The sequence below is a fragment of the Canis lupus genome, chromosome 2 (genome assembly GCF_011100685.1).
Source record: "Canis lupus familiaris isolate Mischka breed German Shepherd chromosome 2, alternate assembly UU_Cfam_GSD_1.0, whole genome shotgun sequence".
Lineage (NCBI taxonomy): Eukaryota > Metazoa > Chordata > Mammalia > Carnivora > Canidae > Canis > Canis lupus.
In genome coordinates, this window is record NC_049223.1 from 14857037 (window position 1) to 15001215 (window position 144179).

Sequence of the window (144179 nt, forward strand, 5' to 3'; positions counted from 1 at the left end):
TGCAGGCCCTAACCAAATACTCTCCTCCTTCTGGGAAAGAGGGGCCAGGCTACACATCTTGGTGCTGCCAACCCTGAGCACAGTTCTTATAGAGAGTGGCTGGGAAGGGTTGGTGTGGGGATGAGGAAAGAAACTGCCTAGGGAGTCTGAGTTCAGAGCATTTCCAATTGGCTGTGGATGGTGTGCTTTAAGTTGTCACCTAGTGTCACTGGATCTTAATTTCAGTAGTAAAGAGAAGGTCAGGCAAAATGATCTTTGTTTCTTTTTTTTTTTATCTGAGCTCTAATGCCCTGTTATTCTAATTAATCAATTAGTCAAGAAGTTGCTAAAGTGTCTTGGTTTCCATCAGCCCCCACATGAGACGTCTTGGGTAAACACGTACACACATGCACACACACACGTGTGCACGTGTGTGTGTGCAGAAACTCACACCTGTTCTTGTTTTGTCCTGTCTAATGATGTAATTCTCATCCTTGGCCTTTAAGAGCACCAGAAATCTCTCATGTGGGGAAGGCTGTGAAGGGGTCTGCTGAAATTCTGAGAATGATTTTTCTATTGGGTGGTGAGGAGACACCTTCTGCTGTCCCCCAAAGGCCACAGGGTGACCGCACCTGGTGCCGAGCATATCCAAAATCAGGAAGCCCAACCATGGAGAGGCATTTGCTTGCTAGTGCTGCTGGACAGGACAACTTTCTCTTCGGTGCCTGCTCTGAATGGGCCACGTTCAGGCTGGAACACAGTTAGTTGGACATGACTTTTATTTCTGCCCTCCCAGACCTGGTGAGAAATGTCAGGAGTGTTTATTAGTCATAGGCACAAGGGCCCCCGTGCAGGTTAGCCAAAAGTCAGAACCTAAGGGAGAGGGAGCAGGTAGGGCTTGCATGGAACGCTGGACCCCAGCATTAATTAGAAACACTGGTGCCCTTGATGGAGCCAGCTTGTATAAGCTGCTGGGGCCTGTGTTCACTTCATAAAGCTGTTTTATATGGTATTCCTGGCAACAGCTGGACACTTTAAAAGAAAAATAAAAGGAACATTATTGGTAACTTGGGGAAGGGGGCATTCTCTTCTCTGCCAGTCAGCTGTCCACCCCCCCCCCCCATTCCCTCCAAAAATTTGACAATGAGGGCTGTCAGAAGAGTGTAGCTTCTGCCTTGATAGAGTTTTCTAGGGCAGTCAGTTAACCTTTCCAAATCATAGTCGACTTGTCTGTGAAGTAGACACAATAATATGTGTCCCTCCTTGGGGGCTATTTAAATGTAAGGAAAAGCAGAAGAAGCTCTCTGAGAACTGTAAAGGAATACCCCAATGCACGGGTGTCCTTGCTATTCTGATTCTTACACCAGAAGACTCAGGACAGCAATGGTGAGGGACGTTAGAACAGTGATTCTCAACTGGTGAAGATTTTGCTCCCCAAGGTCCATAGGCAATGCCTGGAAGCAGTTTGGGTTGTCAGTTTTGGTTGACTGGGGACAGGAGTGGGGGCATGTCATGAGCATCTACAGGGTAGAGTCCAGAGATGCTGCCCAACATTCCACAATGCACAGAACAGCCCCTTGCCACACAGAATTATCCAGCCCCGAATATCAATAGAGCTGAGGTTGAAAAACCCTGGGTCAGATGCTCGCATCCCTTAAATATGAGGGATCACCAAATCCACTTTGCACCTGAGCATAGCCATTTCAAGGAAATGAAAGGGACCAGGTCTACAGCTTATAATGGTGGCTCAGGGAAATGGGGGAGAGCAGGTCAGTGGAGACCTAGCTAAGTGTACTAGTTAATTCAACTATTGTCTCTCAGCCTCAATTCTCTGCCTTTGATGCTGCAAAGGTTGTTTCTACCGGCCCTGCTTTAGCCCGCCAGGCACTGCCAGTAGGAGGCGCTGCAGAGAGATGTGCAGAGGAAGGAAGGACCCTTTCATTCCCTGGCTTCCTGTTCCCTCCTGGGTCCGCCAGAACCTTGCTTTTGGCAGGGCAGGGGTGTTCGCTGTCCCTTCCGAGATCAGTGGTGGAGCTCAGCTTGCAGTTTTCCAGGTACCAACAGCCGCTTGCATCCGCCGAGCAACAGCTTCTCCAGCTGGATGGCATCCTGTCCTCCGGGTCAGAGTTCCAGCTCTGAGGGGCCCTCCTCAAGGCTCTGAGTGTAAAGCATTTCAACTTCTTGCCTCAGGTCCTCTGCCTTAGCATCGGACTGGCATATCTCTCCCGTATCTCTCTTCTTAATACCCAAGAGTTTTGTTTTGTTTGGTTTTGTTTTTTTAAGATTTTTTTTATTTATGAGAGACACAGAGAGAGGCAGAGGCATAGGCAGAAGGACCCTGGGATCATCACCTGAGCCAAAGGCAGATGCTCAACCACCGAGCCACACAGGCATCCCAATTTCCAAGAGTTCTAAGTAGTGTGCTTACCTGCTCCTGGCAGGACTTGGGCTGATACAGAAATGAAGCACAGTGGCCTCCAAAGGGAGGGGGATCTCAGAGAAGTCACCTCACCACAGCAGGAGTGAAGAGGAGCAATCCCGCATGGCAGCTTCCTCAATAGTGGAGCATGTGAGAGCTTTGTTCAGTATCTTCCTAGGTCTGCAAAGAACACTGGATGCAATGTCACCATCAAGGGGGACCATGTACATCACCTCATCAGAACAGAGTTGCGGGCTTGTGTTGCGGCAAACAAGAAAGCCTGTGAGTTCTTGAGTCTAAAAGTGGTTCTCCTTGGCCTTCTCTGGCTGGCGGTCCCGTTGAGACTTTGCCAAACCATCAAGGCAGAAAATGTCAAAGCCACTTTCCAGGGGTAAGATCCATCTCCCAAAATGCTCACCGACGATAGTCTGTCTTCTCACCCTGATTCAGATGTACTGTGGAAAATACTTAATGTGCGGAGCATGAAATCTTCTCTCCAACAAATGGTGTCAAAAGTCCAAAAGAATCTGCAGTAGAAACCCATCCGTCAGAGCTATCGAGACAGCAAGAGATGCCCCGACATGGAGACACAAATCACTTGGTTTATGGGAAGAAGCTATGAGATACCTATCTTTATTTTCAATGAAGTAAATATTTTTAAAAATATACTGCTTGTGTATATTCCTCTCTCCCAGCTGGAAACAGTAGTTGCAAAATAGTCTAGGAGCAGTAACGAAGGAATTGCAGGGAAATAAAAAGAAAACCACATTGCTCTGCTTTCACCACACGTTGCCAGGGGTTATTCCTTTCTGATAGAACAACACTAGAAGAAAGTATGTGCTGGAGGGATGGGAGAGCACAGGTGTCATCCCTGGAAACCCGGAGTATCTGAGGATGGAGGGTGAGAAGCTCTAGCTCCCCCACACCTCGCTTGCCCGTGATTGTAACAAGCCACCAGCCCTCAGCGTCAGCCCTGCCAAGGGTCCCAGGAGTGGAAGCACCACTCTGGGGTATAACTCTTGGAGACTGGTTTGCTGCTTCCCTGGACCACTCCCTCCCCATCCCCTGGAGATTTCCCCAATTCCTGAGGGTGGGGGTGGGGACCTTCCGCGGTGATAGGGCAGCTGAGGGACAGCCCAGTTTAGCCAGGAGGCAAATGCAGATGTGGTATGTGGCCGAGGAAAGCAAAAGTACTCCCTTAGCAGCTCTAGAGCCGAGCCTGCAGTCAGCTTTTCCCGGCTCTCTATAGAGAGAAAGAAGGAGAGAAGCGGAGGGGTTTTGTGCTTATGCATGTGTGTGTGTCCGCATGCTTCACATTTTATGTGACAGACAGAGTTCTATCAGAACTCTATGCTGTTTGTACTCCTGGCTCCCCCTCTGTCCCCCAGGAGCACTGTGAGAATGTCTCAGGCTCTCCAAGAATCTCCAGATAGTCTCACTATATGCACACACATCACCACCTCTGGTTGCAGGCTTCTTGTGTTGTGTCCTCCATACTGTTCAAGAGGAAGAGCTCTCGGGGCATTGTGGACTTCTCTTTTGTCTCTAAATGAGTACACTGAGCAGAGGTTAGAGCCCAAGACAGAAACGACTACCTTCCTCTCTCATCCGTCTTGTGCTTCCATAAGGATTGTCTGGAAGTCAGAGACGATGGGCTGGGGGCAGGACGGGGCATGGGGGGTATTGACCAAGGGCACAGTCTCTGCACTTGCTCTCCTATCAAGGCCAACCTCCACCCCAAGGTAATGGTAGAACAATCCCAATCTCTCTGGCTAAGGAAGTAAATATGGAGCCCCTCCATATTACATGGAACCCACCCTCCTGGCAGGGACTGATTGGCACACTTGTCAGGTTAGAGCTCTAACGGCCTGAGTAGCCTGTGAGACTGGGAACATAGATCCTCCCGGATGCCTGTGCTCAGACGCCAGGCCGCGCTCCTGCTCTCTCCAAACCACTTGGCACTCACCAGGCAGATAGTTTCTGCCAAATCCGTGGCCAACTTGGCAGTTACTGTGAAGTCTGGGAGATTGCTTCTCAGACATCTGGTTCCAGTTCCAGCCTTTCCCCACCAAGGACTGTGGCTGGTGCGTGGTGGATTCATGAGCTCTCCACTTGTCCCTCCCGAGGTCAGATTCAAGCCATACTCCAAGTAGAAGGACATTGCATGTAATCTCTTCACCCAGTCTCTTCCAGTCTCCAAGGACCTTACATACTGTGATCTCCATGGCCTCTTGGTCAACACAGGCACTCAGAATAAGTTAACAAATAAACACACTTCGGTGCTATGTTCCCAAAGATAGTTGGGGCAGAATGTACATATGTGAGGAAGATGCCAGTTCTTTATGACAGTGGAAGGTAAGTCAGAAACATGGTAGAGCAGGTGTTATAATTCTTAACTGGACATATAGATAAGCTGAGGCAAAGTGACTCCTAAGTGTCAACTGGTTCGAGGTAGAACCAGGATAAGAACTCAGGACTCAATGCTCCATCCTAGCTTCTCCTACTATGTTGTAATTTCTGCTTGCCTGCGTTATGATTTTTTTTTTTTACTTTTATATTTTGGTGAAATAAAGTAGAATTTTCTTTACAACAGGGGCTCAGAGGCCCATTAAAATGGCATGCTCCATTTGATGTGCAAATGCAGAAGTGAGTTTTTCTTACAAGAGGATTTATAGCCTTCATGAGGTTCTCAAAGGGGTTGGTGTTACCAACAAAATTAGGAACCCTGAACTGTACTGTTATGATGGAGCTGAGATCAAGTCAAGGGTGACCTTTGTATGGATTGATTGTAGATTAAGGGGGAGGGTCCTTCCTGATTGTCTAAGACTCAGAATGAAGACTCAAGATGTGGGAGGAGAAACTCATCTTGTTCCTCGGAGGCAGACAGAGTTGCTTAACTTGGCAGCTGCTAAGAACAATTGGAGCAGCTAGTGTCCTGAGAAGGTGGTACACATGCTTCAAGTCCCTAAGTGCAGACCCATGGAAGCTTAGAACCTTGGATCAAGGAGCATCCCTGTAGATCATCTCACCTGGATGTCTGTGTACCTAGCTATACATTAGAATCTTTTGGGAATTGTTGAAAGCAAACCATAGCTGAGACCAGCCCCGGAGATTTCTAGGGTAATTACGTGAGGGTGGGACTCTGTGCTCTATATTTTTAAAGTTCCTTGGGTGATTCTCATGCACAACCAGCGTGGAGAACCGCTGACCTTCTAAACCAGTAGTGTTCCAGTGGCTGAGCATCGAAATCACTTGGGGAGTTATAAAAACTCCTGTTGCCCCAGTTCCACCCCAGATCTTCTGTGTTAATTGGTCAGGGAAGTGCCAGGCATCAGGAATTTTTAAAACTCCCCCAGGTGATTTTCATGGGCAACCAAGTTTGAGAACTGCTTTTGCAATCTAACTTAGCACTCTCTATTACCAAGGAAACCAAGCCAAAGAGAAGTAGTCTAGAGTTCACCACCACAGCAGAGCTAGATTAGAACCCAGGACATGACCTTAAGGCTTGGACTCTTCTGGGGTTCACCCAGTTGAGAAGAATGATGTTACTTTAGGCAGGGCAGAGGCGCTCTGGAGGAGGGGGGACTCCAAGAGAACTGGTCGTGCCTCTCTCTTTGACAGATCAGAAATCTTTGTCTCTAGCTCTGACACCTCTAAGACTGCCTTGCTGGCCTAAAACACAAGTGGTGTGGAGCTAAGAATAATTGCTTTTGCATTTAAGCGATTCTGGGAAGAGAAGTTTGTGAACGGCTAATTTTTGTGAATGCGAAACATCAGGAGTAAAGAGGTATAGATATTTCAAAGTGAGAGTTCTCCCCCTTTGTTCTGGGATCAGAGCTGAAAACTTGTAGAGAATTCCTTCTCCTTCTCTGCTTCCTGGAATTCCGGCCTGCCCACAAAATAATGGGACTAGATCTCCTGCCTCAAAGCTCAAGAGAACCCAAATTACAGTGTGGATTTTCATGGGGAGGGCCGGCCTGCTCCCCTTCAGCCCTTCCTCGGCGCCCAGCTGCCTTCTGCCAGCTGCCTGCTGGAGGGACGGGGAGAGAGCCAGCAGGTAGGCCCCTGGTCTCCCCCTTCCAGGTCACGATCTGTGTGTGAAACAGAAAGCTGGCAATAGGATCTCCAGGGAGAATCACAATGGGCCAAAGTGTTGGAACACCGGCCACCGGCTCCAACATTTAACTATCCTACCTTATGCCTACAAGTGCTAAGTCGAGGACGAGATGTGGAGCGATGGGGCTTATCCCAAGGGGCTGAAGGGAGCTTCTCACCTCTTTCCTCCTCCGTGTGATTTTTAAATATTTTAATGTCCCCCACGACTCATTCAGCAGACATCCCTGGAAATGAAGATAAGAGTGTATCATGACATCTCACATTCTGCATCGAGCTCTGCAATTTACAGAATCTTTTTCCAGTTTTCATTTTTATTTCATCCCTACATGGAGCTCGAGGCCAGCAATGGCATCCCTTTCAAGGGACGGGCACAGGATACCAGGGGACATCAGAGAGCAAGTAGTTGAGCTGGAACCCAGAGAAACATCTATTCTAATGTCACCTTGTTATTGAAATGCAGTCGCCCTCCTAGTCTGTTCAGGTCCAGTTGGCTGGCCCCTCCTGTGCCACGCACAGGGGCAGGACGGCGTCCGTGAGGGAGAATATTAGGAAAACTGGCATCCAAAGAGAGTGGCTGAGAGTTCGTGCTCTTGCATTTTTTTCTTGCCTCTAAGACAGTTTTTTTTTTTTTTTTAAGATTTTATTTATTTATTTATTCATGAGAGACGCAGAGAGAGAGAGAGGCAGAGACACAGGCAGAGGGAGAAACAGGCTCCCTGCGAGAATCCTGATGTGGGACTCGATCCTAGGACCCTGGGATCATGACCTGAGCCGAAGGCAGATGCTCACCCACTGAGCCACCCAGGCATCACAGAAAGTTTTGATTTTTGATCCCTCAGTAAAAACACTCCCTTTTCTAAGAATACTTGTCACTGTGGAATTGATTTGCAACGCTAAAGTGTATTTTATTTTGCAGCTTATAGCCTGATGTACAAACACATTTTCAGGAAAAGAAATGAAACAAGATCCTGCATCAGGTTGGGATCAGAGAAACTTCCCAGGGCTTTTATCAGCTGAATACGAATGACAATTGCTTCCAGCACACAGTCCTATTTTTCTTTTTCCTTCAGAGGGGGTACATGAAAATAGTACACTATAGGCGATTGGCACACCCACAAGTGCCTTATGCAGAGAAGCATTTTCTAAAGGATGTTGCTTTTCTGGTTTTGCCAGTGGGGTGCCAGGAGAGTGACAGCAAATGCTGGGTGAACCTACCTACTCTTTAGCCCTCTTGTACCAAAAGATTCTTTTGATTTGGTAGTCTAGGAAAAACACTAAGAGATTTATTGAAAAAAATTGCATGTCCTCTATGAAATAAACTGTACAGTATACAGGTTATATAAGGTAAAATGGCAATAGCTAAATCAGAGCTGCCAATGTATACTTTCCATGCACTTCCTTCCCAGGGACCACTTCCAATAGTGCTCGGGTTACCTGGATCTGGACACCCTCCCCCATCTTCTTTGATCCACAGCACTCATTGGCTTCTTCTGCTTCTTCATCCTGTACAGGTCTTGTGATTTACTGATTTACTAATATAATACAAGAGTTCTGAGTCTAATTGTCTGCAATTACTGAGAGTCAAAACTTTAACACATCCAGAAGCTTTCTGCCCAGTGACACAGACTTTAACATTCTTATTGCTGATGTTATCCTGTTTCTAATTGTTTGGCACAAATCACTTCAAATACTGGAAATTCTGAGGGTAAATGTGCGTACTCATGCCATTGGTCAGATGCTCGTGACGTCTGTCTGCAAACCATCCTGAGGCCACTGTTGTGTCACCTGCATCTGGGATGCAGATCCCAGATGACACCTGCGACACCTGCAGGGATTCAAGTGCAAAAAGAAGCACCCTCCTGTAGGATATTGCTTCGAAGGGCACATGAATGCATTATTCAGAAATTACCCTCTTTATCCACATTGTGAACAACATCCCACTATTAAAGTTCTCCTTTGATTGAAGGGGATGGAATGGCATCTGCTAATGTTTAACTAGGAAGCTACATTGCTGGATTTTCTGGTTCCTTCCTACCCACTTGTGAATTAACTCTTCTTTACTTCTATTTAGTTTACATACATTGGCCTCTTAATATTATATGCAATAATTAAATATTATATATTATATAACAACTGTATTACACAATACAATATATAATGTTATATAAATATTTACCTTTTTATTTTTTCTGTTTCAAGTCCCAGATTTTTGTCAGACTCCATTTTTCTCAGTTGAAAATAGAGCGCTGCCCCATTGCCCATCCTGGAGGGAGATAATCCCTCCCTCAGCAGCTGGGTGTTCGGGCTGCCATCGGCCCACAGCCAAGCTCCTCTCAGGGACTTATCCACAGCATAAAAGGAGCTGTGTTTCCCAAGAGGTCTCCCCTTTCCCCCTGTCATTAGAACAGCCCAATGGCAAAGGGAGGGAAGAAGGTGCAGAAGGGATTATAGGATCTGACCCTTAAGCCCAGTTTGTTTCTAAACTGCCACCCAGCTTCCATGCTCCCTGTGGTGGTGGCTGAGTCCTCTGTTTTTACTACGTGGGAGCCCAGCTCTCCCCTTGGTCAAGTTCTGTTTCCCTCTGTCTCTTCCAGGTATTGTTCTCTGGTGCACTCCCCCAAATAAACCATTTGTGCACAAATCTCCATCTTGGAATCTGTTTCCAGGAAACCCAACCTATGACATAGCGAAAGTCTATCCTTCTGTGTTCTGATCAACCTATTTAAGTATTCTTATTTTGATTTAACCTTTAGGAAACAATCCATTCCAGTTATTTTTGTTATTTTCCGATCTGAAGCACATGCCCTTGGTTTTAAAACCTATGACTTGAGATTCTGAGGCAAAAATTCTTCCTCTGACTTCACATGGACACTCCAGAAATAGAGTGAGATACAGAAGAAGAAATGCTCTTGGGCTGCATTAACATACACCCACACGATGAGTAACACAGCCCAGATCTCCAGGATGTCTCCTGTCCTCTCCACCATTGCTTAGAAACTCAGGCGCCCTCGAAGCAGATAGTCTAAGGGATTGTAGGTACAGTGCCTGTGCCCTGTTCACCACTCTTGACATAATAGTTCCTCCTGCAAAAGGAACTTCTTACCTCTCTGACAAACTTTAGGTTTTTGTCCAACTTGGGTGACATCAGCTAAGATTTTAGCCTACTACCTTTACTCAAAGAGCAACCCCTTTTATAGAGTTTGTTGCTTCAAAAAAGAGAAGAGATGTGTTCTTAAAACGTTGGAGCAGGGGAGTAGCGGAGAGGATAACTTGATTCGTGCATTCTCCGAGGCTGCTCACATTCCACAGTTTATGTGCTGCAACCAGGACATGTTTTGCGAAGAAAGTTATATTTGACTAAATTGTCCTTCTGACGTAAACCTATAATTTAAAAATTATATATATTTAGAGAACAAGTCAAAACAGGAAACACATTCCCAAAGTGGATAAAGATATTTGAGCATTAAAATACCTACTGCTATCATAGTAGATGTAGGTCCTTGTGTTTAAATAGAAAAACTGTGAAAAGCACCAAAAGCAAAGACAAAAGAGTGAGCCTACGTTTGTGCTTCTGGAAGGGGCTGTGGGCTCTCTGGCTGGAGATATCCCCTCTTTGTTTCTGTCAGAGGAGGCCCTGATGCTCGTTGCCCCACACATGGGGGCTGTTGCAGGAGCACAGGCTGAGTTTCGGCAAAGCTTGGCAGAAAGGAATCCATGTCTTTCATAAAGAAAAAGATTTGAGCTGGAAAGGTCAAGCTAAAACTCCAGGAGAGCCAGATTCTTTTCCAGGAAGAAAAGAATCCAAAAGAGGTCACATATAAGTAAAATTGTGCCCCTAGAAGCCCTTCAACTAACAATCCTAGTTTTGTTCTCCCTAAATTGGTTTTATGTGCAAATTACCTAGTTGGGAAGACCAGACGGATACACACAGAAGTCAAGTAAGAAGTCTGGACTTAGATAACATTGTAATTCAAGGAACAGTGCTGGGCAGTGGGAGACGGTGCCAGAGATCATTCTCCCCACTTCCCAGTGCACTAGAACCACAGCCCACCATTTGGGCCCCACAGAAAGAGTCCATAACAGGACGGCACCTTGTGTTTACCCAAGAAGAGTGCTATGGATTGCTTATAAAGCTTCCCTGAATATCATAAAAGGCAGGCAGACAATATCTTTCCCATTCCAGAAATTTTTCCAAGAATTCTACTGATGGAACAGCGGCTGGGGCTGTGGTGGCACGCCTGCTCCATCTCTGCCTTCATGCCTCCTGGTCACCGTATGGAGTTTCACACTCAACAAAGAAGACAACTTCACTATCAAAGAGTACTTTATGGAGCATCTGGGTAGCTCAGTGGTTGAGCATCTGCCTTTGGCTCAGGTTGTGATCCTGGGGTCCTAAGATTGAGTCCCACATCAGGCTCCTTGTGGGGAGCTTGCTTCTCCTTCTGCCTGTGTCTCTGCCTCTCACTCTGTGTTTCTCATGAATAAATAAATAAAATCTTTTTTTTTTAAATACCTTATGCTACCCGAATTGTTTACTTCTTTGGCCTTTTTGAAGCACTCCCTTGTATATAACAAGTATACAGTAAATATTTCCAAATGAGTGAATGAAAAAAATTGTTTTAATGTAGTTTTGAATGAATGAATAAATGCTGTCCTAGTTAAGAGAAAAGGTGAAATTTCAGAGACTTCTTCTGGCCTAGCTTCATGGTTCCCTGTGATCCCTCAGGCTGACTGACTGTGACTAAGTCTATGGAAAGCAGCCTCCAAGATGGCCTAATAATCTCTGTCCTCTGTGATCACAGCCATGTGAGATCCCTTCCCCTGGAGTATGGCTGGACCCAGAAATTTGCCTCTCATGAATAAAGCATGACAAAGGTAACAGGATGTCACCTTTGAGATCAGAGTGTAAATAGACAGTGGCTTTTGTCTTGCAAGCCTGCCTTACTCTCTCATTTGCCCAGCTGTCACACAGGCCCTATGAAGAAACCCACATGGCATGGAACTGAAAGTGGCCCCACCAGTCAACAGGTAGCAAAGAAGTAAGGCCCTCAATCTAATAGCCTGGAAGGAATTGAATCATGCCAGCAACCACATGAGTAAGTTTAGACATAGATTCTCTCTCAGGTGAACCTTCAGATAAAATGGCACCCCAGCAGACACTGTAGCCTTTTGAGTTACTTGGAGACAAAGTTACCAAACAAGTCATATCTGGATTCTATAGACATGTATTCATAGAAATTGCAACCTGATAAATGTTGTTGTTTTTAGCCTCTAAGTTGGGTGCAATTTGTTATGCAGCAATAGATAACTATCAAAAAAATCCATTATAAAGGTTATAAAATAATTTTATAATTGTTAAAACCAAAGCACAAAAGACTAAATGTATTTTGCATGGCCACCCAGGGAAGCAGTAACAAAATAGGAAATGGAGTTTAGACACCAGTTAAATGTAAGACTAACTTTCTCCTAGACAAAAGATAACATTTTATGTGGAATAATGGCAGTAGAATCCATGAGTTTGGTAGTTATGTGTGTCCCCTTTTACTTTGCTTTGGTTGCCTTTCTTTAATCTCTTTATGGGGAGATTAAAGGCCCATCAGTGCTGGGCCTTATCCCAGGGAATATTATTCCTTTAACAAGATAACTTTTCTTTTTCGAAAGAGATTCCAGGCATTCAGTGTGCATCCTAACAAAATGTTGAAGTATAGGGGAAAAGAGACTTTCAAATAAGCACATAATTATCAAGCAATCTTCTTTTTATCTATCATGCTGAGAGCTGTCATAAATTTTTCATTCTTGAGAATCTTGTTCCAAAATTGATGATGTCTTGAGAGGCACCTCTTAATTATACTTTCTTCTTATTTAATTAAGTGGAAGGAAAAACTATTATCAATGGAATCTCTTCAAGTGAAGTGGTTAGCCAGGATCCCCAGCATTCTTCCCACAGAGAAATAATACTATTCTGATGTATCACTCCTGTGACTGAGTACAGCACCTGGTTATAAGAATGCTTCACTTCAATCAGGCCAATTTTTAAAAAGTCATTGAAGAAACCCAACATGCACTTAAAATGAAAGAGGCATCTCATATGGTAAAATTCTAAAGTTTGAGTCTTTATGGATCAAGTGTTCTTTTCTGAAAATTTGTTAAGTATACCATGAAAAAAAAGCGCACTGAATTCTTGATGTAGTGGTGTCCTCATATTTGCTGACCGTTGCTGGCAAGTTGACCTTAGACAATCAAAACATAGTGGTTCTAGAGGGTTCCCCTTTCTCCACATCCTCTCCAACATTTGTTATTTACCGTCGTATTCATTTTCACCATTCTCACTGGTGTGAGGTGGTATCTCATTGGGGTTTTGATTTGTATTGTTAGTGGGAATGTGAACTGATACAGCCACTCTGAAAAACTGTAGAGGTTCCTCAAAGAGTTAAAAATAGAGCTATCCTATGGCCCAGCAATTGCACTACTGGGGATTTATCCCAAAGATACAGATGCAGTGAAAAGCCAAGACACCTGCACCCCAACGTTTATAGCAGCAATGTCCACAATAGCCAAACTGTGGAAAGAGCCTCAGTGTCCATTGAAAGATGAATGGATAAAGAAGCTGTGGTCTATGTATACAATGGAATATTACTCAGCCATTAGAAATGACAAATACCCACCATTTGCTTCAATGTGGATGGAACTGGAGGGTATTAAGCTGAGTGAAGTAAGTCAATCAGAGAAGGACAATTGTTATATGATTTCACTCATACAGGGAATATAAAAAATAATGAAAGGGATTATAGGGGAAAGGAGAGAAAATTAGTGGGAAAAATCAGAGAGGTGACGAAACATAAGAGACTCCAAACTCTGGGAAATGAACAAGGGGTAGTGGAAGGGGAGGTGGTGGTGGGTTGGGGTGACTGGGTGATGGGCACTGAGGGGGGCACTTGGCAGGATGAGCACTGGGTGTTATGCTATATGTTGGCAAATTAAACTCCAATAAAAATATACATATAAAAAAATAGTGGTTCTACAATACCCATGATAATGACAAGATTTAATGTATGGAGTAGCCCATAAGTAAGTCTAGCACTGGAAGAAAAATAACCTCATCTTTTGAGAGAAAATGCCAAATCTAAGACAACACTGTCACTCATCTATTGCCTGAGGGCAATGTGGTATTTACAGTACCTCCATAGGCTAAGTGTTTTGGGTTGGAACAATGACAACCACCATTTCAACAATGGCACAGATACCATGATCCCATGTATTCATTATAACAACCTTGGCATGTAACTGTTACTTTCCCCATCATGCAGGTGGGGAACTGGAAATGAGAAGGTATGTAACTTGTCTAACACCATAATAACTAGTGGAGATTGAGGCAGGATTCAAATCCAAATCACTTTTATTTCAGAGTATGGGTGCTTCCAACTATACTATATAGACTTTAAACCCTTGACTTCAGAGAAGAGGAAGCTGCAGGCCCTTGAGTCCAGAGCTTTGACCCATGCTGGGATATACAGCTACCCTTAGGAAAAAGTAGACTCACAACTGCTGTGTCACTCCATGTGTAGAGGAGAATGGATTTCTGGGGGTAATCACTACAAAAGTAAATGCAGAGGAAAGGTCCTGAAACAATGGCTTCCAGAATGATCAAGAGTTATTCTTGGTAGTCTTTTTCCCAGAGTATTCTTAAGAGAGAAGCCCATTCCACTTTTCAATCTTCCCAGTAAGAACTCACATGAAGGCTTAGCATAACATAATATACCCTTATATTTATGAAAGGCCTTAGAATCACCCATTATCTGTTTATCATTATTAATAATGATGCTGAATATCTTAATATTTTCTGTCTTATTGGAGAATAATGTTTCTTCCCCCTATTAGAGGTATTCAATGTGATGTATCATAAAAAATATTATAAAATCTGTTATTTTATGTGTCTTTTTCTCAGTAAATAAAATATTCTGACTTGCAACCCCAGGAAATTATTAAGATAGACTTTTAGGGAAAATACTATAGTTCCCTTGACATTTAGAATCAAAGAAGAAAAAAAAAAAACAATTAAAGTGTGTTTAACTAGTTTCCATTTTCTATAGCAACTCTAGCTCCACTCAATCAGGCCTCCCCAAGAGTTGTAGTACTGTTGAGTAGAAAGTCAATTTATCTACAGGTATTCTTTTAATGTTTATTAAAAATCACATTATGGACATTATCTCCTGTCAGACTGTCCCACTTACGGTGAATTTCTTAAATTTCCTGTCAGTCCCTCTGTAGCTTCTATTTTCCCCTCATTAATCCTTCAAAACCCCTGGGAGGTAGGATTGTACATATAATTTCATCCCTATTTTAAAATACTGTTTAGAGTTTTGCTTTGAAATTGCTTTTAGGGCTGAATGTTTGGCTTTCTTAAGTGAACCTGTAATAAACACTGTTGAATTCTCTCCAAATTACCTCGAAGAATTACCTACTTATCTGGAAGAACCATCAGTGTAATTTTAAGGGATTTTGTTTTTATTCAGCGGCTCTAACTCTTTGAACTTCCCTACCTCGATTTTTCAATCTTTCCACAGGAAGGGCTCTGCAGAGAATGGAGCACTTTGCAGCACTTTTCCTCATAAATGCCAAAGAGAGTGTTTTTGTTTCTACTTTGGTACTTGTGACTCTAGCTCCAAGGGAAGCAAGATTTCCAAGATTAGGACAGTTTAGTCTGGAAAGGAGACTAGTTAATGGAGGTGTGATTAAAAGGTACTTAGGGTTTTGAGAATCTTGTGAAAATGATATGATCCATTTTTGACCTCTTGCAACACTCAACAAAGAAATGCTCCATGTATCAGAGTATCGGTAGTCTTAGGTCCAGTCATAAATAGTATGGCTTTTAGAGAGAGGTATCATTGTCATCCCTAGTTTGCAGGGAAGAAAAATGAGATGCTTAAAACTAGAGAAGCTGCTTACTTGGAGTCACAGAGTTAGAAATAGTGGCATAGGAGTTGTGCACATGATTGGATTCCAGACCCCGACCTATTAATTAGAGTGTTATGTTTCTATGATATGATCATTACTCTTGCAAATTAGCTCTAATCACCACCATTATAGAAACATTGCAACACAAGCACTTAGTAATCCTTTCTGCTGATCCAGTTGTTCACATGGTTAAGCAGAGTCAAGGTGCTGCTCAGGACAGAGATTAATGGTGTACTCAGATGGTGAATGCCATTTTTCTGGAGCTAGGTTAGTGCAGTGAAGTAAGAGCACCAGCAAACAAGGTTCAGATTTGCTTCTTCTTAGCTGCATGACCCTGGGGATATTTTACAGTCTCTCCAAACCTCGATTTTATTATATGTTAAATAAAGATAATGATCTTTATTTAACTGTCTCAGAGGAGTCAATGAAGGATTAAGCAAAGACAACAATGATCCCTAAATATTAGCTATTATCACTGTTTTCTTGAAGAGAGCATAAGGGAGCATGGTGATGCTGTTAAGTGGGTAGTGGAGACATTGTATTCACTCTTGTGAATAAGGAACTGGTGAGGAGAGAACACTGATTTTCATAGGGTCCTCTGTGTAGTGGATCTGCAAACAGTAGTGACAATAGTCCTCATGCCACCTTTACAAGTTTTGTCTTAGACTGCTGGAAAGTAGTTTGGACAAAAAATGATACATAGAAACTTCAAGTAATGAGTGCAAAATTGAAGTCAGGTGATCAGACTGGAGTCACCAGCATAGGGTTCAAGTTGACATCAAGGCAAATATAGCAAAGTAGGGATGAGGTCAAGAATAAAGATTAAATTATATCTAACTAAATCTGTGCAAGGAAAGCTCATTTAAATGTCCTAATTCAAGATTCAGAGCACCAGTGGCCAAAGCCAGAAAAAACGGAAATCTTATAGTGTGAATCAGCTCACAGTCCCTGCATGAACTTGGGCACCCTTGGCATCCCTGGGCCTATGTTTCTTTAGCTACACAATGAGGATCAGATAGTATTCATTTTATAAGTTTCAGTAAATTTTATGCATAATGCCTTGTTTATAGAAGGCACTCAAAAAATACAAGATACATTATCAAGATAAGGAAGCTGCTAATGGTGAAACATAAGAGTTGCCTTGTTCACCACTGTATACCAATGCTTGACACAATATAGGAACTCATGATTATGTTTTGAATAAAAGAGGTCAAAGGATCTGATGAAAGTGAACACCGAGGACAGCCGTAAGGGGAAGAGGCATCACAAGGGGGAACCTATAAAACCATGGCAGGTTTCATGTCGAAGAGAAAACAGGTCAGCCAGTCAGCACCAGACCCCAACCACAGTTCACATTTATATGCCATTTGCAAGTGCTAAGACTCAGCCCTTTGGACAATACCAGAGTTTCTTTTCTCTAATGCACTGTCTCTCAGAAACTCCAAGACCTTAGATCCAGGAGCCACAGAGTGACCATTAAAGTCAAGAGTAGTGGATGCTGCACCTTTGTGCTTCTCCCCAGAAACTGGCAGCTGGTTTGGGTTTTTAAGAATTTGATTGCCTGCCTGAAGAATTGTCTATTCTGAATAAAATGACATTTGCCATAGCAAATGTAGTCATGATTGATCTCAGGTAGTAAGTTGAATAATGAATATAGCATGAGCAAAACCATTGCAAAGTGTCACAAATGTGTTTGTATTTCTTCAATAAGAAAATAAGCTTTCCAGTGTGTTTTCTCCTTTTAAGAAAAAATTTTGAACTGTTTTTAAAATCAGGCAGGAGTTAAAGATGCAAATTATGTTTTCTATCCTTTTGTTGTTTTTATTTTTAGGAAATAAATCATGGGATTTTAAAAAAATAATGTTTATTTGGAGATAATTGTAGATTCACGTGGTTGTAAGAAATAATAGAGAGACCCAGAGTGAATAAAGGGAAAGGAGAGAAAATGAGTGAAAATATCAGTGAGGGTGACAAGAGACACCTAACTCTGGGAAATGAACAAGGGGTAGTGGAAGGGGAGGTGGGTGGGGAGTTGGGGTGACTGGGTGATGGGCACTGAAGGGGGCACTTGGCAGGATGAACACTGGGTGTTATGCTGTATGTTGGCATATTGAACTCCAATAAAAAATTTTTTTTTTAAAGAGAGACCCAGAGTGTACTTTTTCCAGTTGCTGTTAATAGTAATATCTTGTAAATTGATGGTGCAATGTAGCAACCAGGATATTAACACTGAGGCAGTGAGGATATAGAACATTCCCAATACCACGTGGCAGGATGGTGGATCTCTCATCTTGTCTTTTATAGTCATGCCCACTTCTTTTTTACCTCCCCTCCTCTTCCACCCCTGGCAACCACCAATTTGTTTTCTGTTTTTACAATTTTGTCTTTCAAGAATGTCACAAAAAGTGGAATCATACTGAATACAGTCTTTTTGGATTAACTTTTTTCTTCACTTGGCATAATTCTTTGGAAATTCATCCAGATTATATGTATTCAGAGTTCATGTTTTTTTTTTTTCTTTTTTTTTTTTACTACTGAATAGTACTCCATGGTATGGATGTATAACAGTTAATTTAGCCATCCACCTACTAAAAAATGTCCGTGTTGTTTCCAGCCAGGGCCATTATGAGTAAAACTGCTATAAACCTGTATGTACAGGCTTTTGCGCACACGTAAGTCTTCACTTCTCTGGACTGTTATGTGAGTGAGAAATAAATTATTTTCTAAGCCATTAACTTATTGGGTTTATTTATTATAGCATGTCTGTATATTTCGCCTACTTAGCCTATGTAACACAAATGTCTCTTCTGTGTTGGCCACTGTAGTGGTGACAAGAATAGCTATAAGTTTTGTTTTTTTTTTAAGATATATTTATTTATTTGAGGGGGTGGGAGAGGGTACAGGGAAAGAGAGAGAGAGAATCTCCAGCACACTCCCTGCTGAGCCCCACCACAAGGCTGGATATCCTGACCTTGAGACCACAACCTAAGCCAAAATCAAGAGTTAGCTTAACCAGCTGAGCCACGCAGGCACCTCCGCCCGCCCCCCCCCCCCCCCCCCCCCCCCCGCCTCTTTTAAGATAATATCTCTTAGTTCTTAAGTGCTTACTCAAATGCAGATACTATATGTGACTACATTATAAAAGATAGCAGTGGTAGTTAACATTTGCTGAGTACTGACAATGTGCTAGACACTATCTCAAATGCTCCATATATTTATTCATATAACCTACAGAATCACCCTGTAAGGCAATTACTATTTTTTTCCCACATTTAACAGGTGAGAACAGTGAGGCAAAGAGATTTAATGCCTAAGGACATCACTAGGAAGGACTAAAATTAGGATTGAAACTATAATAGACTGGTACCAAGGCCTTCGATCTTAATCACTGTACTGAATTACTTTTTTTACTTTGCAGAATCTACAAATCACTATCAGATAGGTTCTAGAGATTCCAAGGAAACCCATAATAACCAGCCTCCCTATGACCCACCAGGGATTGTATGCATTATTTTATACTATAATATATAGATTAAATAGTCTAAAATATCATTTTTATCATTGATATCACTAAATTGGAGAAGGTTGCTTAGTGTGATAACCAATGGGCCTATTCATTGACCTCCAGATTTAGGCAGAATTATCCTCCCAATAAAGAAATGTTGAACTGGTTTAGGTTCCCACCACCTACTGAGTCTTGCCTCAGTAAGACCAAGAACTGAAGGAACAGATGGGAATCCATGTTTTCTGTGGAGAAGTTTGCTCCTGAGAGGAGGAATCAAGCTATATATGCCATACTTTTGAGTTATATATTATTCCTCCAATATATGTATATATTTCTCTAGTCCTACTTTTCTGTTTTCCTTGGATGAATAGTATTCTATTATAGCTACTCTACTTTTTTTTTTTTTTTAGCTTCTCTATTGACTTTTAAACTATATCTCTTTGTTTGCTCTAGAAATTTTGATATGCATGTTTAGGTTAACTGTCTATTTTTACATAATATTATATACTTCACAAACAATATGAGAACTTCACAAAAATATAATTCAATGTAGGCTCTTGTTATTTTATATTTTTATATATACTATAAATACAAAATTAATTACACACACACACACACATACACAAACTTACACAGTCTTTAATATTTACCCATGTGTCCACCCTCTCTGGTGGTCTCCATTCTCTTCAGAAATTCTAAGGTTTCATTTGGTATCATTTTCCCTCAGCCTGAAAAAGTTCATTAACTTTTCTTGTACTACAGGTCTGCTAAGATGAATTCTCTCAGTTTTTTTGGTGTGAAATTGTCTTTATTTGGTCTTCCTTTCTTTGAATGATATTTTCTCTGGATATAGAATTCTAGGTAAATTATTCTATGTGCTCTTGCTTTTTTTTCCTCTGGCCAATTATCAGACTTGCTCTTTATCTTTGTGTTTTAGCAGTTTGACTACAATATTTATCCTGCACTGAACTCACTGAGCTTCTGAATGTATAGGGTATTTCTTCAATCTTTCAAACTTTTCTGCTGGATCTCTTCAAATATCTCTTCTCTTCTGTCCTCTGTTTTCTCTCGTCATGGATTCCAATTACATGTATATAAGATTGCTTGATACTGCCCCACAGATCTCAGAGACATTGAGATCTATCTCTGACTCTTTCCATCACTTCCTCTCCTTATCCCATGGGAAAATCATTCTGTCTTTCACCATTAAGCATAATGTTAGCTAGAGGCTTTTTTATAGATGCCCTTTGTCAGGCTGAGAAAATTCATTTCTATTGCCAGATAGCTAAGAATTTTTATTAGAATGAGTTTTAGATTTTTTGAAGTATTTTTTCTGTATTTATGGAGATGATCCAATGGTTTTTCTTTTACAGTTTGTTAATAAGGGAATGACATTGATTAATTGTTGAAAATTAAAGTGATTTTGAATTATAGGGATAAAGCCTACTGGGCCATTGTGGCAGACGATATAACATGGTCTCTAGAATCTCTACCTTCCGGTATTCATACTCTTATATCATCTCCTCCCCTTGGCTGTAGACATGAACTATGACTTGCAGCAAAGGTGATAGGATGTATATGATGATGTGTATATGATCATGAGATTACACTACATAAAATTGTAACACTCACCTTATAGAAATCTCTCACTCTCTTGCAGGTTTGAAGAAGTCAGCGGCCATGTTGCTCCACCACATGGCAAGAAAATGCAGCTCACCACTAGGAGCTGCCAACAGCCAAAAGGAAACAGAATTCTCCAGTATTCCAGTCACAAAGAACTAAATTCTGTTAACAAATGCAAGAGTTTGGAAGCATATACCTGCCCAGATGAGAACCTAGTCTTGGCCAACAGCTTGATTACAGAGAGGCCAGCTCAACCATTCCCAGGCTCCTGACCCACAGAAATTGAAAGATGATATACAAATGTGTTGTCTTCTAAGCTGCTAAGTTTGTGGTAATGTTGTTATGTTGTATAAGATAGCTGATACAGATATTGGTGATGGAAGCAGAGCATTAATATAACAACTGCCTGAAAATGTGGGAGTGTCTTTGGAACTGGTCAGTGGACAGAGGCTAGTGGAATTTGGAAGAGCAGTAGAAATAGTAAAGAAAGCTCAAATTGTTTGGGACGCACTGTGAATAGAAATCTGGAAATTAAGTGTGTGCCAGTGGGAACTCGAAAGGAAGTAAGAAACATGTGGGAAACTAAAGGAAGGAGGATCCTAGTTAGCTAGTGACCGAGAGCTTAGCACAGCTGTCTTCAACAATTATGTGGAAAGTGGAACTTGTAAGTGATGAACTTAATTATCTAAGGATACTTCCCGGCAAAGTGTTGAAGATGCTGCTTGGTTTCTTTTTGCTACTTTGAAGAAAGTGTGTGAAGAGAGAGAGAACTTGAGGGAAAAACTGTTGAACTAAAAGGGACCAAGACTGGATGATTTTGAAAATTCTCAGCCTTTCCAAATGGTAAGCATGCTAATATTGAGAGACAGCTTCCAAGCACTCTCAGGAAAGTGCATGCCAGAGAAAAAGCTGAGGGTGTGACTGTATGATCTTGTGCTAGAATTTCAGAAAGATCAAAAGGTCATAGTATTCAGCCAAACAAAGAACCTTTTCAAAAGATTAGGGGTGTGCCTCACAGATCTTAATCAAACCACAGCTCATCTAGGAAATGTAAGGGCATTGCCCCTTAGCCATCTAGATCAACAGAAGCCCAAGTTATAATCATGCTTTTCCAAAAAGATCTGTAGGTGCAACTTTTGTCTAATGAAGTAAACCTCAGGAAAATCCATGGGAGGCCCAAAGTCTTTGAGGATATTATTTCAGGAGGAACACCGTTAACTTGGCCTGAAAATACAGACAGCAAAATGAAAGAAGATTGTTTTATCCCCAAAATTCTACTGATAAGAAGCAGGTTGATAAAACTACTCAGCTGCATGGGGCATCTGTGTGGCTCAGTCAGACGAGCATCTGACTCTTGGATTTGGCTCAGGTCATGATCCCCCAGTCAGGAGATCATCCCCCCATGCTGAACATGGAGCCTATTGGAGATTCTTTCTTCCCTCTCTCTGCCCTCCCCCACTCTCTTCCCCACCACATTCTCAAAATCATGCACACATGTGTGCGGGTGTGTGCTCTCTCTCTAAAACAAAACAAAACTATTCAGCTGCAAACATATTTAAAATTTTCTGCACCCAATTCCAAAAGAGGGTCATCGTTTCCTCACTCAAACAAGCAAATCTCTGACACCAGCTCAGTATCCTACAATTCAACTCAATTCTAATACTATCTACCTGGATATAGTGTTAGGTGCCACAGGTTAAGGGATCAGCCCCACAAGGCTGCCCTGCTCCCCAACCCATTCAGATGCCTAACCCGTTATAGTTGGGTATTCCAATGACCCCCTCCTTGGGTTTGATTAATTTGCCAGAATGGTTCACAAGACTCAGAAAAACATTTACTTACTAGATCTCCAGTCTATTACAGACAGATATAACTCAGGAACAGCTAGATGGGAGATGCATAAGGCATTGCATGGGGAAAGAGTATGGAGCTTCCATGTTTCTCTAAGCATGCCACTCTTCCCAAATTTCCCCATATTCACCAACCCAGAAGCTGTCTAAACTCTTTCAATTTTTATGAAGACTCCATTTCATAGGTATGATTGATTAAATCATTGGTCTTTGGGTTTTTTTAACTCAGTCTCTAACCCATCTCCCCTCTCAATAGCTTGGGGGGAGGGACAGAGGTAGGACTAAAAATTCCAAAATTCTAATCACATGATTGGCTCTGCTGACAATCTGACTTTCATGCTTTGGTTACATAAGCACTTTCCAAAAGTCATCTTGTTAACATAACAAAATAAACCTTTATTGCCATCATCACTTCAGAAATTTCTAGAGTTTTATGAGTTTGAAAATGGGGATGGGGACACCTGGGTGGCTCAGTGGTTGAGCATCTGCCTTTGGTTCAGGTCATGATTCCAGGATTGAGTCCCACATCCAGCAGAGAGCCTGCTTCTCTCTCTGCCTGTGTCTCTGCCTCTCTCTCTGCATCTCTCATGAATAAATAAATAAAATATTTTTTATAAAAGAAAATGGAGATGAATAAGTAGGGATGAAGACCAAATATATATTTCTTAAAATAAATCACAATATCACAGTGTGCAACCTTTCATTTAAAAAAGGAAAAATAACTCAGAAGAACTAAGATCCTAGGAAACTGATTCTAGAGCCATGGAGAATTATTCCCAAGCATTGAAATCTAATCAAAGAACTCAGCATTTTCCCAGCTAAATTTCAGAATTACTGTGGACCAATGACTCCTTCTCCCCTTTCATTTTCTCCTTTTTTTGAACAAGAATGTTAACAGCTGTCCTGTGCCTCTCCCACAATTGTCTGTTGGGTGTGTTGGAGGAAGATAATTTGTAGCTTTAATTTTACAGGTTGAGAGAGGAAGTATGCCCAAGGGCCTCACCTACACCTACATTATCATTCAGATAATGCAACTAATAGGCTTGGAACATTTGCTATAAAAAGATTAGACTCCTGGGGAGGGGTGAATGTATTTTACATATGGGAGGGGCATGAATCATTAAAGGCCAGAGAGCAGACAGTGGCAGACAAACTTTCATGATCCCCACCACATATATTCATACTTCTGCATAATTCTCTCCCCTTGAATGTGAGTGGGACCTGTGACTATTTCCTAACCAACAAAATATGGTAGAGGTGGTGGGATGTATGTGATTCTGTGTGTATGATTACATTACATAAGATCATATCACCTGTCTATGTATGTAGTCTCTCACTCTCTTGCTTGGTTTGAGGAGGGAATGGCCTTTTGAGGAAACCTCTGATGGCCAGGAACTTTGAGTGGCTTCTCAGAACTAAGGGCAGCCTCTGGTCACAACCTATCAAGAAATAGAAGCCTCCAGTCTTACAACCACAAAGAACTGAATTCTGCCAACAAATGTCTGAGTTTGTGAACAGATACTTCCTCATTCAAGCCTCCAGATGAGAACTTTGCTGTAAGGGTCTGAATGGTGGCCCCAAAGATATGTTCACTTCTTAATCCCTGGAACCTGTTGAATGCTATCTGATTTGGGAAAAAGGTATTTGCAGATGTAATTAAATTAAGAATCCTGAGGTGAGGAGATTGTCCTGAATTATCCAAGTTGGACCTAAATATCCTCAAAAATGTCTTCTTATTTTAGTGGTTGCACTAGTTTTAGTATAAATCTCTAACTTACCATATTCTACCTTCAAGTAATATTATACCATTTCATGTGTTCTCCCTCTTATAACAGCACATTTCCTTTCCTTCCCTCCTGGCCTTTTTCCACTTGTCATGCATTTTACTTTTATATGTTAAAACTTCCTCTTGTTATTTACATTTGAACAATAAATTACTTTTAAAGGGATCTAAATCAAACAATATTTCCCATTATTTACTATTGACAGTCTTCTTTGTGTAGAACATATTTCCCTCTGGTATTTAGCCTAATGGACTCCCTTCAATATTTCTTGTATAATTCTTAGTGTTTGTAAGTCTGAAAAAAAAAAAAAGATTTATTTACCATCACTTTCAAATTATTTTTTCACTGGGTATAGAATCCTAGGTTGACAGTTTTGTTTTCTTTTGCTTTTTTTTCTTCTATAAATTAAAGATGTTGCTGCACTTTCTTCTCACTTGTGTTCTTCATTCTTCTAATAAGAAATCTGTTGTTACCTTTGTTCTCCATATGTAACTTGTCTTTTTTTTTTTCTGGCTGCTTTTCAGATTTTTGCTTTATCACTGGTTTAGTGCAATTTGATTATGATATCTTTAAGCTTTTTGTGTTTGGCGTTTGTTGAGTTTCTTAAATGTGTGTGTTTATAGTTTTCATTCAATTTGAACTTTTTATTTTGCTATTATTTTTTCAAAATGTTTTTCTTCCCCTCACTATTTCTTCCTTTTCAGGGACTGCAACTACATGTATATCAGTTGACCCACAGTTTTTCTATCATTCACTGATGCACTCTTCATTTTTGTATTCTTTTATCTCTTTGTGTTTCATTTTGAATTGTTTCTATTGGCATATCCTCAAACCTACTAATCTTTTCTTCTGATTTGTCTAATTTGTTATAAATGCCACCAGTGTATTTTCACATAAGATGTAGTTTTCATTTCTAAAAGTTTGATTTCAGTCTTTTATCTTCTGTGCCTTGATTTTTTTGAACTATGGAATACAGGTATAATAATTGCTTTAATGACCTTTTCTGTTCATTTTAACACTTACCCTCCTTCTGGGTCAGTTTTGATGGATTGATTTATCTTTTTATTATGTATCATATTTTTCCTGAGTTTTTTTACATTCTTGGTAATTTTTTTATTGGCTGAATTGTGAATTTTCCCTTTCAAATTTTGGACATTTTTTTTGGTCCTGTAAATAATCCTGATCTGTATTTTGAGGTGCAGTTATATTACTTGGAAATGGTTTGAACTTTTCAGGTCTTATTTCTTTTTTTTTTTCTTTTTTAAAAAGAGGTTTTATATATTTTTCATAAAAGACACATAGAAGAGCCTAATGCAGGACTCAATCCCAGGACCCCAGGAACATGCCCTGAGCTGAATGCAGATGCTCAACCACTGAGCCACCCACGTGTCCCTCAGGTCTTATTTATAAGATATTTTTATGTAGGAGCAGAACAGTGCATAATCTATGACTAATCATGTCCCACTACTGAGATAAGACTCTACCAAGTATACTATGCAATGTACTTTATAAGATTTTCCTTCTTTAGGTTGTAGGAACAAGAATAATTTTCAGTCCTACGTGGGCATTAGCTTCTTTTCTCTCTAATATTTTCAGGTGATTTCCCCACCCCCCACCCCCCACCCCACCCCCGGGCTCAGAGGAACTTACAGACATGCACTGACCAGTACACTGTTGAATACTCATGGAGGACCCTCTGTAGCCATCCAGAGATCTTTCCTTAGGTAGTTGGTCCCTCTCTGGACTCTATTCTACCAGCTGTAGTCAATTTGGTCCTCTTGAATGTTCAGCTCTGTCTCCTAAACTCAGAGTCTTTTGGGTTCTACCTGGGTTGTCCTTCCCAGTGTCACAGCCTGAAAACATTTATAAGGCAAAACCTGGGATACATAGGACTCACCTCTTATTTTCTGTGTTTGAGGAATCACTGTTTTCTGATACTGAATGTCCAGTGTCCTGAAAAACCTTTGTTTTATGTATTTTTTCTGGTTATTCTGTTTCACACAGAAAAGTAAATCTAGTCACTCTTATTCCATCTTGATTATAAGTAAAATCTCACTAGCATTTCTTCGCTCCTTTTTTTTAAGTTTTTTTTTTTTTTTAATCTTAGAGAGAGGGAGAAAGAGCATGAACGGGGGAAGAGAAGAGGCAAAGGAGAGAGAATTCTCAAGCAGACTCCATGCTGAGCACAGAGCTTAATGTGGGGCTTGATCCCAACACCCTGAGATCATGACCTGATGTGAGAAACCAAGAGTCAGATGTTTAACTGACTGATTCACCCAGAAGTCCCCTTCTGCTTCTTTTTCATTGTTTCCATCCCTTTACTGGAATTCTCATCTTTTTCTCCATGTTATTTCCTTTTGCAATTCTTTAGTATACTTATCACTGTTACTTTATTTATTTTTAAAGATTTTATTTATTTATTCATGATAGACACAGGGAGAGAGGCAGACATAAGCATAGGGAGAAGCAGGCTCCCTGCAGGGAGCCCGATGCAGGACTGGATCCCAGGACCTCAGGATTATGCCCTGAGCCAAAGGCAGATGTTCAACCACTGACCCACCCAGTGTCTCCCTATCACTGTTATTCTAAAATTCCTACCTGTATCATCTCTAGGTGTGTTTCTATTGGCTATTCCCTCTTGATCAGAGGTCATTTTTTTCACCTTCAAATGTCTCATAATTTTTATTGAATGGTGAATACTTTATATAACAACACTAACGAAGGAAGTAAATGATATTTCTAAGAAGTGCCGTATCTTTTCTGTAAGGCTTCAAGCTTGGAGAGCTGAGTCCATGTGATATATAGTCAGTTTAAGTCTGAACTTTGTGTCAGGTTTAGTTTGATTCAGTTCCCCACTGGCTTCAAATGTTTTGAGAGAGGCCAATTTTTCCCTTTGACAGATCTTATAATCTGAGCACCTGAGAGAGTCTAGAGATTTATGGGTTACCCAAAGGTACCAGTGTTCCAAACCATAGAAGATCTTTCTTTGCCTTTAGCCTGGCTCCCAGGGTCACTGGTAAGCTCTCTTACCCTCAAGTTTCTTCTGAAATGTGAAACCCTGTAGTGACTGTTCCCTCCTCATTTGGTCATGGAAAGCCCACAGTGCTCAGATGCTCTCTTGGCAATCCTGCCCTGCCCTCCACCTTTAGGAAGCTGCTGCTTCCTACTTGGGTGAGATCCCTTATACCTCATGGGAGAATCTCTCATTCTCTGCTCTCAGGTTTCAACACATTGCCCATTAACTTGGTAAAAACCTATATTAAAAAATTGAAAGGTGGGTGCAGATTTACTCTGTGACTGGGCCTGTTTGAAATTCTAATTTTTCACATTATTTCAAGCCCTGTCATTACAACTTCTTTTAAGTTTGGTGGGTTTTTCTCTACCATCTATAGCATCTTTCTCTTCTTCCCATTGATTCACCTTGTTTGATTATCAGGGTAAGAATGGCAACCTCTTTTTACTTTCTACATCATAATCAGAAACAGAGGTACCCTGGGCACCTGGGTGGCTCACTTAGGTGGACAACTCTTGATTCTCACTCAGGTCATGATCTCAGGGCTATAAGATTGAGCCCCTCTTTGGGTTCTGTGCTGGGTGTAGAGTCTGCTTAAGATTTTCTGTCTCTCTCTTTCTCTGTCCCTCCCTCCCACTCCCTCTCCATCTCAAAAAAAAAAAAAAAAGTAAAAGAAAAAAGAAAAAAACTAAAAAAGAAGCAGAGATATCCTAAAGTTTTCTCTTATTACCTCACTTTATAGATAATGAAACATGCCGTTTCTCACAATTTAGTTTTCTTATCATAAATGAAATTCCATTTTTCCATTGAGTTTGCCTGATTTCCATGAGGGTTCCAGAGGGCTAGGACAGAGAATCAGGTATTTTGAGATTTGGAAGGAAATGTAGGGACCATCCTGCCTAATTCTTTGGTTAATGCTACTTACTTAGGAACTCTCCCACCAAAGTAGTTTTATATGGGTGTTTTTTAGTGTCTATGTGTTTAAGTGTGAGTCTCTGAATGCAGTTGACCCAGTAATTCAAACTGTACAGTGGCTTATTTCTTGCTTCTGAATTTTGAACATTAAACCAAATCAACATTCAGAAAACTTTCCATGTGCTCAACCAGCTTTGTCTGGTCTGGCTTATACTTTGGACTAGAACTTGGATTGTGCCTTTTTTTTTTTCCAGAATAGATGGATCCATATGAATACAGTATTTATGGTCTTATTTGGTTAGTAAGTTGCTTAATTGGGGCTTGGTTTTTTGTTTTGTTTTGTTTTGTTTTTTGTTTTTTTTTGGTTTTGTTTTGTTTTGCTTTGTTTGCTTGTTTGTTTTATTTTGTTTTTGAACACATACCCATTAGTTTTTGTTTTGTTTTGTTTTTAAGTTGGTGGTCTGTTGTGGAAATAAAATTTTAGAAAAGCCCAGCTCATGGTAACAGACAAACACTCTTTAATAATGACTTTTTGTATATTTAAAAACAGGGCCTATAAATCCTGAATGATTTGTCATTTTATTGGCCAAGTGGAAATGTACTGTGGTTAATGTAGTTATACAAAATTATGCTAGTTGTTTCCTCACAGTGGCAGTAAGTACTAATAGAAAACATGTGATTTTACTCATTTATAAGGGCACAAATTAGCACATCCTGTGACCACTATGTAATTTGTTCCATGATAAGAGAATATTAGTGTCTCTAATGTATCATTGCAAAGTGAAAGCCCCTTCTTTGATCTTCGCAGATCGGTATCCTGTTGACCATTTTGAGCTTAAATATATATATTTATAAAACTATTTACCAAAAGTTGGGATTACCTGGCAGCAATAATAAGTTACTACCATATATTAAGTACCTATCATAGTATCAGGCAGTGCATGAGGTCTTTCACATAAGTTATCTCACTTAAACCTCATTATATTCTTGATTGATAGCTTCCAAATTATTACTCCAGTTCAACCATTGAGGAAGCTGAAACATTTCAAGGACATAAAGCTAGTGATTGAGGATCCAAAGCCAGGTTCTGTCTAATCCCAGACTATTTTCTCTGAGACCATACTCCCTTTCATTCTATGGACAGACTTTTCTCATTCATCTTCTCTTCTCCTCTGCATACGTGCCTCCTTAGTCAAGCAAGATCTGCCTCCCATTCGGATCAATCAGAATCCAGCTCAGCCCCTTCTGTGGGCAGATCAGTACCATTTCTCATTCTCTTCTTTCAGTTTCCTACCCTTCCCTTTATTATTTCAGCCACCTACTGAGATATATATACCTGCCCCATGCCTGGTGTATTCTAGCAAATGCAGGCCTGACAGAGAAGGGGACAAGTTGAGGTCCCAGTCTGTGATGGGACAGGAAAGCTCTACCATTAGAGTCACTGCCTAAGTAGACAAAGGATGTCAGGAGAAGAAATCAGAACACTGATCACCTCTGAGATGCAGGAGTGACTGGGAAAATCATGTCTGGGACGGTGTAACTGTTATAAGTCTTTTTGGGTGCTGCTCACATGGGTAAATACATTAGACAAAACTATATAAATCTACACCTAAGGTGTAGCTATTTTAAGTATAAAATTACACCTCAATAAAAAATTTTAGAATACTATTCCTTTTTTTTAAAGAAGGCTAGTGCCATGGCACCAATGGCCACTTTTAAATGGCATGGCTTTGCTTTGAGGGCCTGCTCCAGTCCTCACCTATGTGTCTAATTATGCTCTAAGTATGCCCCAAACTAGCTAATTGGCCCTTGGTCCCCATTAGAAAGTTTGACAAGTTGGGTAGTGATGGGCATCAGACTCTGCCACTCCAAATTGTGCCACATGAAATAAGGGTTATTTGGAGCTGAAGGCAAATAATAAGCACCCACAAAGAAAAGAAAACTGCTCTCCCACTGTCTGCCTAAAAGCAAAGCATGAATGTTCCCTACAAAGGTGTCCCTCATTCCTGTACCAGGAAGGGAAGAACAGCTTTGCTCACTAGAGTTGGAGGTGGCCCTGAGATGAGCATATAGACAAAACCTTCCTAACCGACCCTTAACTTCCATTAGTTTACCCCATTTGTTTACCTTCCCACAATTTACTGCCCCTAGAAGCCCAACCTCTGCTTTCCTTTGTCTTATCACCTCCCCGCAATTTATTGCCTTTTGTTATAATGGTATATAAGCCTTCCAAGTTTAACCACTTCTTTGGGACTTCATATCTTTTCTCTGAAGTCCTCTGTGCATGTACGCTTATTTATTTATTTATTTATTTATTTATTTATTTATTTATTTATTTTATTTATGATAGTCACACACACACACACACACACACACACACACACAGAGGCAGAGACATAGGCAGAGGGAGAAGCAGGCTCCATGCACCGGGAGCCCAACGTGGGATTCGATCCCGGGTCTCCAGGATTGCGCCCTGGGCCAAAGGCAGGTGCCAAACAGCTGCGCCACCCAGGGATCCCCCTCACATACACTTTAAAATAAAATGTGTATGTCTTTTCTCTTCTTAATTTGTCTTGTCATTCAATGTGCAGCATCCAGCTAAGGAACCTAAGAGGCAGAAAAAAAGTTTTCCTTCCTCTAAAGCAGCTAAGCGATTGAGGACACCTGGTGAAGAAGGATCCATGTGCCCTAGCACTTGAGATTCTAGAAAGGAGAGGGAGACAGAATACAGAGACATGCATATGGCAGCAAAGCAAGTCACCCTCTGCAAAAAGTGCTCTGGTCCCTTTTGTTATCCAAGAGAAGGCAGACCATCCCTGTTTGTACTCTTCCAGAAACTCTCATGGCCAAGGGCTGGGGCTGTGGATTGGCAGACCTCCCCACATCTGGTCATTGGACACTGTCAGGAGGAAGTTAACCCCCCAACTGCTCTTGCTTCCTTCCCTCCTCGTGAAATGCTGGTTCTCAAATCTCAAAGGCCCTTGGCCTTTGGAAGAATTAGTGAGCAGCTTCCTGAGCCTCCAGACACAGCAACCTCTAGCAAGAGTGGCTCTGGGCAAGCCAGGACCTTGGCTTCTGAAGAACGGATTGCCATTATGGTGCCACAACAGGCCCAACCCTGCCATGGAGCAGTAGAAATGCCAGAACCACCCTGTCCTCTGTTTTCCTCCCCTTTTTCTTACCTTTGCCATCTTCCAACTGGCACGCCTTTGATCTCAGCACAGAAAACCCAGGCCCATTATAAACCTGTTTACACTCTAATGACAAGAATACAGACACAAGTAATTAGAGATGAACACTAAATGGCCTAGCCCAGCTCCCCAGCAGAACCAGGAAGGGCGGTCAGGATGAGTCAACCAGCTCAAGCACCCGAAGGTTGCTTCAGGCAATCTAGGATGTGGCTTTATTGTTCCCAAGATCCTTCCTTTGTAGCAAAGTACCTCAATAGGGGGCACTTCCAACAAAACTGTAAAGCCCTCTACCTTCCTCTGTCTCCCCTTTAAACAATAATTTCTAATAGCTCCACAAAGCTCTTGCCCCATTTCATGTACCTGATGACCTCCAAACTTTCTTCTCCCTCCTCTGATTTCAGGAATAAACTGCTATCAGCTATGTACAGCTCAGTGAGAATTTTTTTAAAATTTGTTTTAGAGTCCTGTGCATGACAACCACTCTGAGTATATAGAAGTGAATTAAAACAATCACTCCCAGGATCAGCCTTGAGGAGGAAGGCAGGCAGCACATACCAAATTCATTTCAAACTTTCTTGCTGGGCAATAGCTGCACAACTCCTGTTCTGGAAAGTGCAAAGCCTCAATTTCACCTACATGCTAGGCCAGGAGTAATTGGTTTCTATCTGCAGGCACGCCATTGAACAAATGTGCTCTAACAGGAAGGCTGCACCCATGTTTGAGTGCTTTTTGCACAATAACCTGTTATTTTGCGACTAGTTTAATATTCTTCTAGAAGTCCCAAAAGCAAGGAGTTTTTTTTTTTCTTTCTTTCTTTTTAAATGACAGAATCCAACACTGTTACCAATGATCCCAATCTGAGTCTCTTTCAGTAACCAGGAAAGAGATTAAGTAGCCTATAGCAACTTTGCAGCTCTTTGCTCTGAAGCATGAACCAATGCCAGGGTCAAGCACACAGGCAGCATCTTTCATTACTGAGAGGCAAGCCTCCAGTCAAACCATCAGAGTGGAGCCTTCTGGTCTCCAGAAAGTCATTATGTACTTAGGATTATCATTAATTTTCTCTCCCTGAAGTGCTTCTGATGAATGTGAGGGCTGTGGGCTAAAGCCGTCTATGCACTCACTGATAAAAGGTTCTGTGTTCAATTTTCTAAAAGTGCCCTTAGAGAATCCCCAATTTCCTGCGTCTTCCCAAGAAGAAACTAAATTTGCCTTGCCTTCAGAAGGGGAGAACTGAGTCCTCTTGGTGTTAAGGCTTCCTGGAGGTCTGGCAAGAGAGGCTACTGGGATATTTGGGAGGCTTGGGACCTTTGTAGGCCAGTCCCTTTTGGGGAACAGCAGTGTATTATTTATTACAAACTTAAGAACCATATAAGCCAAGTGACTTCTGTTCTTCCATTCCATTTTCTCTTAGCACAGCCGTGACCTACCTCCTGTGAATCTGGATCGCGCCCTGGGCCAAAGGCAGGCGCCAAACCGTTGCGCCACCCAGGGATCCCCCTCCTGTGAATCTTATACAAGATCCCACAAGTCCTGTTGAACCCACTTTTAGCTTTCCATGCTGGAGTCCACCCTGCCCAGGGTGTCCCTGACTCAGCCTATCCTTTTGGTCACATCCTCAGGTGTCACATTTGATGGAAGACATTAGCTCCCTTAGACACCTTGAAGATGCATCTGATGCATTACAGCAAGAACACGCCCAGTCAGCTGGGCTACTTTTGGTTAGACAAGGAAAGGAAGGCCACAGAGGCTCCCAGTAGAACTGACTTTGCGCGTACAATGTGTTCACACATAAAGCCCTGTGGTATCATCTTTTACTAAGCCAGAGAGTTTGGGGGGCATTCATTGTTAAGCATTAAATTGTTAGTTATTGTCATTGACTAGAATAAGCTGTAGATGTGCCCGGGGGTGTTGAAACAATGCCTTCTGTGTGGGGCCCCTGTGAAGGAGCACTCCAGGGCTTCATGCACAATGACTTCCTGTCTCCAGGGCCTGGTGTGTCGTGTTCCTCCACCTCTGTTGGGCTACTTTTGTGGGTGTCCTGGGTCTTTGTTGTGGTCTTTCCACCATTGCTATTAACATTTACCAAAAAGGCACACACTTCCTCCTCGTAGAGCGAATAAAGGCTACCCACGTAGGCCAGCATTATACTACATCAGCCCTGCAGCTGCAGAGTACTATGAATAACCTACCTATTCAAGCAGTGGAACTCTGCCTAAGGACAGTGAAATCCTGAATTTCCATATGTTTTGATTTAGTTCAAATGTAGCCATCATATAACATACCCAGCAAAGTCTTGGTTTTGGTTTTGTCTCATCATCTGAATGTATAATTGCAACTTGAGCACCAGACTGTACCATCTAGGTCTCAACCCAATAGTCTGAATGTAAGGGATCAAAGTCAGCTCCATAGAGAAACTTGGCTCTCAGGCCTCAGGGGACTTTTCAGCAGCATTCCCAGGTACTTCCCTGAGTAAGAAGTTGCCCTAAGTGGTTCAAATGAGCAGTCCTCGTCTTGGACAGTCAGGCATTTCTACAAGGAAGCTAGGAGTCAAAGAGTTATAAATTCTGTGCCAGGTGACAGGAAGCACAGATACTTTTCAGACACTGAGAAGCTCCTGGATCTTGATAAGCTGTTCTTTCAGTTTGAGATTTCCATTATTAGAGGTTTTGAACAGCCCACTGGAGAGTTTTTGGGTGTTTTTAGAAGAGGGACATAGGAATCACCTGGTGAGACTCTACCTACCCCCTAGTTTCACTCTGAGCGTCTCTTCCTTGACTTTTCCCATAGAGTGTGATAGAGCAGGATTTGTTTTGAAGATTTTTGCTGTGTACAGAACACTGCCCTAGGACAGCTTGAAAGTATCTGGACACTCTCAAAGGCCTCATCCCACTCTAGCATTCTGAGATTTGGGGATCTAATAGCTATATTGGTGTGTGAACCTCCCCTTAGCTTAAATTCTTACCGAGGGACATGTGAACACATCCTGTGGCCATGGCTAGGTGCAGGCAGAGGGTACAGGGATACACAGGCCAGGTTTGGGCCTTAAGAAATGAAGGACTAAACCAGCCATGTTCTGGGGGCCAATAATGGCAAAGCTTAAAGAAGACTATGGTTAAGGAAGTGAGAAATGTAATTAGACCCCATTGTCTTGCAGAGAAGAAAAAAGATGGAGGCTTCTGAAAATATAGATACAGAGTCCTTTCAGATCCCTGTCCCCCACCCCTGCACCCCTGCATCCCCTGCATATCCAGCTAAGGTAACTGTGAAGATATTCCATTAGGTTTGGGCTACTTTGCAGGAAATGTGTTGTTGTAGCATGTTGGCCAACGACTTTTGTTCTGGATTCTCTGACAAGTTCAGATAATCTCTCACTAATTCTTTTTCCTAACTGCCCCCACTTCCACCCCATTAAACTCCTATCCCCTTACTAACTTGGACAAAACAGCTAGTTCACAATTTTAGTGCCTAAGGAAGTACTTGACATTGTAGCAACATTTACAATACAGAAAACCATGTGTTATTTAGAAGATTAGTCAGTTTAAGGAAGGTCTTTGTCACATACAATATCAAACAACTGATTCATTGGCTTGAAATATTTTTTTCGATTCCTGCTTTTGAAGCTAGGTAGATATAGCCTATGTGTGGGAATAGCTATCAAAAATGTCATGTCATTGAGGCATTGTGTATTCAGTTGTGGGTATCACATACACAAATTTCAGACACAACAGGAAATCTGATGTGCCCTCTCAGAGAGGAATTGGCAGAATTAAGCCTTTCATCTGTGTTGTGATGTGATTTGCATATTATTTCTATACTACTGTGTATTAGCTATAAATGCTTCATGAGAGCAAAACCATCTCTCATTGTTGTAACTGTACTCAAATTCAAGACTCAGGGCCAGAAACATGTGACATTAAACTTGCTTTAAGATAGAGACATCCTAGTGTCCAGGGGAAAGATCTATGAGTCAGAACACATGGATTTTAATCCCAGATACTGCTGTGTAGCAGAGAGAATTTCTCAGCTTCTCTTGGTTGAAAGCCTTGCTCAGGCTTAGAAGCATGAACATTGAATCAAAGAAACCTGAGTTTGTGTCACTAATAAGCTGAGTGATCCTGGGCAAGTTACTTAACCACTCCAAGGTTCAGTTTTATCACCTATGAAGTGGGCATAATAATTATACCTATCTCATGAGGGTGGGGTAAAGATTAAAGAGCATACAGAAAATGTCCGGTAAGTGGTCATTATTATTTTGGGGACTTAAGTTCCTTCATCATGATGATTTTATATGAGACTGCTTCCAAGAGTCTTTTCATTTTTGCTATGATCCTTAGGCATGTGAAATTTGGGTTCCTCCCTCCAGAGTTGAAGATATGACATAGAATTGGTCCCAGGAGCTCTGCCATGGATAGTACTTTTCTGTTTCTTCTTGCTGGGGTGACCATGGTGAGGTGGGAATGAACCTGCTTTCAGGAACTCAGAATAGGCTGGCCCGAGGTGCTGGCAGAGACAAGGCTCCACTGGTGAGTCCTCAGTAAGACATTGAAGGTGCCAAACTGGAGGCATGTGCTATAGATTATAGACTGGGCAGGAAAGATTCAGCCCAAAATGCTGACTAGGTTAGCAGGAAGGACATTGGGTCAAGGAGGGACAAGAAGTCAAGACTGAAGTCAGGTACTCAATCAAGAGTCCCCAGTTAGGGAGAAGCTCGTGTAGGGTCGTGCATGGAGGGGGACCTGAATGACAGCATAAAATGTTGACAGTTCAGTCTGACAAGAGCCATTACTGGAGCCCTGCTACCCAAAGTATGTGGCCTATGGACCAGCAGTATCTGCATTACCTCAGACATGGTTGGAAATTGAGAATCTCAGACCCCTACCTCTGATCTACTGAACTAGAATATGCATTTTAACAGGTGTCTGAGCTGGAGGGGTAGATGAATGAATGCTGCTCAGCCTATCACTTTAATCAATTCCTTTGAGATAGAGATACCCATATTAAGATTCTTTTTAAAGGGCTAAGTAATAAACATTTTCTAAGGAATAGAGAAAACTTCAGCCAAGAAACTTAAACAGGGAAACTTGTTTTTAGTTTTTATTTTTTCAAAAATCAAACTTGAAAAGGTGTCTTATAAATATGTCTTTCTTATGTGGTACAATTAACCACCAGCAACTAGTGGTTATTGCAGAATATAGCCAATATCAAGTTGTCCGTAATCTCGTGTACAACTAAAAGGCTAGAGATGCCCCCATAGAGAAAATCCAAGTGGAATTTATCAAATGATCCCATGACTGAGTCTCTGCTTTCTTAGTATGAAGGGGTTTTCTGTAAGACATCAAGTCAGATTTTCCTCACAAGAGGCTAACAATCTTTGATGCCAGGACACATTGATGGCGCCCATCAAGACTTTGTCCCAGGCAAAACTGTGAGATATGCAAGTTTTACCATCTGTGTCTTGCCATCTCTCTCACTTTACTCTCTTGTTTTATGGTTAAGGAAACTAAGGTTGGGTAATTTACCCGATGTGACAACACTTGTGGTTTCCAGAATGCGAATTTGAATGGGGATCTCCATTTCTGCAAAGCCTTGGATTTTGCCTCTCTGTTGTACGGCACTTACATCGTTGGCCCATTTGGGGTTAGATGAGGTGGCTGTCCTCAAAAAGCTTAAAGTTCTTGATTTAATCCTTCCAATTTTAATAGAATGGACATTTGTTTCAGCCCAATTCAGCAAGATCCTGTAACCCACATGCAGAGACATGAAATAACCAACCACAAAGCCCTAAAAAAAGCCTTATTCTGCTTAACTCAGAAACAGAGTGTTCCTTTGAGGTAGAGATGCTCATATTAAGACAGAAAACCAGTCAACTGGGACATATTTTCCAAGTAAAGGGAAAGCACTCGGACAAGAATTTTAAAAACATCAACATCTAAAAAGGCCTCCCATTCAAACAGGTCAGGAAGATTTCATTTTCTTTCATTTTGCTAGTATGGCACTTAATAGGAAGCACATCCTCCAGAAGATTCTGGGTTGTATCAATTTATGAAACATCAGACAGGGGCACAGTGTCTCAAGATAAATGAAACTTTTGAAAGTTTCTCCTCAAGAGCAAGACCATAATCCCTGACCAGTACCACGACTCAGGAGCTTGTGATAAATGCAGAATCATAGGTCCCACTTCAGGACTATCAAATCAGAATCTGCATTGTAACAAGATCCACAAATCACATGTATACACTTTCAAGTTTGACTGGCTGACCCAAGTGATATTTGGAGTCATTCTCCTGGCACCTGATAAACAGTATTCTTTATGCTTTACTACCTGAATGGGGGCTATGCCCACTAAAAGGGTGAGCTTAAATGGGGGTCTGGAGGGGGGGTAGTCTCAGAAAATTCAGGCTACTGTATTTGACATGTCACATATGATGCCAATTTTCAAAGACCCTATACAAAATGCTCTTACAAACAAAAGCTGTGTTGAAAGTTGAATCTTTAATGGACATGGAGATGGCCCAGATCTTGCAGGAGGTCAAAGTCCTTGTGAGCATCAGCTTTCTTTGTACAGAAATAAGAGGAGGCAACCAGTGGAATATCCCAGCTGCTAGAGCTCCCAGGCAGGGCAGCTTGGCAAAGAGCAGCAAGACAGCATGGCAGATGGAGGGCAGGACTGAGGGTACCATATATCCCAACCAGCAGGTAGACTGTAGGAAAGAATGAGCGCATTCTATACATTGACAGGACTGCCTTCTCTGCTTAGATGGATCGGGATTTATGGCCACCAGGAATTTGACATAATTAGGGCCAAGCCTCTGAATGGAAATGTCTTGACAATTGGATTCTGTCTGCAGGCTGGAGTTGGGGGTGGGATGGCCAAGGAGGGGTAGATTCCATCTATTAAACCCACTCAATCTGGTCTGAATTCTGTTGAGAACCCTTGCTGTGGTCCCTTTTGTTGTTTTTCTCCCATTCCCCTGGACTTAAAGACTTGGAAATGCCTAGACTTTCCCAGCCCACTTGGCCCAGAATCCTGAGTCCAGTTCCCTTCTGCTCCATGACCTATGGTTGTACAGAGAGACTGGAAAGCTGTAGGCCTCTTGTTCAAACTGCCCAGGATCACCCCCTTCCCCCGTTTCCACTGCTTGTTAAGCTGGAAAGGGACTCGCCCTTTCTGTGCCTGAATTTTCCCACCCGTGAATGGAGCTTATCATAGCATGCCCTTGAGAGGTGGCTCTGAAGGGCTGTCCTCAGGATTAAGGAGCTAATACATGTTAATATGCTGTCTGGCACACCATGCTCTGGCACATAGTGTGGGTAGCGATCATTTTAGGACATCCGATCTGGAAACTAAACCCAAGTGCTTTCACCCCTCACTTCCCAGGGAAAAGGAAGTGTTAAAGGATAAACTGAGGCTTATAAAATTTTTTTAAAGAGTTTATTTAGGCAAAAATCAATTGGAATTGGGCAACACCAAGCCAGAAGTGGCTAGGAGTATTCCCCCAACTGGAGCTCAGGGAGAGACTTCCCTAGAGAAAAGACAAAAATGAGGTTAGGAAATTATTGATTAACTATCACTTAAAGCCTAGTTGGCTGCTTGTGATTGGTTGTCTGTTGGTTTCAGTTCCCTGACCTTGAGGCATTTATAGGTTTAGATTTTGGTTTGCTTTTAAAGGGTGCCAGAGCATTAGAGTCACCTCTAATGGGCTCCTTGTTTAATTAATTTAACAGAAGAGTCAGACTCTCATCAGCTGTTAGTAAATTGAGGTCACTCTCCTCTCTGCCTGGGTCTCAAGAGTTTTAGAAGGCCCAGGAAGAGAAGGAGCCACTCTTGATGAGTACAGACCGGGATTTTGAAGGGTACCCAGCATAGCTCTGAGCATATACCGATACATCTTGACCACCCTCCCCTGAGCCAGAAGTCTGGGGACTGCACTACTACCTTATTTATAAACAATCAGAAAGTTCTCTTGGGAACAGGAGATAGGTTTGTTTAGGTGGCTCCTGCTTGGCTGGGAAGGCCTCTGCTGGATATAGCTGCTCAGCTTAGTTCTCTGCAGCTTGGCTAAGTGGAGTTCAGCTTGAGGTCAAGCTCTGTTGAAGTTGGCAACGTGACATAATGCGGCCACTGGGCTCGTGATAACCCCAGGGCTTCCCTTGGAATTTGCTGCTGTCCTACTCTCCCAACTGACATTGCAACTTCAGAAGGTTATCTTGGGGCTGCACGAGACCAGCACCGTCCATTCAATGAAGATAAAGCAAGCAGGTACTTTAGTGCTGGGGAGCTGCTTTAGCTGATGCGGAATATAGTTAGCCCCTCGACAGCAGAAGCTCAGGGGTATGCGATTATGCTGTCCAAATTTACACAGACCCTGCAGGCTGGTATTTTCTGCTTCTTGCTCACACTAAGCTGCTTCTTTTAGCTCCATCAGGAACCAGAGACCCATTAACCTTTAGCAGACTGTTTTTGTCTATTTGGGGGTTGCTGGTTTTTTTGGGTTTTTTTGTTTGTTTGTTTGGTTTGGTTTGGTTTGGTTTGGTTTTTTTTGGTGATACTACTATTGGTATGTATGTTGCAAAGGGAGAAAACCAAAGAAACGGAATCGGCCATCCCAGCCAGTACTTCACAGAATGACATACAATGTTTGCAAGGACTAGCAGAAGCACCATCACTCAGAATCCGAACAAACACAAAACCCTGCGTTTATTTTCCGAATGGATTCTGACAACAAAGTAGCAGTAACCTTCTTTTACAATAGGAACAAAAATCAGCAGATACTATTCTTCTATCCTTAGAAAATTAAGAAAGAGCTGGCTTATACTTGTGGCAAAGTAGCAAATTAGCAACTGAGGTCTCATTGGAGTCCTGCGTGCTTAGTAATTCGGTGTGAATAGAAAACTCCTCAGACAGGTCAATATGAATATTTCAATAAAGGTTTGAAATAGATGAGGAAATGCCAATAATCAAAAAGTTCCTGGAGAGACAGCGCAGCGGTAAGGAAAACAAAGTGAAAAAGTCTTGCAGAAGAATGAAGGAGGAGACCTAATAGAAAAATATATAGGAACAAATTTATTATACCTTATGCTGGGGAGTGTGTTTGTGGGTAAATGCCATTGTCAAAACCAAGCTGGGAATACCATAAGTGTCTTCGAATGATAAACTTTGATTAATCTTGTATCAGATATCTAAATTTGGTATAATGGTATTTATTTGGGCCACTTCATAGAGATCCTGGTTGAAACTGACAAAGATCAAATAGGAAGTCAATGAAATCCAATATGTTGACAAACTGCTCTTGCTGGCACCACATAAAAATAAGCAGAATCCAGATATAAGGTTGTCTTTAATGTAGATGGATTCTAGATAAATTCTTAAAGGAAAATCTTGGGAAATGAAGAGAAATCAGAGTTTACTGAGGATGAGCCAAGCCTGACCACTATCCATGTCCACTTTGGACAAGCTTATTAGACAGGGAGTTGGGGGGGGGGCAGGCACAGTAGACTCGAGCTTTCCCAAACATGTGACAATATATTTCATATTGTTTTGTGGACAAGATCGAGACTTATGAACTGAAAGCCAAAATAAGGAGATGTATTAGTAGCTAATGGAGAACAGAGAGCTAGTGGAGAACAGAAGATAAAACTACTGCTTTGTGGATGAAGATCAAAGTCCTCCATATGCCTGCATAACCTTGCATCTTCATTTTCCCCTCCCCCGCCCTTTGCCTTCTGTAACTTTCTCCAACACATCACACTCCCCTTATCTCTATGCTTTTGCGCATGACGTTCCCTGTCTCTGATGCTGCTCCCGTTACCTAGGCATCTTTAGAATTCAGCTCAAAGTCTATGTCCTCCAGAAAGAATTCCTAGAATTTCAAGATACAGCAGGCTCCCACTGAACACACTCAAGGTCACCTGTACTTTGTGGCACCTATCACTGTTTGCAATTATACACTTGTGTGCACACTTGCAATTATACACTTGTGTGTGTTCAGTTTATTTGCTCATCATTGTGTTCCCAGTGTGGAAATGCCTGACATAGAGATGTCACTCAGTAAATACAGGGAAAGTCAAGACTATTTGGACACATTATTTGTCCATTCCTGGAAGGATTCTAAATTCTCTCCTGAGATCAAGTCAGAGCATCCCAAGAGTGCTCTAGACTATACTCTTGGCTTTTACCATAAGAAACTTTGCAGGGAGAATGCTTCTGCCTTTGCATATGGAGGGAGCTTCACTACTGTGAGAATCATCTCTCCAGGGAAGGAGGAGGAGCTTCTTTTATTGCTGAGTTTGAGACAGTGAATTGGGTATGTGCAGCCCAGTCCTCTCTGTGCTCTTTCTCTTGGAAGTGACTATCTACAGAAAGCAGACACTCCACGCTGCTCCTGTGGATGTCTCATAGGGGCCAGTCTGCATGTGCTAGGTTGAGGGCTGACCAGCACTGCCTATGACTGGCTAGATAAACCTCTTGGGTTTTGGGATTTATTACTAGGGACTCAGCTTATTTGTGGATAAAAGTCACATTTTCCCAATATTGTATTTATCACTAACAAAAGTAATATCTGCTTTGTCTCTGCTCTCTGCTTTGCTCTTGATGCTAGGATTTATTTGGCACTCAGGATTTTTTCAGGCTATTTCTGAAACTCATGAACTGGAAAGACGGTTCACCTTTTTGGGGGGTGGGCAGGGAGAGCATGAGTGGGAGAAGGGGAGAGAGGGAGAGAGAAAAATCCTAAGCAGGCTCCTTGCTCAGTGCAGAGCTTAACACAGGACTCAAACTCACAACCCAGAGATCACAACCTGAGTTGAAACCAAGAGTCCAAGACTCAACTGACTGAGGTACCCAGGGGCCCCAAGAAGATTCCAGCTTTAAAAATACTTTTCTTAATAATGTCTGTTTGGGAAGACACTATTATTACTATTTTGCACTTACCTCATCTTTATGACTTCAGATAGATTAAGTTTGAGGCAGTCATTTGGGATATGATGGCACAAAGTGTTATGTTACTAACTTGGCCTTTGTCTTTTGTTAAAAAAGATTTATTTATTTATTTTTGAAAGAGAGAGAGAGAGAGGTCAGGGGAGGGCAGAGGGAAAAGAGAAAGAGAATCTCAAGCGGACTCCCTGCTAAGCATGCAGCCCGACACTAGGCTTGATCTTAGGCTTGATCTCACAAATCTGGGATCATGACCTGAGCCAAAACCAAAAGTTGGAGGCTTAACCAACTGAACCGTCCAGGCACCCATAGATTTTGTTTTTTTTTTTTTTAGGTGTCAAAATATTCTAAAGCAATGACTCTCTCAAATGATCAGAATCTAAAATTTAGAATCGATTTGATATGAAAGGAGCAAAAAGATAAGAAAATAGACCCATCGAAGGGGCTTACTCAGAACAAAACTCGTGAGTTCTGGAGGTATGAACAGAGTCAGTTCAAGCCCGACATTTTCTCAGATTTGGAACTGGCAATATATCTGAGATGCTAAGTGCTTTGGTGCCAGACACTGAGCAGGGGACCAAACAGACTGGAACCCTGCCCTTATATTCAAGTGGTGGGATAGAATGTGGGAAGGGTAGGCAGACAGACAAAATACAAATAAACCAGTAAACATACAGTATATCAGCCTATAAGCTCCAGGAGAGAAAAGTAAACTTAAAGAGGAGATTGGGCATAGCAGGTAAGGGGTAGGGGGCACCATTTATGCAGGTTAGTTTGGCAGGATGGCATTTAACCAGGGCACTGAAGGAAGAGAATGAGAATGAGCCATGTGCTATCCTTGAAGGAACATTCTAGATAGAGGGAACAGCAAATGTAAAAAGGCTCTGAGGTGGGCTTGGTGTTTCCAAGGACCAGCAGGGAGTGACAGGAGATGTGCTGAGATAGGGAGTGAGGGGACCAGACCATGCAACAACCTAGAGTTCACTGAACCAACACTGAAAGGAAGGGGACTACTCTTTTAAATTAAATAGAAAGTAGGGCAGCCCGGGTGGCTGAGCAGTTTAGTGTCTGCCTTTGGCCCAGGGTGTGATCCTGGAGACCCGGGATCGAGTCCCACGTCGGGCTCCCTGCATGGAGCCTGCTTCTCCCTCTGCTTGTGTCTCTGCCTCTCTCTCTGTCTCTCATGAATAAATAAGTAAAATTTAAAAAGAGAGAGAGAGAGAGATTTCCTCTCCCTCACCCACCCTTCCCTCTCTCTAAAAATTAATTAATTAATCAATTAATTAATGAAATAGAAAGCCATAGGAGCAGATGGGTCATGATCTGATCTCTTAAAGTGATCATCCAGTTGTAGTGTTGTGAATGGTGTTGGGGGGTGGGGGTGAGGGTGCAGAGAATCACCCTCACTCAGGAGCCACCTGCAACAAGCATGTCACAGTGGCCAGGCCAGAGCCGTCACTGCAGTGAAAGTCCTGAAGGAAGAGCAAGCAGAGGAGTCCAGCACTGTGTATATGGCCCCCCGGGGGGCTGGAGTCACCATTCAGTGATGGGCACAGGGGCAGGAGAAACAGAAATGGTGGCTGGGGATCAGGATTGAGTGCCATGCGTGTAAATCAGTCTGGAGCTCAACCAATTTAATGGGCATCTACAGCATGCACGATGGCCTGAAATCCTGAGCTTATGAAGGTGAATGTATAAAGTAATGCATGCTTATCTGTGCCAGAATGTCTTTCAATAGTAAAAACCTAAAGCTTGAATCTAAACTTTTGAGGCCACCACCCCTGTGAGCACCCTGGCAGCAAGGACATTATTTTCCACCATGACCCACACGATTCCTCCTCAAAGGATATGCTCTATAAACATCGCTGGGACTAAACTGGCCGACAAAGAATTTATGTTTAAGCCCTGATTCACAGTAGATCCAATCAACCAAAACCCTACAATTTTCTTTTTTGTAAACTTACTTAAAATTAATCTCTCACCCAGTTCAGCTCCCTTTTCCCAGCTCATTTTTCCAGATTTCTAAAACTGTATTGTAACATGGATAACAAGCTTTCACTCAGAGAGAAGGACACTTTCATGAGATTGAGAAAAACCGCAGGGCAGCGAAGTAATACACTCATTTTCTTTTCTCCCAGCAGATTTTGTTTCTAGAGTGTTTTCTGTATTTTAGACACAACCAACACAGTAAGAGACTAAAAATATAAATTAAAAAAACGGATCTCTACCCTCAGGAAGCTTGGGAACCTAGTACACCTCGTTACACCAATGTAACTAAATCACAGCGCACTCGGTGAGGCTCCCTGGCTGGTTCCCCTTCCCTGTGTCTGAGATCACCCTCATGGTCTCTGAAAGGGTGAGCCTCACACAGTAAGGAGGGAGTCCCCAGGAAGAAAGCAAAAATGAGTTGTTTTTAGGAGGAAAACAACCACCTGTTCAAAAATAGGACAGACCTTGTTTGCAAGATCTTTTCCTGTGTCTGGCTAGAGAGAGCTAGCTTTTCGATTACATGAAATTTCAGACACCAGGGGCTCTGGGGAGAATTCTCTCGTTCCTGAAGCTGCATTTGGCCAGAAGCCTTTTGAGTCAAGCTTTGGTTGTCCATCTCCAGTTCTTGCGCTGTCTGTGCCCAGGACGTGTCCTCGGAAGGGCAGGGGGCAGATGAAGGGAGGGTCCATGGTCAGGGTCTTAACCAGGCCGTCGTTTGTAAATCATTTGCTGTTTCTCTCTAAAGGATCAGATCCTTCTTAAGAGGATGCAACCGATGGTATTCGAATGTCAAAAACTATTTACAAGCTTAACTAGATCTTCCTGTTGGTAACAGTCCTGTGGCCAGCAGCTGAGTGTGTTGCCAATGGCATCAGGCTAGCTCAAGGCAGTTATATGTCCTTCCCACGGAGGCTTCAGTGACAAGGAAGCCATCAGCAGGACAACGGGGTGCCCAGATGTTGTGCCCTCTACACACTTCACACCACAGCATCTCCTTGCTGCCTACAGGCAGGAAATAGCACTCATCCTACAGCCTGAAGAAACGGGATTCCTGAAGGAAGATAGCCTCCCTGGAGGATCTCTGGCAACTGTACCTGGAAGCATCATGAAATGGCCTCTTTTATTTTACTGCCTTGGGGACCAGACACGTTTGTATCTTTTCAATAGTGCCTGATCTCAGGAATAGAAATTACAGCCAAGCACTTGTGGGATAAAAATGCTTTATAGCAAGCCTTGAAGATGACTCTTGCCAGGTTAGGGGGCTGAGGAGAGCCTTGGATTAGGATCCCAGTGAGCAAGATCTTAGCTTGTGTTCCTCCAGACTTTCTGCCTGACTTTGGATAAAGTCACTTACAATTTTGGGTCAGACTAGATAGCCTCCTGGGCCCTTCAGGATTAAGTGCCTGTTATTCGAGCCAAGGGGTGCACAGAGGGCTGTCAGGTCCAGGTAGACTGCCTGGGGCCAGAGTCTAGCCACACCAGGAGAATCAGGGTTTGCTATCCAGTCATATAGCATCCTTTTGCTTGGTTTAGGTTACTTAGAAGCCTTAAAAAAAAAAAAAAAAAAGTAGCATGTGCCCAGTGGGAAATTTGGAAAATAAGGGAGAATTTAAGGATGCAGATAAGCACCTGAAAATCCATGATCTCAAAACAACTACCAATGCTATATGGGTCCATACCCTTCCAATCTTTATGCTATACTTATGCTTTGTTCCTGAGATTATGTGACCTATGTTCTGTGTGACCTGCTTTCTTAGCTCAATCCTGCATTCCCTAAATAAAGAAGCACTGAAGGATCAGCCAAGCACCTGCCCCGTGCCAGGCTCTGGGAAACACCATAAACAGGTTGAGTGCTGCTTTAGGGAGCTCATGGTCCAGCTTTTCCATATCATTAAGAAATTTCCATAGTCACAATTTCTAACATCTACATTGTATTCTTAAAACAATCTGTTGTTGCCGTCATTTTATTTTGTGTTGCACAAGTGGAGATGATCCAGTTCATGGGGAGAGCGCAAGAGGAAGGGGGTAGGAAATGGGGTCCAGTAAAAGGGTAGAAAACAAGACAATGAGATGGAAGACAGAAGGAAAACCATTAACGGGGAAACAAAGTGTAGAAGCAAAGAGGGTGAGTGGGGTTAAGAACAGCCGCTCTGAGCCCAGGAAATCACTGGGTGATTTTGCATGTGGAGTGAAAACCACAAGCTCTAGAGGCCAGCAGGTGACTTAATACTTCTGTGCCCCCATTTCCTGGTATAGAAAACAGGGCTAATGGCCCTCACCTCCTAGAGTGGTAGTGAGGATCACATGAGCTACATAGAACATTGAGTACCTAGGTACTCCATACATGATATGATAGCCTTTATTAATCACCCTGCTTCAATAATGCAGAATAGATTGTATCAAGGGGAAAAAGGGAAGGGAGGAACCAGATGAATGAATGAGAAGTCTGATTTACTGATTTTGTAAGTACAGTTATCCTCTCTGACCTACACAGCTACATGTGTGTGTCAGAAAAAGATGTGCCTGGAAAGGGGTAACTGCAAAGAGTTTAATAAAAAGGATGTTATCTGGGGTTCCTGGGTGGCTCAGTTGGTTAAACATCTCCTTTGGGCTCAGGTCATGATGACAGGGTTCTGGGATCAAGCCCCAGGTTGGGCTCCCTGATCAGTAGGAAGCCTGCTTCTCCCTCTGCCTCTCCCCTACTCGTGCTCTCTCACTTTCTCTCAAATAAATAAATAACATCCTTTATTTCTTTTTTTAAAGCCATGGGCAGAGAAACCAACCAGGGACAATGAAGTGCCTCTGAGGCAAGTAGCCCCGGGAAGTCAGTGCCACCTCTAAGCCTAAAAAGCAAGGATAAAAAGAGGTCTTAGAACTTAACAAAAAGCTCTAGGATCAGGAGATGTGGCTTTCGGTGGAGGATTGTAGCCACCAGCTGCTCAGCTGATATGCTGTGGCGGGGGGGAGGGGTGCCATTGGCTGAAATCATAGCAAATCAAAGGGCAGCGGATGCCCCATTGGTGCCCTCTGCAAGGGGTGGGTTTCCAGGGCATTGAGAAGAGCAGGGAAATGCAGAAGATGATCTGGAAGGGAAATGGAGAAAAAGCAGCACATCACTAGTTTCTAGCACATAAAACGGCAGTTATCCCTTGTCATTTATGAGTTTACCCATCAAATACCATTTGACAATGTGTCGCCTGTACTTCTGGAGACCATGTGTCCCTGGGTCCTGCTGCCGCAGCGTGACCACACACCTGCATCCCCCCATCCCTGGGCACACACACACAGGTTGCCAAGTTCGGGGACCCAGGACTGCCAGGTTGAGAGTTGTCAGGCCCCAGGAAAACCACACGTCCTTAAAACCCGTGGCACTTAATGTTCAACTCGAATGATAAAATATGTATTTATCAGCATTCCTCTCCTTATCATTCGAGGGGCTGTATTCTTGTCAGACGCTTCTCTTGGGTCTATAGTGAGAAAGATGTTTTGTGGTTAACACCACTGGGGAAAGGCAGACGAGACCAAGAGAAAGATGTCGTATATTTAGCATTTATTAGTATTTAATTAACAGTGATACAAACTAGCACCTGATAACTTTCTCTTCTTCCCATATGCCCCCTGTTTGAGAAGGCTGCAGTGGTCTGGGTGGAGAGAGCACGGGCAGGCAGAGAAACAGCCAAATGAAATTCCCCTTAGGACACAGAAAGCAGCCATTCCTCTCCTTCCTGTGCTATGTGACATTCCTGCCAGAACTTTCCTGACAGCGGAGAGAAATCATGGCTATACATCGCAATACAAACACAGCCAAGAAGTGGAATTCCTGTTGGCATGAGTTGGTTTAATATCATAAGAACATGATGTTGTGTCTGAAAATTACATGGTTTATGTATTTAAATGTTCTTTACTATAGACTAAGTGTTCTTATTGAAAAAAAAAATTAGTATATATTTAGGCCCTTTAAAAGAAACCCAAACATCTGGCAGGTTACCTTTGAATTAATAAGTCTGTTGTCTATTTAGAAAGGGTTGAGTGGAGCCGTGTGTTTCAGGAACTTGTTTTAATGTGTTTTTCTGGTTTCTGTTTTTATTTCATTTATATATTTATTCCCAACATCAGTAGCCCCTATGGTTGGTTGGGGAGGCCTTGCTTCTTAATTTCCAGTTTGAAAAGAAGTAAAAGGTGACAGACTTGGTGGAAAGTACAAAATGTGGAAGATAAGGCACATTGATTTCTCTTCTCCCACAAGGACGGCAGATACAGTCCGGGGTTCAGTGGTTTGGGTGTTGTGTTCAGAGATAAGGCCCTGGGGCCAAGTGCCCTGCACCAATGCAGGAATGAGTGGAATTTAACTACTTTATTTATTACTGAGATTTCACATAACTTTGCTCCAGGTTTATTAAATTTCCAAAATGTTCTTTAAGTCATCCTGATTATGAACTGTTTTTATCTGAGGCTTTTCTGATTGGTTAACCAATTCCACAAATTCCTATGTGACCTTTCCTAATTTTTTCCCAGGCTCTGTTTTAAAGAATGATTTCACTGACTACATTCTTTTTTTCAAAGGAAGTGTTGGGCTTCTGCATTAGATTCTACTCACAATCCATAAAATCATTTAGAAAGCTATTATTTGCCACACAACGACAAGAAGTTGAGAGTCCCTCCTCCCCCTCAAAATGTGTCACTGGTCTGAGAACATGATTCGAGGTGGGTAAACTGGTTTAATTTAAATACTTTTGCAGATTCTTCTCTTCTTTCCCAGGCCATTACCCATAATTGAAATGCAAATGTTTATTTTTAAAGCTTTAGAGCAATTTGGTTGGCTTTCCTTGACTGTGTTTTTTAGCCGTTTGGAATTTGTAATATCAGATATTAGAGTACTAATACCATTACCAGAAAGGCAGACTGGACAACATTCTAAACCTCTCGAGGAGCCAGCTAGAATAAGCATCTCTTGGTGAGGGTACATAAATAAGCCCTTTGCCTGGTTTTTCATGCCCAGAACAATAGGCATCAAGGCAAGGGATCCATAGGAGGGATGAGTCTGGGCCAAAGAACTTTGCTGCCACTTGGGAATATTTAGGGAGAAAGAAATGAGACTCAGGTGGTGTTTTCTTCATGCCAGGAACAAGTTTGGCAGAGAATCAAATCAGAAGGTAGATTTTCATCAAGAAGTCAAATTCCAAATGGCCTCTCTACTTTTGTCAATTTGGTGTTTTTACACACAAGGACAGAGGGAATAGGTGGAGACAAATCTCCTAAGTTGGTAACGATTTGTGACGAACCTGTGGATTTTCACCCAAAATAACCCATACATTCCAATGTAATTAGAATTTGGTTTAGTTTGGTTTGGTTTGGTTTAGAGAATAACTTCTAGTCTTCCTTCTCTCAGAAAACATCTTAGGCAGTTTTCAATAAAATGTGCATTGACAAATAAGGTTGTTAAAATAGAAAATCAGAAGGTATATATACAAGGGGAGATTTAAAATAGTTACTGTAACTTAACATTAAATTTAATTCTGAGCTTCTTGGAAGTTTAGGGAAAGAGGAAACACAATGGGTTACATTGTTTTCAGCATCTGATGAAAGGGAGCATTTCACTGCTTCAGAAGATACTTGCTTTTCCTGTTACTAAATTTTAAGATGGTTGTATCCAATGGGCCCTTATATGTTTCAGAGAAAATACAAAGAAAGAAAGAAAGAAAGAGAGAGAGAGAAGAAGAAGGAAGAAGAAGAAGAAGAAGAAGAAGAAGAAGAAGAAGAAGAAGAAGAAGAAGAAGAAGAAGAAAAGAAGAAGAAGAAGAAGGAAAAAGAAAAGAAAGAGAGAAAGAAAGAAAGAAAGAAAGAAAGAAAGAAAGAAAGAAAGAAAGAAAGAAAGAAAGAAAGAAAAAAGAGGCTTTTTACATCCCCAGACAAAATCTGGGAGCACAACACTAAAATACATCCAAGAAAGTAAAACCAGCCATTGATGGGGTGGAATTGATGAGATCAGTGAATTTTTAAAATCATCTCAAGGCACCAGGTAGCATATATTCTAGAATTAGGTGTCCTACATGATAAAACATTCTTGGGGCACCTGGGTGGGCTCAGCGATTGAGCATCTATCTGCCTTCGGTTCAGGTCGTGATCCGGGGTTTCCGGGATCGAGTCCCTGATCAGAATCCCGGCAGGGAGCCTGCTTCTCCCTCTGCCTATGTCTTTGCCTCTCTCTGTGTGTCTCTCATGAATAAATAAATTAAACCTTTTAAAAAAATAGATAAAACACTCTTAACATCACTTTTTAAATGTACGAGTAGTGGTTTTCCTTTGCTTTGTATAAAAAATGATGCGAAAATAATGGCATTCACTTTTTAAATTGGTATATTTTGGAAATTCCGAGGGTTCTAAGAATTCTAAAATGAAGGTAGATGAAAGTAGTTAGGATAGCATATCCTACAACATGAATTTCCCAAATGGGTTTAATTGAATATGGAAATAAGTTTTCTCCTGCAATATTGTAGTTTGTCACTGGAACTATTTTTTTGTTTGGTTCCCTTTGCTCTTAAAATGTAGCAAAATAATGAAAATCATTATCCAGGATTTGTTGACATAGAAAAGGGAAGTGCTAAATTTATGAGTGGTCAGTGGAGTTTGGTGACCTCAGCAGTGCTCCCTGTCGCAGGAGAACCATCATTTCTACTTAGCAAAGATATAGGATATCTGGGGATCGAGACGGTTTCCAGTGGGCTCACGCTAAGCCCTTGGGGGAAAAAGTGACTGAGTCCTCCAAATTTAACTTAATTGGCATTGTGGGAAAACTTCCTTTCCACATATCAGCCCACGCTGTGTACTTCGTGTAAACCGAGGATTGTTACTGAGAGAGCTAAAGACGGGGCGTGGTTTTGCACCACAGTTTCCATGATCCACCATCTTGTGTAACAAAGTCGCTCAGCAATGTTATAGCAGGACTGAGCTATAAGGAAAACACAAATTCATAAAAACAGGGTTGTGTTGGCTTTTAATTGCATGAGGATTTAAATGATTCCACTGTATTCCTCCGTGGGTGTTCTGTCTTCATTCAGAGCAGCCTTACTTTTAATGTTTCTTTGTTTAAATTCCAAGAACAGTCCTTCTTGTAGTTCTTTAGGTAATCTCTTTTTGCATTATGACTTCCTGACATTCACAACACTTTGCAAATGCTTGAAAGCTTTATTAAAGCATTTATTATTTCAAGTATCTATTAAAGAAATTTAAAAAACTAACAAACCAAAACTAATTGCTGTAGACTTTGTTACCTTTTCTTTTCTTTCACCTCATCCTATGGCCATTGATAATTCTTCCATGATCTCCCTTAGCTTGGTGTGTTTTAATGCGTTTTCATGTTTTCCCTCACTATTTGCTAGTTTACTTGCCAAACTATGAGACTAAGGACTGAAGGTTTCTCCACTACCCAACATTATGGCTCCTTATTTGTTAGCACTCACTTACTCACTGTATGCGTATTTACTAAATATCTTACTCTACACATATTTGATAAGTATCTGTTACATGTGGAGCATATTTATGTGCTAAATGAATTTTAGATTTCCAAAATATTCATTTGAACCCAAGCTAAATCCAAATGCATACTAATTACATGAACTCCAACAGCAAACCCTTGCTCCCGTGGCTTCATCATGCCACCCATGCCTTAGCTCCAATTCTCAAAGGCAGCAGGAGACAGAGATAGGATCACAAGCCAGAGAGAAATTGACTTGTATTTAATTTTGGTGTAGTAAGGAGAGGGGGGAAAAAACCCTTGTTTTTATAAAACATAACAGTAGAATTATTGGGAAGAGAAATGTCATCATGCATGAAAATATTTTATGGCCCTTCTGGATGGGAAAGGAGGCCCCATCAGGTGAGGGGATATGACTGCAGATATCCAGGGCAAGAGATGGCGGACGTGATTACTGTGCATAAAGCCAATTGATGTAATATTCATTTCTAGCAACAGTCAATAGGGGAGTGGGATGAAAGCTATAGTCAGAGACTGAGAGGTTGGAGGACCAGGGCAGGAGCCTGCATTCATGGTGCAAGCAAATGACCAGTGAGAAATTCCTAGGGACTGAAATGGCATTAAGTACTTTTAAAAACAGTGTTTCCTAGTTGTCACTTAAAAGACATTTCTCTACCAAGTGGGATATGATCTCCCCACTACCTTCAAACCTCAGGACAGCCCAGATACCTTCAAAACAGCCTTGTAGTAACAGGAGTTGTATGGCACCAGTAGAAAGGGGTCTGGGATTCACATTAAGGGTGGGGGTAGGGTGAAAGTTGTGACTGGTAACTGGAGACAAGATCTGACTGAGAATCTGGTAGAAATGGGAAATTGGAACAAGGGAGAGACCTAAGTCTTCAAGAGTCTGCAGATGTTGGAGTCCTCTAACTCATAGGATGTGAGATAGGCCAGAGTGATCTGAATTTAAGTTTTAAAAAACAAATGACCTGAAAGTTTGCAGGATTTGAAGGTAACAAGGATGTTGATACTTAGAAACCACTTTGGGTCTCTGAGGCTTGGCTTCCTCATTTGTAAAATGGGCATAAGGCATTAAGGTAATTGAGAGGATTAAATGAACCATTCTAGGCAAACTGCTTTCCATGGTTGCTTTGGACATGGTAGCCTAGCAGTAAATACTCCTTTACTCCTCCCTGAAGATATATGCTAAGATCTTCACATGTAGGCACAAGAAAGGCCAAATGATAATTTATATCTATAGTAGTTGGCTAATATTAATATCTATTGACAAGTGTGGATAATTCCTGGAAACAAAAACAGTTCAATGTGTAGTTCAACACAATTGCATCAGTGATTCAGCTAACATTAATGTATTTGGACAATTTTTTTAAAAAAATATTTATTTATTTATTTATGATAGACATAGAGAGAGAGAGAGAGGCAGAGACACCAGAGGAGGGAGAAGCAGGCTCCATGCCAGGAGCCTGACGTGGGACTCAATCCCGGGACTCCAGGATCGTGCCCTGGGCCAAAGGCAGGCGCCAAACTGCTGAGCCACCCAGGGATCCCCCTATTTGGACAATTTTGAAGTTAACTGTGGTGGCTTAAAAAGTGACCCCAAAATTTTTGGTACTCCTTCCATTAAGAGGTAGGGTCACCTTTTCCCTTTGAATCAGAGTGGGTTCTATAGCTGCTTTCACCCACAAAATATGGTAGGATCTTGTAGAAACAGACTTTGGACTCTCCCGCATCTGGTGCTGGCCTTAAGGCCAGTAGCTTTCACTTCCTATCTCTGGGAACACTTACTCTTGAAACTCTGAGCTGCCATTTATGGAGGCCAACTAGCCTGAGACCATCATATCATGAGGAAACACAAACTTGCCATTTAGAGAGACTGTGTGTGTGTGTGTGTGTGTGTGTGTGTGTGTGTGTGTGAGAGAGAGAGAGAGAGAGAGAGAAAGAGAGAAAGAGAGAGATGCTTATTCAGTGCTTAGCCTTTCCACTCTCCAGCAATTCAGGGCTTCCCAACTGAGGGCCCAGACATCATGGAGCAGAACCAATTCAGGCAGAGTGCAGTAAACATGGCTTGGTTTTGCTCCATGATGTCTGGGGCCTCAGTTGGGAAGTCCTGAATAGCTGGAGAGTGGAAAGGCTAAGCACTGAACACTGTGCTCTGTCTCAATTTCTGACCCACAGAATTAGGATTATAAAAATAATAAATTGTTATTCTTAAGCCACTGTACTTTGGGGTGATTTGTTATGAAGCAGTGGATAGCCAGAACATTAATGTTTGAAATTTAATTCCCAATATTACTTTTAGGTAGATTCAAAAATAGGTGGTTCCTAATCTAACTTTAATAGGTATTTTAATTTTTTGTTTGTTTGCTTATTTTTGTTTTCTTATTCAGCCATCATATTTCAATGTTTTAAAATTCCCATAAAGGAAGTTGATTTCAAGGATATTAGGCAGCAAGTCCAGGTAAGAGAACATGAGTGAACTATAGAAGCAGATCCACTTAAATCCCAGCCCACCCACTTACTAATTATGTAAATCTGGACATTTGAAAATATGTTTAAAATAGCTAATATAGACCAGGTACTGAACAAATGCCAGTGGCTCTCCCCTTTCATCCCCTTATTCCTTTCTCTTTACATGTCAATGCCATTTTAAAAACAAGAAGAGAGGATTGGTGTGGATTTTGGAGTCAGAGAGACATGAAATTCGAATCTATGCATTATACATGGTCTTAGAAAAATTATTTCAAATCTGAGTCTCAATTTTTTTCAATAGGATTACTGAGAAGATTAAATGAAGTAATTTATGTCAAAGAGCCAGAATAAATGCTCAACAAGAAGTTACTACTGTCATCATTATGATTCATGTCAAACACAAATATTTATAAGATAATATTATGAGATTAATCTTATGTTTAATCATACTTTGGGGGAGCAGCAAAGGACATTTCAATCACTTCATATCTCTTCTGTCATGAGTTTCTCTTCCTCCCCAAATAAAAAGGAAATTAATGTATGCTCCAGTAGATTCAGCTAAATGGAAACCACCATTTCTTAGGAAGCAACGTTCTACAAAGTCTATAATATAAACATGGCTACAGGGTTTATCTCTTGTATGAGTCAACTGTTTAAAAAAAAAAAAAAAGCATTCCCATTTTCATGAGCTCTTTTATTCTTATTTTTATCAGTTGTAACCACACTGTCCATTCTTATCTAAGCACCTTAGCTCAATCCTGCAAAAACATGTTCCTTTTTAAAATCAGGGTAGTCAAAGGACCTTTACACATATCTATAGAGAGCTATATTTCCTCTCCATCAGAATAAAGGAAATTGAACCGAGATGGCCTAATACAGACTATATGGGATTCTGGAATCTTTGGGGTGACAGAGCACCCACTCACTATCAGCACTTTTGAATAGACCAATTGTTGCTCTGTTTTGGAAAAGCTTTAGAAACCTTGTCATTGGCACAAATAAAACATTGAACAGAAAAATTTTCCTCCTTCTGCATTTTTCAGACCTGCAATAGTACCACACAGAGGCATAGTTAAATCCCTTTGGGAAGAATGTAGGGTAAGTATGAAGTATCTTTTGCTCCACTTATTTCAAGGACTGGTTGTGTCCTTGCTGCCTTCCTGACTTACCATTCTATATGTATCCTTCTCAATGCCATGTACTTGGTGGATGAAGACAAGCTTCCCCAGGGAAATTGTAGGATTTTTTTTTTTTTTTTTTGGACCTTCCTTCAGATCTTTTGCTAGAACTCTCAAATTCTACAAAACTCTGCGCACACAAAATCACAGCCTTGGAAAATGGAGTATGTATAAGGTATGACACATAGTTGATCTGTTCTTAGTAAATATTGGTTTTCTTCCCTACCTACTAGGAGATCTACCCTCTACATCTTTGACTTCAAAACCTCATGCTGAATCTGAGTTGTGTTTGGGGATCTGTTACCCTCTGAGATAACAGCAAGACCAAACTGTCTCAGTATCTACCAGTTAGAATAGAAAGTGCTTCTTACAAAGTAGCAGGAACCTGGGAATTGATATTTGGTTCTGCTTACTTCTTTTTTACTCCCTTCCCTAAGGTGACTTTCTAGAAACTCCACACTACCTTACTGCTTACTGATGGAAACCCAGTTTGCCAGCTCAGAGGAAGGATGCTCCACCCCAAAAGTAGTATGGCATAGGGTAACACCTCTTTCTCCTGGCTTCTTTGGAAATTGAGCAAGACCAGCAAGAAAGAAGTAACCAAACATAAGACAGAAGTAGTTAGACTTCACAACAACCCGTACTGAATTTTGGGAATCTAATTTATAGGAGTCTTTGACTGGATAAAGACAAAAAAGCTCAGTCTGAGTTTCTATCAAATGCTTTTTGAAAACAACAATGGGACTGGTTTAAAAATACATGAGTCAGAAGCATCCGGATTACATTTCCAGGGATTTATCCAGGGATTTAAAAATTTGGAGGAAAAGAGTCTTGGCAACCAGCATTCAGGGTTTCATGAAAAGCTTTCAAACCAATTATACCTACCTTGCCCTGAGATAGCTCGTTAAATAGGCTTGCCAGCCCCAGGTGATAGGGTCCTAATGGCTTATAGTCATGATTTGCTGTTTGGGATTTCATCCCTACTGCTGGTCAGCCTGAGAAGATGAGAAGCGAATTGTGTTGGAGCCGTATCTCTGCCCTTTCTCTGAGAGGCAGTGCAGGGTTTCATTAGACTTGAGTGTAGGACCACCAGTTCCCTGAAGGCATATTTTGTTGATCTTGCTGTTTAAAGACAAAATTATCTTGGAACAAAACTTTTCCTATTTTTAGGCACATGGTTGATTGTGAAACTGGACTGACTCTTCAGGGCTTATTTCATAAACACACCCGAGACTGTCTCAAGAGACAGAAGGATTGATGCTCTTGCCATGGGCGGTTCATGATGAGCTCAAATGGATCTTGAAAAAAACCTGACATCCCAGGGGGTTGGAATTTGTAGGGGAAGAGAAGTGTGTAGAACTAACCAGGGAACCTAGGGTTTTCTGAGTGTCATTGTTCTTTTCTTTTGGCTCTCCAGGAAGCCTACAGGCTGGGGTAGGTACAGACCCTGAGCACTTTCTGGGTTCCAGATGAAGAAGCTTATAGACAAGGCTCTGGCTTCTCCCCGCACTGGCTCCAGGTCCTCCCTGCATTTCTGCCTCCAGAAGGCCCTGCAGAAGTCTGAGCTCCCTGAGCTGCCACCTGGTCCCAAGGCTGAAAGGAGAAGGCCGAAAAGATGATCCTTTGAAATAAAAGAGAGTGGGAAAGACAAAATTGGCCTCTCCAGATCACTAATTCATGTCTCTCTTAAAATGTTCTTTAATCTTCAGCTTCATTTATTCCATCCTGGCCCAGGGGTTTGTTTCCATAATTTGGGAGAAGCAGCAAAGAGCTTGTCTGTCATCCAAGCATGGGCTGAGCTGTGATGGCCCTGGGAGGGAGCCCCAGCTCGGCTCCTGCGCTGTAGGGGCCCTGGCTCGGAGCCCAAGCCAACCATGGCCACCTTGTCTCTTTGCCAAGCCCTGTGAGTTCAGACCTTGCTGCAATTTACAGGCAGAGCTCCTGCCTGCTGTCCACATCCTAAAGCTCAAACTTGACTTCCCCCACAATTCCATATAGTAGGAGAAAAAGGTTACAATCACAAGAAGTCTCCAAAGGGGAAAATTCAGTCCTTACCCTGATATCCCAACATAATGGGCATCAGAAGAGGGGCAAATGTCTACCAATCCTGAAATCTTGTCTTTAGCAATCACCCTATGTGTCAGGTACAGGCTGTCCAGTGACCAGGACTGCGTTGAGATAACACAGCAATGTATGGAAGAAAATTTTAGCCTGCTACTGGTTCTCTGCTCTGCTTACACAGCCAGTTGCCTTTGGAGATGAAACATCTAAGCTTTAAGGCAAATCTGCAAGTTCAAGCATGATTAAAACCGAGTAAAACCTGGAAATGACAACTTTAATTATGAGGATGATGCATCAATTTTACCTTCAACAGTACTCAAATACGATTACAACAAATCAGCTTGCAGTACTTCCCTTCAAAGCTATTTCCACAAGTTCACAAACAAACCATCTTGTAACCTCATCCGAAGAAAGAAGAGGCCTTCCTGCAGGTAGCTGAGTTCTGGTCATGCTCCATCCAACACCACACAGCCACTTGGGGTGCCAGAACCTGTCTTTTCTGGTGCTGAACATTGATAAAACCAGGGAGATGGTGTCTTCTAAAATCTACTAAGCACTTTCAAAAAGATAATGGTGCCTGGTGCCCCTGGCCTGGAATGGTACTGCTTAATAAATCGTCACAGGCAGGGAAGGAGAAAGAAAATAACACTTTTCTCCCTCCTGAGCACCTGGTGCAATCCTTCTTGTCTTACCCGGGGGATAAAAGGGGATAGTGCATGGACAGTTCGAAGGGGGTGGTAGTGATTCAAGCTACATTTCTTTTTTAGGATAAGGAGTAGACAAGTGAGAGTTGACTAAAGCAGGCAATAGTAAAAGGGTTGTCAGCTTCTTTGTTTTCCTTCTACTCCACTTTTGCTAATGATTATAAATAAGCAGAGCAATCTCTCGTAGACGTGTCACTATCGTATGTAACTGGTTCTCAAATTATTACTGAAGGAACATCCATGGTTTTCCCTTTTGAAAACATTTTGAACGATAGCCGAGTTAGAGAAATACTGAACTGTTGAATATGATGAGCCTGATTTTACCGCTAAGAACATCCCACCTTGGATTGAAGCAGGTCTTCCTTTTACCCCCTAGTGGTCCACTGGGGAACTCTCCCTTGAAGTGGGAGGATAATTTAGTCAAATAGCCCCTAGTGGCCGGAAGGAGTTACTGCAATTTGCTAAAATGCATCCATTATTGGCCAAACTCAGTAATAGACTCTCAGTACATATTTAGTAAGGGTAATGAGCCTTTTACACCACCACCACCACCACAACAACAACAATAACAAATGTACCTGGAATTAGTACATTGCATTGATTTAGCAGTATCACTAGGAGGAACCCTTGGTTTTTAATAGCAGTTAGAAAGCCATTCCTTACTGAACTTGAGTAACTTCACGTTTAAAAAAACAGAAATTAATTTTGAAGAGACAGTTATCAAAATAACAAATTTGCATTCTTGCTTGATCTAGAAAGATTTTAGGGCCATTTTAGAAATGTAAGTTATAGAAAGATATATGAAGGTGTAGAAAAACAGGAGGATATAAATTAAAGAATTAAAGCTCTGAATGAGGTTAATCTCTCTCTCTCTCTCTCTCTCTCTCTCTCTCTCTCTCTCTTTCTCTCATTTGAGGATGAAATGGTAAGGCAAACTGGTGTCTTGTCATTTCCATTTTCTCCCACTAACCACTCTCTTCCAAATTTTCATGTATCAGCACACAGCACGTCAGATGTGAGGCCAATAGTCTAGTGTGTTTAGGCATAAACCTTGGAGGCTGTAACAGTCTGAAGCGGGTTCTCTCTGACTGGGGGTCTGTCCTCAGAACCGTACCTTCCACCCATCTCTACCAGGAGAGGCAGAGTCATTTGGATCTCAAAGCATTTGGGAAGAGTTAGCTTTCTCTTATTAACTTGCTGTGAATAAGTAATAGTTTTTGAAACAAGCATGTTTTTTAGAAGGTGGTCAAACTAATGAACTTTGCTGCTCCTATTTCACTGAACAGAATGACAGACTGGCTAAAACAACAAACAAACAAGCAAAAATGGTACTAATATGCCAAGCTAGGTCACATGGTGTATATAAAAAACTTTGGTCCAGTATCTAAAAACATTATCTCTCTGTTAGAATTCAAACCCGGTGTCTCTCTGAGTCCATCTGAAAGGCAGACAAAATCAATTAGCAACCCTTTCACCCTCTGGCAAAAGAAGGAATTTCTACAAGAATGCCTTCCAGAAGCTCTCGATTGTTTGGCTATTGGCTGTTTGGCTGATGTGAAGGCAGAGACACAACTTTTGGGCTTCCCCAGGGGACAGGAACTGGCTCCATCCTGTCTCTCCTCTACCTTTGTCGGCTCAGCTCTCAACCCCCAAGGGGAGGACCACGGCATGTCCCAATTTGGGGTCAGCTGTCAGGAGACAGATCTGTTTAATATTTAGCTTTGAAGGGAATTGGCTGAATCAAAGATGAAAGGGATCAGCTCCAAGTGATGGAGAAAAACAAAAACAAGTCTCAATTGTTTCAATATTTCCCTAGAAAAATAAGAAGATAATGTCAATGCAGGTGAGGGGGAGGGAGAAAGAAAGGGATGGGAGGGAAGGAGAGAGAGAGACAGAGAAAGAGAGTGGCTAGGGAGGGAGGAAGGAAGGAATGAAGGAAGAAAGGCAGCAGGAAAAGGAGGAAGAAAAAGAGAGAGAGAGAAGCAGAGAGAGACAGGAAAAGAGAGGTCTCTGAACGTTCCAAATCCTCAGCACGCTATCGGCCAGCCCGGTCTAGATGCAGACATACCAGCCAGAGATACAAGTAACACTCCACTCTCAATGACAGTTGTCCGACAGAGCTTCTCAACTCTAATATGCATACCAACCACCTGGAACTCTTGTTAAAAAGGCAGATTTTGATTCAGTGGGTCTGGGATGGCACCCGCAATTCTGCATTTCTAGCGTGACCCAAGGTGCTCCTGAAGCCCTGTCCCCAGGAAACATCGTACTAAAGTACAATGAAATTGTGAATTTTGGCTTCTGACTCTTCAGAATGAACTGCATTCCTCAACTTACACCCCTTTCTTTCTTACGCTACACATCCCATAGTTCCCTGGGCCAGAAGGCCACCTCTACCAACTCCGGAAGCTTCTTGATCATGAAGCCAGGCTAGGTTTCTTCCCACTCTACTTATTCTTTGGGCACACAATGTAGGTTCCTGGATCACCTAGCCTAATGTCTTCATTCAGTTTACCAATTAAAAGTTAAATGACATAAGTAACACTTTACTACATTCTTGATGTAAATACAACTTCTTTATTTTGTATTTGCTATATTTTGTCTTGTTTTATAATTATGCACAATCTGACTTCTTTGCCCCAGAAGAATGCCAGATTTCAGGGGATAGGACCTCCGGCTGTGCATGTCTGCAGCCCATGCGAGGTCCAGCTCAGAGCCATGTACATGGTGGCTCCTGGCTAGAGAGCCACTGATAGGACTTGACTGGAGTACCGTGACATGCCAGGGTGCTTCAAGCCTCCTCTAGCTCTCCGCCCACACTTTGACACAGATGAGGTATGATTAAGATAAACATTGAGAGAAGACCTGAAAGGAACACAAAGGAAAGAACTTTTCACACAGGGGTGGCTATGGTAAGTAGTCTTGAAAATGGCCCCAGTGATCCCAGCCCTCTGGTATGCATACCTTGTGTGGTTGGATAAACACAGCCCACACTGTTCCAGGGTTGTTCAGTGACACAAATACAATACTGTAGTGAGGGTGGCATGTCACATCCAAGATTAGGTTATAAAAATACTTCTGTTTCCTTCTAACTTTCTTGCTGTCTCACTCCTGAGCTGCTTGCTCTAGGAGAGCAAGCTGCCATATTGTGAGTAGCCCTATGGAGAGGTCCACTCGCTGAAAAATCAGAGCTTCTGGCTAACAACCAATGAGGCCTCGAGGCCTCCTGCCACCAACCATGTGCATGATCTTGGAAGAAGATCCTCCTAGGTCATGCTCTTAGATGACACTGTAACCCTAGCCAATGGTTTAACGGAGACCTCTTACTAGACCTTGGGCCAGCTAAGCCTATCTTTAATTCATTGACCACCCTCACCTCCCCCCCAGAAACATAGGATAATAAGTATTTGTTGTTTTAAGCTGCTAAGTTTGGGGGGCAATTTTCTATGCAGCAATAGGGAATGAGTACAATATCTTGCAGGTATTTTGAGATAGTGGGAAAAAGAGAGGACTCATGTTTACAAAGCAGTCTGTACCTATCACAGAGACATCTGCTAGGTGGTGGAAGTTTATATGACTGTGATGGGAGGAGGGTCACCTGCCCTCCTTGATCCTTCTAATTTTACCTGCTGTCTCCTTGAACAATGGCCCGTCTCCTGGCACCTCATCCCTATGACATTTTAGTGCCCAGGGAGATCTTACCATATTCGATGTGCAGTGCCAGATTTTCTGATTCTCAGCTCTGCAATTCCACGGGTCATTTGCCTGGTAAACAACCATGCAGCTAGAATAATAGGAAGAAGTACCATTTGTATGTCTGATTATTTATTTTCCACATGTTTATTTGGAAATTACTGAGTCTTTGGAGAGAACTGAGGTAATTGGCTAGGGCCATTCACTAAGGGAAAGAGAGATTTGAAAGAGAACCAGGTAACTTGCCTCTGAAATCTGACTTGGAAATGATAAAAATAAGTGATTTATGGTAAGAGCAAATATTATTCTTATGTCTTAGTTATGTATTGAAATTAGCTGAGAATACCAGGAAAATTAAAAATGAAATTCATTTTTTCATTCCAAAAAATGTTATCACTTGGGTACTTACTAATTTATTTATTTATTTTTTTAAAAATATTTATTTATTTATGATAGACATAGAGAGAGAGAGAGGCAGAGACACAGGAGGAGGGAGAAGCAGGCTCCATGCTGGGAGCCTGACGTGGGACTCTATCCTGGGACTCCAGGATCACTCCCTGGGCCAAAGGCAGGCGCCAAACCACTGAGCCACCCAGGGATCCCCGGGTACTTACTAATTTAAATTGCCCCAGCTGGGATATGTGAAATTTGGGGCAATTTTCCTACATGTCTAAAGGAATTCTGGACTGCCTATGTCCTCCATGTTCATTCCATTCACTCTTACCTCTTTCCTCAAACCAACACTTACACAGCATCTATAGTAAGTCAGGTGATTTTCTGAATGCTTTACCTTTAATAATATTTAATGCTCATTAAAATTCTATGAGATTGATACAATCATTATTCCCCATTGTACACACACAGAAACTGCAGCTCAAAGAGGCTAATTAACTCATCTCCTTTTCAGTGATCTATTGCTAGGTAATAAACCTCCTTGATTTAGTGGCTTGCAACAATAACAATTGCTGATTTTTTTCACCAATCTACCATTTTTCAAGGATGGGCAGGAAGGACTTATCCTTGCTCTACATGCTATCGAGTAGGACAGCTCAGCTGGGGGGCTGAGGGATCCACTTTCAAGATGACTCACATGGCTGGCAAGTCACTGGGGAGATCGGCCAGGTCTGTGAGCCAAGGTGTTAGCCTTTCCATGGGTTACTCAGGGCTCTTCTGTGTCAGCCTGTCCATGGGTTACTTGGGCTTCCTCATAATATGATAGCTGGATTCCCAGAGTGAGTGACTCCAGAGGGCCGGGTAAAAACACACAAGATTGACATGAGTTTGTCTCAGAAGTCACAAAGCATTACTTTGGCTAGATTCAGTTGGCTGAATTCAAGAGGAGGAGAAACAGCCTCCATCTCTTGATGGGGAAGTGTCAGTGTTTTAATGATTCTGGCACAGCATGTGAGATGGGAGATATGGTTGTGGCCATCTTTGGAAAATACTGTCTGCCACACACTGCAAATTGGGATAGAGTGTGTCCAAACCCAAGCCGTCCAGCTTCAGAGGCCATGCTCCTGAACACACTGTCAGCCTGGCTTCCTTCTTCTCCTTTGAGCTCTCTCCCATGGAAAAAAGAGCAGATATTCACTATTTCTCTTGTCCATAGCAGAAGGCTTTTCTATATTTTGAACTCTGAGATAGCAGTTAGTGGCTTTTTCTCATTCACTTTTTTTTTTAGAAGATTTTATTTATTTATTCATGAGAGGGAGACAGAGAGGCAGAGACACAGGCAGAGGGAGAAGCAGGCTCCATGCAGGGAGCCTGACATGGGACTCAATCCCAGGTCTCCAGGATCACACCCTGGGCTGAAGGTGGCGCTAAACTGCTGAGCCACCCGGGCTGCCCTCTTATCACTTCTAAAAGTCAATCAAGTGCAATTTTTCAAAGTGCTTTTGAAAATATAAACTGAGAGTGGGCTTCTCAGTAGCATTCAACACCGTTACCCGAGGAGCCTGTGGAAAAGGTAGGTTGCTGATTCCTCTGCAAAGATTCTAATTCATTAGATTTGACCATAGGGCCCTGGAAATCTTCATTTTCATCAGTGCCCTGAGATATTAGGATGCAGATGCTAAGTATCACACATTGACAAATGACTTAGGCATTTTCATTCTTTTTGGTAGCCAGTATCTTGAAACTTCCTTCCTGTGCTTGGGAATTCCCGATGCTATGAGTCAGTGCCTCCCAGACGTGCTCCTTCAGTCTTCTGTGCAGGCAGAAACATGCTTTTCAGCCTCTTTGGCAGCTAGGGCACAGGGGATGTGAGCTAGACTCAACCAACCAGATGCTATCACTTAAGACTATATCAGAAAGAAATGCTGTCCAGAACCCAGACAGCTTCAGGTTTAGAGGCAGCATTTCTACTGTAGAGGCCAGAACCTAATAACAAAGGGACAACTTACAGGGTCCATACCTTGGACTTCTTTTAGTGTTATGCATTTAAAAATTTTTTTTGTTTTATTATGGTAAGAACACTTAATGTAAAACCTACCCTCTTAATATTTTAAGTGTGCAATACACTATCATTATCCAGAGGTACAATGTCCTCCAGACATCTAGAACTTATCATCTTGCTTACCTGAAACTCAATGCCCTTTCATGAGAGAGCCATTGCATTTTTCACTCAGTGGTTCAAGTGTAGAACACTGTTCCTGGGTTCATTGCCTCCAAGACTGTTGCTCTGGCCCTTTCAGAGAATCCGTGCACTGTTCAATATTTTACAATAAATTCTGTGTCCACTTAAACTTACTGGAGACAGTTTCTATTGTTTGCAACTGGAGAAGCCTGACATGGTATCAAGCATGTCATGCCTTGAGGTCTTTCTCAGTATCGTTATTCCTAACAGAGAGCAAATACATTTAATTGATATAATGCTCTGCTTTGGACTTGATTTATGCCAATTGCTCTATATTGGTGTATATATAGGTATGTTTAGCTGCAGAGATGTTATACTCATGCTGATTTGGGGGGGGGGGGGCTATAAATTTCTAACATAGAGCTCTAATCTCTTCGGCTGGTTTGGAAAATCCCTGACCATTCCACCATATATAAGTAGGTCATTTATTACAAAACAAACATCACTGTTTTAATCAGGCCTCAGTATAACATAAGGATTTGGGAAACCCAATTAAGTAGTTGATTAACAACAAACATTACTAGATGTAACAAACTCCACAATAATAAAAATACTTGAAACACCACTGCAGAGTTCATTGTAATGTGATTTGACTTTTAACACAATGTGAGCCAGTCCTTTCATAGAGGCAAAGAAAGGAAGGAACAGAGAGATGCAGCAAGCTAAAGCAAAAGGAAGCCTATTTGTTTACAAGTAACCAGATTAATCACAGTCGTTTGAGGGAAGGCTCCCTTGGAGTCTGTCTGTATTTAGGCATAAGCTCATGTTAGAGTATATGAATCATAGAGACCCTTCACAGACTCAGAACAATGAATTGATGTTTCAAGTGTTGCTAATTTGGGGATACAGGAGCAAGAATTGTTTTCTAATGGTGTATTACATGTACAAGCTAAGGTAAGGTAATTTATTAAATAGTAAAATATAGATAGGTTGAAAACAGGAATAAAAATAAGCTTTTGCTTCTTACGGTGGCTATCTTTTCACTTATTGCTCTGAAGTCTTGTTTTTTTATATTTTTTTCTATGTATTGGTGTACCCATATTTTTTACATAGACATGCTGTGTTCAGGTAAAATAACATAAACACCTAGGGCATTAACACAGGTTATTATTTTAAAACTCCAGTAATCCACAGGGACAGCATAACAAAATAAACCAGAGCCAGCGCAAATTGCAAAGATGGTGTGCTGGTTATTAAAATATTGTCTGTCAAGTTTAAACCCATCCTTTTATAATTGTCTTTGTGATGCTGGGGCAGGATTTCTCCTTTGCCGGCAGGTTCTACGTGAGGGTCTGCCAGTTGGGGGCAGTAGAGAGAGGCTGTAAGGTGAGATGAGAGAGAAGAGCCTGGTTCGTTTCTGTCTGTGTCTTTCCCTGGACAGAAGATTTTTCTGCAGCAGCCACTGATTGCAGTTGGCAGCTTTTCCAACACCCCGAGAACTAGCCTGACTGTGTCCCCTCAGTAACACCTGACTATCCAATCCTCAAAGGCTCAGTTCCAGCCCTGGGGACTCTCCTCAAAGTTCCTGAGACACCAGCACCAGCAGCTCCCCTACTCAGAGGTCTAAATTTTGTCTTCACAGACAAATGAAGGATAAGACAGAAGCTTCATGGGGCTGGAAGAACAAAAAATAGGTGTCTGAGGCTCACCATGTGTGGGATGCTCTGGCAAACCATTAAGTCTTCTTCCAAGATTCTATGCTTTAGTAATTTCATCCTTTTTTCATTGATCCTCCAGCTCTAGGGGAGATAGCAGCAACAACGCAGTTAATACTTCAGAGCTCCTTTTCTGCCTTTAGAATTCCCCTGGCCAACAATTACTCACACTAAATTTTCTCTTCTGAAAAGCTGGAATGGTTGCTACTGTCTGAGTGGATCTTGATGACACAGATGGGCTTCAGGCTTCCTCCATCCTCAGATAAAAGAATGATGAAATCAGTCACTAGCTGAAATATCAGGAAACATTTTCCTAAAAAACATACTAGGATTAGAATAAAGCAAACATGTTTGATATTTTTCGTCAGTTTAAACTCCCACAAGTTTAAAGAACTCGGTTCTTAATGTATCATACTTTTCTCTTTGGAAAGTTCTAAGCCAAGAAATAATAAAATCTTGGACTTTGAAGGAGCACTAAAGATCACCTAACTGAATTTCCTGATGTAAAAGAGAAATAGAATCCAGAAAGCTAAGGTTATTTGCCAAAATTCATACTGTTTATTAGCAGTAAAGACAAGGCTTGTGTAGACATCTTTCAGCCATACCATTTCCAGAACCCCTGAATAGTGTCTCAGTGGAAGGTGTGGCAAATAATAGTATTCTTGGGTCAATTTGAACAAATTCTCTGCTGAAGACAATCAGAAAACCTGAAAAACTATTTTTTTTAAAAAAGTATTCTTGAAGGTATCAAAAAGTTAACCAAAATAAGATTTAATCAAACCAAATGAAGGATAAGACAGAAGCTTCATGGGGCTGGAAGAACAAAAAATAGGTGTCTGAGGCTCACCATGTGTGGGATGCTCTGGCAAACCATTAAGTCTTGGAGACCCAGAAGGAAGAAATACTGAAAAACAGTAAGTCCTCAAGTGGATTGTAGCACAGATTCAAATAATCTGGGTGGTACAGAAAATCCTAGTCCTTGAAATTGAATTAAGATGATCCAAGAGCACTAGTGTACCCAGATACCTGGAAAAAGAATAAACTTTGCTGGAAGAAAAGATCTCATATAATTTTTATGTTTTTTCAAATACAATGTCAAGTACAAAAATTAAAGATATCAAGGCACAAAAAACAGATGACAAAACATAAATGAAAACTGCAAGAAACAGTGGAAAGCAGACATGAATGCAGAGGAACTCCAGATGGTACAATTACCAGAAATATTCTTTAAGGTAACTTTCTTTCTATGTTCAAGAGGGGGGAAAAGGGCTGAAACCTCAAAAACTTTAGAAAAAAATTGGAAATTATTAAAATGATAAAAAGATTTGAAAAAGAAGCAAATAGAAATTCTAGAACTGAAAAATATAAAGCCAAAATTATGAGCTCACCAAATGGGTATAGAGCAGTTTAGACATAGCTGAAGAGGATATCAGTGAAGTGGAAGGTAAACCAGAAGAAAATATTATAGAATGAAGAACAGAGAGTCAAATGGATAGAAAATATAGAAGTGAAGATTAGAAAAAAAAAAAAAAAAAAGTCCCAAATAGAAGATTCAAGATTCAGTAAGCAATGGAAAACAATGAGCATAATAGATATGTGGGCAAACCTAAAATACAATTGGCTGTGCAAAACAATACTATTAAGTTTGGTACTCTCTAAAATATGCATAGAAACTCCCACTTCCTTCCTCTCTAAGAAGAAGAGAAGAAGAAGGAGGAGGAGGAGGAGGAGGAGGAGGAGGGGAAACTGAAGAAGGACAGTGAGGGGGAAAGAAAGGGGGAGGAGAGGAAGAAGGCAGAGGGAGGAGGAAGTATGGTTCAATCAGACATTCCATGAGGTGCTGTCTTCCATAGCGAGAGCTTATGCCTTTCCTTTTTTATCTTGCAGTCCCTCTTCAGAAGAATTTGAGATTGGATTTTGTAAAATTTGGGAAATACACAGAAAGGCAAAGAGTAAAGATGCAGATCTTCCTATATTCCTTGAGAATAATAGACTCATTTTTATGAAGTGCTTACTATGTCCCAGGAACTGCTGTGCTTCCCAAATATTAGCTCATTTAGCTCTCATAACACTGTGATGAAGTAGGACCTGTTTTTGTGGTCTATACCATAAATGGAGAAGGCAAATAAAGAGTTAGGAAATCACCAAAGGGACTGTGCTAGAGTAGGGGGGTGAGGGGCTAGAATTTGAGGCACCTTATACTGGTTCTTCTCACAAATCCCTTTCCAGCCACACACCTGTGGCCCCTGCCCCCAGTCCTCTGCTACACACACACACACACACACACACACACACACACACAGTTTCTCACCTCAGGCTGGAGAGTTCTATCATGTCTCCTAAAAAACAATTCTTGTGTGGGTTTTCAGCTGCCATGTATTCTGATCACATGACTTTTTACATCAGAGAATTCTGTGTGGATCGCTAACATAGGGTAGTGGGGTGTTGCCTGCATTCATTTGGTTGATGGTTGTCAGGGAAAAGGCAGAGAAATGAATTCTAAGGCCTCTGAGAGAAGCCATGGTGCTCAGAGTGTCATTCCTCTTATGTTAGGTATGTGGGACCTCAGCAACAGAATGGAGTCGTTGTGTTCAACGACTTTCTGTGTTCTCTCAGAAAGAGATCAAGTTCCATATGTTTTTGTAGTAGAGGATGAAGTGTGCTCATTTTTACTAAGTACATAGGTTACTCCCTGGAGTTAATTCTGGGGGCCCCTCCTTAGAGACAAGACCTGGGTTGGTCATGTGTTCTTTCCTCTGTTTTGCATGCAAATGTCTAGAGAACAAGATGCATGACTTGGTATAATATTAGGAGCTGTTTATTCACACATTTGATAAGTTTATATCTGAATTGAATTGAGCATTATTGAAAATTGGATGAAAGGAGGAAGGAATAGTATATAAAAGGTGACCATTTGGTGGAAGCCCCTTTCTTGTTTCCATCATTTAATTTGGTTGCTTGATATGTATGTGGTTTTGCTTGAAGTTATACAGTTGCTCCATTTTGCTCCTCACCACTCAGAAACTTCCTGATGCCTCCCTGAGGAAGGTTCTGTTTTACTTGGAGAGGGACTCATGCTGTCCAGGGTGTAGCTGGCCCCTGTCTCTCAGTGTTCTTGCGAAATCTAAGGCCTCAAAGAGATAGGTGAAGCTTTTAGAGTGAGGGCTGCTGATGAAAAATTTTTATTTGTTGGAAATTTTAAGGTGCATTTTATTATGAATGAACATCTAGAAAGCCCTTTCTCCAGAGAGCTGCATGGTTGTTCCTCTGTATTATGTCTTTATCAAATGCCACCTTCTCTGTGAGGCCTGCCCCAACTATCATATTTAATAAAATTGTAAGCCTTCTTCTGCTTCTAGAATTCTCTACATCTCACTATGTTTCTGTTTTCTTCACCAACCTATTACTGCATGTCATAGGAAGTATCATAACTGACTTTTTTTTTTTTTATTCTTCCCTCCTGCCTCCATGAGGGAAAAACTTTTGTCTTGTTCACTGTTGCATCCTCATGATACAGAACAGTGCCTGGAGCTTAGTAGACATTCAATAACTATTTTTTGAATGAATTATTGTATACTGTTCAGAACTGACCCAATATTATTCTAGTGATACCCACATATACATATACATTTTGAAGTACAAGAGTATTTATACCTTAGCATAATCTGCTTTCTACATAGTTGTTTTTGGTCCTCTGACAACACTGAAATACTAAGGGTTATATTTGTAGCTACTGAGCATCATCTAGGGTCATCTTACCTTCTTGAAGCAAGTTGACCCCTCATGGCCATGAGCGCTAAGTGAAATGTATTCACTGTCCCTTGATCTTTCATCCAACAACCTGTTTTTGCCTCCTTGACACGTGAAGTCCTTGACTTCTTACCTTCTTCACCACGACAACATTTTAGAGAGAGGCAGAGAAGCTAGGTGTGGTGGTGGTGGTAGGCGGGGAGGGGGGCATAGCCAGCTCTCAGTGCAGAACATGTGACCAGAGTTGAACCTGAAAGCAGCTCAGGAAGCAGGAACGACTGGGATGATGCCAGAAACTCTGTGTGAGACTGGACTTCAGTCCAAATGCCCTCCAGACTAGTCTGACCACAATTTGAGCAGAGGCTTTGAGGATCCACTTCTGTATTCACAGATCAGTCTTGTTTATAAGGCTGTTCACAGTTGAACAAAAGTCGTTCTGCCCCTAGAGAGGAGCGCTGGGCATGAACAACCAAGTTTGGCAGTGGGTGCCTCCCAGAGCGATAAATGTCTGAAACACAAACAAATGACAGCAATAAAACATGCAGCTCTCTTTTGGGAAAGAGCCAAGAGAGCCAAAGAACAATTTTAGACCTGGTCAGTTATCTGCAGGGCTCAATTTTGACCCGAAAGAGGCATCAGTCCTTCAGCTGTTACCCTACCTTTCTCTGCAAAACGTCACCTCGTGAGCACAGAAATGGACCCTCCAGTTTCAAACAAAGCTCCTGAGGAGACATCATCCCAATCCCCTCTACATATTTTCCCACTGATCCTAGAAACCGCACATCAAGTCCAATTGTGGCAAATATATTTACTCCCACTGCTGTGGGTTCCCTGCGTATCTGGGGGGCTCATTGTCAAAACATCCTCACAGGCCATCAGCACAGGGCTATCTGGAGACTCAGGGGCATGCACTTGGTCTGGAGTTCATGGTTCAGGAGGCAGAACTGATTCACTGCCATAAGAAAGTGGCTCAAATCCAACAGGGATGCAATAAGTATGGATATTTTCAGCCCTTCTTCATGCTTGAGCAAATGCTCTGGTTGCCCGTTATCTTCCTCTTTGTTCGCCCTCATTGTCCTGACAACCCCACAATAGAAACTACATGCCCTTCAGATCTGATCAGGGTTTAATAAGCCCACCCTCCTCTGCTGGACCCTAGGAAAGTATATACACTGAGACTGAGAACCTGCCTGTGAAGCTCTGTGATAGAAGGGAGTTAAAAAAAAAAAAAAAAAAAAAAAAGCCATTTTGCTTATTATCTGCTTTTGCTCCTGTTTCTCCAGCCACCCTCAGGGCAATCTCAGCCCAAATCTGGCTTTAGAGATACTTGAACCAGGCTCCATTTCCTCCTGGTGACACATTCCTGAGGGCCCTGCCCTCTTGGCCTACAAATCCTGGAGGGGCTGTGGCATCTCTCATCTAGGCCAGATGATTTCAGGGGCCAAAGATTTACTCCGAATCAGATCTTCATGGGTGTTCCTTCCCTCTTTCTCCCTCTTTCCTTTATGGCTGTCTTTTTCCAGGCACACACAGAGAGAGAGAAAAAAAATAGTTTAAGAATATTGTAAAATATCATAGTCAACATTTGTTTCTCCATGCCCCCACATTCTTTTCCACTGTCTCTGTCCTTCCTTCTATGGGCTTGTTCCTACATGGGTCTGCATTTGCCCCAAGCACAGTGAATAGTCTGTGCTCTTGGAAGTGTCCATTCTTCATGACATAACCCTGACCCCACAGCTCTTGAATATCAGTCCGCTCTCCTCACCTATAGAGCCCTTTGAACTTCTCCTTGGTCTAGATCACATCCTTCCTCATAACTTTGTGATTCTGGACACGTGCCTTATCTCCTTTTCTAAATTATAAATTCCTTGATGGTAGGAATAGGATTTTCTTTATCTATGAGTCTCCCAAGTACCTAGTAAAATGCCTTGCTCAGTAAATGGCTTTACTGAACAACTGAATAAGGATCTGTACTGAGAAAGGATCTGCTCTCTTCTTTCTTCCTCCTTTATTTACTCTTTCTGTTGTTCCTAGCACCTCTCCCACAGGGAGGAACAGGACATGAGATATGTGGAAGTTAAATATAAATGTATCAGCACCTCTGGGTAAATATTACTGGTCCTGGATATTGTGCCTGGTAGGTTCATCAATCTGATGTCAGTGCTGACCTTGCTGAGAGTAGCACATGGAGGCCTATGGGGCATCAGAGCTGGTTCGAATCCTGGCTCTCTGACTTGCTACCTACATGGCCTACATGGTAAAGGCTCCTCTCTAACCTCAGTTTTTCCATCTGTAAAATGGGTATACCAACATTTACCTGTGGACATGAAGATCAGCCTGAGAAATGTAAAGCACATAGCATGGTTCGTGGCACTAAGTATGCTCTACAAAATTTAAATATATTTTTAATTTACTTATTTTGCTATCTCCTTCCCCATGACCATGGGCAATTTTAGTGCTACCAAATGCCAGGAAAAAAAAAAAAAAAGAACAGAGATAGAGTTACAAAAAACTTGCTTGCCTCCATTTGGCCACTGACATCCAGATTCTGTTAATAGAAAGAAGATGTTGACTTATCCAAAAATTAGGCTTAACATTGCATTTCATAATTTCCAGATAGAATTTCATGATGGGGTCTTTTCAGCCACTAACAAGTGTTCAAAAATATTAAGTATTTTGAGGAGCTTCAAAGAAGAAATGGTTTTGAGGAGTTGATAGCATATTGCCAAAATGCCTTCTCACTTCCTGAGAAATTACGATCCAGTTCACAGACTTGCATTCAATGTCTCCTTTCCTTCAGCTGGTTTCATTATCACAGATCAGGGCTGGGCTCAGGGCTCTATTTCCCTTGGGTAGACTTCCTGTAGATATTCAGACCACTGGGTTTACATCATGCAAGGGAAATAAAGGCCAGACTCCTCCCCATCTCCCACCAGACAGCAAGAAGCGCCATGACACAGCAAGGGAGAATAATAAAGAAAGAGAAAAGAATAGAAGACAGGGACAAAGGGGTAATAAATGTGACTTCTTTGTTCAAACATCTATTAAATACCAGTTACTATGTGGTAGAACCTTTTCTGGGGAGCACCCAGGGAGATTTAAACAAACAAACAAACAAACAAACAAACAAACAAAAACATGAAGAGAGTTTGGTACCAAAGAAAGCCAAGGAAAGAAATCTTCCAAGCAGAAAGGACTGTTAATGATGTTGAATGCCAATGAGAAGACATGTCAGATGCAACCTGAAGTGGCCATTGGATTTGACAGTAAGACAGGCATTGCTCTCTCTGGAGAGAAGAGTTTCAGGAATCGAGACAAAACTGTGAGGACAAGGAACAGGTAGAAGATGAGGACATGGAGACACTCAGTTCAGACAACTCTAAGAATCTTGACTGAGGAGAAAATCAGGGGGAAAAAAGCCATTACTGCAAGGAAACACAGGGTCAGAGATGGGCTTGTGTGTTGCTCTTCAGGTGGGAGACATCTGAACATATATAAATGTGGATGAGAAAGCACCATGTGAATGGGAAATATTGCAAATCTAGGAAGAGGAAGGATGGGCTGAGGTTCCTACAAGTGGGGAGGGGTGGGATCTTGAGTAACTAGAGTAGGGATGGCCATGGTCAAGAGGAAGAAATTAACATCTTACGGAAACTTGAAAGAAGGAACAAGGACAGGCAGAGTGCAGGGAACTTATAGGTCAGAGACAGGGGGTGGGTTAGAGTTTGATGGAGCTCCTACCCAATGGCTTTTGTTGTCATCATGGTGAGGATCAAGTTCATTAGTTCAGAGGGTTGGGAGAGGTGGTAAATAGAGACTTAGGAAGAGAGGAAAGTTTTCCTGAGAGGAGAATGGCAGGGAGCTAGCTGGAGAAACAGAGGAAGGCTGCAAGACCAAACTGATGTCGGAGACCAAGAAAATACAGTTATGGGACTATCTCCAGCAGCATCCTCCAGTGCAGGGGCAGGATTCATCCAACAGTGGAGGCATGGGATTTGAGAAGGTGAATGGATCAATTCAGGGTTGGCATTTTATTGAGTGAATCTGACCCAAGTACAAGAGCAATAATGGACATTTTACAAAAGAATAGCAGGCCCAGAATAGCAAAGAGAGCAAGAAGAGGAAAGCCAAGGGAAGACAAAGTTTTTGCAATAGCTTGCCTCATTGTTCCATGATAATCTGACCCCCACTTTGCCTCCCAGAGGTAAAAAGTTTTCTGGAAAATCTGACCAGCAATCGAGACAGCTGCTTAGATTTCCTACCCACCTCTTCCAACCATCCCAGCAAACTGCCCACCAGGTCCATGGCACTGAGAGTAGAAGACTGTGCCAACTACTGGTCCAGATTCACAAACCCAGTGAGGTAAAGCTTGCATACTCTTTGGGCCTCTTCAGTACCATGTTCGAACCATAAGTCAAACAATCTCACTCTTGGGTTCAATTCACCATGACACCAAAAAACCCAGAGTGACCTGTTGCTAAGACATTTTTCTGTCAAAAACAGCTTTTCAACTTAAGGTATTCAACCTCACGGAAGCTTCATTTTTTTTTTCTTTTGCAAAATTTTTGAAGATAAGTTCTTGAGTTAGAAGAGAATGGCCATTCCAACTTTTAAGAAGACATACTGGGGACACCTGGGTGGCTCAGTGGTTGATTGTCTGCCTTTGGCTCAGGTCGAGGTCCTGGGGTTCTGGGATCCAGTCCCACATCGGGCTCCCCACAGAAAGCCTGCTTCTCCTTCTGCCTATGACTCTGCATCTGTCTGTGTCTCTCATGAATAAATAAATAAAATATTTAAAAAGAAAAGAAGAAGAAGAATACTCTTTGGATTGAGGAAAACCAGAGAGAATTAGCACAAGCTGAAAGAAAAACATGAATAAGAAAGATAAAGGCCATAGGAGGCAGGAAGAGTTATTTGGGGCCAAGCAGGTAGCACATAGAGATTGTCCCGACTTTGATAATTTAGTGTTTGTGTGGCGTGTGGATGAGGCCCCACAGGCCGGGGACAGCACTCCAGCTCTGCTGTTTGATCTTTGTCAGTAATGAGATGCCAGCAGCCCCTACTTCAAAGCCTTCCCTGATACAGATAATCTCCCGAAAGGCCCCAGAATCTCAAGTGATCTCTCAGACTAAAGTATGGAGGGCACACAGACAACGGAATAGATGATAGAAGAGGTACGGCTTGTTTGATATTTCCTCTTTGATTTCTTTTAAATGCCCCTGTTTTCAGTTTCCAAAGGGACTGTCTGTAGCTTCCACACCATTAACACCCAAGATTAGCATTGTCAGATTATGGGGAGGATCCGAGGGCACCCATAAATTTTATCTTTCTTTTTTTAAAATTTTATCCTGTCTGTGAAAATTCTGGCAGTCTAGATTCAGTGACAAATGTGGTGCAGAGTAACAGTATCCAGCCTGCTGTGGGGACAGGGTTTTCCTGACAAATCCATCTCCGCTCAGAGATTATACCCGGATTCTTTTGAGGTTTAATCTCTTCTCTGAAACAGTTGTGCACTCCAGGAGGGGGAGAGAGGTGGGAGGAAAGGCCACAGGCTATGAGAAACATGTTATAAAACAGCATGAGCATTAGTTTCTTGTATCCAATTATGCTTTGAGTTGAAAGCATATAATTTTCAAGGCATGTTGTACCAGGAAACGTATCTGGAGTATTTTATGTTGGACGACCTCACATTCTGAAAGCTAAACAGCAGGGCAAGGTCACTCCTTATGACCTGATCTTTTGTTATCCTCAGACGTGAAAAAAAAGAGTCGCATTTCAGTGCTCTAAGAAAACACCTGAGATTCAAAGGTTTAGAGGCAATCAGCTTAAATTAGCCTGCTTAAAGAAAGGAATAAATACTTGATACCCTGTTAAAATATGTAGAATTTACTGTAAAGGATTCTTCAAAAATAGAATACCAAGAAAGCTACACGCCCATGTGCTACATTGCAGTCTCTTCTGAGGATGGAATATGTCTCTATCGGGACAGGGACCACAGCCATATTCCCAGACAGCACGGAGCCTGGTCATTATGCTTGTTGACCAGTTGTCTGTTGAGACCATAATGGCAGGTGATTGAAATGCTCCCAGGTAACAAAGATGCACACTACCCAAGAGATCAGTCTTTGCTCTATCCAAAAGGTGGAAACTGTATTCAGAGCCCACAGTGTCCAGTGTTCACAACGTTTTAGTGACTTGACTGATAAGACCTCACTAGTATGGCAGACATTGCTGACACTCACCCACATCTTCCTCCTGGGCCCACAGCTGGACTACCCTTCCCAATCTCTTTGCATATAGGCAGGCCCCACGGCTTGTTCTCATCAATGGAAAGTGAACAAAAGGGATGAGGGACCCTTCTTGACTGAGGCAGCTTAAAAGCAAGTGCATCTTCTCCACTGTCTTCCCTTCCATATTGGAATACCACGGAGCTGAGGCCCTGTTGCAGGCGAAGCCATATGAGAAGCATGAATGACCGTATGGAGAAGAACCCCACTGAGGTGCACTGGACCGTGTTCTGAGCAAAAAATACAGCATTTACCACATTAGATTAGACCTTTGAGATGTGGGGAATTTGTTATAGCAGTCGGTTTACCCTGACTAATACAGATGGGAAGAGTCAGAGCTGTCATTTGAAGCCAGTTCTCTTTAAATCTGAATCTGAGTTTGCTGGAGTGGTGTGTTAAAAATACAAATGTAGAAACTCAATCAACCGGAACTCCTCCAGCAACCTCCCCCATGCTCTCTGAGCTGGGAGCCTCTTGTCCTTACCCCTGTTGCTTCCATGTATGTATTTTCTCTAGCAATTGTCACATAATAAGTCTAGAATAGATATTTTATCCATCTGTCAATCCAAAGCAGCATTGTACATCTAGCAATCCGTAGTTGCTCATTTAATATTCATTTATCCAAACAAAACAAAAAAGAATCTTTTTATTCCTTGCATTTTCAGACTCATGAGGTGACACAAAGTCAACCAAAATCAGACTGAACAAAAAACAAGACAAAAGAAAAAATAAAAAAGAAAGAAAACAAAACACTTTGTATTCAATTCCATGGTATGGAAAGTGTCAGTAAAATGCATTCATCTATAAGTGTACTGCCGTGAAGTGCAGTTAATTATTTCAGGAGGCTCAGAATATTACCAAACCCAGCTCTGTCCCAGCTATAGACTCTGGAGTTACCTGGCAGTGATGTGGAAAGTACAGGTGGGTACCCGGGCCTCACCTGAGTTAGAACCTCTCCAGAAGTACCTTAAATAAGCACCAACGTGATACAGAAGCCTGGTGCAGGCTATTGCTGTACAAGTAGAAGGAGGAAGAAATGTGTTCCATTTGCCCTGTCTCAATAGCAGAATTTGAGGACCTCGTCACAGAACCAAGAGGAGCAGTGTGTCTTCTCCCCAGCAGCTGCCCATGGGAAAAGACCCAGCTTGTCAACTCAGGCCTCTGGGAGTCCCGTCTCCTTCTCTGGCATCTAGAACTAAACACTGGTCCACAACGTGCTTCCCTCCCATCCTGCGAGATGTCTTACTCACTCAGGCTTTGTTTACAGAGCTCTGGGACTGTTGGTAAAGTGACATCGTGTGTGGGCACACTCCCGACAGCAGTGTGAGTTGTGTGATAGGCACACTGTGGCTTGAATGGCCTCTCATATGCGTCACAGAGCATCACAGTTGTTCTTTCTGCTGAACACAATATAAGGCAGCACAGGCTTTTGCAGAGCTCTGCTGCTGAGAATGTATGGCTTTGGTTTTAAATAAAGAATAAGAAAAGCTTGAGATCGATGTGCTTATTTAACAGCAATATCAGAAATGAAAAATAGGGCTTTTTTTCTATTTTCTTTGTCTGTGTTTTCCCTTGTCCCCACACTTCTCCCATAGACAAAGAGAGTTGATAGTCACTGTGCTCTGAGTATTGACAACAGATCTGCTTCTGGGTGTGATCCAGGGCATCACTAGGTTTCACGCACGACTAATGAGTTGAGGGACAGCCACATGATGGTGGTTCCCTGGAACTACTCTCCCCTGGTATCTGTCCAGTAGATGTGTTGGAGCTGGGCTCTCTCAGGGCTTTTTCATTCTTCAGACTCTGTGATTTTGTGAGAGGTGAGACATGTTTCCAAGCAGATTCTGTTTACCTGGTAGATAATCTACCTTCCCTGGATCCTGGACCTTCACACAAGGACAACACACACACAAAGGGGCAGTATCTAGAAGAAGGAACATATTTTAACCATTGATGCCAGTGTTTGGTACTCATGGGTGAAAGGAGCATGGTTAATTAAAATCTCTAGATGATTTAGTCACATACTCTTCTGCATTTCTATTTCATCTTTACTTTCACTACTCATGGGATTGTTCTAAGGATGAAATGAATTAATATATGTAAAGCAGTCTGAACAGTGCCTGGGACATGGTAAATACTAAATAAGTGTTTGCTATTAATGTTATTACTGGCTGTACACTGAATAGAGTAAAAATTGTGGAAGAGTTAATAGCTGCTTACATTTAATTTTGAAACACTTATGGTTATGTTTGTGAAGAGGTACTTCATGGGCAAACTTGCAAAGGTAGTAAAGATATTCTAGGATCTTCCCATTTCCCTTCATCTTCTGCTTTTTTGCCTCTTTATCCCTATCTGCAGTGTGCCTCTCCCTCCTCCTGAGGTCTCTTGGATGACTCTCCACTGCAGTGGCATCCATCCGGGAGACCTGTGATCCAAAATATCTCCTAATTCCAAGTAAACAGCAACAACATCTCCTCACTGAAGATGACTTCAGCTAGTTCTACAATCAATGCATAAACGCGCAAAGTTTTGCCTGCCTTATAGATTTAACATGTTGACCCTTCAGGGTGGGGCTGGGGTTGCAATGTTTTGCAACTTGCATAGTGAAAGAGGTATTCAATTTGATATCAAATCTCACTATTTTTTAATTCAAAAAATATTCACTGACTGCCTAGTATGTGTTTGCACTGTTCGGCACTAAGCGTAATGTAAAATCAGCCTTCCTGGAATTTGCATTCCGCAAGTGAGGCTGACAATACATACATACATACATACATACATACATACATATAATTTCAGTTAGTCATTTAGGGTTTTACATGCTGCTCTTGACCCAATCCTATTCTCTTTCCTGCAGCTTCTCAGACTGAAGGAGTTGGTCCTGAGTTGCTGTGGATAATTCAGTTGAGAATAGGCTGTGTGTTCAAAAAAATGGCTGGCCAGAGGGAGGAAAAGTGAAATGTTTTCTGCATCATAAACAGGTTGTCTAATTCTGATAGCCTTTGACCTTGCTCCTTCCTGCCGCTGGTCCTGTGGGAAGCTCCAAGCATACCAGATTCCTCACTTGCCAGTCGTACTGCAGCCTATAAAATATTTATACTGACTTTTCAAATATATACATTATTTACTTTAGATTCTATAAAATATTTACACGTCATGCTAGATATATGAAATATTTATCTTGCACCATGTTTTTCTTGCTAAAAGTCAGGAAGACTATTTGGATTGTTCTCAAAATCATGAGGAAGGATGGTGTTGAGAGAGTCAAGGGTGGGCACATTAGGGGACAGAAGCAATATCTCTCTACAGTCCAGGGAAGGTGCTCTTCAGGGAGAAGCAGGGTACTAAAGATGTGTCCAGGAGGAAAGTGCATACGTGGTGTCCTCCATAGGTTTCCTTACTGTTACGGACTGAGTTGTGTCCCCCACCAAAATTCATGTGTTGAAGCATTCACCCCCATACCTCCAAAGTGACTGTATTTGAAGATAGGGCCTTTAAAGAGGCAATTAAGTTAAAATGAGGCCATTAGGGTGGGCCCTCATCCAATCTAACTGGTGTCCTTATGAGAAGAAGAGATTAGGGCACACCGAAAAATACCAGGGACGCCTGCATGCAGAGCAAAGACCATAGGAGGACACAGCAGGAAGGTGAGCATCTGCAAGCCAAGGAGAGAGGCCTTAGAAGAAGCCATACTTGCCAACACCTTGATCTTGGAGTTCTGACTTCTGGAATTGTGAGAAAATAAATTTCTGTTGTTTAAACCAACCATGTATTTGTTTGTTATGGCAGTGCTAGCAAACTGATAACAGCTCTTGGTTCAAAATAGGTGCCGGATCAAGGCATCTCTGAGTTCAAACTGATAGAAACTCTTGCTCACTTCTGCAGTTGGAATCACTTCCTCAGCTGAAAATCAACTGGATTCATTCAATCAAGTAGCAAGACAAGGAGCTCAGGAGCACCTCAAATAGTGCATTCATAGTCTACAAAATGTATTAGAAAATTTTGGGTATTCTTCCCAGGTGTCCAGCCAAATCAGTATGCTGTTCCTTCTAGGGAGGGCCCACCCACATCTATTGTCCACCTTGCACAACACGTGAAGTTCAACCATGGTGGCTATGAAGTCTACTTGTTTTGAATTACATCTAACACTGGGATGTGAACCCTGCACAGAACTACTGGTCCATCTGATCCTGCACCTTCTCTTCTGCTTCCTGGGGAGCCTCATCTAAGCCTAAGCCTCTGTTCATTGCACTCGTACATTTAAATACTTCCCAAGTGGAACATGGACAGTTGCTCTCCAGATTGCTCTCAGTTGTCTTTCCCTCTGTGCATTGTGTCCCCTCCTCAAGCACAAGGACTTCTCCAAGCCTATTGACTTCTCAGGCTCCAGGAACAGGATCTCAGCTTCATAACTATTTCTCTACAGATGGAATGATGATAGCCAATGGTGGACACTGTTCAGTCAGTGCACAAATATGCTACTTTTTCAGAATCAGTTATACACCAGGCTTTAGAACCTTCTCCAATTATGTCTAGATGAGCATGAGGCCCTTACCTGGTGGGTACTATTGCTTTAATTGCCTTCTGTTGCATCTGAGGTTATGAGGGGAAATGCTGATGGAAGCCCATGTCAGTGAACACAGGTCAGTATCTCTATGGTTTTAATAACTTAAGTAGTAGTCATAGCCAGCTTTTTCTGTAAAGATATGTGCCCAAAGTCTTGGCATAAGCAAAGAGAGCTGTGTCAGCTTCCCTGCCCTCTGAGTTTGCTTTCTGTGTCAAGCCCACTCATAGGTCCAACCTATATTACTTGACTTTCCACCATGTGCCTGGCACTGTCCTTCTGGGAATGTGGCAGAGACCCACAGAGGTTTCCCTGACACAACAGGATAGGTACTGGGCAGGCCTACCCCAAAGTCAAGGGTAGAGCTCCTTTACTTTTCTCTCTTTTTTCTTTCTTTCTTTTTCTTTCTTTTTTTCTTTCTTTCTTTCTTTCTTTCTTTCTTTCTTTCTTTCTTTCTTTCTTTCTTTCTTTCTTTTTCTTTCTTTCTTCTTTCTTTCTTTCTTTCTTTCTTTCTTTCTTTCTTTCTTTCTTTCTTTCTTTCTTCTTTTTTTCCTGTCTTTTCCATTAGCAGTCTGTAAGTTCCTCTGTGGAAGATAAAGGCTCTGCTAGTTGTCTCACTATCTGGTAAAAACAACTCTCCTAGAAATCAAATAATCTGCCTGTTGTATTAATGACCAAATCTTTCTCATTTTCTCCACATTTAAAAGATTGGGATGGAAACTTGGGAAATTAGCAACTTTTTCCCAGAGAATTCAAGCCATCCTACACAGACAACCCATTCTTGGTGGCACTGCTAAATTGTGCTTGTCCAACCCAGGTCAGCTACAGTGTGAGACATGGAGAGGCCTGTGTGCCCTCCAGTGTCTCCTCACTGTGATGCTTAACCAGCTTTCCTTTCGTGAGCTCACAGGCCAAAGTAGAAGGATGTATCTGGGTGCAGCCAGCCTTGCCAGCCACCTTGAGCCCTGCTGGTGCTCAGATCCAGTAAAGGCCTTCATCAGTGCGTTGATTGGAAAGCAGAACTTGATTCCTCCCCTGGCTCTGGACTCCCGCCAAGACCTTCTGATCTGCTGAAGAATGGCTCCATTAATGGGTTACAGAGGCTGTCTGCCTTCAGCATGGGGGTGGGTGGGGATGGTGTCTGAGTCTTTCAGATTGGGGCTGGGATTGGAGAGAGGGAAGAACAAAAAAAAAAAAAAAAAGCAGATGCTGTCAAAATAGTTTATTGCCTTGATTCATTAGGTTCAGCAGCTGCCCCAAAGAAAACAGATTCCTAGAGAACTACTAGCCAGACAGCATTGCTCTTTCAAGGGAGCCTGATGGAGAGCAAAGATAAGGCTTTGCTTTTAAGGTATCATGCTTACCTTAACTGGATTCTTTTTAAAGACAGGCCTGTGTGTGTGTGTGTGTGTGTGTGTGTGTGTGTGTGTGTGTGTGAAAGAGAGAGAGAGAAGGAGAGAGAGAAGTGGGAAGGAGACAAGGATGTGACAATACCAGGAACACTGATGTACAATGCTTGGCTGGTGTATGCTCCTCTTTTCCCAAAGTAACACCACCAAGAACTCAGCTAGGGGTTGTGATTAAACAGAGCTTTTCTGTGTCAGTCTCATCCATGCTCAGCAATTTAATTCCAGAGATAAGGGTCAGGAGCACACAACACAAAGCTTCTGGAAACTGCCCAGACTTCACCCCTCCCCAGCTGCTCCCAGCCCAGCCTGGGGTTATTGGGGTATAGCATTCTGATTACAGGGTGAAAAGGGTTTAAATGTCCACTTAGGGGATGGGATGCCAACTAAATCAGCTGCTCTTAGAAACATTCAAGTGTTTTAACTGTTTAAAACCTTGTTATTTATTTATTTATTTTACTGAACTGAATAAAGAATGCACAAAACATAATGTATTGTTTGAAGACTAACTATAAAGCAATTCCTTTGTAAACACAGCCAGGTCAAGACAGAGAAACTGGCCAGCTTCTGGGAAGGTCTCCTGCCCCATCCTTATCTTACAACTCCTTCCACACCCCAGGGGACATTCTGCCCCAGTGTGATCTTATAGCTCCCCCATACCTTGAGGGCACCTTCTGACCATGTGGTGGCATTCTGAAGTAGTACATATTATGGTGGGGTGGTATTTCAAATGATTTTTGCTGGTGTGAGGGTCAACATTTTATATTTGAATTATATATTCATATAAATGTATATGAGGGGGGAATTTGCACCTCAAAACAGTGATTTTACAGATAATGGGCTAAAGAAGATTTTTTTAACACAGGATAATTTAAAGGAAAATATGAAGCTAACAAATCCATGGAGTATACAAATGTGGCAAAAATCACATTGGTAGCCCACAATGGCCGCCATTCAGAAGCACCACTTTAAGGTACTTGGGCAAGAGCTGTCAAGGCTAGAAGAGACTTGAAAGTCATGTAAAGCACTGCTCCCCCCAAATTTCCTGATCAGATATGCTTATTGTCTGCAGGTTGTACCCCAGCCCCCTGAACTCAAACCTCTAGAAGCAAGGACAGAGGTCTGAACAACCTGCAAGAATTTCAGGTGACTCGTGGCCAATAGAGGTGAGGAGATTTAGGTTGAACCCAGTTCCCACATCCTCGGAGCAGATCCTAAAGCTTATTTACTAGGAGACAGCACCAAGTCTCTGAGCCTGGTATCTGGCCCAGGACCAACCAGGGTCTCCTGCCTCCCAGCCCAGAGTCTTTCCTTTATGCCAGGTCAGGGGTGCCCCTGCCCCATTCCCTAGAAGGTTAGGGCAGGAAGAGTTGGGGAAGGTATTTGCCTCTGAGCCTGACCGAAGCAGGGACTGCAAGAAGGATGAATCAGGGATGGTGTGAAGGCCAGAGAGCACAGATCTAGAACAGAGAACAGACAAGTTTCTATTGGACCATGGCACTGGGGAGATTTGTGGGGCTTTCCAAGGGCTTCCAGCTTCCCCTCTCTCTGTCTAGCTGGAGGGACTTCTAAAGCAAGAGAGTCAGGACTCAGAGAGATAAGCTTCTGCTTTTACAATAAGACAAGGTAGCAGATGCAATTAATCTATCAACAAATTTTCATTAAATTCCTACTATGTTCAGCTCAGAGTGCTAGGGATAGAAGGGTGAAAAGCAAAGAGCATGGTCCCTTTCTCAAAGGGCTCACTGTCTATCTGGGCCCAAAATGATAAATATGACACACAACAATCACCTTCCAACTTGGGTGCCTTCTTCCCATGCTGTGATTGTAAAGCAAGATAAGTGCAGACCATGGTGTCTGGGAAAAATTTCAAGGGGGGGTGGGTCTGAGTAAGATTTCAATAAGAGAGGATGGCTATCATCTTTATAAGTGATTGAGAGCTCACTATAGCAGACTAGGTTTCTGTCCTTGCCCTTCTTCCCAGACAGCATTGTCTGGAAGGTTTCTGTCCTTGCCCTCCTTCCCTACAACACACGCACATGCGCGCACGCGCGCACACACACACACACACACACACACACACGCAGAAAGTTAAGTAAATATCAAGACATGTCCTGGCAGGTAGAAGAAGGGATAAAAAGGCTGCTAGAAAAAGAAGAAGTGATAAAAATGCAATGGGGATTTGAAGACTGAAGGAGGTGTGTGTGTGTGTGTGTGTGTGTGTGTGTGTGTGTTCTTTAAAAGACACCAGCCATTTCTAGGTTACTTCATTGATAAAGCCACCATCATTTTGGAGCAGATCTACTCAGTCTGGGGAAGAAGAATCCAAGTGTGATGGATGTAAGGAAGGAAAGGAAGGAAGGTCTCCATTCCCCTGGAAGATGGTGGTAATTGGAACCATAGTATGGCTTAAAAGAGGCTAGGAGAAGGGTAGTAATTTCAACAAAAGCAGTTTCAATAGACTAATTAGGACAAAGACAGTCTTTCAAGAACTTTGGTTCAGAAATAAAAAAGAAAGATAAGGGAAACAGAATTAAGAAAGCTTTCTTCTTATTTGTTTAACTTGGGTTAAGATTGGACCATGTTACAAATGGCCAACAGGTTCATGAAAAAATGCTCAACATCACTTGACATCAGGGAAGTAAAAGTCAGTCAAAACCACAATGAGATACCACCTCACACCAGTCTGAATGGCTAAAATTAACAACTCAGGCAACAATAGATGTTGGTGAGGGTGCAGAGAGAGGAGAACCCTCTTACACTGTTGGTGGAAATGCAAACTAGTTCAGCCACTCTGGAAAAAGTATGAAGGTTCCTCAAAAAGTTAAAATAGAGCTACTCTAGAGCCCAGGAATTACACCATTAGGTATTTATCTAAAGGATATAAACATAGCAATTCAAAGGGCACATGCACTACAATGTTCATAGCAGCAATGTCCACAATAGCCAAACTATAGAAAGACCCCAGATATCCATTGACAATTGAGTGGATAAAAAGAGTGTTTATAAAAAAAAAAAAAAAAAAAGAGTGTTTATATATGTTTATATATATTGTTTATATATATGTATGTATATGTATGTGCATGTATATGTGTATATACATATATAAACTGTTTATATGTGTTGAAATATTACTCAGCCATCAAAAAAAATGAAATCTTGCCGTTTGCAATGATGTGGATGAACTAGAGGGTATTATGCTAAATTAAATAAGTCAGTCAGAGAAAGACAAATACATGATTTCATATATTTGTGGAATTTAAGAAACAAAATAGATGAACATAGGGGAAGGGAAGGAAAAATAAAATAAGATGAAACCATAAGAGACTCAACTACAGGAAACAAACTGAGGGTTGCTGAAGGGGAGGTGGGTGAAGATGGGGTAACTAACTGGGTGATGGGCATTAAGGAGGGCACTTGATATAATGAGCACTGAGTGCTCTATGCAACTGATGAATCACTAAACTACCTCTGAAACTAATAATACACTTTATGTTTATTAATTGATTAAAAAAAGATTAGACCATGTTATATACTCAGAGGCAATAGAAAACACATAATTGAAAGGAAATATTTGCTAGAGCAAAGCCTTGAAAAATGGAAGGGGATAAGATACAGAGCATAGACTGGTTACATTAGGCATGAGAAAAAAGGGGATAGAAACTATTGCTGAGAAACCACCACCATCATGATCAGAACAACACACTTTATTTCACACTTATTATTTTTGGTCATTCTACTAAGCTCTCTCTTTCTCTCTTTTTTAAAGATTCCATTTATTTATTCAAGAGAGACACAGAGGGAGAGGTAGAGACATAGACAGGGGGAGAAGCAGGCTTCCTGCAGGGAGCCCAATGCAGGACTTGAGGCTGGGAACCCAGGATCATGGACTGAGCCAAAGGCAGATGCTCAACCGTGGAGCCACCCAGGTGCCCTCTACTAAATTCTTGCATTTATTATGGATTTTCTTTAATCCTCAACAAATATATGAAATAGGTAATATTATTGTCCCCATCTTCAGATGAAAAAACAATAACTCAGACAGGTTAAACAACTTATTTCAAGTTATATAGCTGTAAGTAGTGTTATCTAGATTCAAATTGATATTGTCCAACTGCAGAGCCTCCACTAAGTAATGGGCAATGGATGTGCTGGATTAAAAAACAAAATGAATTTCTGTAGCAGGTATGGTGCCAGAGATTGGATATTTTGATAGGATCAAAGAAGAAAGAGGTGTGATGGTCAGAAAATGAGGAGACCAGAAGAAGAGGGGGTTGATCAGATGGCTAAAGGAAGACTGGAGTTTGAGGTGTCAATGACAGTCCCAGGTGATAAGAAGGTCCAGTGTGGCTATGAGTGTGTTGGCTGAATTAGAAGGAAGATAGCACAGGCCAAAGATCTGTGATCTGACTTGATCTTTGTTAGGTATTCCCAACATACCCAGATCTGCTGGGTAAATTACCAAGGTGTGAAGGGTACAAGAGATGACAATGCATGTGAGGAGTTAAAGAGTTTGATGAATATGAGCAAATGACTAAGAAGTCCAAAAATGAGAGCTGCAGGGGATTGATTATGAAGAGTGGTGTGGATGGATGACAAGAGCATCAAAGGAATGGTGATTTCTACCATTGTGTAAATCCAAATGGGTGGATGAGTGATGGTTTGAGGGCAGATCTTGTGGGCAAAAATGAATTTACTAGCCTCTGGGTTCTCAGAAGAATGACATCCTTTCTGCAAGTGGTTTGCTGGGCAAGTAGGTCCTTAGAAAAGAGCCAACCAAGTTTTCGGAAATACCAGAAGAGTGGTATAACAGTTTAAAATGCTTGTTTAATAGAAGAAAAGAGACACTGCTCCACCCACCGGTGCTCTCTGAGACCACTGTGTTAGATAGTCATGTAGTGATCAAAAAGAAACATATAGTTCCTGCTCCCATGGATTTGTAGTCTAAGAAATGCATTCATGAAGCTAAAAAATGACCAAAGCAGCTATTTAATTGGAGTCATGACAAGCAAAGAAAAACTCTAATGTGCAGTGTGGTTATATACCTAAACCATGAGAACCTGACCTGGCCTGACAAGTCCTAAAATGCTGCCCTGTGGCACTGATAATTAGGCTTAAAGAAGCAGGATAAATTACCCCCAGGGCGGAGGGTGGTGGTGGTGAAGAGCATTCCAGACACAACAGGTATCTGGGAAGAGGCTAAGGATACTAGTTCATCTAACATGGAACATCGATTTACAAAGAAGAGAGATCAGGGGGATGAGGTGGAGGGTGGTCGGGGCATAGGAGAGGAAGAACAGAATAGTATGAATATAAAAATACAAAGGAATGATAGCAGTGAAGGAGCTAATGCTCTGCTTGAGCAAGCATGAGAGAAATGTGAAGCTCAAAGGACATGGCTGGCTCTGTTCCAAGCAAGACCCTGGGATCATGTGGCTTCAATGGCTGTGTAGGCTGAACTTCTTGGTGGTTCTAGAAGCCAGCAGAGGCTGAGACCCTGAGTGGAGTCAGTGTTCTGGTCACACTTCACCATATCATTCTTGGCTCTGCCTATTCCTGCTACTGCAGACCAACTCCCAACTCTTGTTGCTGAGTTGGGGTTTGTACCTGCACTGTGTCTGAACAAATCCAGAGCAATTAATCAAATTATTGAGAGAAGTTTACCCACTTAGTGCAACATAATATAACATAATCATCATGTTTATGTGGTAGGCAGGCTCTAAGGTGACTCCAAATGATTCCTGGTATTCACACCCTTGATAATCCCATCTCATTGAGTAATTTCTAACCATTAAAATACAGCATCTTTGATGGGCTCTAACTTTTGTGAAGAGATTACAAAAGACTGTGATTTCCCCCTTCCTAGAAGACTCTCTTGCTGTCTTTGGTAAAGCAAGTTGACCTATTGGAGAGGCTCACGTGGCAAAGACCTGAAGATAGCCTCCAGCCAACAACCAGAAAGGACTGGGGGCTTCAGTTCTCTCAACTCTCCGGGAACTAAACCCTACAAAAGCCAGGTATGTGAACTTGGAAGCAGACCTTTTCTTAGTCAAGACTGCATAGGAGACCCCAGCTCTGACTGACACCTTGATTGCAGTCTTGTGAGAGACCCAGAGACAGAAGAAGACCCCATTAAGCCACGCCTGGATGGCTGACCCACAGAAACAGTGACATCATAAATGTGCATTACTTCTAGCCACTAAGGCTTGGGGTTATTTTTGTTCTACAGCAATTGATTACTAATACAGTCAAGTATTTAAAATGCATTCATTATTCATTCATCTGCAGGGCATTATATGGAAATTACTATATGTAAACTTCTAGTTTAACAATGTAAATGATTTGCACCCTGAAGGATTTGGACCCATAGTGTGTAACAGAAAGCATTATATTTGGCTGCCAGCATCCCCTCACTTTCCTAACAACACTGATTTTGTTGGGGATCCAGTGCTGCTTCTCACTCCCTCCTCCCATACCAGCGTGCTTCAGTGTCTAGCAATGGAGTCTCTCATGACTACATTTTGAGAGTAACAGAAGGAAAAAGAGAATCATGAGAGACCATTTATTATAGATAGTGGTGACCTCCCAACCAGACTGTTTGGGTCATGAGTTTGTTCTACTGCCTACTTCTTGTCCCTCTGGGGCTCCTTTGGTTTCTTCATGCTCCCAGTCCTGGCCCCCAGTGCCTGCTAGATTGTTTAGTCAGAAAAAAACCTGGATAATTCATCAAACAGTTTGGTAGTGGGTTCAACAGGACTCAACCAAAGGACCATCTTCCTGAATCAAAAAATTGCTGCCACAACCTCTCAGAAGAAACCACTGCTGGTACAGCCTGCTGAAAATTGAAAAACGCAATCAACCAAAGGCTTCTTTGGTCTGAAAAATCTCATACAACCACTTTGAGTAAACCTTCCACTGAGTCAATTGGTGGTTTGAGTTGCTGTAGACCCAGCTCCCACCACATCTGCAAGTATTCCAGAAGATTTCCTCTAACACCAGCAACAAGTAGACCTCAAAATGGGAAAATATAGTTTATAGTTCAACCTGTGACATGACAGGTGGCTGGTCTCCTTTAGGGATGACATTACACTGAGACAGCAACTCTTTTAGTTTTCCCTGGGATCCATGCCCCTTATTCTGATATTTGAGTGAAAAGATGTTTGCTTCTCCTGCCTGAAGTCAAACTTTTCATTACTTTTCTGCTGTTTGGACTCCTCTTCTTACTAGTACAAAGAACACTGACTGCTTTCAAGTTATGATTGACAGTCTGTATTGCTAGATGGGGAGTAAGGAAATTGATCTCCATAAAGTCAGACCTGTATTATTGATTACCTGTAAAGATTATTTTCAAAATAATTTCATCAGTCCATTTAGATTGGGATAATAAAGTTTTTGCCAATAAAAATGGCACTGGAAAATAGGCTTGCTGTAGAGGACCCAGCCAGAATCTCATATCCATACCCCAAAACAAACTCAGAAGGCAGAGAAACCCACTCCTAGATGGACATGTTTCATAAACAGACATAGGCAATTTGAATCAAATTTTCCTTGTGGAATTTAAATATCCATGGACTGGGTTTATGAGCACTGAATAGAGTGTTTGAAAGAAAGATGATTCTAGAATTGCATGGAATAATTTGGAAGCCAATTTCTTGTTTCAAAAAAAAAAAAAGAAAGAAAGAAAGAAGCCTCAGGGACCATACTTTGGTTCCCCAAAATAGTCTGAATAGAAGAGTCTTGTACTTATCAATCTGAAATCTGGGAAGTTAGTGATCATAAAGGGGACTGATCATGGATTTCAAGTGAGAGAAGTCAATATGCTGGCGTTTTCCACCAGCAGTGTTTAGCTACATAGAGATAGGCCTAAAACAGGAGAAGAGCTGCATTTAATTATGGTTGTGGTTTAGCCCAGGGAGGGGAGAAAAGGAAGAACCAGCAAAAAATTTTATGTTCTCTCAAAGAGAGTGATTGATGATGGAATTTAAACTGGGTGAAAGAGGATGTGAAGGAAGAGAAGAGAAGAGTGATAAGGACAAATCAAATGATTGATCCCATCTATCTCTATAGTTCCTATTAGAGCTGAAAAGTGATTGGAGAGTGGGATGTTTGCAACTGAGATGATGGAGGGGTTGTAGAGATGGGTAGGACATGGTTGGGAGATAAGAACAGTTGGAAGAAGAGGTAGAACAGGGGCAAAATGGAGAATGGGGTCATTAGAGAAGATGAAGACATGGAACTTCAGAGAGGTTCAGAGGGTTGGAAGAAATCAACCATGGTAAATATTCAAACACATAATCAAAAACTTGTAAATAAAGCAAATGAGGGCAAAGTGTCTCTTCAGTATCATCCTAGAGCATGTTTTACTAGCCTATCTGTGGATCATTTCATTATCTAGGAGAATGTATCTGTGTGTGACTTCCCTATTTATTATTTGATTAGAACCCATTCACTGTAAAGTTACCATTAACTTGTAGATCTCTGTGCAGAAAAGGATTAACCCCAAAGATCGTGTTTTTTATGGCCCTATAGGACATTAACCAGTTTTGTATCTAACCTCATAATCCTATTCTATGTTTTTCCAGAATACAAATGGATATATCCTCAAACTGCCCTTGGAATCGGTTTTATCATCTTATTGATTTCATTAATAAGTTAACATTTTTTAACATGGGTTCACTCAGCATTTTTGTGAGAGTTGTGTTTTTAACTCTTTGAAAAATTGTAATTGGAGGAATATGAAAATTGACAATTTTAATGGGAGTGGTGATGGAAGCAGTAACCCGTGTTTGGAGAAAGGGTCTTTAAAGAGATAATCTAGTTAAAATGAGGTCATTAGGATGGATCCCAATCCAATATGATTGGAGTTCTTATAGGAAGAGGACATTTAGATGCAGAAACATATACATACACACAGGGAGGACCATGTGAAGACACAGGGAGAAGATGGTCATCTACAAGCCAAGGAGAGAGGCCTCAGAAGAAACCAACCCAACCTTAATCTGAGACTTGTAACCTCCAGACCTGTGAGGAAATAAATTTTTGTTGTTTAAGCTGCCTGCCTGTGGCACTTGGTTATGGCCACCCTGGCATACTAACCGCTCCTTTTTTCCTTCCTTGGTTAGGATGATCACTGTGAGGATTTGATGAGAGTATTTCTTTCCACCATGTAACTATTTCATTGAATGAGCTGAATCTACTAGGTACAGAAAAAATGGGGGAGGGAGGAAACATTCTTTTCCATATTTCTCCATTAAAGTCATCATGAGGGCCAGTTCTTCAATGTCCCTAGATGAAACCTCAAGCAGATCTCATAGCTTTTCCAGGCCCTTTCAGTCTCACAAGCAATCTCATTTCAGCAATTAAAACATTAGACTTGTATAATCATCAAAACTCCAAACTTCATTTCAAGGTAAAGTGCTTCCCCTTGTAAAGCCTGCAGTGAAGGAGATAGGGGTGGTTGGCTTTCTTGTAGCCTCTTCCATTCCTTCTCCATCTCTCAGCCCGTGTCTGATCCTTTCTGCAGCTGGATCAATATATGTCTAGACCAGCCTCACATGCAGTCATCCTCTGGCATGAGGACCCCTGAGGAGCAGATGTGTGGAGTCTTCCCTTTTTCTGGCTGGGAGCCTCCACCTCTGGTTCCCTGATTCTGGCTGGACTTGTCAGATTTCAACTCCTCTCCTTTAGTAGAATTCCCTTCCAGGGAAGATTCTTTTCCCATGCCCCCAAGTCATCTCCTTGCCATGGATTCAGTGGCCTCAAAGGAAAAACACAGGTGTCTTTGCCATGTTATTGATGGATTGAAACCCATATCCCAGTGAAACCATTTTTCTTGGTTTATTTGATAGAAGCAAACTCCAGAGTTTGTCTATCAAACTCAAGAGGACATCCTCTGAAGAGTCCCCTCAATTTTTTGAGAGTCTCTAGGAGGTTTGTGTTTGTGAACAAAAGCATGCCTGGTCCTGGGGGAACGCAACTGCTCTTCTGTCTCATGGGGTACATTTACCCAATGGGATGTTTTATACCTGACATGTGCCATGCCTGAGGCACCTCCAGGGTAACAAGGAAAGACAAGCACCTCTCTTCCCTATGGGACAGACATCATGCTCTAATATGTGAATCTAAGCAGTGTAGTAGCCATGTTTCCTGTTTTCATGAAACTTTTTACATTCATATCCCACCACACTCACTTGTCATAGAACTCAGAAATGAGTTCAAAATTTCCTTCAACCAAGGATTGTAAGATGTGATAGAACCCCAACTTCTTCTCACCACTCTTGGCTCAGGCTCCTGACAACCCTAATCAAGCCAGGCCTGGTCCCTGCAGAGAAATGGTCCCTGAATGAGAGGGATCTGGGGCAGAAAGCCTCAGAGGGGCACACAAGACTACTGTGGGTGCAGAACCAGCACAGGACATCATGTAAGCCCATGATGCTCTGTCCCACTGGCTCACACCTCACCCACCCTGGCCTCAACCCTGCTCCAGGACATTTGAATGTGCAGCAGGAACCATCCTGCAAAGATGAGCTCAAAGAGATGGGAGCTGCCAGCACAGCGGCTGGCCTGGTGAGGCTGGCTGCCAGGCCAGGGCTGGGGCCTGGTGGTGGATTCTGAATACTGCTCTGTGCTGGGCGGTCAGCTTTACTCTCTTCAAACATCAAATCTCAGTGTTCTACAGTCAGAGACATCCTGAACCTGTCACAGCATGTAGGCGCAAAGGAAGCCACATGAAAAGAAACTCCCTTTGCCCAGGCTGGGCTGGGCTGACTTGTTTGTTTGTTTTGAGTGTTGTTTTCTTTTAATGCTTTTCAGGATCAAAGCCCTTTGCTGGATTTTTTGGTGCAGTGGTGAGAAATGTAGTCTCCAAGCAAAGGTCATTGGACCAGACTTTTGGATTTAGTGACGGGGGAGGCTATAATTTTTCCTGCTGGCAGCATTGGGCCACTGGAGAAAATTATAAAAGAGACATTGTGCCTCACTGGTGCATAGGCTGACACCAAGGAGATAGAATGAATGGAAAGTGACGTTTATCCTACTTAGAGTTAGAGTTGTTTGCCCAAATGAGGGCAAAACAACTTTCCAGGCCAAGGAGGCTCATCAGGGCAATGAATCAATGGTGCCAGAATTTTGAACCATATTCATAGAATGTTTTCTTGTGTCTTAATGTTAAAATCACCCTATGTTAATGTTTGACATAGAAATGTGCCTCAACCAGTTGAGCAGGGTCACTCTGCAATCTTCTGGGCCCTTAAATGATGACCAAAGCCCTGCCATGATGATCCTGGCATGCAGACCATCTACATTCCGGGGCCCCTGAGCCGGCCTGGACACAGCTGGATGGGGCTGGGCTGAGCCTGGAGGCCACAGCCAGGAGGCACTGAACAAAGAGGGATGAGAGTGGCTGCTCCCTGACGAGGAGTCAGGAGCCCAACAGAGTGAACCCAATAAATATTGGGGACAATGGCAGCAGGCCCTCCAGGGGTGGGACCCAGCTGTGGGCAGCAGTACAGAGCCCAGCTTGGCCCACTGCCTGCTACCAGTTGCCTCCTGACATGGCCACTGGTGTAGGCTCACATGTGGACAGGCAAAGACGAAGCCCCAGACAGCAGGGCCCAAAAAACAAGGTATGGTTATTGTGCATCTCCAAAGGAAGGAGCTTGGGGCTGAGCCAGTCCCCCAGCCCCCTGAGATCTCCATGGCAGCTCCCACCAGGATAGGACAATGCAGAGGATTCACTACTACCTGATTTATAAGCTCAAGACAGATCTGGTGCTTTCTGAACTGTTACAACTGCTCTCACAATTGCTCCACAGCCCCCTAGGATCAAATGACTCCCATGTAGCCCAGGCAAATTCTTGTGCCAGCAGCTGGGAAGGATTTTCAAAGGCTGCCAGCCATCACTGGAGGCCTCTTCCAGGTGCCAAGGAATAGAAAATTGCCGTCTTTCCTGATGGAACACTGCTTTTCCTCCCATTACCAATTGAATGTTAATCCTAGCTCCTCAGTGATGAAATTGAGGCCATGGGGACTTCACACTCTCACCAAAGTGGCTCGGGTGATACTATATATTCAGCCAGAAAGAACAGAAGCCTGGGCGGCAGGAGACCCAGGTCCCGATCTTGGCCATAAAACCAGCACTTGGCTCCACAGAACCTTGGGTGTGTCCCTTCCCCTTCCTGGGCCTGTAGGGTGATCCTGATCCTGAGCCCAGACCTGAGGAGCTGGGGGAAAGCGGCTTCATGCTTCAGCTCACTTGCAGTGCCATGCCTGGTCCCAGATATGCAAAAGGGGACTGGATTGAAAGCCTTGGAGATGTCTACGCTCACAGTCTTCACCCCCAAGAATATTGGGTCCACCTGACCTGTGAGAATGGTGGAGGTTAGGTTGTTTGTTTGCTTTGGCTGGAAGACCTGGATTTGGGAGTCAGGTGAGAAACCATGTATGAGAAGCTCTAACCCTGAAGGGAAATGCCTACATATGGTTGCTATTGGTAATAGTAACCTTCACAGGGGTGACACAAGCATTGATGGATGTGCCTATGAGGCCTCCCTCTTCACAATCTGCTGATCCACCCAACAGTTGGAGTGGAATTGCCATAGCCCCCCGCCCCCCAGAGCTGGGCTCATTCAACAGGAGGGGTGATCAAAACAACAATGCATCTTGAGTATCGAAGGAAAGTACACTCCTTTATCCCGCGTTGCTGTTTCAGTGACACCACGCATCTGGGTGGAAGGCACTGATGTGATCCTGTGATCCTCATTGGACAGATGAGAAAACAAACACCCTGAGACATGTTCAAGGTCATGGGCCAAGCTCTTGGGAACCCCTGGCTCAAGGCTGACTGCCTATCATCTGGCTCACAGCACTTTCTCCTTCCCTACCTCTCCTCCCTCACACCCATCAATCACCAGAGGCTTTGCCTACAGAACACTAAATACACAGACTTTCTAAAACACCCAGGAATGGAAGAGACCTTTCACTTGCATCTTTACATGCCGGGAAGCCACAGCCAGAGAATGAGTATCAGGAAGCAGTTTCTCTTCAGAAACTGAGATATGTGTGTATGTGTGTGTGTGTATTCATATATGTATACACGTATACACATACACACACGTATACACATACCTATTTCTGCATGTGATGGGAAATTTATTTTTAAGTTCAGAATTGAGGTATCTTCTGGACTATATGAATGGTAGGTCGTAGACTCTGATATTCTGATCTTCTCAGACCTCTTTCTTCCCTAATTAAAGACTTTCTCAAGTCAAGGAGAAAAAAAAGAAGAGTCACTGAGTGATCAAGAATGGATATAATTCAGGGGGAAAAGTAGGAAAATCACGTTTGGGGGGTGTCGTCACTGCCTATAGATGTATGAAGTGACCACCATAGCAGGAGGGTGGTGACGTGGTGACCATCCATCACCTTCACATGATGATGGCTCTGGGTCTGGGGTGGTCAGGCCTCAAGCATCGCAGCCTTTCCTGAACACCTCCCAGATTTCAGGAGCAGAAGCAGTCCCGGTTCCTGGACTTCTTTCTGCACTCCTTTTTTTTTTTTTTTTTTTTTTTTGGCATCAAGTGGACCATTCTCCCCTAGGTGATCACTTCTCTGGCTCATTTCCATTAGATAGAGAAGGAAAGAAAGAAATTTTATGCAAAAACTGTTCTTTATAGATTCAGAGTCTTGCCTGATAGATGCCATTGGATGTGTCTCATTTTCCTGTTTATCTGCAGGTGAAATTCCTCACTGTCTCCTGAGCAGGATTGACAAAAGACATGCAAAGGTGTACCTTACCATACATGAAGAAATGAGCTCAGGACCTTTTAGGGCTTCTATTCAGCTTGTCACAATTCAATCCCATTTTCCTGAATGGCTTGTTTAACTTTCGGAGAGTATCAGATGTACTGTGGTGTAAATAATATTTGAACAAGAGGGAGATTATTAAGTTGCCAACTAGAAAGGCGTTTTGAAGATACCCCATTATGCTGTTTAAACACCCCTCGCATTAGTGCGCTTGGAAAACTCTTCATATTAAGTAATCATTCTAAAACAACATGCACAGTTCAGCAGGAGGCACCCCATTCCAGCTTGACATTTAGCACTTTAAAAACTTTAAAGACTCCAGACGGCCTTATCAACTCACAGACAGGGGCACTAAATGTCAGGTGGGTTACTTCTGCCTGGAAACCACAGGCTAGAGCTGGGGATGAGCATAGGCTCCAGTTAAGTGCTTAAAGTATTAAGAAAATCTGAAAACAAAGTGCACACCATTAGTCAAATTGGTGCTGGCTTTTGATGATCTACAGTGTGTACTTGCGGCTTGGTCTTTGTCAAAAGTGTTTTAAAAGCGAGGTGGAGTGAGGGTAGAGGCAGAGAATGACATGTTTATAATTCTTCTGCAGAATACAATAGAATAAGAAGGGCCTATTAATGAGCCTGGGCCAATGAGCTTTCCAAACATCTGATTTTCCTCTTAAACATAATTAGCCACCAGAAGGGAAAATAACAAGGGCTCCAATGTGAAGAAATTGCTGGCATGTATTCATCAGACAATCAGAAAGTGCAAATAAAAAGGATGAGAAAGTAGCTCTTTTTTTCACATTTAAAACTACAGAAGACAATCTTTGATCTCCTGAAAGAATAATGGATGAAAATGTAATTATTTTTGTCTTCAACTAACTTAGAAGTTTATTTCGATGGAAGAGAAAATAACGTTGCATCGGGTAAGGTATGGTGCTTTCCAAAGCACTATCTGCAGGTGTCTTCATAAGAGCACCAGGAACTGGGTACAACTGTGTCCATTTTACAGATTAGAAAATAGAGTTGCCAGGTCAGTGCCCTGGTGCTCTGCATGCCCTTGGAATGCATGATTTCAAGCCTGCTTCTTGGGCTTCTGCTAGTTAAGTACAAAGGAGAATTAAACGCAGGCCACCTGACTCCTGGTAGATATGCAAGAATTCAAAACCAGACCAAGACAAACACCCCAGACATTTTCTGCCGGTACTCTTTCTCTTGGTAATCGAAGAGTATGGATGCCCCGCTCATTCTGCCTACCACACGGGAAAGAGGATCGCTCTTTATGCCTTCATGCTAATCTCAAGTCAAAGTTCTGGAGTCAGAGAACGTTTGCTTAATCCCTACGGGCTTGAGGTGGATGGCACTGACCCTCAGTTTCTCCTTTGAGAAAGAGGACAAGCACTGACCTGTATGCATTATCATGAAGATACATTATGCTAAAGCTGTAAAATGCCTGATACACGCTAGGAGTCTAATAAAGAATTGTTTCTCCTCAGTGTCATGTTGGGGATGGCCTCAGGACAAGCAATGATGCTCGGTTGTCTTTGGTTCACCTGTAGTCTGGGACAGAGAGACCCACGAAGGTAGTGCTTGGTTTCCTTGTGCCCTAAACACCATCATTAAGGGGAAACCCATCTCTTGTTGAGATGGAGCAATCACACAATCATGCCACATCCCCTACATTCTGACTGGATACCCCACGCATGCAGACCCTATGCAGTGCGGGTTGAGTGCCATAGGAAACAGATTCCCATGATCCCTCTGTAACGCTGTATGTCCACCCCAGTGAGATAATGTGAGGATTTCATTCCTAAGTGTATCCCTATATCCCAAATAATCAGACTTCACTGAATGTATTATACTTAAGTTTTATCCCTGATTGGCGAGCTTCACGTTTCTAACTCATTTCTAATGAGTTTGCCTGGCATCTTTCAGTTTTCCTTTCAAGACACACTGTTATAGAGGTACACACTATTATAGAAGTATTTTATTAATGGCCTAACCCAGAGTAGCCCCATTTTGACCATGAATTCAACAAATATTTATTGAGCACCTACTATGTAGGTAGCAGATATTCTGCTAGGTATTCAGAATAAAATTACGAACAAGACAGTCTGCAGCTCCTGTTTTGCTAGGACTTGCTTGCATTTTAGAGTGAACAACAAAAAGACAAATAGTCTCTGATCTTCTATGAAGAAAAAAATACAGAGTCGAGAGAGGACTAGTTAAGATTCAATGAGCAGTAAATGCATCTCTGAGGGAGACATTCAAGCGGAAACCCAACAAAACTCCCCTTTCAGGGGAGGACTCAGCAGAGGATACACATCAAAACTTCCCTTTTAAACCCAACTTGAGTCTAATATCCTAAACAGATGACTTCTGACATAGTGCCCAGCAAGGACTTAACTGTTATTCAATTCTTTTACACACACACCCACACACACACACACACACACACACACACACTTTTAGGTACATGTCATTTCTCCGTTAAGTTGTGAATTGATGTATCTCTGAGATGATATTTTATAACCCGAGATAAATGTCAGTTAGGGCTCAGGACTGCTGAACATCAAATCTCTCCAAACAGCCATTTCTGGAAAACATAAATCACCCCATTTGCTGTGGTGATGGATGTTAACATGGCAAGAGTTTACTCTTTACCTCATGCTCAATAATCTACAGCAGCTTCTTCACTGCCTTTACATTTTCTGTAACTCCAGGCAGGTTTTTGAGACTCTGGAAAGTCCCTAAATCATTGAGATGTTCCTTCCTTGCTTAGGAGTGATTTGTCAAGGATTTCCCTCAAATGGCTGGGCCAGGAGAATAGGACCCTTCCAGCTCTACATGGTTCTGAAAAGGAAGCCCGGAAACCAAACTTCCCAAAGCTCTTTGTCCTCAGTTAGATTCCATCTGGCTAGACAGGCTATGTTGGGAAAAGAGTGTCTTACAGATAAGACCACTGAGCCAAATCCTACAAGCAGAGCTTTCCACCAGGAGCTGTGCTGGGGGATTAGGCGGATATTTTTCTATCAAGTCAGTGAGTGAAGGAAAGAGCCAATAAAAATTATATTACTAGGGCGTCTTCTTGTCTTCTTGCTATTAGTCCATTTATTCCATGGAAATTGTTACCTTTAGGGTGATTATGCACACACACTGACATAATGATGACCACACCTACTTATGAAACATTATCGCCTTGTATCCATGCTTTGAAAAGACCAGCCAAATTTGTGGAGGGCCCTTGTGTACAGAGAAACTGTTGTCTTTGGGAATTTTTAGATTACTTGCCTTTCCCACAGGGAAAAGAGAAGCTTGTCTTCTGTGCTTTGACATTGTATGAAAGAAAAAGATACAGCTAATTTTATTGCAATATTAGATTATCTGAGGATTGTTTATTTTCCATTGCTTCTCCAATAAGTCAAAAAAGATCTGGAATCCTGGTTTGCATTGAGTGTGTCCATTTTCAATTCCTAGACTCTCTGTAGTCTGTGACTGGTGTCTTTGCAGATGTTTGCATGGGGAACGGTTGGTGTATTTTACCCTAAATGGACTTGGGACATTCCAAAAAAGGATTGAGATCTTTCCCAGGACTGTTTGAGTATTCGGCACATGTGACGTAATCAATGGCCTGCGCATTTGATTTGTTCTTCAGCTCTCTCAGGCCCCAAAATACCAATTCCCTGTCTTGCAAAACACAGCCAAGCTTTCGTGGGCTTGTCTTGGTGCCATATCTAAGACTGGAATCAGGTTTGACATTTAATATAAAGTTTAAGTCACCATAACCACTATAGAATGACTAAGGCCATTAAAACTTGAACCAGGACTTTGGTCACCACAAAGAGCAGATAGGATTTTAGGTTTTTTTTTTTTTTTTTTTTTTTTCAGACAACAATCTACTAGCATGGTAATTGGAACACGGTTTATTTGGCTAGAGGTGGAATAGCACTGACTCATCTCTTGCAACATAAAAACTCTGAGGTTTGGGGGGGCCAGCCACAGGGAACCCGACATTTGGTGGCTTTTCAATTCTGAGGTCACATCTGCTTAAACCTCACAGGCAGGTAAAACTCCACAGCTTCACTGATTTCAGGTTGCCACAGGCTTACATGGTAGCAAGCATTCATTGGAGGGAGGGTTGGCCTTTGAGGAGCCTGACACAGCCTGAAGTTTAGAGCCTTAGGAATCGTCCTCCTTTCTCTGGATCTCAGCAGCCTCATCTGTCAATTCTAGATGATAAAACCCTTGCCAAACAGGAAGGTTGTGATTATTAGATCAAATGCTTTTATACCTTTCCTTTCTTTCCTCCATTTGGAAAGAAGTAGCTTGGAAGGAAATAAAAAAAAAAAATCTTCTAGGGTTTAGAAAACAGAAACAGATGGATTCCCTAGAAGGTGTTACTAAATCACACTTCAGTATTAAACATATACATATATTTATATGTATCATATATTTATATGTATAAGTGTATATCATGTATTATAAATTACTACATGTTACATGTAACATATTTACATGTGTAGATATCTATATTGTATATTACATATTACATATATAACTTTGCTCCCAGTTTCTCCTTGACTCCCCACAGTGCTCCCACAGTATGGATACTATAATCATCACATTTTACAGATGAAAAACTTGAGGTTCAAATAAATTCATCAACTTGCCAGAAGTCTTACCTCTGACCACGACTGGATCCATGATTAGTCTAATTTCCAAGTTTACATTCTTTCTATAGATCCAAATTCTAAGTGATGAAAGCAGATTGTATATTCTGATCAAAATCTAAGAAAGAAGCAGTCAGACAGCACAAATCGGTGGTTCTCAAGTATCACCGAATCTAAGAGAAACACGGGTTGCTTGTTAAACGAAGAGCCTCACAATGCAGCCCCAGAGATTTCTGACTCAGCAATTGGAAGGTAGGGCCAGGGAATCTGCATTTTATCAAGCGCCATTTCCCCGCTTCCCCAAGGGTGTTGAATGTAAGTGGTCCAAGGTACATAGTTTAAGTAACAGGAGTGGGGACACTGTTTATTAATGTCTCTCTTCATCCTACTTCCAGGACACAAAAACAGGATGTGCCAAAGCAACAGATTGCTCTGTGGGAATGGTGTTGGTCTAAGACAAGACAGGAGGCCTAGGGCTGGGTCATCTGTGCCTGAGAACTCATGACTCACAGGTGCTGCTGGAGGTCAGGGGTCATCTCTGCCCGCCACAGCCATTGTGCTGGGGGAGTAATTTCTACAGCAAAAATAGTAACTTAGAGCTATAAATAACTAGTAACATACAATCGATACCCAGCAACGAAATGCTGGAGGAAACCAGATTCGGTCTTTCTTGAACTTCATAGATTTTAGGATTTTTCTTTTTTTCTAGAAAACTTTGGAAGAATGTTGATTCACTTGAAGTCTGGAAGCTCTGATCATGAACAACATCCTGTTCATTACAGGAAATCAGGAGCAATGCTGACTTCTTATCTGGATCAAAAATATCGTGGGACCTGCCTGAAGGTGAGCCTTCCACTGATCTACCTACACTCACCTGGGAAGCCCCAGACCATTCTCTCAGAAGGAATGGTTTAAATCACAGGTGCCAATGGCCCACTTATTCCTGGAGGAGCTAATGGCAGGCTCTTAAGATGCTGTTCCTCAAACTTTGGCTGCATTAGAATCCCCTGGAAGTTTGTTCAAACACAGACTGCTGTCCCCTCCCCAAACTTAGACCTAATAGGTCTGGAATAGGACCCAGGAATTTGCGATTCTCACAGTCTCCTCAGGGATGTTGATGTTACTGCTCTGGGAACAATACTCAGAAAACTATTGCCTTAGCATTAATTCCATACCAAAATCAAGACCTCAAAACTCCCACAGATGGGAAGAAATACCAGTCCTTGGCCTCGGTTTACCCTGGGAAGAAAAGGCTTACCCAGTTAACTTCTGTTAACTACATTTCTAGAAAAGAAGTAGAAGACTTCCTGGTAATGTTTCAAAGTATGCTCAGATGAGGATAGAAAATAAGTGTCTGAATAAATGAAAGGAATTAGCTTCCTAAAGGAGCTCATTTGTGTCACTGTCTGTCACTGTAGAGGTTCAGGAGATACATGGGAGACTTGTCTCTGTTCCATACGCAGTTGCCAGAACAACCATGAAAGACTTGCACCTCTTTAATCCAAACTCGAGGAGGTCTCAATGAGACAATGCCCATGTTGGAACCCAGTTGTGTCTTCTCCAGTCTCCAGATATATATTATTTTACATATGCCAGTGTTTTAAAAACACAACATATGCTTGATTTTGATAAGTCTTTCATATTTTCTGAGTATACAGTTAGGTTAATGGATCCATAGGCTTTAGGGACCTCTTCTTCATTTTGTGATTGAGTGGCTTCTGTGGCTATTTATAGGTTGTCAGGACTCTGGGGCTTCTTACAAAGAATGGTATGAACTTCTTCCATCACCTGGGTCAGTTCCTTAAACAACAAATAGGTAAAATAGTGTTTTTTGAATAACAAAAATTCCACCAGGTAAATTTTAAAGATGTAATTGGCTTTATTGAATGATGATTCATGAATCAGGCAGCAGCCCATCCAGCAATAGAAATGAGCTCCAAAGGGCTACAGAAAAGGATAGCTTTTCAAAGACAGGACAAGGAAGTCATAAATGAAGAAAAAAAGGATTGTTTTAGGTGAGGTCACCTTCTTTTCAGGGACAAAGGGTCAATTAAGGGGGATTACCTCATCTTTCTTTGGGGCAAGAAAAGGGCCTATTTGGCAGATTACCTCATTGGTGCTGACCAGAATATTCCAGACTGACTGGTTAAGATTATATTCCTGGGGAAGGCTGAAACTGTAATTAGGTTAGGTATTAAGTTTTAGTGGGCTTAGCACAAGTGACTCCATTATAAGCCTGCTTCTTAACAGATTTGAAGATTTTGAAATCCAGATTTAAAAGAAAACTGTTTGGTTACTGATATGTTGGAAGTAAAAATGTTTCCTACCCAAGACTGGGTGATGGGCAGCTGGTTGGGGCCCTGGCATAATAAAAATTTTATTTTTATATAAAATAAATGCAAATGCTGTCCTTTCACTTGAGGAAAGTAGTATAAAAACCAGGTTTGGAACTGTGACCAGACATTCTATAGAAAGATTGTCGGGGATCCCTGGGTGGCTCAGCAGTTTAGCGCCTGCCTTCGGCCCAGGGCCTGATCCTGGAGTCCTGGGATCGAGTCCCACGTCGGGCTCCCGGTATGGAGCCTGCTTCTCCCTGTGCCTGTGTCTCTGCCTCTCTCTCTCTCTCTCTCTCTGTCTATCATGAATAAATAAATAAGATCTCTTTAAAAAAAAAAAAAGATTGTCATGTCAATACTTCAGATTGTATTGTACTTGGGAGAAACTTAGCATGTCTGACTGCATGTTGCTTCTATTTCCCTTGCTGCTGTGACTCATACCTTAGAAACTTCTACTTAACCCTGCACATAGACATGTTACAGCTTAATTTGTAAAAACTGCTTTTTACCCCAAATCTACCTCACCCAAGATGATAAGGAATCACACATTCCTGTATGTGTATGTAGCACATACAGAAATGACTGTGCTATGTTTAAAATTTATAGGAATGACATGACCAGATTTTTATATGCAAAGATCATTTGACCAAGGACAGAGAAGTTACTTGAACTTCCTTGATGTCTACAGATGTCCATCACCTTTTGACTCCAATTCCTTCCTGTTTCCCCCACTTCTAACATAAAAGTAGCTCGAATCTCATGCTCAGGGAGATGGTTTTTTGGGACAATAATCTGCCATCTCCTTGGCTTGCTGGCTTTTAGAATATGTCCCTTTCCCAGCATCTTGCCTCTCTACCTACTGGCCTGTCATGCAGTGAGCAGAACTAACTTGGACTCAATTACAATATCTGTGAAATGTCATGCAGTGGCCATCAGCGGAGCAGATGGCCCTATTGTTTGACAACTATGTTGACATCACATTACCTATGCACTTGTAGCTATTTGGGCAAATTTCAGAAGCTGGAAAGTAAAAAAAGTTAAGGCTGCCATTCTTGATCTCATAATGTAAAGCCCTATCCCCATGGAAGACAGAGACCCATGAACATTATGCATTAGGAAAATACTGTCTTAATTTGCAAACAGATCCTATTGTTACTTAGAATTAATATTTGTGCTTAAGAGGCAAGGGTATGCAAGTATATTTGTTCCAATAGTTTAATAGTTGGGATTCCTTCATTTGCAAGTGAAGGAGAACGGAATTTGCCACCCCTAAATGTGTCTCTTTGGCACAAAGATTATTTTAGGCTGATTATTTATAAGAAAGAGCTTACGTAGGAAAACTCTGAAAACTCAAATACCTTTCTGTAAGAGACACTTACATTTATAAGGGAAATCTCCATTTGTTAAGAATGTCTCCTTCTCTGTACAAGAAGAGAAGGAGGACCCTAACCTCCAAAAACTCTTATCAATGAAGAAGGCACTGACTTAAATCTGCATGACAACCTTACCCTTGGTTGGTTACCTACCTTGGTCTCCTCACCCCCACCCAACATCTTCATTTGTCTTTATCTGGAGATGCTATTTAAGGTGGTGGCTTGTGCCATTTTGGAGTTACTCAGTTTTCCTTGAGTCTGTCCCATGTATACAGGTGTTATGCATGTTATTAAACTTCTGTTTTTCTTCTATTGATCTGCTTTTTATTACAGGAGTCTCAGCCAAGAATCTAGAAGGGTAGAGGGAAAATTATTTCTCCTCCTTCGCACAAGTGACAGAAACCATTCTTCCCCATATTTGAGGCTGGATTAACAAAAATAAAGAGAAGGGAGAAAATGTATTATGTCATGTTACGTTATAAGTCAGAATTATTCTGGCTTCATATACAACTTGCTCCAGAGCTCAGAGAAAGTCATCACATGGTATTTCCCTCTCCATTTCTTGGCCCTACTTTCACTAGTGGGAGTGCTAAGTAATCCTCTGATTGCAGTGGTTGAATCACTTTTTTATGTTTTTTTATGTTTTTTTTTTATTAGAGTTCGATTTGCCAACATATAGCATAACACCCAGTGGTCAACCCATCAAGTGCCCCTCTCAGTGCCCGTCACTCAGTCACCCCAACCCCCCACCCACCTCCCTTTCCACTACCCCTTGTTCATTTCCCAAAGTTAGGAGTCTCTCATGTTCTGTCACCCTCACTGATATTTCCCACTCATTTTCCCCCCTTTCCCTTTTATTCCCTTTCACTATTTTTTATATTCCCCAAATGAATGAGACCATATAATGTTTGTCCTTCTCCAAATGCCTTACTTCACTCAGCATAATACCCTCCAGTTCCATCCACGTTGAAGCAAATGGTGGGTATTTGTCATTTCTAATGGCTGAGTAATATTCCATTGTATACATAAACCACATCTTCTTTATCCATTAATCTTTCGATGGACACTGAGGCTCCTTCCACAGTTTGGCTGTTGTGAGATGTCCACCTCTTAACCAACCACCAGGGCCTGGGGAGCTAAGTTACATGAGTGAGCAGAGGTGAATTACAAAGTGAAAGTAAGAGCCATCTCTGGAAAAAGAGAAATGAATAGAGAAATGAAAACAGAGTAGTTACTGTAAGTGGATAACAATAGAAGATCAGAAAGAATGAAGACATGAGGAGAGCCCAATGGGGACTGGATTTGAGGAACCAAAAATACCCTAGTACACTGAGAAAGCCTCCATTCCACTGATGTTACTATGGACTGGAATTTTCAGCCTTTGGCAAATCTGAGTTATTTTTTTCTTAAAATTGCATTGTTGTATGGAGTAGTTAAAACATGAAGGTCACATTTCATGTGGCATTACCTTTGCAAAATTAAGATCAGCTTAGTAAATTTGCTTCTGTCTTATGCAGTGAGATAACTTGCTTTGTTTCCTTAAGGAATATAAAATTTGTGTTAGGCTTCCTTGGTTACAGCTCTAGTCATGAGATGCTACACTTACTTAGCTTTGTGACCTTAATTAAGTCATTAAAACTTTTTGGGCCTCAGATTGTTTTCCTGTAAAATGAAGAAGTTGGTTAAATAATCTAAAAGCCTCCTTCTAAATAAATAAATGTAGCAGGAATCCCAGCTTCAGCCTAAATTGTGTCTTCCCTTGCGATTGAGACATGACTAGTCACATCTGGGAAACTACAGAAACCAAGCCTTGGAGAATTCTAAAAGAAGAAGTAGCTGATAGAATCAGCCAGAGTCATCATCGCTATAGCCTCGTTCCTCTCAGACCCCAACTTCCAGTGACTTATTTGAGAATCCTTCACAAACAGAGAACTGTAAATAAAACTCAGAAGAAATGTCTACTACATTGCTGTAAAACTGCATAACTTAAAGGGGAAGGGAGTCTTTCTTCATCCTTACCATATAACACCATGCACCTTGGCACATTGAAGGCTCTAGAACATCTACTCCAACTAAATGTACAAATGAACAAACAAAAATCTTTTACATTGGAAACTTGTGAGCAGCCCCTACCAACTCTCAAAAATCTTAAGATCTGAACTTCTGGTTAAATACGATGGATTAAAAATACACATTTTAATTCTGCTCCTTCTTGAAACACTGGAATGACAGAAAGGAATTTTCTAAAGACCCACGAGAGAGAGAGGGAGAGAGAGAGAGAGAGGATAACAACTGATTTTTGCAAGCTAAAAAGTAAAAGAAAGACTAGTAACTGACTTAGAAGGTCAAAGAACATTGAACCCTGAGTTCCTACTGAGGAAAGACAGAACTATAATCACACTGAAGAAGCCCCAAGGCTCAGATAATGATGGCACCAGGTATCTCTGGGAGTGATATGAAGGTGAAACTAAAATACCAATTGGTTCAAAGTATTTAAACCACAAATTCAGATCCTTTCCCTCACTCCATGCAGCTGAGTGACTATCCATTTTCCAGTCTGGTACAATACTGGAAGCTGTTCTCTGAATGGGATAAACAGTTGAGGGCGTGCCAATATGGCGGAGAGTTGGGGTACTCTACTGAACGTTGAAACTCCAGCAAGGCAGGCAACAGACTTGCCATCCACAGGAGAATGGAATCTGACTTGGCCACAGATCCTGTCCACGTTCAGACAGGTCCTCCCAGGGATGACCATGGAGGACAAGCACCCCCTCCCATGTCCATAAGGCACATCATCAGTACTTTCATCTCCAAGCTTACACATGAGCAGAAAACCCAAGATCACCAGACAACTGAGTCCAGTCCATTCAAAACACAAATTGTATATTCATTTGTGAATACATCTGTTTTTTTGTCCCCACAGCAGAGCATAAGCTCCAAGAAAACAGGAACCAGGACAATGTATACTGGAGTAGCATAGAGCTGCTTAATAATAGATACTTGATATATTTGAACAAATGAATGAATGGATACATGGATGGATAGATGGATGGATGGATGGATGGATGGATGGATGGATGGATAGGTGAATGAATGAATAAGGACTGAATTCCAAAAGAAACAATATGGCAGGAGCTGAAGGGTAAAAAGAAATGGCCAACTAATTTCCATGTGCTTGGGGGACTCCTCGAAATATTTATTGGAGAGAGCATTTCTCAAGGTAGATTGAAGGTTTAATGTGAGAAAGTGGGAGCAAGAACATAAATTGAGTGATACTGATATTCATGAGGCTTCGTTTGCATATCATATATATACATTAGCTTTGAGTGTTAATGATAATTGGTTGACTTCAATAGCATTATTTATTGGGTATCTGGGTGGCTCAGTCAGTTAAGCATCTGACTCGATTTCAGTTCAAGTCATGATCTGAGGGTTGTGACCCCAAAGCCCAGCTCAGGCTCCATGCTGCACATGGATCCTGCTTAGGTGTCTCTCTCTCTCTTTTTCTCTCTCCCCCTGCCCTCCCCCTTCTGCTTGTGTGTGTTTGCCCTCTCTCTAAAAAACAAACAAACAAACAAACAAAAAACCTGATTTAAAAAAATAAATTTTTAAAAAGTAGCATTATATTTTGAAATTTTTCTATGCATCAGGTTCTTGGCAAAGCAGTTTTGCATACATTGTCCTAATAAAATCTTACAATGGCCCTGTGAAATATGTATTGTTTCCATTTTATAGACCAGGAAACTGAGGTAAAGAAATGCTAAGTAATTTTCCAAGTTAGCTCAATAATCAGTAAAAACTTTGCAATTCAAACCCCATCATCTGACTCCAGAACTCTTTCTGCACCCCTTCTCTCTGTCCTGCCATAAAAAGTCCTTTCTACCTAATCTAATGTGCACATCTTCCCATCAAGTGGTCTCTGAACACATGATTATTGCTTAGCATTCTCTTTCATTCCCTGGATATAGCGTAATTTATTAAATTCTAATAGACCTTCAGTATTACATAGTGAGTCTTTTTTTTTTTTTAAAGATTTTACTTATTTTATTTGAGAGAGACACACGAGTGAGGGGAGGAGCAGAGGGAGAGGGAGAAGCAGGCTTCCTGCTGAGAGCCCAATGTGGTGTTCAGTCCCACGACCCTGAGATCATAACCTGAACCAAAGTCAGACACTTAACCGACTAAGCCACCCAGGCCCCTCCTAGTGAGTCCTTTAAAAAAAATGCTATAAATAATACTACATGGTACAGCCTGACACAGAGAAATGCATGATTCTCTAATTATTTCCTTAGGATAAAATTCTGGAAGTGTCTTCCTTCAAAGACTAACCATGTTTAAGGCTTTGAGAGGTACTGCCAACATGTCCTGGGGAAAGTTTATACATATGTAGATTCTTCTTGGCAGCAGCGTATGGCATGCCTGTCTTACCACCCTCTTGCCAACACTAGGGATTAAAATCCTTCTCAGTCCTTCACAGTCTGATACATCAAAAATGGTGTCAACTCTGATTAGATTACAAAAATTTTTAGAAAAAACGATAAAAAATTTAATTTGTATTCCATTGATGACAATGATATTTAAAGCATTCAATATATGTGTATTGGATTTCTCTATTTTTTGAGAACTGTTTTTTTTAAAGATTTTATTTATTTATTCATGAGAGACACACACAGAGTGAGAGAGGCAGAGACACAGGCAAAGGGAGAAGCAGACTCCATACAGGGAGCCCAACGTGGGACTCCATCCCGGGACTCCAGGATCACCCTGGGACGAAGGCAGGTGCTAAACCACTGAGCCACCCAGGGATTTTTTTGAGAATTGTTGTACATATCCTCTGACCATTTGTTCCTTGGAAGATTTATCTTATCCTTGCTAATTGGTATTAACTCTTCACATAATAAAAATGCCATTTACTTATATGTACAAAATGTTATCTCTGTTTGGTGTTTCTCTCTGAAGTTTCCTTTTTAACTCAAAGAATTTCTGTACTTTATAAGTCCTTTTTCCTGAAAGTGATAAAAAAGAAAATTAAAGATTGTATTTGAGAAAGAGAGAGAGCATGTGGGGGAGGGGCAGAGGGGGAGAGAGGAGCAGACTCCCTGCTGAGCAGGTGTGGTGGAGGGGGGCTCAATCCCAGGACCCCAGGATCAGGGATCATGACCTGAGCTAAAGGCAGATGCTTAACCAACTGAACCACCCAGGCACCCCCCAATAAGGTGATAAATTTATTCTCCTCTGGTTCGGATACAAAGAGCAATGTTGAGCTTGAGAGAAATGTTTTGTCAATGACAGAGCGGTATGAGCTTTCTGGAATCTGGGTGGGGATGTAGGTAGAGGAGAGACATTGTAGGGTCAGGGGTTCATCTCTGTTGGAAAGACAGGAAAGACATCAGAATCTGTGTAACTGAAGGTAAGGAGGGAAACAGAGAGAGAGAGAGAGAGAGAGAGATAAGAGGATGTCAGACCTCATTAAAGCTTTTTATCTACCTGGCAAGAAACTGAAGCAACGACTTAAAATGCAAGGTCCCAAAGGAAAAAAAAAAAAATTAGACATGATAGTTTTCTTAACTGTATTTTTTTTTTTAATTTGACCAATATAGAGGCTGTTTCTTTAAAAGAATCTTTAAAAGAACACTTCCTCTTTCTGTGGGCCCTCTGTACTGCTTGGTCTGTTTATAAATTTACATGTGACCCCATGGCAGAAACAAATGAGAGCAGGCCCTATATACATGGTCCCATTTGATAGTCAGAAAGTTTAATGTCAAGAGTTAATTGCCAGCTCCAGGTGCAAAACCACAAAAATCATTTGGATCAACCCATTTCAGCAACCCTAAACAACCCATTTCAGCTTTTTTTTTTGTTATGTTTTCTTAAACTTAAGATTTTGCAGTGAAAACACATGCACACAAGAGGTTTAGAACTGACCCATATATAGAATGAACTATGTGCCATTTACTAAGTAACCACAGATAATATAAAGGTGTAACTATACCCTACTTATTAACTCTGGAGAATGAATAGAGAAAGGCCCAACCTAGACTGGCACCACGTTCTTTTCTTATGTCAACATCCAGTGGGTCTGCCTTGGTGTCTATCCACAGTAGTCTAGTCCCGCTCTTGACCTGAGTCCCATCTCATGGTCCCTTCCTTTAATCTCAGGTAATATGTTCATTGCAGAGTTCTTTGTTCCTGTGACTAAAATTCAGCCTTAAAATCTAAACATATGTTATTGAACTCAGTGTCCACCAACAGGGTGAATAATCTTTCTATTTGCTACTAAAATGCAGCACTTTGGGAGATTTCCGTTATTTCAAGGCAAATGCACACTGCCTCCACAAAAAATGCAGCCTTCTTTGTACTAAATAATGGGAGGAGTCTTGACATTGTCCTGATTTGAGAAGGAAAGATTTCACATTTTCGTCTAATCCTCTTCCCAGTAATACTAAAGTTATTTAGTTGGTTATGTCCCAAGCTCTATTATTACAAGCCCCCTCCCTCCCCAGCTTCCCTAGCTTTGGGAGCAAGAGGCTGTTGGCCTGCTATTCGCCAGACTTTACTGTCAAATGGTAAAGCACCCCTCTGTTGTGGCCATATGCACAACTTTATGTGACAGTTACCTATTTTACTCGGTATACAGATTCCTAACTTGTCAAGGTGATAAATTAGAGCCCAAATTACTTTTATAAGACCCAAAACAGGGGCACCTGAGTGGCTCAGTGGTTGAGTGTCTGCCTTTGGCTCAGGTCATGATCCCAGGGTCCTGGGATCGAATCCCGCCTCAGGCTCCCTGCAAGGAGCCTGCTTCTCCCTCTGCCTGTGTCTCTGCCTCTCTCTGTGTGTGTCTTAGATAAATAAATAAATAAATAAATAAATAAATAAATAAATAAATAAATACCAAAGTATTCAGACAAAAGAATGTGTAGATGTGAACAATCGTCTGATCGCCTCGGCTCCTGTGAAGCCTTGAACTTTCTTATTATATTAGTTGGTGCAATAGGGAGGCTCAGTACAACATTGCAACAAGTCTATCAGACATTCTCCAGACTCAGGCACAGGAGGGGATGGGAGTTTAGGGACAGAAATGCTAAGTGTGAAGTCAGACACATGAAATATATGTGGAGTCTGGACGGAAGTGGTGAACCGAAGGAGGACAGATAGGAGGTCAGGAAGAGTGTTCACAGTTAGAAAGCATTTCCAGAAGAATGGATTGGTATATTGCACAATATTTTATGGACCTAATCAGTTTCTTAATTATGTTCTGGTAGACTGTTTCAAGTTAAGACTACAGGAAAAAGTGGGAGACTTTTTATAAAATGAATCAATGAGAAAATTAGATTAACTTCACTAGAACTCAGTTTACAGTTATGAGTAAATGTGGGGGGACATATTTGCTCCATAAAGTAAAAGCATGTAAGGACCTGGATTCCATCTGAAATTAGATTTTAATCCAGAGATGCCAGGTTATGAAAATCCAAGGCAGGGCAGATTTTAATCCACTTGTAACTTTTTTTATGATCTGTGATTTATTACTGACTTTGACATTGATGCCGACACTTGGCTCCTTCGCCTACAAGCACGCTTTTGTTTCTTCCGTGCAAACAAAATCTCTGTTTTGCTCAATGTCTTGTAAAGTGGTCAGGTCCTTCAGCAGAGGCTGAATTCTTCTTCATCCTCAAAGGTAAAGTTGACCTGTCTTAATAAGTCAAGTGACACTAAAATGCTTCCAAACAGTGACTCCTGATGGGACGTCTCCTAAAGGGTACCTGAGAACAGACTACAGCAAGACCCTGCTGGGGGTGTTTGTGATGCCTGAACTAGGGAGCCACTGCAACCATGGGCTGCCCAGCCCAAGGACCTGGACAACACATGAAAGACACAGAATTAGTGAAGGCATCTGAGTGCATGATGGCAGTGTGACTTTAACTTACATGAAAGAGAGAAATAGGCCTTATAATTTAAGATGCTTTTCATTGGACTATTACTTTCAGCTGCAAGCATTATTCTGCTATAGGTAGTGTATAGTTTAGACACTGTCAGTGTATAGACTCTTCATCCGTTTTCCATCTTCATTTGCAACAGAAAAAAATCTTCAAATTTATCCCACAACACAATGAGATTTTTCAGTGATTTAATCAATAATAATGGAATATGTAGTTCTGTGCCTATTTCTATTTGAATTCACTCAGTTTTAGAAGAGTGAAATTTATTCTCTTCTGCATCTCAAGCCTATAACTGAAATTTTAATTTCATGTGTAGCTGTTGTTAGAAGTTCATGTTTAGAAATTGTTAGCATATTGTGATCCAGTATTGCTAATTGAGCTCATTGAGCTTATTAAAAACTATTAGCAAGACATAAGCAACGTTTAATATACTCATCATAAAATTAAGAGCCATTGCATCAATGAGATTTCCTAATTGGCCAAAAGGATTCTTATTTGGAATTTATACTCTTTCCTTTCTGTGAACAACCAGTGATGGGTATCCCTGTGTGGCTAAACAGTTTAGCGCCTGCCTTCGGCCCAGGGTGTGATCCTGGAATCCTAGGATCGAGTTCCACATCAGGCTCCCTGCATGGAGCCTGCTTCTCCCTCTGCTGTGTCTCTCTGCTTCTCTCTCTCTCTCTCTCTCCCTGTGTGTGTCTCTCTCATGAATAAATAAATAAAATTAAAAAAAAAAAAAAACAGTGAACTTCCATACTAGGTATCAGGATGATCCAGATGAAATTATCAATTTTACAGGTTAAAAATCATTGAAAATCTTCAATTTCATAAGATTCCACCTATGAAATTTAAAACTTATCCACTGTCCACATCTTTACAAATTACTTCGAAAATTCTTAAGTATAAAGACTATGCCTATGCCTCATTAAAACTGATCATTTCTAGGCCATTAATTAACAATTTTATAAGATGGTATCAATAAATGACTAGGTAAGCTCATTTCATGAAGTTTTTCTCAAAGCCAATATTTCTGTGGATTTTTTTTTTTTTTTTTTTGCTGACATTCTTTTGGATCTGTCAAAATGAAAGCTACATTTTTTAGCTTCCACTTATGTTTTAAAACCAATATGAACTTTGACAAACCTCAAAACATTTCCTGTTGCATATGCCACATGGTTTACAATGTAATAATTCCCTCATATTTGCCTCATATATGTCATAGAGTGACTAAAATATAATATCTGCACCCTTCACCCTCAAACAACTGAATTATAAAGATGTCTCATTATCTCAGCCTTTCAGTAAGCTCATCATGGGTGTTGCTTGCTCATTCTCAGATTCTTCTCTGAACTGTATACTCAGATAAGGACTTTAGTTATCTTTTCATTAGAGACTGAACAAAGTTTAATAATTCTTCCCGAGGTGTCAGGTTTCTCCCTCATCTGTGAAGATACAACTTCTATGTTGCTTTTAGGAGCATTTAAATCACCAGACTCCAATTTGGAGGTGTAATACTCCAGTAAATAGTAAGCTCTGTGAGGTTAGTTATTGTGAGTTATTGTTCACCATTGTGCACACAGAACCTAATACAGGATCTGCCTCAGTGTAGATATTCACTAAATATTCATTAAAAATCAAAACAGAAATGAAGCTTTTCTATGGCTCTGCTGGTCAAGGCTACTCATTTTCTTCGTATAGACCTGAACCATGTGAAATGGTCATTTCTGTAGACCAAGAACCAAACGTTGGCAACTTGATATAGTTCAACCTAACAAGGAATGGAGGCCCAGAAAGTTTAAGGTTTAAGTTTAAGTTATAAATTGGCAATGCTGAAATTAAGGTATGTGCTCTTTCCACCTAGCCTTATTTAATCAAGAAAGAAGAGTCCACACTGTTGCTATGGTAACAGCATGGTTGATCATCTGTGTCCTATTTGTAGCATATATGCTAGTGAGTAACTTGTCATCATGAGAAGCCAACAGTCCACACCCCTCTGAACAGACTGCTTGACTTCCAGGAAGGTGCCAGTCTCACTCCCTTTCCTCCACCTGGCTGCATGCCAGGGGCACTACCCCCGACCTGAGTGTGGCAGAGACAGCAGCTGGCTGTGAAATGCTGTCTGCAGTGTCACTGCTGACATGCCTAGAATTATAGATACCTTAGGGGTCACCCTAAGGAAGAGGAAATTGAACCTGGAGAGATGAAACAATGTGCTCAGGGGCATGCAATAGGCTCAAGTTCGCACAGCTTGCTTGCCCAAGGGTAGCAACACCAGCAGATGGCACATTTTGCTGAGGAGCTCAGATTCTTCACAAATTTTCCAGGGTATGGGTTTTACACCCTACAAACCTAGAGACAGCTGACTCAGTGACCCTTCTGGTTAGCAGGATCTGCCTGTTTCAGAACCAACCTGCCTGTGGCTTTCTTCTGACTGAGGTGCTCTCTCCGGCAGACTCCCCCTTGGCTCCAGCCAACTTCGTTTAGGGAGGAGAACCCACCCTGAGGAAGTGTTGCCTCAATAATCAGAGTGCCTCACTCCAATATTTTGAGTTCTCTCTCTTTCTCTCTCACTCTCTTTTAAATTTTATTTATTTGAGAGAGAGCGAAAGCATGAGCAGGGGGAGTAACAGAGGAAGAGGGAGAAGTAGACTCCCTGCTGAGCAGGAAGCCAGTCTTGGGGATGGATCCCAGGACCCTGAGATCATGACCTGAGCTGAAGGCAGAGACTTAACTGACTGAGCCTCCCCGGCACCCCTTGAGCAGTTTTGTTGGTTTGTCCTGCACCTCAAGCTCCTGTGGATCTCCTATGGGTCTCCTGGTTCCTGTGCTTCAGGTTTGGGTCTCCCACCTCATTCTGCTGTCTGAGATGCATCCACAGGCTGTTTTCCAACTTCTTTTCCTGATTCAAGTCCTTTGTCTTTGCCCCCATTCTGACTTAGTATCTTCCTCTAACCCCCACCTCCATACCTACAGAACCCTTCAAGCTTTGTTTTGAATTTCCTGTCCCTATGGACATAGGACAACCTAAACTCCAGGGAAACACAGCTTTGCCACTCACAGGAGTGCCTTTCTTTAGAATTCATCTTGATTTCTCCTCCTCATAAGGAGAGTTGTAATTTCAGCCGCACACACATGGTGAAAACATGGGGGTGTTTGAGGATTACTAATAGTGGTTGTGCTTACATTACAGTCTCCAGTTTGTGAAGCACTTATCACACCTATACAAAAGCATTCAGAATGTCCTAGAAGTCTAGAGTCAGAAGGATCTTCCAAGGTCTACTTGCTAATGCTGGCTGGAGTGTAGACCAGTAGTGGGTTTGAGATCATTTGGAAAAAATTCAATTTATGGACTCCATTCAGAAAATCTGAATCAGTGGCTCTGTATATTATAAGAACCTGTTCTTCTCATACCCCATGTGGTTTTGATGAATATCAGGTTTAGAGACCACAGATACACTCTATCTTCATCTCCGAAGGATGGTTGGGTAGCTTCCAATTAAGCATCACCTATGTAAGAAAACTTCCTGTTACAAAAGGCCATATCCACTCTGTTGAGTGCCTGTCATTGTTGGGAAGTTTGTCTGAACTTTTACCTATCAGATTATCAACACAATTCAAATAAGATTCAATAATCTGACATTCCAGAGTTCTCAGTCATACCTTGGAGAATCTCAACAAATGCCAATAATCCCTCTCTTGGTGAAAAATCATATTTTTTTCAATTTGGGAAATTTTAATATTGTAACTGATCAAAGGACAACAGGTTCCTAATTGCATTATTTGTATCCTTCAGGAAAGCTCACAATGGTTAGAAATGGGAAGGGAGGAAATGTTTTTGAGACTCATGTTTTTGTTCCTCCTTCTCTTCCTGCCTGAAGACATGGAGGTCCTGACAAGTCAGTGTTTTCCTAACAAAATAGAGTGACTACGGTTCCAGAACCAAAGCCCAGTTGGCTTCATCATAAACAAATGCTCAAGTGGATGCATTTCCCACAGTTTCTGGAGCCATCCTGGAGGAAGGCCCTCAGGTGAGTGCCATCTAAGTTGGTGATCACAGTGCCAGAGGAAGTTCTCAAAAACCTGCTTTCCATAGCAGAAGGCATTGAGACTGGCCAACCTTTTTGAGTCATTGTGGGGCTTTATTTATAGAAACAAAGGGGAAAGAATTGGAAAATACACAAATAAACAAATGAATGTACAATAAACTTCTCCTATTAAGGTTTCAGTGGAATGGTTGCCATGAAATTATACTAATGAGGAACAGATACTGAAACAAACCTTCCATCTTACAGAACGTGTCAATCTGCTGTAGCAAGGCTAATCATTCCCCAGGTGCCCACAACCTCTTATCTATCTGCAGACTGCATTAACCCTCTGAGTCACCCTAGGACATTCCCATCCCCATGTCTCAGGAAGCACTGTTATCATCTTCAGAGACCCTCAACCCACCAATATAAATGACCTGGCCCAGTCCCTGAAATCTGGAATGAACCCTATAAAAGGGGGAGGGCCCACCTTACCAGAGCAAACAGGTGACTTTTAGTGAACACTTAATGTCACAAAACATAGCTAAAATCCAGCATTTCCATTATGTGTCTGATAATAGGAATCACCCAGGGTGCTTGTTAAAAACATTAATTCACACACTCTATCCCCCCAAAACTACTAAAGCAGATTTTTCGAGGGACAAGCCCTCTGCTCTGCAGACCAGAAGAACCAGCATTACCTGGAAATTTGTTAGTAACACACCCTAAGGCTCAATCTCAAAATGGCTGTGCCAGAGTCTACACCTGAATCCCAGGTGATACTCATGTGTATATAAGTTTGAGAAGTGCTACTGTCAACCAGTTCTTGAATGCTGAGGTTTGTGTCCCTGGCCTCATGTTAGAATCACTTGTTGCTTCATTTGGCTGTTTGCTGGTTTGATAGTGATACAATGACCAGGTCGGGGTAGCAACTGGACAGATTTGTTGTTGTTTTATTTAAGTTACACTAATGTGCTGCCCCTATTAGGCAACCACTCATTAGGGAAAGCTAAATAGGAAAGAACAGTACTCCAACTGGTTGCATGACAGAGGGTCCGCCAGCTTGAACAGCTCGGTTACTCCAGCTCCTACCTAAACCTTCACACTCAATTAACTCATCTCCTATGTACTGTACATGTGTTCCATAGAAGACAGACACAGGTACTATAGGGTACGCAGATGCACAACATTCAAAACTTAGAATTCATCAAGGAGCAATGCAATGCACATAGTTTATCAGACAGAAAGGGTTCTGGGCAAGTTCAAATTTGCACACATACATACACACGTACACACGCACACACTTTTTTCTACAGGGAGCAAAAGAGTTTCAGGGAGAATCTTGTTTAATCATAAATTAAATGATGTATAGGATCTAGGCAGGTGGAGATGGGGAAAAGCTTTCTCGGCACATTGACTAAATATAAAAACAATTAGCCAAGAACAGCCAAGTATTTTTCAGCTTCAAACCCCTGTGAGGCTTTCTTTATATCACTGAAGATATAGATACCGACACATACACATGCACATAAATACATATATGCATACACCATCACATGCATACTTAAAAAGCTTAAAATGTAAAAGGGATGGGGCGCCTGGATGGCTCAGTGGGTTAAGCATCTGTCTTCAGCTCAGACTACGATCTCAAGGTCCTGGGATAGAGCCCTGCATCGGGCTCAGCAGGGAGCCTGCTTCTCCTTATGCTGCTCCCTCTGCTTATACTCTCTCTCAAATAAATAAATAAAATATAAGTGAATGAATAAATATAAATAAAAGAAAAGAAAATGTAAAAGGGAAATATAGATAAGAGTGTTTACTTGTCTCTCCAGGACAATAAGAAATGGTGTTCTTTTAGGCTTTACTGTCTGAGCCTATTTTCCTCTTCTCAGTGAACTTGAATGCCACTGAGCTGTCAACCCTCTACCCTTATCACCCCAGCAGAATGGCCAGCAGTGGCCTGGCACTTACAAACTGCACTAGACAAACTTGTTCCTTCCTAGTGATTTCTAGAGAGAAGACCAGAATCTACATAGAGCTAAATGTATTTACTTAAGATACCAAGGTTTGGGCTGAACACATAAGATTTGCCTTGTCAGGTGACCTTGAGAGAAGGCGCAATTTAAACAAGTACCCTCAAGGAAAAGAAAAAAGTTCGGAGAGCCAAGAATCTCTTGAAACTCTGTGCACACTGCAACCCCAGACATGAGTGAAAACAGAGAAACCAGCTTCATTACCAGACACAGGAACTTGAGGATCACTTCTAGTCCTTCAAAGGCAGTTTCTAAAAAGTGGTCTGTACTGAAGCCCTCGGGTTTCCTGTGCCCATTGGAATCAGCAAGGCCAAGGAGTTTCAAAAGCAGGAACTTTTTCAAAAAAAAAGTTTTAAGTAGGTCACTCCGTGTACCAGACCTTGAGTAATTTTGGCTGCTGGCCGGTGCCAGAGCTCACACCACTATGCATTTGATCCGAATCAGGTTACCTTTTTGTTCTGTCAGTGAAACTCTGGCAAGGGTCCATCCACAAACACAGACAGAGACACCACCCAAGTTCTCCATGAGGGCCATCTATACCCACCAACCAAGAAACTATCACAATGGTCTAAATGACCAGGTTTCCAACCCAATCCTCAGTAACTATACACATTCTCTTTAAATATTTCAGATTAGAGGGGGGCCTTGGTGGCTCAGTCAGTTAAGCATCTGACTCTTGATTTCGGCTCAGGTCATCTTCTCAAGGTTGTGAGATGGAGACCCACGTCAGTTCCATGGTCAGCACAGAGTCTACTTGGAATTCTCTCTCTCTCCCTCTCTTTTACCTCTCCTCACTTACTCTCTAAAAAAATAAATAAAATCTTTTTAAAAAGCCATTAAATATTTCAGTTTAGATTATAAAGACAGCTCAGAGTTCTTCCCTGAATCTCTCTTCCCTGTCTCCTCATACATCATTGTATACCAGGTTCAGTTAAACAATGGTAATGAGGTAGGGATGATGCAGGTGAACCTGATCACTTGTCTTCCTGAAGAGGGTGATACCCATCTCTTCCCATCAAGAGTTAGCACTACCTCTAGTTAGTTCATCCTACATTTACTATAATCCAACCTTCTGATTTACTTAACTATAAGTATCGATCCATCCAAACCATTCAATATTTATTGAGTACTTCTTAAACTTCGGGCACTGTTTCTCTACAGGGAAAGCTTGAGGGAAAGCTAGCTGAAGAGCTCCAATAAAACAAAGTCTTGGTAACAGGGTGTCCTTTGCAGGTAGCAACTCAGAATCAAAATGGAGAAACAGACTGCAGATCCTGCCAGCATCCTAAGTCATAATTTGGCTCCATTTTATTGGACTTATTAATGCAGAACATCAGACATAATGACATTCAAATGGTCATACCAAAATATATGCAACAGCAAGTAAACATGGGTTAGAGATTATTTGCCAGTTTGGATACTACCTGCCTCATTGCCTCTATATTAGAAAATAGAAACTTGACCATAATTCAAAGTTTAAAAGCTTCTGGACTTTGGGGTAAAAAATACCTTTATGCTATCCAAAAAGTATGTATTTCATCTTTACTACTAAACCATCTTCATCCTTTCCCTGCATGGCATCATTCATCCTCATTGTTGGCATAACAGATGTAACTGACCTGCTTGCTTTGGAGGTGCTCAGAGGACAAGCTGTGAGCACCGTATAAACCACATATTTAAGTGAGAATGGGAAGGAATGAACACATTCGCTAAGACCAGGGCTTGTGTCCTGTTTAGGATTTGCAAATTCCCCATAAGAAAGAAGCGATTTTAGTGCTAAAGGTTCTTTTACATTAACCTTTATTCTCTATACCTAAAACGTACTGTCACCGTAAAGCATTATTTGTTTTCAGTGTTAAAAAAAACATAGTACTTGCCAATAAATGGTGACTACAAGGGTACAAAATCGCCTTTCAATAAAAAATTCTTACCTTGTACGTTTTCTAAACATGTTGGAGTCTTGGTTATTTGTTTTGGAGGGCATCTTGAATGCAGCTGAAGCAAAGCCAAAAAACTACAAAGCACAGGCAAAAGATGGGGAAGCTAAGGAGAGGGAGATAAACTTAAAATGAGAGATGTGCCTGACCTCCCTCCCTGCTTCAGGGAAATTTTTTGATTATCTTTCAATGACGTCTCTTCTCCAGCTTCTCAGACTAACTCACGGCTGACTTTTCCTATTTGCCAATTACCTACCGATCATTTCAGCTCCCAAGTGTCCTAAAAGAAGAGGGGGGGCCAGATCCCAACTGGGCTTCTCTGGTTATGTTAGCTAGAGTCCAGCAAACCGAATATCAAAATGTCTTAAGGTCATGGCAGAAAATTGAAAACATGGCAGCTTCTCAGTGACGCTGCCTCTCTGGGACACCCCATCTCAAATTTCAGCATCCCCTCAACATCCTCTATTCCACAATCCCCTTTTTTGTGTTATTCTTCCTCCTTAGCACATCCCATTGTCTAATCTGCCAATGATATACTTATTAACCTTGTTTATTGTTTGGTCTCCTCCACTGGGATAGAAGCTTCATAAGAGCAGGGATCTTTTTTGTTTTCTTTTATGTTACTTCAATTTCACTTTACTTTAATTCCCTATCTTCACTGTGGAATGAATTGGACATTAGTGCCTCTTACGTGTTGCCTTCTTCCTTTCGTGGTACGTCCGTGTCCCTGTTCCTTGAAATTTTCCATGTAATTTTCACTTTCCTTTCCTTTCCTTTCCTTTCTTTTCTTTTCTTTCCTTTTCTTTTAATTTCCCTTTCTTTTCTTCTTTTTTTGGTCTGTTTTATTCACTTTTGTATCCTCAGCCCTTAGAACAGTCTATCAAGAAATATTTGTTACATGAATAAATAGTTGACCTGGTCATTTCTAACAGAATTGATCCCCTGAAAGAATGTTTTTGTTTAAAAGGATGAGCCACTTCTTTAGGCAGACTCAGAGTAGGACCACCCTGCAAAATCTTCCATCTCAAGCAGCACATTTTAAATTGAATTAAGCCTGGCCTTTTAGGAAAACTGGTTTCTAAATCTGAGGGAAGAAGACACAGAGCAGAAGACGAACGGGTCATATTCTGATGTGTCCCAAACAAGCAGCACTCTGGCCAGAAGGACTGAAAGTGTTGTTAATAGTTTGCACTTTAAGATCCCTTAACCATTTTGGAGGGCTGACAGGAAATGAAGAAATAGAACTTGCCGATGTGGGAAACTGGATTAGACCATGACAAAGCTTCCCAATGTTATTTATGTACTTAAAATTGATTTCTCTTTATCAGTAGTAAAAACAAAAGCTATTACACAAAAGAAATTCATGTTGACTATAGAAATACAGAAATGTATGAAGAAGCAAAAAAACACCCATAGTGAGTGTCATATTAAAGAAAGGCAATCTGTCAGAATGCTAATGTATTAATGTCCAGCCAAGTGTGTGTAGGATCTAATGAGCATTATATCAAATATGTTCTGTTTTGTTTCTCATTTGCCATCATAGAATGTATGGTGAAAATTTAGTTGATATCATTTTTTGATGAGGAAACTGGGTGGGAGTAAAACTTGTTAATGCCAGAATAAGTGTACATTTACTCAGACTTTCTATAAGCCTGAAATATGTTTATGGTATTTGACTTAATTTAATTTCTAGAAATTAGTTTTAAGAAAAAAATCATACAGGTATTTAGATACATATGTACATACGTATAAGGATGTTTTATGAGGCTTTATTCACAACAGTGAATTAAGAATCAGCTAAATTGGTCAACAAATTCTGGTGGTTCAAATAATGGAATACTATGCAGCCATTAAAAGTGATGCAATAGATCCCTACTTATACTGTAACTGATCCTTGCCACCTCCACATTCCTGATACCCCCCCACCTGCTCTATTCTTTTTTCCCCACAGCACTAATCCCTCAAACATACTCTATAATTTACTTATTCATTATGCACATTATTTATTTCTGTGTTCACTTGCTAGAATGAACAGAGAAAACAGTGATAAATGTCATTCTTCTCTGATAGCTCAAATACCCAGAGAAGTTCTTGACAGATGGGCACTCCATGAATATTTCCTTTAGGATAATCCCCTAGAATTGGAATTTTTGGATAAAGAGGTTTTAAAACTTTTAGGATATCTTATAAAACTGGTAATTCACACTTTATTTTTTTTTGTTTTAAAGATTGTATTTTTTTATTTATTTTTAATTTTTTTAAAATTTATTTATGATAGTCACACACACACACACAGAGAGAGAGAGAGAGAGAGAGGCAGAGACACAGGCAGAGGGAGAAGCAGGCTCCATGCACTGGGAGCCCGACGTGGGATTTGATCCCAGGTCTCCAGGATCACGCCCTGGGCCAAAGGCAGGCGCCAAACTGCTGCGCCACCCAGGGATCCCCTGTATTTATTTATTTATAGAAAAAGAGAGCACACAAGTAGGGGCAGGAGCAGAGGAAGAGGAGAGAAAGCATCTCAAGTGGACTCTGGTATGCACAGAGCCCAACATGAGGCTCTATCTCATGACCTTGAGATCATGACCTCAGCTGAAATCAAGAGTCAAACACTTAACTTACTGAACCACCCAGGCACCCCTACACTTTAAAAATGATGTGCTAAGCACTGAGAAACATGCTTAGGGATGATAGAATGGTGGTCATCAATATTACTTCCTCTTTTAGGAGTTTCAGTAAAGTATGTGTTCATTCTTTTTTTTTAAAGATTTTTATTTATTCATTTAAGAGAGAGAGCACAAGTAGGGCAAGGCTGAAGGAGAGGGAGAAGCAGACTCCCTTCTGAGTAGGGAGATCCATGCAGGACTCAATCCCAGTACCTGGGATCATGACCTGAGCCGAAGGCAGGTGCTTAACTAACTAAGCCACCCAGATACCCATAATGTTTTTGTTCTATTGAAACATACAAAGAAAATCTTTTCTTTATACCATCTCTTCTTCAACTGTAATAACTTAAGACTTAAAAAAAAAAAAAAATGAAAGGAAGAAAGCCTTTAGGATTTTCTTTTACAATAAATAGTTCTACATTATATCTTAAATCAATAGTTATTTGAGACTGACTTTTCTGTTGTCATTCTGTATCTACTGTTTTAAGACAACTTGACACAGAAACATTGGACTAGACCAAACAAATAAACTCTACTAGCAAGATAGGTCTACTAATATTACCTAGTCATCATATGCTACTAAATCTCTTATCATTAATGAAAAAGTGTGCTATTCTTATTCAGAATGAGACGGATTTGCACCTAACAGAGGGGTTCTCTCATGGGGCACGAGTGGTGAGTCAAGGATAAGCATCATTATGAGACAAATCTACAGGCCAGAGCTAGAAGACCAGGTCAAAAGGCCGGGGCTCAGTGATCACAGTTCTAGTAGAGCCAAGACTCTAAAAGGAAAAGTTCAAAGGCTACATAGGGAGAAGGCGGCCAGTAATTTGAAGAGTTCCAATCTAAAGAACATGCAAGACCCAAATCCCAATTCCACTCAAGGGCAGGCCTGAGCTGGGCAGAGGCAAAAATCCTATTCTGAGTCAGGCTTCCTATATCCCTAATGCTGGGGGCTCCCTGAATTTGAACATTTATGTACAGAGAGCCATCAGTGGTACATGCCCCATTGTTCAGATCTGAGGTTTGGAGGCTGCAATAGTTTTTTCCCAATACTAGGATTTTCTGGAGTTTTCTTGAAGTTATTTTTCAGGAGCTTCTCATGGGAGTCTATGACAAGAGAAAAATAATACAGCTAATATTTATTGAGCTTTTTGTATTGTGATAGAATGGATCTTGTACCAGGAGCTTTACAAACACAACATCATTTAATATTTATGACAGAGTCCTATCAGATGGCCATTATGACTCCTCCCTATTTATAGATGAGGACAAATAAAACACAGACAGCTTAATTAACTTACTCAAAGTAACACAGCTAATAGAAGGTGGAGCTGGGACTTTGAAAGTAGCTCTAACTTAGCCTTTGTGTTACTTGGGGAATTCAAGCTGATGCAGAGAACCCTGAGCTAATGATCATGTTCTAGTCCTCATTCAAAAAGAAGAATAGGAACAATGGTCCACAATCTGCCATGATATAAGGAAGCAATTTAAGTCTTATATACTTGCCTTTAAATTTCTGTCTTTCTATTTTTTTTTAAGAAGGTCCTGAAATTTCAATAAAATGAAGAAATATTTAAAGTAAATTGGCTCCCATCTTTGGGACTCTGTTTCGGTTTAGGGGGGCTTTTTTTTTTTTTTTTTTACTTTGACAGAGAGCACACTCAGGGGAATAGCAGGCAGAGGGAGAGAAAGAAGTAGCTCCTGGCTGAGCAAGGAGCCCAGGGAGCTCAATTCCAGGACCCTGAGATCATGACCCAAGCCAAAGGCAGGCCCTTAACTGACTAAGCCACCCAAGTGCCCCTGGGACTCTGCTATAGATGAAACTTTGGGCCTCTGTTGTAGATACATCTTGGGGTTCTGCTATAGATGAATCTTTGGGACTCTGTTATAGATGAAATGGTTTCACATAGTCAGTTCTTAAGTCAGTTACCTTTTATGTCCTAAAAGAAAAAGTTCTTTTTCAAATGTAATCAGGCTTCTCACATTCTGCTTAGCCAAAATGTAATGTTATTCTATGAGTTGCTAGTGAACTGAAAGGGTTCTAAAAAAAACCCCAAATGTGCGTAAATGTGCTGATAAGGTTTGAGATCAAGGAAGGCTCTCAGAATCATTCACTGTGTTGCCTGAGAGCAGGGATTTTGTTTTCCCCCCCAACAGAGCTCAGTCAAAGAAACATGACTACACCGATAAAGTCCACTCCTGTGCCCCATGCTGGCTCCTGAAGTCAATGAAACTGGCGCTCTCACTCTCTGGCGCTGGTGGGAAAGAGAAAACTCAACCTAGATTATCATAAAATTATTCTTGATGCCTGCTCACATGAGCTCCAGGGCCAACTGATGTGGCTAACAAAGAGCGTTTGTTAAACTGGGATCCGTGCCATCAGTCTGGTTTTAGAATAATTTTTAACAGCAGATTGAGTGTGTTGGCGGTCGTAGGGGGAGTAACACGGAGGAGGAAAAGTTAGAAGGGGCAGAGAATGAAGAAGTGCTATGCTACTTGCAGCTATACATCATCCTTGGAATTGTTTTAATATGCACTGCACAATTTGGAACTTACTTTTATCATATGCTTACTTATCTTGGATTTTCCACTGTGCATATTATATAACACTGAAGTCCTCTGATGATAGAATATTTCAAGGCTATGTTCATGAGGATGGTTCTGTTCTTGCTGAAAACAAAATAGCCCAACCTGAACCCGGGTGATTATTCCTTTTCATTGTCCAATATCTTTTTACTTACTCTGATAACAACAGATCTTCCCCCGTGTTGCTTAAAAGAACAAAAAAATGTGTGGCTGATCTCATTGGCTGGTTCTAAATTCTTTTAGAACATCTCGGTCGGGTATATTTATATACACAACCTAAAAGCTGCTTGAGGACCCCTCTGTTAGAAGAATATTTGAACGAAGCCCACAGTTTCATCATTGTGCTCTCTCCACCTCCTTATCCAAGTAAGCTCCTAGAAAGAAATCTACTCTAGCTGCCTCAGCCTTTCCATGCCCCCATATAGCTCTTCTGCTCACAGCCAATCAAGCTTGCACTCCACTTAAGCCTACAGCAGCAGTCTGGCAGAGAGCCCCAGAGACTAGTGTGACCATCTGCCCGTGTTTGCCCAAGAACTCGTGTTGTTCTGCTGTAATTATTAACAGCAGCTCTGTTCATTCTCAAGTGTGTCCTAGTTTGAAGATAAATAATTTGGTTGTTCTATCAATGATCTCCTAATTGCCAAATTGAAAAGAGTCTTTTCTGTTTTCGTATGACTTGGCCACTCCGTTTTTAGCAGTGTAAATCACTCCCACAATAATGAAACTCTTCTCCTTCAGCTTCCACAATACTATTCTCTCCTGCATCACTGTTCTCTCAAAGCTTACCTTGTGAGCTTTTCCTCTTTTCCACAACTCTTAAATGTTGGTGCGCCCTAAGGTTTCATTATAGAGCCTTTGTCATTTTATGTGATCACTTTAAGCATTCTTCTGTTCCCATGTTCTTAGTCACGGTCTGATGACCCTGTAACTTTGTCTCTTTTTCCAGCTAAGACTATTCACCTAGGCTTCAGTCCCATGTTTTTTTCCTTCCGAACATCCCACAGGTATCACAAGATTGATGCTCTTCACCATTCCCCTGAGTACAGTCCCTCTTCTTCACAAATTATGGAGAACAGTACACGTTCTGCATCCACATCTTAGCCATGGCCTCACCATGCCATCCCATGTAGCTTGAATAGCCATAGACCAGCCAAATCTCATATCTATGAGGATAAATGATTGTTGTTATAGACCATTCAGTTTGGGATGATATTTTAGTAGCAAGAGCTAACCAGTGTCTCCTGGGTGGCTCAGTCGGTTGAGTGTCCAACTCTTGGTTTTGGCTCAGGTCATGAGTTCAGGATCCTGAGATCCCCACTCAGCAGAGAGTCTGCTTGAAAGATTCTCACCCTCTGCCCCTCCCTCAACTCGTATATGTGGATGTGTGTACTTGTGCACACACTCTCTCTCTCAAATAAATAAATAAATATTTAAAAATGACAAAAAAAATCTAACCAATGTAGAAATTGATTCCGGGAAATGAGTGCTCCCAGAAGAACTCATTATATGTACTTTTGGCTTTAGGACTGGGTGGCAGGAGATGAAGAAATTGTTATAGGAAATAATGATGATCTATTTGTATACAGTGGTAAAGCATTTGGTAAAACTATTACCTATGGTAACTTAGAAAATAAAACAAGTACTTAATGAATTAAAAAACTTGGGCAAGTTTTTTAGAATGTTAAAAGCATGAGATTAGCTGCATTTGAATAAAGACTTAGAAGAAAGAAGGGTCAGCCTGAATTAAAAGAAACTAAGACTTATCAAAATGGGCCCCTAAACTCCTACAGGAATGGTAACAGTCTTGGAAAGCTGCTCAGCCACCAAAATGGGCACATTTCTAGTGTCTTTTTTGGAAATGGCCAAAAAAATCCTAGCATGGAAAACTAAAATCCAAGAAGAAAAAACGGACTAAGAAGGCACTCTCAGGGAACAGAACCCTGGTCTATCCAAGGCTCTTTCCCTACATAGTGCAGGAGGACCTGACATCTGCCAGTTGAAATTTCAAAACTGCTATAGGGGCCAGGGCTGTGTGTCTCCCCTTCCCCTTCTTTGTCTTTCCTAATGGGAGCATTTGTCTGGTCATCATGTCCCTGTTTTCACAACTGTATGTTGAGCACATATGGGCAAATAACTTGTCTATGAGCTCATAGATCTCAGAGTTACGAAGAGCCACATCTGAGCTTGATATCGATGACAAAGTCTTAGACTTTGAGCCCGATGCCATGATCTGATGAGATTTGAGGGGTACTGGGATGCTAGTGAGTGAATTTTACATAGAAGAGGGATATGAATAATTCTGACCAGATGGCAGATTATTACAAATTGAGTTATTGGCTTGAATTCTTCACCCCTCACATATCTATACCACGGTCATAGCTTAACAATGGGAAAATTGCACTTCCATGCCCAGTGACTTGGATGCATGTGCCTTGCTTTGGCCAATAAAAATGGGTAGAACAGACAATGTGCCCTTTCCAAACTTCGTCATAAGAAGCTTTGTGTGTTTCTTCTTGCCCTCTAGCACCTCTGCCACTGCCATCAGAAGGACCTGCCATCTAGCTTGCTAGTTTGAAGAGAATGAGAAACACACAAAGCCTACTATTTCATGTGGACCACAAGACACTCAGTGAAAAGCAGTGCTCCTCCAGCCACCACAATCCGAAGCAGAGCCACTTACCTAAGCCCACCCTAGATTAGCCAAACCACAACCAATCTTCAGATCCAAGAGAATAAATAATTGTTGTTTTCAGACATTGAGTCTTGGTGTGGTTTGTTCTATAGCATAGTCATGGCTAGAGCTAATTCATTCATACTGTCATCCATTCAGCACTCCTCCAACCCAATTCCCCATTTCCTTACTTTAAAAACCAAGTACAATTGATCCCACAGCCTCTCCTCTCCATATCCACTGTTCTTATCTTGGTTTCCATCTGTATCATCTCTCACCTGGCTGTTACAAAATTCTCCTTACTCTACTCCTTTAACATACCTTCTTCATTTCCATCAGAGCAATTTTTCTGCAATGCACAACTCATATCAGCCTGTGGCTTAAAACCTTTTGGGTTCTTTCCATTACATAGCAAGACTCAAACTTCTGAAAGTTTATGGGTCTAATTTAGTCCACAGATTCTTTCTATTTGCTGCAGGCTGTATTTTAAAATATTTTAAAATAGAAATAAGTGTACATTCTCTAGTTTGTCAATGTTACCTCTACTCTCTATTACGTTAGACTTGGCCACTTCACCTATTTACATAATAGTCCTTGTCCCTACAGGTACTTACATAAGTGCATTAATATCCTAGAACAGCCATAACAAAGCACCACAAAGTAAGTGGCTTAAAATGATTGAAATCTATTCCCTCACAGCCCTGGAGCTAGACATCCAAAATCAAGGTGTCAGCAGGGCCTTCTCCCTGTGAGACTCTCAGTAGTCTTTCTTTACTTCTTCTTAGCTTCTGGTAGTGACTGTCAATCCTCAGCATTCCTAGCATGCAGCTGCACCATGCCAGATTTTGCCTCTGTCTTTATATGGCATTTTCTTTCTTTCTTTCTTTTTATCTCTTTCTTTCTTTCTTTCTTTCTTTCTTTCTTTCTTTCTTTCTTTCTTTCTTTCTTTCTTTCTTTCTTCTTTCTAAAATATTTTTTTTAATCTATTCATGAGAGACACAGAAAGAGAGGCAGAGAGACACAAGCAGAAGGAGAAGCAGGCTCTCCTTGGGGAGCCTGATACAGGACTTGATCCTAGGACTCTGGGATCACAATCTGATCCAAAGACAGATGATCAACCACTGAGCCACCCAGGTGCCCCTGCATTTCCTCTTTCTATATGGACACTGATCATATTAAATTAAGGCACACCCTAATGACCTCATCTTGACTTCATTATGTCTACAAAGACTCTGCTTCTAAATAGGGTCATATTTCACGTATGAGGGGTTGGAACTTCAATAAATCTTTTTTGGAGACACAATTTAATAGAACTTGTTTATAGGGTGAAGTACAAAGTCCTAGGCATAGTATATGCAGACCTTTCTCATCTGGTCCCCTGCTACATCTTCCTCTTGAATTCTATAATAGAACCATTCTTCTTGTTGACCTTGAATGGATTGTCATTCTATACCTCAGTGTCTTGCCTGTACTGGTCTTTTTGCTTTGAAAACCTTTTCCTCCTCCCCAGGTCTACCTGAGAATTTTTTTTCCCACCTTTAAGATTTATTCAAATGTTAATACATCAGGCAAACAATTAGATTTCCCTTGTTCCTTTGGAAAATTAGTTGCTAATTCTGCTTTTAATCTTACTTTAGAAGAGATCTCAATGTGCTAACATTCTAGAGGGTCCTCAGAATCCTCTCTCATTGTTACTTGTCTTTGCATTCTTCCCAGGATGCAGAGTTGAACGAAGGTGACTTTCACCAGATTTGTTTTGGAAAAAATCTGTCACTTACATGTCAAGAGTCTATTTTGACTTATGCATTTGGTCAGTTAGTCACACAATACAGAGTTCTCAGTCCCCTACTATATACTGCGGGTACTTTTTTTTATTAAAAAATATATTTTCTACTTTCCGGGAGAGTAATCTAATTAAAGAAATAAAACTCAGTGTAAACCAACCAAAGCACACTTTTTATAAACAGAGATGTCCTTAACCCTAATCTCCCCAGGATCTGCCAATGAATCAAGGAACCATTTCCACTAAAATATTTTTTTCTTTCTATTAAATTGAAGTATAATTAACATAGTTCTTTTTATTAGTTTCAAGTATACAATGTAGTGTTTCAACAATTCTGTACATACTCAGTGGTCACCATAAGTGTACCCTTAATCCCCTTTATCTATTTTACTCACCTCCCCTCCAGCAACTATCAGTTTATTCTCTGTATTTAAAAGTCTGGTTTTTTGTTGGTCTCTTTTTTCTTTCTTGTTTGTTTGCCTGTTTTGTTTCTTAAATTCCAATTTAAGTGAAATCATATGGTATTTGTCTTTCTCTGACTGATTTACTTCACTTAGTATTATACCCTCTAGTTCCATCTATATTGTTGCAAATGGCAAGGTTTCATTCTTTTTATGGCTGAGTAATACTCCATTATATACACCACATCTTTATCCATTCATCTATCAGTGGATACCTGGGCTGTTTCCATATCTTAGATATTGTAAGTAATGCTGCAATAAACATAAGGTGCATATAACTTTTGAAATTACTGTTTTCATTTTCTTCAGGTAAATCCATTGCAATATTTAAGAAAGACAAAACACTAGTCAAAAGTGTCTGTTTATTCCCCATGATGTAATTGTCAGGATTTCAGAAGTATATGTGACTTCTCTCAGGTCCCTATGCAGATTCATTTCTGTCAAAATGTTTAATAAGTTCCAATTTGTATCAAATGTCTGAATCATTGCTAAAATATTGTGGCTGGAAAATTTTCAGAATCATTCTTTCAGTAAGTATGTAAATATAGCCCACCTTCTCAGACTGGGAAAAGGTAAAAGAGACTTTAATGAGTGACCTCTTTACAAAAATGAGGCAGAATTAAGAGAAATCAACAAGAAGAAATCCAGAAGCACATCCCTGGACCAAAAGAGACAAATGCAGAAGCAATTCCTCAAGCTTCATCTATAGAGAAGGCCACTGACAGGATCTGTGGCCTTCAGCACTTGAACAGAAAAGTCCAACCTCTGCCTGCCCTCTCCACCCATAGCCAGAAATAGAGACCTTGACCTTTCCTTCCTCCTACCTTCTAATCTCCTGCTGGTGCCTCCCTAGTGTTGAACCTAACCAAAAGCCAGAGGAATTGGAGCCTGGGGATGGAGCCTTCAAAGGTCAGCCTGGGGGGTGCAGGAAGATTTGGGTGGTAAAGGTGGGAATAGGTCTGAAGTGCATGGAGAGGAATTCAGTATGTGTACCTTAATCCTAATGGATTGCTTCTCACTAGACTGCCAGGCTGCACTGCACTGTCCCTTCTCAGAAGAGGAAATGAACGAGGTTAAAGATTTATAGATTGTGAGAGCTAAGAAGGTGCTTTGGGGTCATCTAAACCAGTCTTCTCACTTTACAGATTGATGAAATGGAGTTCCTTGGGGATTAAATGACATGCTTAAAATCACCTTCGAGTTAATCACTGAACTGGGACTAAGACCCAAGTTCTGGTTTCTCTGTCCGATGCTGGTGTTGACCTATCCATGCAGCTCAAGTGCTCTCTGGCCCCTGAGTTTCTAGTAATAGGTTTCATCTGGAAGCCATGAATAAGCACACCCAGCAAAATGCAAAGTTTGGGGGAATTTTAAAAGAGATTCTCAAAGGACCTCGAAAGACTTGAACTACAAAAAGTAGTTTTTAAGTTTTAAAGACACGCATTTCCCCATCACTGGACAAACTAGTTGGACAGAAAAATACCCAATCTTTTATCTTTTCATCAATGAAATATAAAGCTAATAACTCCAGGGAGAAGAAAATAATCTTAAAATGTATTCCCACAATTTGTCTTTGAAGGAGGTGAATATTTGCCCCCAGAATATGTAATAATAACCATCTTGTATGTACTAAGAAACTTATGTACATGATAATAAAGAAGTAAACCCTTCTAGAAGATTCTACAAGATCCAGAAGACTGTAGCTTCTACAATTTCAAGGCCGTACATTCTTTCCTTTTTTAATTGAAAACCTTCCCTTTATGAGGATTCATGCTAGGTGCTAGGGGCACAGAAACAAAAGAAAACACATTTTTCATTCTCAAGGATCTTGTAGAGCAGCAAAGGAGGAAACTATACCCACAACTACTGAATTGACTGTCTGAGACTCTGTTACAGTTGCTATGATACTGCAGCACAGGGTAAGGTGTGATTTTTATCGTCAGATGACACAGATTCCCTAAAGCAGTGTTTTTTTAATAGGAGTATTCAGAGATGTACTCACTTATACAGGCAACCAAATCTTGCATTCCGTGTTAGGGGAGCTCATGAATCTCAAGTTACAAATAAATCCTTGCTTTGAGAACCTAGGAAAGGCGAAAGCTGTGAGTTCTTTGTTGGTTTGTTTTGTTTTGTTTTCCTCCCTTCCCCCTAATTAGGTGAAAGATAATGGGTAGAGCCATGTATTGACTAACTACATAATTAAAATAAAAATCTGAGAATCATTGTACATAATATCTTGCTTTCTATTTTCAGATTACACTGATAGGAAAATGATTCAGAGTATTGTATGTGGGCATCTGACTTTCTGAAACACCCTGTTTTCCTTGATCTGGACAGATCCTCACTGGCCAATATTCACATACAGTCCAAACCAATCCCAAGTCTGGATAAGGCATTAGCTTAGAAGATTATTCTCCTTCATGCACACCTAGGAAAGGAAATAAAATGCATTCATTTATTCAGTGAATATTAATTTAGGACTTTCTGTGCACAAAGCTTTGTGCTAAGTGGTAGGGGTATAGTAAAGCATGCGACACAACTCCTGTACTAAAGGGAAACAGACTAGTCTAGAAAGTTCAGAAAGGGAAACAGAACAATAAACCACATTACTAAAGTTGAATGGATAGATATAATGGAAAAACTTCATAAGGAAAGATACATAAAACAAGAAATCCATCTCAGTTGAAATTAAGACCTATTTTCCCTAAGTGTAAGAAATTTCATAATTAAATCTTGAAATGTTAATCTGAAGTTAAGCTACTCTCAGGGCCTACAGAGTCCCACAGTGGTTAAGAAAGAGTGGGCTCAGGGATCCCTGGGTGGCTCAGAGGTTTAGCGCCTGCCTTTGGCCCAGGGCATGATCCTGGAGTCCCCAGATCAAGTCCTATGCTGGGCTGCCTACATGGAGCCTGCTTCTCCCTCTGCCTGTGTCTCTGCCTCTCTCGCTCTCTCTCTTTCATGAATAAATAAATAAAATCTTAAAAAAAAAAAAAAAGAGAGTGGGCTCTGGAATAGGACTTCCTGGGCCCAGATCCCAGCTTAACTTTGCAGAAATTATTTAACCAAAATTAATTAATTAATATAAAATAAATAAATGAATAAATAAGTTACTTAACCATTCTACTCCTCAATTTCCTCATCTAGAAAATAAGGATAATAATGAAAGTGCCTGAAATACCATTGATCTTACTTATACGTGGAATCTAAAACAAACAAACAAATTACAACCACAGAAAAACAAGCTCACAGATACAGAAAACAGACTGATGATTGCCAGAGGCAGGAGTAGGAGATGAGCAAAATGAGAGAAGGGAATCCAAAGATACAAACTTCCAGTTATGAAATAAATCTTAGGGATGTAATGTACAGCATAGTAACCATAGTTAATAATATGGTGTTGCATATTTGAAAGTTTCTAAGAGAGTAAGTCTTCAAAGTTGTCGTTGCAAGAAAAAGAATTTTTAATTGTGTGTGGTGATAGATGTTAACTAGACTTATCATGATCACTTCATAATGTATACTAACATGAAATCATTATGTTGTACACCCAAAACTAATATAATGTTATATGTCAGTTATACCTGAATGAAAAAAATAATGAATGTGTTTGGCATATCCAAATAAAAGGAGAAAGTTTAATCACATATCAAGTAACGGTTGGTTTGGTTTGTACAGACAAAATATCCAGATAGTTGGCAGACATATTAGATCCCATCCAAAAGCTGACATTTATATACATGGCCTTAATTCGATTGTACAATCAAGGACCACTTTAAAAATCTGATAGGCTAAAGATTCTTTTTCCAAAAATGTCCCAATTTCTGGAGATTTTTGACCCCTAAAGCTAGAGAGGGAACACCTATTTAAAATGGCTTTTCTTAGCATAAGATACCTAGGAATAAGCCTAACCAAAGAGATAAAGGATCTATACCCTAAAAACTATAGAACACTTCTGAAAGAAATTGAGGAAGACACAGAGAAATGGAAAAATATTCCATGCTCATGGATTGGCAGAATTAATATTGTGAAAATGTCAACGTTACCCAGGGCAATTTACACGTTTAATGCAATCCCTATCAAAATACCATGGACTTTCTTCAGAGAGTTAGAACAAATTATTTTAAGATTTGTGTGGAATCAGAAAAGAGCCCGAATAGCCAGGGGAATTTTAAAAAAGAAAACTATAGCTGGGGGCATCACAATGCCAGATTTCAGGTTGTACTACAAAGCTGTGGTCATCAAGACAGTGTGGTACTGGCACAAAAACAGACACATAGATCAATGGAACAGAATAGAGAATCCAGAAGTGGACCCTCAACTTTATGGTCACCTAATATTTGATAAAGGAGGAAAGACTATCCATTGGAAGAAAGACAGTCTCTTCAATAAATGGTGCTGGGAAAATTGGACATCCACATGCAGAAGAATGAAACTAGACCACTCTCTTGCACCAGACACAAAGATAAACTCAAAATGGATGAAAGATCTAAATGTGAGACAAGATTCCATCAAAATCCTAGAGGAGAACACAGGCAACACTCTTTTTGAACTCAGCCACAGTAACTTCTTGCAAGATACATCCACGAAGGCAAAAGAAACAAAAGCAAAAATGAACTATTGGGACTCCATCAAGATAAGAAGCTTTTGCACAGCAAAGGATACAGTCAACAAAACTAAAAGACAACCTACAGAATGGGAGAAGATATTGGCAAATGACGTATCAGATAAAACGTAGTTTCCAAGATCTATAAAGAACTTATTAAACTCAACACCAAAGAAACAAACAATCCAATTATGAAATGGGCAAAAGACATGAAGAGAAATCTCACAGAGGAAGACATACACATGGCCAACACGCACATGAGAAAATGCTCTGCATCACTTGCCATCAGGGAAATACAAATCAAAACCACAATGAGATACCACCTCACACCAGGGAGAATGGGGAAAATTAACAAGGCAGGAAACCACAAATGTTGGAGAGGATGCGGAGAAAAGGGAACCCTCTAGCACTGTTGGTGGGAATGTGAACTGGTGCAGCCACTCTGGAAAACTGTGTGGAGGTTCCTCAAAGAGTTAAAATAGACCTGCCCTATGACCCAGCAATTGCACTGTTGGGGATTTACCCCAAAGATACAGATGCAATGAAACGCCGGGACACCTGCACCCCGATGTTTCTAGCAGCAATGTCCACAATAGCCAAACTGTGGAAGGAGCCTCGGTGTCCATCGAAAGATGAATGGATAAAGAAGATGTGGTTTATGTATCCAATGGAATATTACTCAGCCATTAGAAATGACAAATACCCACCATTTGCTTCGACGTGGATGGAACTGGAGGGTATTATGCTGAGTGAAGGACAAACATTATATGTTCTCATTCATTTGGGGAGTATAAATAACAGTGAAAGAGAACAGAAGGGAAGGGAAAGGAAATGGGTGGGAAATGTCAGAAAGGGAGACAGAACATAAAGACTCCTAACTCTGAGAAACGAACTAGGGGTGGTGGAAGGAGAGGAGGGTGGGGGGTGGGGGTGAGTGGGTGACTGGCACTGAGGGGAGCACTTGACGGAATGAGCACTGGGTGTTGTTCTGTATGTTGGCAAATTGAACACCAATAAAAAATAAATTTATTATTAAAAAAAGAAAGAAAGAAAGAAAAAATATTAAAGGAAAAAAAGGAAAAAAATAAATAAAATGGCTTTTCTTTATTACTGACACTAAAATTGTCTTTTGGGACAGTATTTGGTTTTGTTGTCTCGGGAACTGTAAACTATACCCATACTTACTACTTATTCTAAGTGATGTAATTCTCTACCTAACACTCAATGAATTACAAGAAACATATGACTTAAAAATGAAAAGGAATGGTTGTATGGCACCTTGGTAAAGACGGAAACGTACTTGAAATGTTATCCGCACGGAAACTTCTGAAAAATTAGACCACAGAAGAAAGTACTGAATACTTTATCCACAAGTATGTCTCAATTTTCAAAGATATTCAGGCACAATTTTTCAAATATTGTTTCTCTTAAAGAGAATTCATTCACAAAGTGTTTGATTTTTCAATGGTCTACTCAAATTACACACAGTTGAGTATTTAAAGTTTGATCATTTCAAGATGGCGGTAAGTTTTTATATCACTTTGGCAGTCACCAGAGACTTAATCGAAGTCACCAGAGAAATCTATGAAGTCATTTCTTAGTACATAAAAAGTACCAGCAAAGTCCATATGACATTCCTGGATAACTCCCTAATTTACCATATTGAAACGCTTCACAGTTTGATAAGATACAGATGATGTTGACTCCTGAACAAATATACTAATGATAACTTTGATAAAAGAAGTTTAAAAAAACACTTCTATAATTTATATCTTGAATAAATGAATCCAAGCATTATACACATCATATGTTTTAATATATATTATCTTCTTCTTTTGAGGTCCAACTGAAAAGTATTGGAACTCATAGATCAGAGAATAATTCATTTAGAGGAGTTTATACAACTTTTATAGATACACTTCTATAAACTTTAGATCTCACTCAGGAATAGTCACACATCAAATAATGTCATTTGGCACATTAATTTTTTCTAATTCACTTGGTATAAATGTTACAGGTAGAATGCACATTTTAAGAGAGTGGCCCTTTTATGACAAATACACATGAAATCTACTTAAAAGTAGATAAAACAAAACCACCTTTTTGAAAATATTTATTGATTACTAGTGTGTTTCAGGACAGAAGGTGAACAAATCATACTTAAGAGTACCCTTCCTTTTCCCAGCTCTTCTTTAGTATTGTGAAGTCTTATTATTTGGGTTGGTTCCTCCAGCTCAGGGAGAGGGAGATGGGAGTTACTATTCAATGGTTGGGCCTCATCTAGAATTTGCCTGCAAATGGCTAGTGCTACTGAGCTGTTTACAAATGTAGATTCAGGGTCTCAACATTTTATCTTGCTGATTTTAGCAACTTTCAAAAATTGTTTTGAATGGGTTTATTCTTTAACAAAAGAAGCTACTCCTTTTCTGAAACAAATACCTGAATGTATCCCTTGCTGCAAGAGTTGTACATACAAGTTACAGTCCCACTGAACGAAGCAACCTGGTGATCTTCTCCAAGGTTTTGGGAAGCATGGAGTAGAGGCCTTGGGAGACTTTCAGAAACTGAAATGTTTGGGGATTGGTTGATCTTTGGCCACAAAGGCTTTGATGATGGACAAAGGCAGTTCCAATTAGCTAACTTGGCAAAGTAAAAGTACTGAAGTGAAGCTGTCACTGATTGATTGGAAAGAGTTTCAGATCAATTTCATAGGTCACTAATTCATAGCTTTGGACTATGACCCAAGAACACACAGTCTTTCTTTCTTGAATTTGGAGGATAGGAGCTCTTTATTCTTACTATGTAGGTTTCATCTCAAATATTACATGGTATTTACATAATGGTCCTTTGTAATACCAAGATTTTTTAATACATATTTTCTATCAAAACAAACACAGCAAAAGTGAAAAGAGAAAAATGGAGCAAATGGTATGATGAATCCCTCTGTACCTATCACCTACTTTCAGTAGGTACCTACATTCTGTCCTACTTGGTTCATTTGAATCCCTTCCCCAACTTTTTATTGGAGTACTTTAAATTAAATCCCAAATACTATGCCATTCTCATAAGTATTTCTGTATATGCCTCCACAAGGACATTAAAAACATAATTAGGACACCATTGTCATACTCCACAAAATTGACAATAGTTTATGATTGACATAATCAGCCAATGGTCAAATTTCCTGGTTGCCTATAAATGTCTTTACAGTTGGTTGGTTTAAATCAGAATCCAAATAAGAATACACATTATACTTAATTCTTAGGTCTCTTAAGTCTCTTAAAATCTGTAAGAGTCTTACTTATTTGTTGAAGAAATTGGATCCAAATTGTCCAAAAGGAAATTTTCTCATTCTCATTATTGTTCCACATGTTATTCTACCTTCCATAATTTTGCAAACTCATGGTTAGCTCTAAATATGTGGCTATATTTGAGATCAGTGTTTGAGACAAGAATACTCTATGGATGGTTCTAGGTACTTTTTTTCTTTTCTTTTTTAATTGAAGTATAGTTACCACACAGTATTATATTAGTTTCAGGTGTACAATATTTTAATTCAATGATTCTATACATTAGTCAGTGCTTACGAAGGTAAGTGTACTCTTAATCCCATTTATCTATTTTATCCACCTTCCCTCTGATAAGCACAAGTTTGTTTTTTGTATTTAAGAGTCTGGTTTTCTGTCTCTTTATTTCTTTCTTTCTTAAACTCTACATTTGAGTAAAATCATATGGTATTCATCTTTTTCTGAATGACTTATTTCACTTAGTATTATGCCCTCTAGGTCCATCCATGTTGTTGCAAATGGCAAGATCTCATTCTTTTCTATGGCTAAATAATATCCCATTATATATATTATATATTATATATATTATATATATTATATATATTATATATTATCATATATCATATATATGATATAAAATTTTATAATATATCATATCTTCTATAACGATATAATAATATATCATGTATTATATATTTATAATAATAATCATAATATATGTGACATATTATAATATATAATATAATATATATGACATATCATATATATTATATATTATCATATGTGATGTATTATAACATATAATATATTATATATGATATAATATATGATATATATGATATAATATATAATAAAATATATTATATATGATACATATTATATATCATATATTATATATCATAATATATGTGATATATTACATATATCATATATATATTATACCTTCTTTACCCATTTATGTATCTATAGACATTCTGGTTGCTTCCATATCTTGAGTATAGTAAGTAATGCTGCAATAAACATAGAGGTGCATATTATTTTTTTGAATTAGTGTTTTCATTTTCTTTGGGTAAATACCCAGTAGAGGAATTACTGGATCATATGATAATTCTATGTGTAGCTTTTTGAGGAAGCTCTATACTATTTTCCACAGTGGCTGTACCAGTTTGCATTCCTACAAACAGTGCAAGAGGGTTCCTTTTTCTACATATCCTTGCCAACACCTGTTGTATCTTGTATTTCTGATTTTAGCCATTCTGACAGGTGTGAAGTGATATCTCATTGTGGTTTTGATTTGTATTTCCCTTATGATGAGTGAGTGATGTTGAGCAACTCTTCATTCATATGTCTATTGGCCATCAGTATGGGGTTTTTTTGGAAAAATGTCTATTCAGGTCCTCTGCCCATATTTTAAACAGATTTTTTTGCTGTTGAGTTGCTTAAAGTCTTTATATATTTTTGATGCCAACATCTTATTGCTTGCATATATCTTCTCCCATTCAGTACATTGCCTTTTTGTTCTGTTGAAGTTTCCTTCACTGTGCAAGAGCATTTTATTTTGATGTTTTCCAAATAGTTTAATTTTGCTTTTATTTCTCCTACCTGAGAAGACATAGCTAGAAAAATATTTCTATGGCAATGCCAAAGAAATGACTGCCTATGTTTTCTTCTAGGAGTTTTAAGTCTTTCACCCACTTGAGTTGATTTTTGGGTATGGTGTAAGGAAGTGGTCCAAGTTCATTCTTTTGCATGCGGCTGCCTCGTTTTTTCAACACCATTTGTTGAAGAGACTCTTCCTCACTCCATTTTCTTGCCTCGTTTGTCATAGGTTAATTGACCATATAAGTGTGGGTTTATTACTGGACTTCCTATTCTGTTCTAATGATCTATGTGTCTATTTTTGTGCCAGGACTATACTGTTTTGAGCACTACAGCTTTGTAGCATATTTTGAAATCTGGGATTGTGATACCTCCAGCTTTGTTCTCCTTTCTCAAGATAGCTTTGGTTATTCAGGGTCTTTTGTGATTCTATCTAAAATTTAACATTATTTGTTCTATTTCTGTGAAAAACTGTTGTTGGTATTTTGGTATGGATTGCATTAAACCTGTAGATTGCTTTGGGTAGTATGGACATTTTATCAATATTGCTTCTTCCAGTCCATGAGCATGGAATATTTTCTTATTTATTTGTGTCACTTTCAATTTCTTTTATCAGTGTTTTATAGGTTTAGGTTTACAGGCTTTTTACCTGGGTTCTGGGTAATTCTTAATACATTCCATCAAAATGCACATTATATTTATCTCTTCTAATTGTAATAGTGCTAAATGGGTTGAGGTGCCAGCCACTCCATCTATTATAAAATTTGTTCATTTTTATTTCATCTAATGGTTTTAGCTGCCATTGCTGATTGTTGATTTGATCCATTCTTTCATTATGGTTACAATTTTTAAAATTCTATCTGTGATTTAATAGTGATTTTTTTTCCTAATTCTGTAAGTCCTTTTGTATTTACTGATGGTAATTCTTCTCTAAAGAAAATTTTCCTGTCAAATATTTGGTTACTTTGAAAGATGATCCTTACAAGAAAGGCAAGGTAAATATTTAATGTTTGTTTCTTATATGAATTTTCAAGATGATTTGGTGTCCTAACAACCTCCAAAGGTGACCAATGAGTTATCTTCTTAGATCATTATGACACATGGACTTTAGGATATTTCATTGTTTCAGTCCTTTGTAGTTATCCTTTTGATGCTCAGATTAGTTTTGGCCAGTAAGAGACCCTTTAAATTGGCTCATATGTCCTTTTTCCTGTTTGTCCTGACGAGATCCCAGTAGATTTTGACAAATAGCTTAAGATGCACCAAGTTGTACATTTCCTGCCCAGACCCACAATCAACCATTTATCCAGGGAAGAAATGGTTTTTAGAGTTCACAGTCTGAGTTCAAGGGATGCTCATTGTTACAGAGTTGTTCTTTCTTTTGCAATCCTTTTTATTCAGTTGAAAATCTTGGCTTCTTTTTTTTTTATTTTTTATTTATTTATGATAGTCACACAGAGAGAGAGAGAGAGGGGCAGAGACACAGGCAGAGGGAGAAGCAGGCTCCGTGCACCGGGAGCCCGACGTGGGACTCGATCCCGGGTCTCCAGTATCGCGCCCTGGGCCAAAGGCAGACGCTAAACCGCTGCGCCACCCAGGGATCCCAAAATCTTGGTTTCTAATAACACTAACAGAGTAACTCATCTGCTTTATCCTATAATTTATATATTATCAGCAGTAATGCAAAAATAAGACTACTAAATGTACTGTAAAATTTCTTTGTGTTTTTTTTAAAGATATTGTTTATTTATCCATAAGAGACACAAAAAGAAATGCAGAGACATAGGCAGAGGGAGAAGCAGGCTCCCTCCAGCGAGCTTGATGCAGGACTCAATCCCAGGACCCTGGGATCATGACCTGAGCCAAAGGCAGACACTCAACCACTGAGTCACCAAGGATCCCCTTTGTGGTTGTTTTTATTCTTTGGATATATCTAACTAAGAATATATGATCAAATATTATATTTTAAAATCTTGAAATGTAGCCATACTACCAACTTGCTAGTGTTTTTCTTTTCCAGATGTATTGAGATATAATTGACAAATAAAAACTATGTATTTAAGGTGTACCACATGGTATTTTGATATACATACACATCTTTACAAGGTTACAATGATGGCTACAATCAAGTTAATTAACATATCCATCACCTCACATACGGTATTGAAGTCCCCTACAGTGTTTGTATTGCTATCTGTTTCTCTCTTCAGATCTGTTTGCTTTCTAAAGACTATATACTGTATCTATTATCTGTCTGTATTTTAAGAACTCCAAATGTTGGGTGCATATATATTCATAATTGTTCCCTCCTCTTGATGAATTGTCTGCTTTATCATTATATAGCAACTTTCTTTGTCTCTTGTTACCGTTTTTGACTTAAAGTCTTAAAGTGATATAAGAATAGTCACTCCTGCTCTCAGGGGATATCTTTTTCCAGACCTTTGCTTTCAGCCTATCTATGTCCTTAATGCTGAAGTGAGTCCTCTTTAACCAGTATCTAGCTGTATTTTTTTAAGCCGCTAAGCTACTCTCTGTTTTTTGATTGGGGAATTTAATCCACTTATATTTAAAATAATTATTGTTAGGTGACAACTTATTATTGCCATTTTGTCAATTATTTTCTCACTGTTTTATAGTCCTTTTATTCCTTTCTTCCTCTCTTGATGTCATCCTTTGTGATGTGATGACTTTTTGGAGTGGTATGCTTTGCTTCCTTTCTCTTTATATTTTATGTATCTTTATATACCTCTTTATATTTTATGTATCCTTTTTAAAGATTTTATTTAGGTTTTTTAAATTTATGTTGGCCATGAGGCTCACATGACATATGTTATCATTATAACATTTCATTTGAAGCTGATAACAACTTCAGTCACACCCAAAAATGACACTTTCATTTCACCTCCCTCCATACTTAATGTTATTGATGTTAAAATTCACATCTTTTCATCTCATATATCCATTAATAAATTATTTTAGTTATAGTTACTTTTAGTACTTTTGTCTCTTAGCTTTTATACTAGAGTAGAAAGTATTAGATTATTCTATATTTGACTATATACTTCCTTCCCCAGTGCATAGCTTACTTTCATATGTTTTCATGCCACTAATTACACCCTTCCATTCTTGCCTTTTCCATGACTTAGTGGAAAGCCTGTAGTGTTTTCTCAGAGATTGAGATGCAAACTTTTTCAGGTGTGTATCATGTCATGTTATGAAAAGTATTCTCAATTCCTATGTCTTAACATAGATTGTTGATGAATTTTGTCAAATGTGTTTTTTGATCATTATGAGAGATGGTCATATGGCTTATTCTTAGCTCTGTTCATATAATGAATTGTATTAATTCGCACCAAGAAATTTGAGTCCTCTAGAAACAGCCACTTCTGAATATAAATCTTCTTGTCTTCAATTGGCAGAAAGAGAAACTAAGAGGAGAAATTTTTGAGCTGTTCAATATCAGTAATCATGCTGAATCTTTGCTAAGTTTTTGGCTTACTTCCTAGATATGTAAGCAAAAAGAGAATTGCCTGGTTAAGTGTAACTCTATTTTAATGACTTCTTATAAAACACCATATTCCCCACAGTTGCCCCCACTCTCCCTTTGGCACATACACAATCGCACTCAACTTTTGAAAAGCAATGGCTTAAAATCCCTGTGTCTTAGGAGACCTGTAACAAGTTAAAATGTTCCTCAGCCAGTATTGCAATGCCTAGGCTAAGCCCCATTTCTCATTGAATAGCACAGACCCAGAATACATGAGCATACACAAATTAAATGCAGACATGTTTCAGCTTGGGAATGCAATCCAATTCCAGAAGTGAGGGATCAGCTTTATTAACCAAGCCACCCACTATCCCAGGAAGAAGGAGAGAATTAAAACCAGACTTTCCTAGTGTTATAAATTTGATCTCTGTCAGCAATACCAATTATCCTCTGAAAAATCGAACTTCTTATCATTTTCTCAGTCCCTACTGTTAAGTCAAGGAGCACTGAGTCCCACAAGGTGTTCCGAGTTCTCTTGTTAGAGGGAAGAGCCTCTCAGAACTCTAGAAGGAGAAAGCGTCGTTACCACGTGGAGACTCCATTCCCAATCACTTAGCTTCTCAGAAAACGTATTTAGGGCAGGTCTTACACACAGCAAGTCTCTGATTTAATCCTCATCAAGACAAGAGAGGAGTAAATGGTCAGACCTGTGCTGGATAACTCTTAATTATATCATTAAATTAACTAAGA

At 41.0% G+C, this 144179-nt stretch overlaps 3 long non-coding RNA genes across 5 annotated transcripts; 1 reads left to right on the top strand and 2 right to left on the bottom strand.

Moving 5' to 3' along the window:
• Positions 1–262: 262 nt before the first annotated feature.
• On the bottom strand, positions 263–9155 carry LOC106560017. Of its 2 annotated transcripts, XR_005355230.1 has the most exons (4): positions 8691–9155; positions 6673–6738; positions 2408–2925; positions 263–777 (listed from the first exon to the last, which is right to left on the bottom strand). It is a non-coding gene; the product is annotated as an uncharacterized LOC106560017 (long non-coding RNA). The 2 variants fall into 2 exon arrangements; XR_005355229.1 differs by having other exon boundaries at positions 263–2925.
• Positions 9156–39498: 30343 nt separating this feature from the next.
• On the top strand, positions 39499–57179 carry LOC111091389. Of its 2 annotated transcripts, none has more exons than XR_005355232.1 (4): positions 39499–39613; positions 48839–48979; positions 55283–55337; positions 56835–57179. It is a non-coding gene; the product is annotated as an uncharacterized LOC111091389 (long non-coding RNA). The 2 variants fall into 2 exon arrangements; XR_005355231.1 differs by lacking the exon at positions 39499–39613 and adding an exon at positions 41471–41657 and having other exon boundaries at positions 56835–57176.
• A 3611-nt stretch (positions 57180–60790) lies between these two features.
• On the bottom strand, positions 60791–120400 carry LOC111091390. Its single transcript, XR_005355233.1, has 7 exons — positions 120278–120400; positions 69925–70423; positions 67013–67191; positions 66335–66478; positions 66160–66249; positions 61885–61966; positions 60791–61047 (listed from the first exon to the last, which is right to left on the bottom strand). It is a non-coding gene; the product is annotated as an uncharacterized LOC111091390 (long non-coding RNA).
• Between the last annotated feature and the right edge of the window lie 23779 nt (positions 120401–144179).